The sequence below is a fragment of the Heteronotia binoei genome, chromosome 21, assembly GCF_032191835.1.
Source record: "Heteronotia binoei isolate CCM8104 ecotype False Entrance Well chromosome 21, APGP_CSIRO_Hbin_v1, whole genome shotgun sequence".
Classification (NCBI taxonomy): domain Eukaryota; kingdom Metazoa; phylum Chordata; class Lepidosauria; order Squamata; family Gekkonidae; genus Heteronotia; species Heteronotia binoei.
In genome coordinates, this window is record NC_083243.1 from 7,377,000 (window position 1) to 7,498,895 (window position 121,896).

The 121,896-nt window shown below is 48.1% G+C and overlaps 1 protein-coding gene across 1 annotated transcript; it reads left to right on the top strand.

Annotated features, from left to right (window-relative positions):
* Positions 1-21,435: 21,435 nt before the first annotated feature.
* On the top strand, positions 21,436-99,523 carry DDHD1 (DDHD domain containing 1). The gene is made up of 13 exons (XM_060261280.1): positions 21,436-22,327; positions 40,949-41,122; positions 54,681-54,782; positions 60,102-60,230; positions 64,274-64,421; positions 67,952-68,058; positions 71,878-71,984; positions 73,663-73,925; positions 77,957-78,032; positions 80,532-80,681; positions 82,636-82,888; positions 97,598-97,792; positions 98,481-99,523. The coding sequence occupies exons 1-13, from the start codon at positions 21,436-21,438 to the stop codon at positions 98,666-98,668; spliced, it is 2,784 nt and encodes a 927-aa protein (XP_060117263.1). The 3' UTR covers positions 98,669-99,523.
* The last annotated feature ends 22,373 nt before the right edge of the window (positions 99,524-121,896 follow it).

Genomic DNA, 121,896 nt, shown 5'->3' on the forward strand with positions numbered 1-121,896 from the left:
CTACATCTCTTCTTCTGGTGTGAGTGGGGGGGGGGCTCTTACCAGTTCATCTCCTTTTAGTAGTCACTTGGCTCAGAGGTAGGACGGAGAACTGCTTCTTGCCTCCTGAAAGTTCATGCACACTGCGCTGTTTCTGATAAACAGTGAAACAATAGACAACCCAAAATGGCAGTGGGAAGTCTTGGAGACTATTGTGGTAGGCTTTATACTTGACTACTAGGTGTTGACAAATAGTCTTTTCCCAGAATGGGGTGTAAACTCCTATCACTGGAACTGTCTAGTACAATTCTATGATGTACGTTAGTTTTCACATTTCATGGGGAAATGGTCTTCATTCTCCGATTATGTAGCAGCTCATGATCTTCAACCACACAATTCAGAATATCTCAGCTTACTCTATCTCTAATTCTTCCCCCCTTTGAAATATCTTCTTTCCTCTTCTGTTTGTGCTAGTCGAGGTCTACATCTTGCACAAGGCGCATGCCACTTTTGCAAAAGGTACACTTTATAATACTTTACTCTTTACACTGCTATTCTTTAAATTATATAACTGATTGATTATGGCATCTTATATAACTTGATGTTAATCTACTGTCAAGCGTGCAAGTTAATTTTAATATAAAGCTGTATTAGTTAGACTGTTACTTTACTGCTGATGCATATCAAAGCTATGTAACTCCTTCCTTAGTTCTCACCTTCTGTAACAAATGCAGGAATGCCTGCTTTGAAGATAGTGCCTCCCGAGACAGCTTCCAAGCTCAAGCCTGGGACTCAGGATGTTTCTAACCGCAAAAGATAGTCAAATGCATAGTTGTAGCAATTCACACGCCCATGATAGAATTCCAAGTTATCTCTACTATTCCCTTTGATGTATCCCTTAAAGCCAGATGCTATACACTGAAATGTATCACTTTCAATTTGTTCCATCCATGAGTACAATGGATTATCAATAAACTAAGACTTTGTTTCCAAATCGTCGCTTGGTTCTTTTGAAACTTCCATGCTTGACATCTACTTGCTATGTTTCCTGTCTTTTACTTTCTTTTTTCTACATAATGCAGCTGTTATGTTCTTGTCCAATACGGTTTACACATACTTGTTTACACATACTTCTTACTTAGCTACAGTCAAGGACAGTTTGATGGAAGGTTTCTTTTTGTCCTCTTTAGCCCTCCGAATTCTTCATGCCCGGTTGGATACTGGGGTCTCTCTCTACATGAACCTACCTGGACCTACCTATCTGCGGGACCACCTTGCCCCTCATGTTTCCAGACAGCACTTCAATCAAAATCTTTTGGCTGTCCCTGGGCTAAAAGAGGCTAGGCTTAATTCCACCAGAGCAAGAGCCTTCACGGTGGTGGCCCCAATACTCTGGAACACCCTCCCAGAAGCCATCAGGGCCCTGCAGAACTTATTGCAGTTCTGCAGGGCCTGAACTGTTTCGGATGGCATATGACATCTAACGGGAGAGCGCTGCCACCACATTTGGATCTATCGCACTTTAGTACTAACTGCCTAGGATCTGTAGGATCTTTGAGAAAAGAAAATATTATATGATCCGCCTGAAGTAGCACCATGGCAATTTATTGCATTGTTTTAATATTGCTTATTGTTTAATGTGTATTTTATGTTGTTAGCCGCCTTGAGTCTGCATAGGATGGGCAGGATACAAATATAACGTAAAGAGATAAATAAGATGAATGGGTGCTAAGTCTGTGTAGATATCTGCCCGCTATTTACCTGTACATCAGAGAGTTCTGAACGTTCTATCTGCCTCGTGTTGGGGGAAGGGTTCCTTCTCTGCATTTTGGGTTCCGTGTGTTGTGGGGTTGTTGTCAGGAGGGTCTGTCGGAGCGGGAGTAGCAGAGTGAGGGAGATGACTTGCCCGACACAGGGCTTCAGGAAAGAAAATCAGGCCGACACGTGCAACTAGTGCCAAAAGGTGTATTAACATATATACACGACAAGTGCTCTCTTGTGCAGTCTATACAATATCACCTCCACGGACAAAGTGCTTCGCCTAACCACCATCTCACAGGGAGAGACCTGTGTGATGCACACACAGATCATATATAGTCCAAGCAGCCAATCCTGGCCACGCTGACTCAGCAGATTGCATCACTTGGCTTCTGCCGGCTCAAGCCGGTCTGCTGATCAGGTCACTGTGACCTAGCCTGGCAGCTAGATCACCAGCTGTCATACTGTAGCTGTCAGACTGGGTTTATGTAGATTCTTGCTCCAACACACCTCCTAATCTATTTAAACCCAGTGCACCAAAACACTTTACACAGTTTACATACATGTCCACCAGCAACATTACAGTTCATATTTACGTAGCTCGGAACCCTTTCCGGAATTCGTTCAGGAACTCATCATGATTGTAAAACACATCATCGTGTTCCTGTTCAGCCAGCTCTTTCAGACGCTTGGCTTCAGCCTCCTTCTCCCTTGCCTCGCACTCTGCCACCCAGGCTTTCCATTTCTTAGCCTTTTCTTTTAACATTTCCTCTAATCCGGGTGGGTCTGGATTGACAGTCAGAGTGACATAGGGACACTTGTACCTAGCGGGACGTTGGCCTTTGGTGGACCTGGCAGACACCCGTGGCCCTGTGCTTGGACCAGCTTTGTCTTCTTCGGGTTGCTCTGTTCCCACCTCCTGGGCTGGTTGCTCTGCCCCTGTATTTGGGTGTTGAACCTCCTGACTCTCACACTTTACCTCCAGTTCCTGCATTTGAGGCTCTGCCTCCTGACTCTGCTCGTCAGGCTCTGTGCCAGCATTCGGCTCACCTTCTCCAGCCCCACTGGGTGCCACCTCCTGGGCTGGAGTTCTGGGCTGCGCTCCAACATCGTTATCGCTACTTGGCAGCAGGACAAATTGTTTCTGCAAGGAGTGCAACCTTGGCCAGCTGCTTTCTTCATTGAACTGGGCACTCTTACTAAGTGTTATCTGGCTTTTGCTATTGCAGAAACGATAACACCTGGCCCTTGGCTTGTAGCCCAGAAAAATTAGGCTCTCTGCCCGGACATCCCCCTCCCCGCTACTCGTGGAGTGGATGCCAACCCGAGCCCGGGACCCAAAGACTTTTAAAGAACTCAAATCTGGGGTCTTGTTCAACAGTAACCTGTAAGGCACATTTTTCACAGTATTACACCAAACCCTATTTTGCAAAAAAACAGCTGCATGTATGGTTTCTGCCCAATAGGTCATTGGCAGTTGTGCATCCTCTAACATGCAATACATCACATTCTGCAATACAGCCCCATGCCCATTTTCTCGGGGCGTTGCCGGGTTCGTCAGACGGTGGGCGATGCCCTTGTTCTCCAGCCAACGTTTCGTCTGGTTAGATAAGAATTCCCCCCCTCTGTCGGTTTGTACAGCCAGGAGATTAACCCCTAATTGTCTCTCCACTGCTTTGACCCACTTGGTGAATGTCTTATACACCTCAGACTTATGCACCATGGTGAAAACCCACGCGTACCTCGTGTGGTCGTCGGTGGCCACCAAGCAGTATCTCCTCCCCGACAGACTCTTTGGCAATGGGCCAATAACGTCTAAATGGACTAGTTCCAGGGCTCGTGTGCTTTCCCTTGAGCTTTCTTTAGCAACAGCACACGCCTTGCTTTTGGTCTTCTTGCAGACCTGGCAATCCAAGTAACATTTGCAAGGATTTACTTTCAAACTAGGCACAAGCTCCAGGGTTTTCTTTAACGCCCTAAATCCGCAGTGCCCAAGTCTCCTATGGAGCAAATGTATACAATTATTGTGCACAGGCTCATTCGACACCTGAGCCACCTGGGCACAATCACTCTGGACCACATACAGTTTACCTTCCCTCTTTCCTGTCACAAGCAACTTTCCCCCACCTCCCAGGATTTTGCAGCAGGTTTTCTCAAATCTCACCTGGTATCCCTGGTCAAACAGTGTGCTAACGCTCAACAGGTTAGACTGCAGTGAGGGTACATACAACACATTTTGCAACATACATTTCAGTGCAGGAAATTCCACATTGCCTGAGCAAACAGAATTGGCAGTGGTCCCATCAGCCAATCTCACATACTTATGCTCAGGACTGTCAATGTTTTTCAACAACTCCTTCTCGCAGCAGAGATGGCTCGTTGCCCCGGAGTCTAAAATCCAAGCAGACCCTGTGCTCTCTACTGCAGACGTGACCAGCCGGGTTGCTTCCTCACACGGGCTGGCGGTCCTCCGCTCTCGCCGCACACGCCCCCGCCTCTTCTCCCTCTCAGGGCAAGCTCGGAGCAGGTGCTGCGACGACCCGCATCCATAGCAGCGACGGACTGCAAACGCAGTCGGCTCCACTTCCTCCACCTTCGGACGCCTGCCAGCAGCAAAAGCTGGCTCATTCTTGGCTGTCTTCCCGGACACACCGATAACAGCACGCTGCCCGGCCGACACCCCCGGACAGCTCACGGCCGCAATTCTCTCTTGGAAGTCAAGCAGGTGGGCACAGACGTATTCCATGGTCAGGGTCGCTACGTCCACCGTCTCCAGAGAAGTTATCAGGGGAGTGTACTCAGGTGGCAACGACGACAGCAAAATGTACACTCTGTCGTCTGGAGCTACAGTCTTGCCTCTTGCCTCCAGCTCAACGAAACAGTCCGTTAGCCGTTTGATGTGAGCTTTCACACACCCTCCAGCCGGCATAACGGTGCGGAACATCCTCCTTGTCAAGGCCATGAGGGAACCAGCAGTGGTGCTAACATGCACCGCACTCAACGCGTCCCAGGCAGCCTTGGGAGTGTCCTTCCCTCGCACATAAACCAGCTGGTCATCCCCTATAGATAGCACTATGTTGGCCAGTGCCTTATCCGATAACACAGTCTCGGCAGGAGATAAGTCAGCAGGGGGGTTACTCACGAACAGCCATTGCCCCTCACGCTTGAGGTAGTGTTGCATTCTCAGGCTCCACACCGCGTAGTTGGCTGAGGTGAGCTTCTCAACGGCTACTCCAAGCTGTTGCTGAGCCATCGTGCCGACTCCTCCTCACAGCCGGCTGCCGACGTCCCTCTGGCTCTCAAACAGAGAACGGTGGTGCTTCTGTGTCCTTCGCCGGCGTTCCTCGCCTCCGGCTCTTTCCAAACTCACGGTCAGCTCAACTCTCAACTCTCTCCTCCGCGCAGCGGAACCGCCCTGGGCCCATAACCCTGTCGGAGCGGGAGTAGCAGAGTGAGGGAGATGACTTGCCCGACACAGGGCTTCAGGAAAGAAAATCAGGCCGACACGTGCAACTAGTGCCAAAAGGTGTATTAACATATATACACGACAAGTGCTCTCTTGTGCAGTCTATACAATATCACCTCCACGGACAAAGTGCTTCGCCTAACCACCATCTCACAGGGAGAGACCTGTGTGATGCACACACAGATCATATATAGTCCAAGCAGCCAATCCTGGCCACGCTGACTCAGCAGATTGCATCACTTGGCTTCTGCCGGCTCAAGCCGGTCTGCTGATCAGGTCACTGTGACCTAGCCTGGCAGCTAGATCACCAGCTGTCATACTGTAGCTGTCAGACTGGGTTTATGTAGATTCTTGCTCCAACAGGGTCTGCTGCAGAGGTTTGAAGAACATGTGACCAAGCACCCCATGCCCAGTTACCTGTAGGGTAGGTATAGCCAGTTGCTACAGTTCTGTGCTATGGGAACCCTGCCCCACCCCACCCCGTTCTCCTTATGGGTAACATTGTGAGACATGCTAAGGGGGAATGAATCGCCTACGAATGTGATGCATTGGTTATGAGCAGTGGACTCTGATCTGGAGAGCTGGGTTCGACTCCCCACTCCTCCTCCACATGAAGCCAGCTGGGTGGCCTTGGATCAGTCCCAGTTCTCTCAGAGCTCTCTCATCACCGCCTGCCTCTCATGGTGCCTGTTGAGGGGAGAGGAAGGGAAGGAGACTGGAAACTGCTTTGAGGGAAAAGGAAAGGAAAGGTCCTCTGTGCAAGCACCAGTCGTTTCTGACTCTGGGGTGACATTGCTTTCACAACGTTTTCACGGCAGACTTTTTACAGGGTGGTTTGCCATTGCCTTCCCCAGTCCTCTACGCTTTCCCCCAAGTAAGCTGGGGACTCATTTGACTCACCTCAGAAGGATGGAAGGCTGAGTCAACCTCGAGCCAGCTATCTGAAAACCCAGCTTCCGCCGGGGATTGGTCATGAGCAGAGTTTAAGACTGCATTACTGCAGCTTTAACACTCTGTGCCGACTTCCGAGATTTGTCATCTTGGCTTCAGAGGGGCTTGCAGATCGTCTCTCTGCAGCAACTCTGAGACTGGCTGTTGGAGGGGTATCACAGAAGTGATGCCCCCATAGAAAAAGCCCAGAGAGGCTTTTTCTTCGGCATGGGACTTTTACGGGGGGGGAGGGGTCCAGCAGCAGCTGCCCCTGTTTCCTGTATGTCCTGAAGCTCCGCGGCCATGAAAGCTGGCATACCAGCAGAAAAAGAAGAACGCCCGACCGCTTTCTTGCTTTCATTTTCTCCAGTATGCCTTTGAAGCAGCATTTTTATACTCCTAAAGCAATGACTCTACTTAACAAGTAGGTTTTTTCTAATTCTACTCCCTAATTCTACTTCTACTTCTACTCCCTTTTCTAATTCTACTCCCAACTCACTCTGCATAACAATGAAAGACTAGCTCAAATCATTTAGAAGAGGCCTCGGAATGTCACGAGCAGTTTTAACTATTTAAATTGGATTGAATATAATTACTAAAATTGACCCAGACTATAATTAGATATATATCAAAGAGATTACTAAGAAGTTGCAATACGATCTGAACACAAAGGAGATATACAGTACAGTGTCTCTATCGCCTGACTGTATTTGAAAGAATGGTTTCTAAAACTTTAGCTGGAGCTGTTGTGGGACGGGGATTAACAGGAGCTTGAAGCGAATTTAAAATCTGATCTAAGAGACTGAGTTTTGATATCAGAAATGGCACTGCTTAAGGAAATGTCACATGGAAAAGATATCTGTTCAAATCTCATTTCTCTGAAAAAAGATCTTATCTCATTTATGCAGCTCCTTAAAGACCAAATGAATTGTTTTATGCTGACAGCTAATGAAACTGTATACCTACAGGGGCAAGTGCTCAAGAGAGTGTACGGACGGCTGTGAAATTGGAAGGGGGAAGTGATACTTTTCGAAATAAACAAAAGAAAATTAAGATGGTCTCCTGTGTCGCAGTTTCAAAACCAGACCGGAAATTAAGATGCAGTGAAATTAGACTAAGGGGGAAAAGGCGATGAATTCTTCCCCCTGTGGTTGAGGGGGCAGGCCATGTTGAGCAGAGAAAAGCTGCACTCCAATCAACAAATCAAGATGTGGAAAGCCTTTCAGAAAAAGGACTTTGAATTTTTTTTCCTCTACTTTGGTGAATGGCTGGACAAGGAACTCTGACTAAGAAGTGAAATGTGATATCAAAAGGCAAACTGTTATTAAATGGGCTGCCTCAGATGCAAAATGGGTGCAGAAATCAAAGGAAGTAAAAAGGTTTTAATATCTGGGAAGAAGGAATCTGGAATCTGGGTTCTTATTTTTTCCTTGTGAGTAAATAAACATGTAACCATTAATAATGAACAGATGTTAGATTTTGAAAGAATAAGGGAGATTTTGAAGAAGCAATGTTAATGAGTGCAGAGAACAGATTTCTTTATATAGTAGATGTATTTACAGTATGCCTATTTAGTGAGATTGTCTATAATGATGCCGCTGTGGCCGGACCTGCCTGTCCCACATTGGTCTTGTCAGCCACCAGCGAGCCTGCAGCAAACGTGGGCTATTGCACCCTTCTTAAATCTTCGTTCGCGAAGCCAAGCCGAGAGAGAGAGAGAGAGACTATAATGATGTAAGAGTAGGATTAAAGATTGAAAAGGTAGGTAGCATAATTGCTGTGTAATTTGATAATTTGGTAGATTTGTTTTTAATATGTTATTAGGAGAAATGGTTTCGACTGAGATAGACAAATTATTTAGTTGTATTTTATGTAATTTGCTACGGATAAAGAAATGATTTTTGTGCTTGTTTTAATAAGGATTTTGCTAAACCGACATTCAAATTTGTGCTTATAATAGGCTCAAGTCAAATGAGATAAAATTGGCGTTGAGACAGTTTTGAAAGAAATTTTTTTTCTTAACTGGTTATACTTATTTGTGTTTAAGAAGAAGTGTTTAGATCTACATTGCTTTACCAGTTGATTAAAATAATTATTTTTTTATTCTGGTAAAGGAAGAAAGGAAGGTAATATTTAAGGAGATTTTTATACTTGTAGGTAGAATGATTTGAGCATTTTATTGGGAAGTGGAATTATAATTGACACATTTGTAGAAGAAGAAGAAGATATTGGATTAATATCCCGCCCTTCACTCCAAAGACTCTCAGAGTGGCTCTTTCCCTTCCTTCCACACAACAGACACCCTGTGAGGTGGGTGGGGCTGGAGAGGGCTCTCCCAGCAGCTGCCTTTTCAAGGACAGAGTCTCAGAGCGGCCTACAATCTCCTTTCACTTCCTCCCCCACAACAGATACCCTGTGAGGTGGGTGGGGCTGGAGAGGGCTCTCTCAGCAGCTGCACTTTCAAGGACAGAGTCTCAGAGCGGCCTACAATCTCCTTTACCTTCCTCCACCACAACAGGCACCCTGTGAGGTGGGTGGGGCTGAGAGGGCTCCCACAGCAGCTGCCCTTTCAAGGACAGTCTCAGAGTGGCCCACAATCTCCTTTCCCTTCCTCCCCCACAACAGACACCCTGTGAGGTGGGTGGGGCTGGAGAGGGCTCTCACAGCAGCTGCCCTTTCAAGGACAGAGTCTCAGAGCGGCCCACAATCTCCTTTCCCTTCTTCCCCCACAACAGACACCCTGTGAGGTGGGTGGGGCTGGAGAGGGCTCTCCCAGCAGCTGCCCTTTCAAGGACAGAGTCTCAGAGCGGCCCACAATCTCCTTTCCCTTCCTCCCCCACAACAGACACCCTGTGAGGTGGGTGGGGCTGAGAGGACTCTTACAGCAGCTGCCCTTTCAAGGACAGAGTCTCAGAGCGGCCTACAATCGCCTTTCCCTTCCTGCCCCACAACAGACACCCTGTGAGGTGGGTGGGGCTGAGAGGACTCTTACAGCAGCTGCCCTTTCAAGGACAAAGTCTCAGAACGGCTCACAATCTCCTTTCCCTTCCTCCCCCACAACAGACACCCTGTGAGGTGGGTGGGGCTGAGAGGGCTCTCACAGCAGCTGCCCTTTCAAGGACAACCTCTGCCAGAGCTATGGCTGACCCAAGGCCACTCCAGCAGGTGCAAGTGGAGGAGTGGGGAATCAAACCCGGTTCTCCCAGAGAAGAGAGCTATGGCTGACCTAAGGCCATTCCAGCAGGTGCAAGTGGAGGAGTGGGGAATCAAACCCGGTTCTCCCAGATAAGAGTCCCCACACTTAACCACTACACCAAACTGGCTCTCAGGGAAACAGGGAAAGGCAACCAAGGCGCCGCCTTGTGGCCATTTCCCTTTATATGCATTTTAAGAGGAAGAGTACTGGAACCAGAGTGCCATCTTGTGGCTGTTTGTTGTAAGTTCATGTCATCTGCTTTTTAAGGGAAAGAAGCTGAGAGCAAACAAGCTTTGGTTTTCATGCCTATGGAAGGGACGCTGCTGTACAGATGGAGAATGGGAACTTTTAAGATGGTTTTCCCTTGGAGATTTTATTTTCCTTACACATTCTTGGAATTGCTGTTCTTCAAAAATCTTTTCATAAGCTGCTGTTTATAATTTCCCTTCCTTGCCTTTGGTATCTTCAATGTTGCCCCTTAATAACTCTGTTCTGCTACTGAGCCAGTGTTTTCATGTTGGTTACGTGGGTTGATAAAGGACTCAGTTTCACCAGTGGAAATGAATATTTGGTTTTTATACCCGGCTTCCCTCAAAGCAGCTTACAACCTCCTTCCCTTCCTCTCCCCACCACAGGCTCCTTGGGAGGCAGGTGGGGCTGAGAGAGCTCTGAGAGAACTGCGACTGACCCAAAGCCACCCAGCTGGCTTAATGTGGAGGAGGAGCAGGGAACTGAACCCAGATTAGAGTCCACTGCTCCTAACCAATACACCACGTTGAAGCCGCAGAACAAAAGGGGGAGGCGTGAATCTGGACAGAAGGGCTGAAGAATCTGTCCCCAGAAACATCATTTTAGAAAACTGACTCTGGGAGCCCTTCTGTTATGTGTTCATTTGAATGGGGCAAGCATAGGCTTTTCATCACTGGCCTGGCCAAAGCAGCCCCTGTGGAGCTCCGCCGTTCGTCCAAGATAATGTCTACTCCTCCACTTGCACCTGCTAGCATGGCCTTGGGTCCGCCACAGCTCTGACAGAGGTTGTCCTTGAAAGGGCAGCTACTGGGAGAGCCCTCTCAGCCCCACCCACCTCACAGGGTGTCTTGTGCGGGAGGAAGGGAAAGGAGATTGCAAGCCGCTCTGAGACTCTGTCCTTGAAAGGGCAGCTGCTGTGAGAGCTCTCTCAGCCCCACCCACCTCACAGGGTGTCTGTTGTGGGGGAGGAAGGGAAAGGAGATTGAAGGCCGCTCTGAGACTCTTGAGTGAAGGGCGGGATATAAATCCAATATCTTCATCTACCTCACAGGGTGTCTGTTGTGGGGGAGGAAGGGAAAGGAGATTGTGAGCCGCTCTGAGACTCTTCGGAGTGGAGGGCGGGATATAAATCCAATATCCTCTTCTTCATCTTCTTCTTCTTCAAGATGCGTCCACGTGGCTGGTTCCTGGGGCCATTCCAGCTTCCCAACCTGCCCCTGAATAAAGAGCTTCCACACATCTGCCTCCCTGTTCCTCTTGATTCAGATCAGGGGCCAAACTGGCACCCTCTTTGTAAGGGAAAGAGCTGGACAAAAGCACCACGCAGGGGAGGCTAATAGCAATTTGTTCAGCAGATTTGTAGGCGATTCCTTTGTAGGCCCTCCCCCTGCTTCAGGGTCATCAGAAAGCGGGGGGAGGGGAGGGAAATGTCTGCTGGGAAATCTGTTATTCCCTATGGAGATTTAGTCCCATAGAAAACCATGGAGAATTTTTCTACGGGTATCTGGTGCTCTGGGGGTGCTATTTTGGGGGGCACAGGCACCTAGTGCCTCTCCCCAAAATACCCCCCAAGTTTCAAAAAGATTGGACCAGGGGGTCCAATTCTATGAGCCCCAAAAGAAGGTGCCCCTATCCTTCATTATTTCCTATGGAAGGAAGGCATTGAAAAGGTGTGCCGTCCCTTTAAACGTGATGGCCGGAACTCCCTTCCGAGTTCAATGATGCTTGTCACAGCCTTGATCTTGGCTCCACCCCTAATGTCTCCTGGCTGCACCCCCAAAGTCTCCTGGCTCCACCCCCAAAGTCCCCAGATATTTCTTGAATTGGACTTGGAACCCTAGATTTGTGCCCATTTATCCTTTGGCGGAGGGTTTGTCCTTGTGATACTTTACCTTTTTAGAGGGCAAACCCTCTGCCAAAAACCCAGCAGGGAGAGAGGTCAAGGATTCGGCCAAGGGGCACAGGAACCCCGAGCCCCGGGCCTGACTGCGAGACAAGCTAAAGGGGAATGAATCGCCTACAGATCTCCTCAACAAATTGCTCTGTTAGGCTCCCCTGCGTGGTGCTTTTGTCCGACCCTTTCCCTTACAAAGAGGGTGCCAGTATTGTCAGTGAAGGTTCATTGAAGTTTCCAAATGAGCAGACTTGTTATTTGAAACAAAGTTGCATTTATTGTATACTCCAAAGTTACTCCAGCATGATAGGCATTGGAACTGATGGCAAGCAGTTCAAATCATTTGTATTTAACATCTTACATCAAAGCAATAGCATCTACACCAAAACTCCCAAAACAAAGGCTGCTTTTGCATGTGAGAGTTTCACACGGCTCCCCCTTATCTTTTTCAGTTGGTGATTACAATTCCCGGCGGCAATGTCCTTGCTGCCGCCAGGGAGGAGGTGAGAATTTGGCAGCTACTCTTTACTTCAAAGCAGGCCCAACAACCTTTGATATTCCTGGGAAGCTATTTTCTACTTCGCTCCCCCCCCTACTGTGCTACGGCTATTTGTTAGTGAGCATATATCAATATGGTTAGTAATCAGCAATTAACAATAACACCAATATCAATGAACAGAGCCTGACAACTATGGCCGCTGATCTGAATCAAGAGGAGCGGGGAGGCAGATGTGTGGAAGCTCTTTATTCAGGGGCAGGTTGGGAAGCTGGAATGGCCCCAGGAACCAGCCATGTGGATGCATCTTGAAGAAGAAGAAGATGATATTGGATTTATATCCCGCCCTCCACTCCGAAGAGTCTCAGAGCGGTTCACAATCTCCTTTCCCTTCCTCCCCCACAACGGACACGGGTGTGATCAACTTTCCCTGGATCTTGCTAAGTTCCTATATGTTTCCGACCTTGACAGGAAGAAATTTAACACTGCTTGTATTTGAAAGAAAGTTGCCCTTAGTTAAGTATTGCCTATATCAGATAATTTTATTACTACTTTGATGGTTGTACATAGTTATTGTTATGTGATATTTTAGCTTGGTGTTGTGTTGTTGTTGTATTGTTATCGATGTGTTGTGTTGTTGTTGTTGATTGGCCTAGAGCTGTATTAAACTGACTGACTGACTGACTGACTGACTGAGAGTTATTAAGGGGCAACATTGAAGATACCAAAGCCAAGGAAGGGAAATTATAAACAGCAGCTTATGAAAAGATTTTTGAAGAACAGCAATTCCAAGAATGTGTAAGGAAAATAAAATCTCCAAGGAAAAACCATCTTAAAAGTTGCCATTCTCCATCTGTACAGCAGCGTCCCTTTCATAGGCATGAAAACAAAGTCTTGTTTGCTCTCAGCTTCTTTCCCTTAAAACGCAGATGACATGAACTTACAACAAAGAGCCACAAGATGGCACTCTGGTTCCAGTACTCTTCCTCTTAAAATGCATATAAAGGGAAATGGCCACAAGGCGGCGCCTTGGTTGCCTTTCCCTGTTTCCCTGAGAGCCAGTTTGGTGTAGTGGTTAAGTGCGGGGACTCTTATCTGGGAGAACTGGGTTTGATTCCCCACTCCTCCACTTGCAGCTGCTGGAATGGCCTTGGGTCAGCCATAGCTCTGGCAGAGGTTGTCCTTGAAAGGGCAGCTGCTGTGAGAGCCCTCTCCAGCCCCACCCACCTCACAGGGTGGCTGTTGTGGGGGAGGAAGGGAAAGGAGATTGTGAGCCGCTCTGAGCCTCTGTCCTTGGAAGGGCAGCTGCTGTGAGAGCCCTCTCCAGCCCCACCCACCTCACAGGGTATCTGTTGTGGGGGAAGATGGGAAAGGGGATTGTGAGCCGCTCTGAGACTCTGTCCTTGAAAGGGCAGCTGCTGTGAGAGCCCTCTCAGCCCCACCCACCTCACAGGGTGTCTGTTGTGGGGGAGGAAGGGAAAGGAGATTGTGAGCCGCTCTGAGCTTCTGTCCTTGGAAGGGCAGCTGCTGTGAGAGCCCTCTCAGCCCCACCCACCTCACAGGGTATCTGTTGTGGGGGAGGAAGGGAAAGGAGATTGTGAGCCGCTCTGAGCCTCTGTCCTTGGAAGGGCAGCTGCTGTGAGAGCCCTCTCCAGCCCCACCCACCTCACAGGGTATCTGTTGGGGAAGATGGGAAAGGAGATTGTGAGCCGCTCTGAGACTCTGTCCTTGAAAGGGCAGCTGCTGTGAGAGCCCTCTCAGCCCCACCCACCTCACAGGGTGTCTGTTGTGGGGGAGGAAGGGAAAGGAGATTGTGAGCCGCTCTGAGACTCTTCGGAGTGGAGGGCGGGATATAAATCCAATATCTTCTTCTCTTTAAAGGGGGAAATTGGAGCAAATCCCGATATGGCGGCATTACAAAAAGCAGCCACCAGGTGGCACCCCGGTTCTAGGTCTCTATTTCGCTCTAAAAGGAAATGAAGACAAACGGCCACAAGGTGGCAGCAGAACTCGCCCCTCCCGCCTTGTGGCGAAGAGAACCATCGGGAGGGACCAGCCGGACCCGCCAGGAGGAGGTGAAGTCATTGGGTGGGTGATTGGGTGGGGAGGCCCATGAAGGTTGCAAGCCCAGCGACCGGGGGGGGGGGGGGGATCTGTGGGTGTGAGCCGGCTCCCCGAAGTCCGGGGCTCCACGACCCCTTCCAGGACCCTCCGTCCCGGCGCCGGAGACCAGCATCAGGATAGCGGGGGCGACTGAACCGGCAAGACCGAGCTCGGTCCTGTAGCTTCCCCCGGAGGGCTTCATTCACGCCCGGGGAGAAGCCGCAGCCGCGTCTCCGACTCAGCTCGCCCGGTTGAATCGCTGCCTTCCCTCCTCCCAGGCGCCGCAGCCGTCGGGGGGGGGGAGCTTTTGCAGCCCTGCAGCCGCCGCCCCCCCCCCGCCTGGCCCTGCCAGCCTCCCTCCCCCCCCCCCCGCTTATGTTAAGATGTTTCCAGGATTCCCCTCGGTCAGCAGGGCGTTTAAAATACCATTGTGCCGTGTGCCCTCTACGCTGAGTTAGCGTGCGCTAGCTGACGGATCTTTAGCTTCCAGCTGGCACATTTTTGTCTTCGCTCCGGAAGGATGACCCCAGAGCACAATGATTTCATGCAGGAGCTCGCAACTTTTCAGGCCAGCAGCTCGCAAAGTAGAATTTTTGCTCACAAGACTCTGCAGCTTAGAGGGAACATTGCCGGTGTGTATGCCAAAGCAGCCAGACAGCCCTAGCAGTTGAACACAGTCTTAGCTGTTTGGTGTAATGGTTTGGTGTAGTGCAGGGGTGGCCAACGGTAACTCTCCAGATGTTTTTTGCCTACAACTCCCATCAGCCCTAGCCATTGGCCATGCTTGCTGGGGCTGATGGGAGTTGTAAGCAAAAAACATCTGGAAAGCTACTGTTGGCCACTCCTGGTGTAGTGGTGAAGTGTGTGGACCCTTATCTGGGAGAACTGGGTTTGATTCCCCACTCCTCCACTTGCAGCTGCTGGAATGGCCTTGGGTCAGCCATAGCTCTCGCAAGAGTTCTCCTTGAAAGGGCAGCTGCTGGGAGAGCTCTCTCAGCCCCACCTACCTCACAGGGTGTCTGTTGAGGGAGAAGAAGATAAAGGCGATTGTAAGCCACTCTGAGACTCTGATTCAGAATATAGGGCCGGATATAAATCTGCGGTCTTCTTCTTCTTCTGTTGAACACACGACGTTAAAACAATGAACTGAGAGCATTTAAATTCAGCTTGGAAGTCACTTAAGGTCCGAATGCTGGAAGAATGACATTTCAGTGGTAGAACAGAGAAGCATGTCATGATCATCAACATATCTAATTCTGATTGTGGCCCCATCTGTGTGGATACTTAAATCTGGAGGCTGGAGCCATGAACAGAGAAGACAGACCATTCTACAAACCTGACGCGAGCCTCAGGTTTGCGGAAAGATCTGAAACCTTTAAAACATTGGGCCTTAGAACATAAGAACATAAGAGAAGCCATGTTGGATCAGGCCAACGGCCCATCAAGTCCAACACTCTGTGTCACACAGTGGCAAAAAATTTTATATACACACATACACTGTGGCTAATAGCCACTGTTGGACCTGTGCTCCATATTTTTATCTAAACCCTTCTTGAAGGTGGCTATACTTGTGGCCGCCACCATCTCCTGTGGCAGTGAATTCCACATGTTAATCACTCTTTGGGTGAAGAAGTACTTCCTTCTATCCGTTTTAACCTGTCTGCTCAGCAATTTCATCGAATGCCCACGAGTTCTTGTATTGTGAGAAAGGGAGAAAAGTACTTCTTTCTCTACTTTCTCCATCCCATGCATTATCTTGTAAACCTCTTATCATGTCACCCCGCAGTCGACGTTTCTCCAAGCTAAAGAGTCCCAAGCATTTCAACCTTTCTTCATAGGGAAAGTGCTCCAGCCCTTTAATCATTCTAGTTGCCCTTCTCTGGACTTTCTCCAATGCTATAATATCCTTTTTGAGGTGCGGCGACCAGAACTGCACACAGTACTCCAAATGAGACCGCACCATCGATTTATACAGGGGCATTATGATACTGGCTGATTTGTTTTCAATTCCCTTCCTAATAATTCCCAGCATGGCGTTGGCCTTTTTTATTGCAAACGCACACTGTCTTGACATTTTCAGTGAGTTATCTACCACGACCCCAAGATCTCTCTCTTGGTCAGTCTCTGCCAGTTCACGCCCCATCAACTTGTATTTGTAGCTGGGATTCTTGGCCCCTATGTGCATTACTTTGCACTTGGACACATTGAACTGCATCTGCCACGTTGACGCCCACTCACCCAGCCTCAACAGGTCCCTTTGGAGTTCTTCACAATCCTCTCTGGTTCTCACCACCCTGAACAATTTAGTGTCATCCGCAAACTTGGCCACTTCACTGCTCACTCCCAACTCTAAATCATTTATGAACAAGTTAAAGAGCACCCCACCAAAATAATAATAGGGCCCCACCCCACCAAAATAATAGAATTAGCCCCTGTAGCTTTAATAAATGAGTATCTTCAATGACTGTTGCTAGGCAGCCACACAGTACTGCCAGCCTTTCAGCCTTGGTTTCTGTCACTAAAAGATAAGCAGGCCCCTTTCCAGGACTAACTGGCAGCAGCTATCATGTCACCTTAGCCCGAGAGGAGGACTTGCTGAGATCAGGCCCAGCAGCACCCGCACGACACTCACTACAAATACCACTTGGCCCATCCCAGTGGCCACTGCACAACTAGGCCGGATCCATCACCACCACTGGCCATGTTGGGCCCAGCCCAGTAACACTGCTGGCCACTTGGTCTGACTGTTTCCAGGGGGGGGGGGAAGGAGGGAAGCTGAAGAGAGGGGAGCAGCTGGTGGGCGGGGAGAGGAGAAGGGAGCGGGAAAAGGGGTAAGGCTATGGGAGTTGACAGGGAAGGGAAAGAGGGAAAAGACAGGGGAAGGGGATACAGAGAAAAATGAGGTGCCCCCTGCAAGCCTTTGCGGGTTCCCTGCTTTTCACAGTTAAGGGTAGTCTTGGTCTCCATAAAGTATCTAAACTCCCTGTTAAATTAATTTTGAAACTGGAACAGTCTCCCATATGAGAGGGTGGATCCTTCATCACAGGAGTGTTTAAATCAGGGGTGTCAAACATGTGGCCCATGGGCCGAATCAGGCCCCAGGAGGGCTCCTATCAGGCCCGTGAGCAACTCACTGTTGTCTGCTTCCTTCTCCCTCTCTCTTGCTTCCTTCTGCATCTCAGCTTGCTTTGCCAGGCTTGCTCAATCGCACAAGAACAACAGAGCAAAACTCCTCTCCCTTGGGGAGGAAGTGGGGGAAGGAATGTTAGCTTTGCCAGACTCTCTTAATAGCACAACAGAGCTACTGAGCCAAGCCTCTCTTCCTTCTGCTGGCTGAGGCTCAGCAAGCCAGTGAGGTGGATTAGGCTGAGTGTGTGTGTTTGTCTGTGTCCTTTTATAAAATTTATCTATGGCTCCGAATCGTGGGTTTTATACCGTCATCACCTGCGACTCCTTGAGCGCTTTCATCAGCGCTGCCTTCGCACCATCCTCAACATCCACTGGAGTGACTTTGTGACCAACACTGAAGTCCTCAAGCGGGCAGAGGTTACCAGCATCGAGGCACTGCTGTTGAAGACGCAGCTGCGCTGGGCAGGGCATATTTCTAGGATGGAAAACCACCGCCTTCCCAAGATTGCCCTGTATGGCGAACTCTCCACCGGCCATCGAAATAGAGGGGCACCAAAGAAGAGGTACAAGGACTCCTTGAAGAAATCCCTTAGCACCTGTCACATCAACCATCACCAGTGGTCTGACCTAGCCTCAGATCGCAAAGCATGGAGGCACACCATCCACCAGGCTGTCTCTTCCTTTGAGAACGCACGCATAGCTGGTCTTGAGGACAAAAGGAGATTGAGGAAGAATCGCACTGCTACAGCACCAACCCTAAATCAGACTTTTCCCTGCAGCCGCTGTGGCCGGACCTGCCTGTCCCACATTGGTCTTGTCAGCCACCAGCGAGCCTGCAGCAAACGTGGACTATTGCACCCTTCTTAAATCTTCGTTCGCGAAGCCAAGCCGAGAGAGAGAGAGATATCTCCCTGACCTGGCATTACATTTTATGACACATGGCCCAGCTCGACAAGGTCAAGATCCGGCCTTCACAGCAAATGAGTTCGACACTCCTAGTTTAAACATTGATTAAATACCTACTTGTCAGGGAACTTGTAGCTGTAATTCCTGTCCTGGCGGGGGGGGGGGTGGACTAGATAACTGTGGTTGTCCCTTCCAACTCTGAGATGAAATGAATAAATAATGTACATGCAGCCTCACCAGATCTGCTCCAGGCTGCTTATGAGGCACAAAACAATACAATATGACCTTAAAAAAGCACGAATTAACATATCAGTCTTAAAACATTAATTCACGGGGTCACCACGATATATTTATTTTCTTCTATTTATATCCCACAGAATAATAATAATAAGATGAAGATATTGGATTTATATCCCGCCCTCCATTCCGAAGAGTCTCAGAGCGGCTCACAATCTCCTTTCCCTTCCTCCCCCACCACAGACACCCTGTGAGGTGGGTGGGGCTGGAGAGGGCTCTCACAGCAGCTGCCCTTTCAAGGACAACCTCTGCCAGAGCTCTGGCTGACCCAAGGCCATTCCAGCAGGTGCATGTGGAGGAGTGGGGAATCAAACCCGGTTCTCCCAGATAAGAGAGCTCTGGCTGACCCAAGACCATTCCAGCAGCTGCAAGTGGAGGAGTGGGGAATCAAACCCGGTTCTCCCAGATAAGAGTCGGCACACTTAACCACTACACCAAACTGGCTCTCCATAAAATGATGTCGGTCTTAAAGGTGCCACTGGACTCAAACATTTGTTCTGCAGTTTCAGAACGAGGCATAAAAATCCACCCATAAAAATAACGGCCTAGAGTCCAACTTCCAAAGGAGCCATTTTCCTCAGGGGAACTGAGCTAACCAGCCTGGAGACAGCTAGTAAATCTGGGGAGACTGGTGGTGACCTTATTCTTGTGTGAAGGACAAATAAATAACTGTACAAATAAGTGGATTCTAGGGTTGCCAAGTCCAATTCAAGAAATATCTGGGGACTTTGGGGGTGGAGCCAGGAGACATTAGGGGTGGAGCCAAAATCAAGGCTGTGACAAGCATAATTGAACTCCAAAGGGAGTTCTGGCCATCACATTTAAAGGGACGGCACACCTTTTCAATGTCTTCCTTCCATAGGAAATAATGAAGGATGGGGGCACCTTCTTTTGGGGCTCATAGAATTGGACCCCCTGGTCCAATCTTTCTGAAACTTGGGGGGGGGGTATTTTGGGGAATGGCACTAGATGCTATACTGAAAATTTGGTGTCTCTACCCAAAAAAACAGCCCCCCCAGAGCCCAAGATACCCGCGGATCAATTCTCCATGATTTTCTATGGGAATAAATATCCATAGGGAATAAAAGAGTTCCCAGCAGACATTTCCCTCCCCTCCCCCCGCTTTCTGATGACCCTGAAGTGGGGGGAGGGCCTCCAAACCGGGGGATCCCCTGCCCCCACCTGGGGATTGGCAACCCTAGTGGATTCAGGCAGGTGGCCATGTTGGTCTGAAGCAACAGAACAAATTTGGAGTCCAGTGATACCTTTAAGACCCACAGAGTTTCATTCTCCGTATAAGCTTTTTTGTGCGCGCACACTTCTTCAGGTACATATCAGATACAAATGTTCTTCTAGTCCAAAAAGGGATGCCAGGCGGGACCTGGAGATCCCCTGGGATTGCAGCTCATCTCCAGACTGCAGAGATCACTTCCCTTGGAGAAAGTGGATGCTTTAGAGCAGGGGTGTCAAACTCATGAGAACATAAGAGAAGCCATGTTGGATCAGGCCAATGGCCCATCCAGTCCAACACTCTGTGTCACAGAAGAACATAAGAGAAGCCCTGTTGGATCAGGCCAATGGCCCTTCCAGTCCAACACTCTGTGTCACATAAGAACATAAGAGAAGCCCTGTTGGATCAGGCCAATGGCCCCTCCAGTCCAACACTCTGTGTCACATAAGAACATAAGAGAAGCCCTGTTGGATCAGGCCAATGGCCCATCCAGTCCAACACTCTGTGTCACAGAAGAACATAAGTGAAGCCCTGTTGGATCAGGCCAATGGCCCCTCCAGTCCAACACTCTGTGTCACAGAAGAACATAAGAGAAGCCCTGTTGGGTCAGGCCAATGGCCCCTCCAGTCCAACACTCTGTGTCACATAAGAGAAGCCCTGTCGGATCAGGCCAATGGCCCATCCGGTCCAACACTCTGTGTCACATAAGAGAAGCCATGTTGGATCAGGCCAATGGCTCATCCAGTCCAACACTCTGTGTCACACAGTGGCCAAAAAAATTATTTATATATATATATATATATATATATATATATATATATATATATATATATATATATATATATATATATATATATACACACACACGTATATATACACACTGTGGCTAATAACCACTGATGGACCTCTGCTCCATATTTTTATCTAACCCACTCTTGAAGCTGGTTATGCTTGTGGCCGCCACCACCTCCTGTGGCAGTGAATTCCACATGTTAATCACCCTTTGGGTGAAGAAGTACTTCCTTTTATCCGTTTTAACCTGTCTGCTCAGCAATTTCATCGAATGCCCACGAGTTCTTGTCTTGTGAGAAAGGGAGAAAAGTACTTCTTTCTCTACTTTCTCCATCCCATGCATTATCTTGTAAACCTCTATCATGTCACCCCGCAGTCGACGTTTCTCCAAGCTAAAGAGCCCTAAGCGTTTCAACCTTTCTTCATAGGGAAAGTGTTCCAGCCCTTTAATCATTCTAGTTGCCCTTCTCTGGACTTTCTCCAATGCTATAATATCCTTTTTGAGGTGCGGCGACCAGAACTGCACACAGTACTCCAAATGAGACCGCACCATCGATTTATACAGGGCATTATGATACTGGCTGATTTGTTTTCAATCCCCTTCTTAATAATCCCCAGCATGGCGTTGGCCTTTTTTTATTGCCATCGCACTGTCTTGACATTTTCAGTGAGCTGTCTACCACGACCCCAAGATCTCTCTCTCGGTCAGTCTCTGCCCTTTTTAAAATTTTCCAAACCCCCCTCTCCAAAAACATGCAGAATCAGTCCTGCCTCCCCCCCCCCCCCCAATCAGGTTCTATCCCCAAACGTCCAGGGATCCCCCCAACCCCACTCTGAAAGCGGCGCCTATTTCTCCACAGCAACCGCCGTTCCGGGAGGTTGGCAACGCCCCCCGCGCGTGACGGTTGGGCGGCGGTTGGCGCCTCCCCGAGGGGGCGGGGCCTAGCAGCGCGGAAGCCGGCGAGCGCCGCGCTGCGTGAGGGGAGCGAGAGACGGCGCCTCAGCCGCGATGGAGAGCCCCGAGGAGGAGGAGGCCGCCGCCGCCTCTTCCCGCCTCGCCGAGCCGCTGAGGAGGGCCTCCCGCTTCCACAAGCGCTCGGCGGCGCGCGGCGACGGCTCGGAGGCAGCGGCGGCGGCCGACTCGGAAGGGGCTGAGCTGGCGGGGCGGCGTCTGCGGCAGGAGGGCGCCCCCCCGCCGGCCGCCCTGTCGTCCTCCTCGTCGTCGCTGTCGGACGAGCCGCTCGGGCCTCCCCCTCCGCCGGGCCTGCTCCGCCACCGGCCGCACCGCGCCCACCACAAGGCCTCGCCGCCGCCGCCGCAGAGGCGCCCCCGCCGCCGCCGCGCCGCCCGCCTCCTCCTCCACGACCCCGCCCAGGACGCCCCGCCGCTCTACCCGCACGACGGCGACGAGGAAGAAGACGACGAGGACGACGACGACGGCGGCGGCCTGGAGGGGGACGAGGGCGGCGAGCTGTGCAGCGACGGCGGCGGCTTCTGCCTCCCTCCCGGCTCGGAGCCGCGCAGGCGGGCGCGGGCGGGCGGGCCTCCCGTGGCGCTGAGCGGCGCCTCCTCCTCCTCCGCCGCCGGCCCGTCGCCCTCGTCGCTCTCGGCAGCCCGCGGCGGCGAGGTGGTGCGCGAGCTGGGCCCCGAGGAGGTGCGCTGGTTCTACCGCGAGGACCGCAAGAGCTGGAAGCCCTTCATCGGCTACGACTCGCTCCGCATCGAGCTGGCCTACCGGGCCCTCCTGCTGCTCCTCCTGCAGCAGCCGCCGCGCACCCCCAGCCCGCCCGCCCCCGCCGCCAACAGCCCCGAGCGGCCCGGCCCCGAGCCCGTCTGCGTCCGAGGAGGCCTCTACGAGGTGGACGTCGCCAACGCCGAGTGCTACCCCGTCTACTGGAACCGTAAGTCCGGAAGGGCTTACGCGCGAGTAAGCCAGCCGAGAGGACCGCTGCCCGGGTTAAGGATGTCGGAGCCCGGAGACCTGCGTTCGGTTCAAGCCGCTGCCAGGGGCTGGGCGCCCTTGGGCCGCTCGCACGCTCTTGGCTTAGCCTACCTCACGGGGCGGTTGTGAGCCGCGTTCGCTCTAAGCAGGGGAGTCTCCTGAGAGCAGAAATTCTGCCTTGCCGGTTAATAGTGAGCCACTGCGTACATTATTGCGCAGTGGGGCCGTTTTCCCTGAGCTCAGGCAAAAATGTGTGAGCCGGAGACTAGGAAATTGTGAGCTATCTCGCTCTAACTCAGCTTAGAGGGAGCACTGGTTGTGAGGATAAAAAAATGAAGATATTGGGTTTGTATCCTGCCCTCCGCTCTGAGTCTCAGAGCAGTCACAATCTCCTTTCCCTTCCTCCCCCACAACAGGCACCCTGTGAGGTGGGTGGGGCTGTGAGGGCTCTTACAGCAGCTGCCCTTTCAAGGACAGAGTCTCAGAGCGGCCTACAATCTCCTTTCCCTTCCTCCCCCACAACAGGCACCCTGTGAGGTGGGTGGGACTGAGACGGCTCTCACAGCAGCTGCCCATTCAAGGACAGAGTCTCAGAGCGGCCTACAATCTCCTTTCCCTTCCTCCCCCACAACAGACACCCTGTGAGGTGGGTGGGGCTGAGAGGGCTCTTACAGCAGCTGCCCTTTCAAGGACAGAGTCTCAGAGTGGCCTACAATCTCCTTTCCTTCCTCCCCCACAACAGACACCCTGTGAGGTGGGTGGGGCTGAGAGGGCTCTTACAGCAGCTGCCCTTTCAAGGATAACCTCCGCCAGAGCTATGGCTGACCCAAGGCCATGCCAGCAGTTGCAAGTGGAGGAGTGGGGAATCAACCCTGGCCTTCCCAGATAACAGTCCACGCACTTAACCGCTACACCAAACTGGCTCTTCAGCATCCTTTCTAATTCCCCCCTGGTTTGGGTCTCTATTGTGGAGGAAGGCAGGGTGATAAATGAACGGTAATAATAGGGCGAATGGGATGAACGCAGCCAGCAGCCCGATCCTTTTGTGTATTTGTTTATAGTATTCAGTTATACTTCACCTTTCCTACCAAATGGAACCCAAAGCTATTCATGTCACTCTCCTCTTCTCTGTTGTATCCTCACGACAACACTGTGATGTCAGTTAGACTGAGAGTGCGTGACTGGCCCAAGATCACCCAGTAAACTGCCATGGCAGAAGTGAGGATTTGAACCCAGCTCTCCCAGATCGTAGGCTGATGCTTTAACCTCTACACACTGTCTCTTTTACTTGGAGGTGATTTCCTGTTGAGTTCTATGGAAATTTGTATGGGAGAGCAGTCTTGGGGCATTGTACAATGATGGGGGTGGGGGGGGGAGAGCTTGAAGGCCCTGGCTCTAGTTGTAGATTATGGGCACACAGATGGGGAGGGGGGCGGAATTAGAAAGGATGCTGAAGATTTGGTGCAAGCTTGAATAGCTCCTTTCTCTTCGTTTTGGTTTGCCAGGAAAAAGGAAAGGAAAGGTCCCCTGTGCAAGCACCAGTCATTTCCGACTCTGGGGTGACTCATTTCACCGACCTCAGAAGGATGGAAGGCTGAGTCAACCTTGAGCCGGCTACCTGAAAACCCAGCTTCCACCAGGGATCGACCTCAGGTCGTGAGCAGAGCTTAGGACTGCAGTACTGCAGCTTTAACACTCTGCGCCACAGGGCTCCCCAGATGCCTCCCTTTGCTACGTTCTTGCTTGACTCTTCCAACCACCCCACCCCCAACATCAGTGTGATGGGCTAGTGCCCAGTTCTAGTATAATCTCCTTGCTTCTCCATTTTTTTGTTTCATTCTTCCCCTATCACACAGTTCCACTTTCCTGTTCCCAATGCGGTAGTTTGCATACCCCATCTTTGCTAGTAATCCTGGCACATTCCATTCAGATTTTGCTTACGCATACACCTGAGTATCTGGCAAAAGTGATGAGCAGCTGCTCATTTCTATATGATGCTTTCCGGCTCCACATCCAATTACAGCAAAAATCTGCACTTGTCAGGTGGGTGTGGCTGAAACTGAGTACTTCTCCCTGTATCTCAGTCCTTCCCTTACCTGTCTGCACCTGGTTGTCTTTGAGTGCGGAATCAACATTACTTCCTCCCTTCTGGAAGAAAATTAAAACAGGCGCTTTCTTATGCCATGTATACGTGTTTTTACTTGGCTCTTTGTGACTGCTTTCCACTTAGCGGTCCTAAAAAGAAGTCTTGCAGTTCCATCAAGTAAACCAGAAAATCATCTGATTAGGAGGGTGCAGGTTTCCTTCTTCCTATGGTCTTCCCTGAATAAACACCATAAGAGTTCTGAGTTCTAAGGGTGCCCTCAAAGGCTGTGCTCAAGGCTTTGTGTACTGGGTGCTAAAATATTTCTGTGACAAGAAAAACTGAACTTGTGATCTGTTTGAAGTATTCATATTTGTGTTTCTCTTGTTTTGCTTACTTTTCCTGTATTTAAATTTTTTGTATAAATTCAGGTTCCCCTTGGTTACAAGATACAGTTAGGAGTTTTAAAAAACATTACTCTCCACCAACACCTGCTGAAATCTTTTTTTCCTACACCTTCTGAGACTTTGCTAGGCGTTATTCACAAACGTAAAGCCATAAACAACAGGATTTGTTAGAGAGAGAGAGAGCACACACTTTCTTTTAGACCTGCAAGTAGAAAGCCCATCAGCTACCTAGGGAGGTAGTGAACTCCTCACTGGCCATCTTGAAGCAGCAACTAGCCAAACACTTGTCAGGGATGCTCTAGGCTTATCTTGCATAGATAGAGCAAGCTGTTGGACTAGATGACCTGTCTGGCCCCTTCCAACACTTTAATCAGTTATGACAAGGCACGAGCCACCCAGGCACAAAGGGAACCTTCACATTCAGAGGCCATCAAGCTTTGAATCCCAGTGCCAGAAGGCAACATCAAAGGAAGGCCTCCATCTCTGTGCCCTGCTCTTGGACCTCCAGAGGAAGTGGTTGTCCACTGTGTGAGACACAGTCTGATCCAGCAGGGCTCTTCTAATGTAGGCAACTTCAGAAGAAGGCCAAAAACCGTGGCAATGCTTTCTTAGCCAGTCCAAACATGCAATTTGGGCAGAGTGAATGATTGCAAGAGGATCCTTTTTTCCCACTTCCCATTAAGTATCTTTCCATGCTTACTAGGTCTAGGTGCACATTGCATCACACTGTGCAGCCACAGTTCTGCTGTTTTAAACTGGGTCCACCTGTGCTAAGAATTTCGACAAGTACTCATTATCCCGTATGACATCAGTACCCACCCTACAGTAGAGGAAGATTTCCTCAGCCTCCTGCTTATCTGATGAGCTAGACCTGTTCCTAATCTTTAGTCTACTGCTGCTCATCAAATACGTATGCCGTGTATCACTGAATTCCCTCCCCCAAGCCAGAAGCAAAAAAATTAGGATCTAAAAATAGCATGCCAGACAAGGCAACACTATATAGGCAACTTTATAATGTACGCACACACCAGTCTCAGGCATACATTCAGTGAGATCCTGGTGGCCATCAGCCAACTCCTTAATGTTAGGCTTTATTCCAGTTCTTGCTGTGACACTTTTTATTTGGTTCATTCAAATATTTATGCCCCACCTTTCCCTTGTGGTTCAGTTGCAGTTCAAAATTTTAAAACACGTTAAGTACAGTAACCCGCCTTCCCAGTTCCTTCCCAGGAACTGCCTACAGCTCATGCGCATCAAAAGTCCTACTGAATGAAATGGCCTTGTGGTGCTTCCTAAAATTTACACTAAGGAGCTTGTTCCATAGGGGGGGAAGCACAGGCTCTGGCAGATGCCGGGGGAGGGGGGGCGGGGCTACTTTAAGCTGGGAAAGAATCAGTAGGTGGCAGCCAGAAGGCATAGATAGAGACTGATACCCGGCTCTAGGCTGTCATAATAACCAGCACCTTGGACTGGTCTCAGAAACGGACTGGTAGCCAAACTGATGTGTTCCAATCAACGATAACATTCAGGCTGCCTTATTCTGAACCATTTGTAGTTTCCAAAGGGAAGCTGAACCGTAGAAGGGTTTATTACAGTAACCCAGCCATAAAGGAACAAAAACATGGGTTAGCATGTTTGGGTTAGCTAAGGAAGAAGAAAGTTGGTGAACCAAATACACGTGAAGATTAGCATTCTTGGCCACCCCACCAAGCTTCATGTCAGACAGCAAGGATGGCTCTATTAGCACCTCCAGGCTCTTCACCTTTTCTGCAGCTACCCCACTCTGCTCAGCACACATGGATCCAGTCCCTCTAAAGCAGGGGTGTCTAACATGTGGCCTGGGGGCCAAATCTGCCCCCCAGAGGGCTCCTATTAGGCTCCCGAGCAACTCACTGTCATCTGCTTCCTTCTCCATCACAGCTTGCCTTGCCAGGTTTGCATAGCAACTACAGAGCAAAGCCTCTGTTTTCTCTATTGGCTGAGGTGTCTCCCTTGGGGAGGAAAGGGGTGGGGGGAGGCAGAGCTTGCTTTGCCAGGCTCTCTCAATTGCACAACTTTATTTTAAGGTGTTTTTTTTAAAAAATTGTGTTTTTCTGTGTCCTTTATAAAGTTTATATTTCTGCTACCTAATCTTAAATAGGCACATGATGAACTGGCCCAACATGGTCCGCCCCAACAAGATCTCATTAATGTCAGATCCAGCCCTCATAACAAATGAGTTTGACACCCCTGCTCTAAAGTATTACCCTGGGCAACAAGCATCACTTCTGACTTGTATGGATACAACTTCAGCTGGTCCAGGGGAGAAAGATCTGTCATTTTATGCCAGAAAGAGGGTAAAGATAAAAAGTGTACGGAGGCTGTAGGAAACCATTGCAAGTGAAAAGAAGAGACCACTTAACATCCTGTCTTACACCATCAGTTTCTTCCTGAGGGAACCAGTCCCTATTCAGAAATGATGCTGTAATGTTGTCTCAGATTCCCACAGAACCGAGAACTTGCCTATGTGCACCTGTGAGTCTGTCCCTCTTGTCTCTTTCCAAATGGTCTTCCAGCAGCAGATCGGGCACCTTTGCATGGCTGCTGTCTCCGCATTGCTTCGCTGCCAGCAGTGCCCCAGCTTCTGTTTCTGTAGACTAGTCGTCTTCTCAGTTTAGCAGTTGCTATGCATTTGCCACATGCCCTTTGCTAGGCAAGGTTATTTGTCTATCGCATTGTCTATTCTGTTCTCCTTCCTCCAAGAAGCGGACTGTATTTAGTACAGCCCTTTCCTCACAGTGTTGTGGGGAAGACGAGTTAGGCCGAGAGAGTGTGTGTTGCCCAAGATCACCCAGTGGGTTCGAACCCCATCTTTCTGCTCTAGTACTTCAATTCCACATACTTTTCTGGTTCTTTCCCTCTGTCCTTTCCCTACAGCAGAGATGTGTTTCACTTGGGAATAGTAGTTATGGGGTGGTTAGGAGCACATGTGAAACTTATTATCTAGTGCAGAACTCAGCTTGGGGAAAAGAATTTGGTTTCTAACCCTAAGGGTAGCCAAGAAGAGACTGAGAACATGTGGACAGTATCTAGTGGCAGTTCTGAAGCCAAATAAGGAGTGAGCGTGGCTTCTTTACCTGATCTGGTATTAGCAATTCCTCATTGCTTTACTAATTCAGGTGGGCAGCTGTGTTGGTCTGAAGCCAGCAGAACGAAGTTGGAGTCCAGCAGCACCTTTAAGACCAACGAAAGCTGACGCCCGGAATAAGACTTTGTTGGTCTCAAAGGTGCCACTGGGCTCAAATTTTGTCTGCTTTATTAATGTCACTAACTCCTCAGACCTCTCATGCCCAGTTTTCATAGCTTTTTCTCAGTGTTGTTTAACATACCCCTGTTAAAAACCTGGATGTGTTGGAGTCGGAATAGATGGAGCAGAAGTGAGCAGCTGGGTGGATGTATTTGCATACGCAGGCCACTGGATGCAGGTGTTCATGCTGTGCCATAAAATCATGCAAGAATGCACGTGCAGCCGGACTGCATAGCTGTCCTGGATAGCTCAGGCTAGGCCGATCTTGGAAGCTAAGCAGGCTGAGCCCTGGTTAGCATATGGATAGGAGACCACTCAGGAAGTTCCAGGTTGCTCTGCAGAGCCAGGCAATGCCAAACCACCTCTGAAGTCTCTTGCTTTGAAAACCCCTAAGGGGTTGCCATAAATTGACTGCAATTTGACTTCACTTTTAAACCACCATGCCTTCCTCCTCTGAAGCAGGTAGAGAAGGTGAGGTTTCATACAGGTGGGGTAGTTGGACATCTGGAACATTTAATAGCATTGGTTTGTGAGGCAGAAACCTTCTGAATGCAGAATGGGAGAAACTGCTTTAATTTTGGCCTGGCCAGTTGTGCAATCGGTAGGGAAGTCGGGAGACAGCAGTACCTACTTATCTGATGCAGCAACGATGTGGGTGGGGATGCAGAGATTAGGAGACAGTGAAATGTAAACAGAGCAGAGACTGCTGTGCTGTTTTTCCACTGCTAGCAATTCCATCTGATTAAATCCGACTGACAGATGTTTTAAATGGCAGCATATGCTGTTCACAGAGGGATTTCCGAGGTTTGGAGGGAGAAGTTCCGGGACACCAGCTTCAAAAGCAGCACTGTGGGGAGAGAGAGAGAGGATGTAAACGTGGCCTTGAGAAGATTAAGAGCAAGATGTCTTTCTGTTGACAGTAATATCATAGTAGCGGTGACCTGTTTACCTTGGGTAGCTGTATCACTTTACAGGGCTAAAATCACAGGTGATACGTGAGTTCTTTTTGCTTATTGCCTTCCCCTGGATTCTCTTTCCCGACAAGCCATTCCAGATTGCTTTAGTAGGCAGTGTTTCATTATTATGCATTTGTTGCTGGTTTTTCTGTCTAGTTTGTTGTTGTGCCACCTTTTGCAGGGTCATATCCCAGAAATTCTTTGGACAGATGCCATAGAAAGTTGCACAGCTTGCATGCCTTTGATTAAAGTTAAGAATATCAGAAGAGATCTGCTGGAATAGCCCATCTAGTCCAGCGTCTTGTCTCACACATGGGCCAGCCAGTTCTTCTGGAGGTCTAAAAACAGGGCGTAAAGGCTAAGGCCTTCCTCTAGTGTTGCTGCTTGGCACCCGGATTCAGATGCTGAATGCTGGTGCGGTCTCATTTGGAGTACTGTGTGCAGTTCTGGTCGCCGCACCTCAAAAAGGATATTATAGCATTGGAGAAAGTTCAGAAAAGGGCAACTAGAATGATTAAAGGGCTGGAACACCTTCCTTATGAAGAAAGGTTGAAACGCTTAGGGCTCTTTAGCTTGGAGAAACGTCGACTGAGGGGTGACATGATAGAGGTTTACAAGATAATGCATGGGATGGAGAAAGTAGAGAAAGAAGTACTTTTCTCCCTTTCCCACAATACGAGAACTCGTGGGCATTCGATGAAATTGCTGAGCAGACAGGTTAAAACCGATAAAAGGAAGTACTTCTTCACCCAAAGGGTGATTAACATGTGGAATTTACTGCCACAGGAGGGTGGTGGCGGCCACAAGCATGGCCACCTTCAAGAGGGGGTTAGATAAAAATATGGAGCAGAGGTCCATCAGTGGCTATTAGCCACAGTGTGTATGTGTGTGTATATATATATATATATATTTGGCCGCTGTGTGACACAGAATGTTGGACTGGATGGGCCATTGGCCTGATCTAACATGGCTTCTCTTATGTTCTTATGTTCTTATGCTTCTGAACGTGGAGGTTCACCTCCGTCACCATGGCTAGTAGCCTCTGATAGGCTTCTCAGCCATGAATCTGTCTAACCCTGTTTTAAAGCTGTCTGTTCCTGCAGCCATCACTACATCCTTTGGCAGTGAATTCCACATTTTAATCGCTTGCTGCGTAAAGGTGTATTTCCTTTTGTTGTCCTCTGCCCGTCAACTTCATTGGAGGCCCACGTGCTGGCTTTTCTGAGGATCGGCCTGAGGGATACCTCTCCTATAGACCCTACTGAAATGAAAAGCAGACGCATATCAGAGGCTCTCTGTGGAGTCAGCCCCACTAAGTATCAGGCTATATAATTGCCACCTGCTGGTTGCTGCCTGATTCTGGTTACTCTTTATTAAAGGTAAAGGTAGTCCCCTGTGAAAGCACCTATCGTTTCCAACTCTGGGGTGACATCACATCACGATGTTTTCACAGCAGACTTTTTTTTTTTTACATAGGGGTTTGCCATTGCCTTATCTACACTTTCCCCCTAGCAAGCTGGGTACTCATTTTACTGACCTTGGGAGGATGGAAGGCTGAGTCAAGCTGGAGCTGGCGACCTGAACCCAGCTTCCGCCAGGATTGAACGCAGGTCGTGAGCAAAGTAGTGCAGCTTTACCGCTCTGCGCCACGGGGCTCTTTCATGCTTTATTAGGTTAGCTCTTATTTGAAACAGCTGAATATGAATTTTCAGGATCAGGAATTGCAGCTGGGAGTGCTGGGGGCCCAAAACAGAAGCAGGGTGGATGGACTGCATTCTGCATAATTTAAGCCAGCTGGGAGTGATTATTATATTAAGCTTGTTGCATTTCTTTTTCAGTATTTGCTGTGCATGTACTTTGCTTCTTTTTGGAGTTGTCGGTTGAAGTAAAATTATTACTTCAGGAAAAAAAGTGCTAAATGCGTATGTGGACAGGTGCCCAGCTGTGTGATGTGTCTTTGTGGGATAGTAAAGCATGACCTGGAAAGCTCAAGCTAGACTGATCTTTTCAGAACTCGGGTCGGCCCTGGTTAGTACTTGGATGGGAGACCACCAAGGAAGTCCGAGGTTGTTACGCATAGGCAGGCAACGGCAAATGGCCTCTGAGTGCCTCTTGCCCTGAAAGCCCTAGGGGGTTGCCATAAGTCAGCTGTGACTTGACAGCAAGAAGAACAACAACAAAAAGCAGCTGGGGTCCTGCAAGGTTATGCAAACTCCCAGAGTGTAGCAGCAGCCTCTGAGAATTCTGCACAGGTGGATATGCTCACATTTGAAAATCCTTGTCTTTAGAGAGATTTTTTAAAAATTGCATGGAGGAGTAAAAGTGGGCAGCAGCTGAAATTTAGGAATTCAGAAATATTTGTCCAGCCCATTATGAAGGCATAGTGCAGGGGTGTCGAACTCAATAGTTATTGCCGGATCTGACACAAATGAGATCTTGTCAAGCTGCGTCAGGCCTGGCTGGGCTATGTCGGGCTGGGCCATGTGTGTACCTATTTAAGATTAAGTACCAGAGAAGAACTTTTTAAAGGACACACATAAACATGACTAAAGATTTTTTTTAACTTAAAATAAAACATGCTTAAAACATTAGCACTTGTTGGTTTTAAAGGTGCTTTCTTTGTATTTCTCCCATGGGAGCAGGGAAACTGGGCAAAGGAAGTTCTGGGTCTTTCCCTCCCCAGGGGACCAGGATGGGGAGGAACCTCAGCCAATGGAGAAAATCAGTGTTTTGCTCTGTAGCTCCTGTGCAATTGAGCAAGCTCTGCAAAGTAAGTTGAGATGCAGAAGGAAGCAAGAGAGAGGGAGAAGGAAGCAGACAAGAGCCAATTGTTTGGAGGCCTGATAGGAGCCCTGGGGGGGGGGTCTGTTTTCGCCCCCGGGCCGCATGTTTGACACCCCTGCCATAGTGTTTACATCTTCCATTAACTTTTGCATGAAGCGGTTAGGAAGCCACTCTGAGCCCGTCAGGGGAGGGCGGGATATAAATCTGATTAAGTAAATAAATAGGAAGTGGTATGTTAAGTTGGGGGCAGTGAGTGACAGGACATAGGTTCATTTCCACAGTCAAGTTTTTCTTTGGATGGATGAAGAGCCTATTCAAAATAGCACAAACTTCAGTATAAGTAGTCAGTACTACTTTGGTTAAAATGTGTGACCTAACATTGGCCATAGGCAATAAAACAAACCAGAATTTGGTCAAATTGTCCGCATCTTTCCTAGTATGAGCCTGAGCCCCAGCTTTTTAGGGTTTTTTTTATTATGGCTATGTTCACAGCTCCTTTCTATGGAGAAAGAGAGGAGTCCAAATGTCTTTAATAATCTATCAGGACAGTTTTACTGCTATTGATAACAGCAAATATCAAAACTAGTTTGGGAAGATACATTATATAGTATGTATAAAATCCTTAATGAATAGCAGTCAGCTTTCTGGAGTAACCAGTGGAGAAAGTTTGGAGAAAGCATTTGTGAGGATCTCAGGTGAAAAGCCCATTAATTCAGAGATGATACTTATGCTTAACTAGGCGTGCAGGATTATAGCTTGCATATTGAAAGGTTCAGAGCTGAGAAATCTGGAAGGGGGGTGGTGGTGCTGTGGTGTGTATTTGCATCTTTCAAACTAGAGAAGCCCATGAATATCTTCTGTGATGATGAAGTGCTTGGCAGGGGTGAGCATAGTGTGTAGCATTGCCAGGTATTAAAATCCACCTGGGTGTTCTCCCTTGTCCCAGACCAGTTTATCCTGACAGGTTCTGTGAGCTGGTTTATGTTCTGTGAATGGAAAGCTAAAAATATCTCCGAATAGGGAAGGCAATTCTCTTGAATGTCGCACCTCATTTTTAAAATTGTGACCATGGATGAAGTCCAAAAGTTTGCCCCGGAGAGCCGGTTTGGTGTAGTGGTTAGGTGTGCGGACTCTTATCTGGGAGAACCGGGTTTGATTCCCCACTCCTCCACTTGCACCTGCTAGCATGGCCTTGGGTCAGCCATAGCTCTGGCAGAGGTTGTCCCTGAAAGGGCAGCTGCTGGGAGAGCCCTCTCAGCCCCACCCACCTCACAGGGTGTCTGTTGTGGGGGAGGAAGGTAAAGGAGATTGTGAGCCGCTCTGAGACTCTTCGGAGTGGAGGGCGGGATATAAATCCAATATCTTCTTCTTCTTCTTCTAAAATAGCAATTTATTGCATTCCGTGCAAGCTGTAAACAGAAAGGCATTTGTTCCTGTTGAAGTGTCTGCTTTATATGGGTTTCCAAACAAAGAGGTTTCTTTAATTTGGAGGCCTGAGGCATATGACATAGACATCCTCTTCTTTGTTTGGTTGTTCTGACCAATTTGTCCTGTTTTTTGAAGAAAAAACTGTTGACTGTTTTTTGAAGAAAAGTTTGCTTCCTTTTAATTTCTTTGTGCTTCTGTCTGCATTATCACATTTTATCTCATTGGAGGGAGACAAAGACAAATGTGTGTTCTTTTCTAGGCTTGATATAAATTATCCCTGCCGACACTGTAGATCCTTGTAAGTGGAGGCTTCCTCCAGGGCAGGGAGCAAAAGAGCCTACAAATGAGCTGGATTGATTTTGCGGTTGGTTTCGGTGCTTTTGCAGAAGTGTGGCAAGGCTTTCTGTTAATTTGTCTAATGGTTTTAGGCCTAGGGAGAATGTGAGCAAAGGTTTCTGCTGTCTAATAAGTTTCTGTTGCAGAACTTGCTGACTAGAAATGTAAGGGTGGCGGAGAGCAGAGATTAGAAATCAGCATTGTCTTATACATTTAGTCTGCATTTTTGTTTCCCATTTCTAGCCTGTCTTTCTTGTTGAGACTCAAGGAGGATTACAAAATTAGAGAACAATATGATAAAAACAGCACAATATGTTCAGCGATGCAGTAAAAATAGTTTACAAAAGTTAAAAACAAATGCACTAAGAACTGGAAAGTGCATACAATAGGCAGTGCACACAAAACTACCTACAAATTTCCCAGACAACCCTATTCCCTTTATTTTAAAAGCTTCTCCTGTACCGTTTAATTTTACAGAATCTGCGGAATGGTAAGAGTGAGGGTGTCTGCCTGACCTCAAACAACCTGTTCCTCCACCTGAGTACAGTAAGAGAGAAAACTCAGGTATGGGCAGCTGTTGCTCTTACCCCAACCTTTTTGAACCTGCAAGCGCATTTCGAATTCTGACCCAGCATGCTAGACACCATAAAATGGCTCCCGCAGGAGATGGAACCAGCACAAAACGATTGCCACAGCTGAACTTCAGTAACACAGCGTAAATCCTTGTGCTGCAGTGGCAGCTGCTGCAGGAGCAAAATGTTAAAAAACCTGCGCAGCCAATTGGAAGCCAAAGCCCTTCATGCCCCACTCGCATCCTAAAAAAAACCCTTGGTGGGTGCTAGAAAAGGTGGCAGTGGGTGTCATGGTGCCCACAAGCACCATGTTAGGGTACCCTGATCTTACCTGTTTGTAGAGTGTCACTTTGAGAAGAAGGAGTCAAGTTGCACCTTTAAGACCAACCAAGTTTTATTCGGAACGTACGCTTTCGTGTGCTCTCTAAGCACACTTCATCAGACAAGGGGATCAGGTATTGTGGGCTGGAATACATGCAGTTTGTTGATTAAGTATGCAGATTGATCACATGATAAACCAGTGTGGCTTGGCCATTTGGTCTGGATAGCCATAAAAGGTAATAAAGTCCTCTGCCAATTGGTGTTTCTGTAAATCGAGGTGAATCACAAAAGGACGTGTATTTCCTAGTTGTAGTCCACTTAATCTACTAGGAAATACAACTAGGAAATACATGTCCTTTTGTGATTCACCTAGATTTATATACAGGCGTATACTCTGTATTGAGATGAAACGTTCACATTAGCTTGTAGGTTTCATTAAAGTAATGGGTGCTACTTTAGACATAGTGAGAGTTAGATACTGTTTCAGCTAGCTGACCATGCAGTGGTCACTGCACAGCTATGTAAGTAAGTACACAACCGCGTTAATCCTTCCACAGTACAACACAACATCTCTGGATATCAAATGGCCTATAAAGAGGGCAGCCAAGAAGAAAGGAAGCACAAGGTTAAAACCTCCAGCAAGCAGTATAGAAATAGACAGATATACAGATAATCATGTAATTATGTCTAACCTAAGAGAATACTTGTGCCACACACACACACACACGCATATATGTGTGGACAGAATGGAGAGGATGTAGAAGACAGCAATTAAGATAATCAGGGGCATGGAGACCAAGCCCTATGAGGAAAGGCCTGAGGGATTTTGGGAAGAGAAGAGGAGATTGAGGGGGGACAGGATTGCTCTCTCGAAGTATTTGAAAGGCAGAAGAGGGTAGGGAGCTGTTCCTGTTGGCAGCAGAGGAGAGAACTTGCAGTCATAGGTTTAAATTAAGGGCAGAAAGATATTGGCTGGATATTGGGGGTGGGGGATTTATAGTAAGAGTAGTTGAGCAGTGGAATCAGCTGCGGGGAAGCAATGAGCTGCCCCTCTCACTGGCAGTCTTTAAGAAGTGGCTGGACAAACACTTGTCAGGGATGCTGTAGGCTGATCCTGCAGGGAACAGGGGGTTGGACTAGAAGGCCTACATGGCTCTTTCCAGCCGTATTATTTTATACTTTAGTACAAAACCCCATGATTGCCATTGCATTTCAAAAGGTAAAATGTGCGCGACTTGACAGTTTTTCATCATCTGTCCTAAAACACGTTGTAGAGTTGCTACGAATGAGTCTTTCGGTTGAGGTCGTTTTCTGTTTGTGTGGGCTTGCATGCTCTTCAGCTCACACCCACTCGGGTGGAGAAAACCACGACGTACAAGATGGTAAAGTAACGTATTTACAGACTGTAAGAGAAAAGAGAGATTTATTTTAAGTGTTTTTCAGTTCAGTATTATATTTGCCAATAACACTTTTTAGTAGACATACATTAAATCTGAACCGCTATCAAGACATTACTATCAGCATTCCTGTTCAAATGAAAGACTCTGTCCTCGAACTTCTTCGTCTCCGTGTCTTTTGTGCAGGCACACGTGGGACTGCTTCGGAGCCGGTCTGCCACGAAGGAGTTTTCTACAAGCCTCTAGACTCTACTGCTGAGTGCTCTCCCTCCTCTTTGGCAAAGGGATCATTCCCTCCGTCTTTTTTCTGCTGCTGTGGAGAGAGGGCATATTACAGCTTCACAAAGATTTCTTTGACCAACTTGTATGTTTTCCCTACCAACTTCTAATTCTAACAATCTAGATGGCACTTTATAACAAATACCACGACTGCTGCATGAAAACGGCACAAGACAATGAACACGATCAGTGCCTCATGCTTGGGCCAAGGGCATAATATGTCTTCTTGTTAGGCATGTAGCCTCATTACCTTGAAGGCATGTACAAAAAGGACTCTTTGCCTCAAAGCCGCTTTACTTGGGGCTCCCAAAACTGTGGGTTCCTCTCAAAAAAGGGCCAGGACAAGACAAGAAGTTAGCAGATCACCTAAGTCCACTTTCAGCAACATGAGTGGTCCAGAAACATGAAATATTTGCTCCCAGCAGGGCTTTTTTTGTAGCAGGCACTCCTTTGCCTACTAGGCCACACACCCCTGATGTCGCCAATCCTCCAAGAGCTTACAGGGCTCTTAGTACAGGGCCTACTGTAAGTTCCAGGAGGACTGGCTACATCAGGAGTGTGTGGCCTAATATGCAAAGGAGTTATTGCTATAAAAATAAGCCCTGGCTCCCAATCTTCAAATCATGGGGTCACCCTCAGGTAGACCTGTTTGTCTTGGCAAACACAAAATGCCAGGCTTTCTGCTTGACAGCAGCCATGGACAGCCTATCACTGGGACAGGTTTACATATGCAACGGTCCCCATGGCGCAGAGTGTTAAAGCTGCAGTACTGCAGTCCTAAGCTCTGCTCATGACCTGAGTTTGATCCCTGGCGGAAGCTGGGTTTTCAGGTAGCCGGCTCGAGGCTGACTCAGCCTTCCATCCTTCCAAGGTCGGTAAAATGAGTCCCCAGCTTGCTGGGAGAAAAGTGTAGACGATTGGGGAAGGCAATGGCAAACCACCCCGTAAAAAGGCTGCTGTGAAAACGTTGTGAAAGCAACGTCACCCCAGAGTCAGAAACGACAGGTGCTTGCACAGGGAACCTTTCCTTTTCCACACTCTTTATTATGCTTTCCCACCCTTCCTGCTCTCCCACTGAAACCAGACAACACTGCATGCATGTTAATAACTCTCCTATGACCCAGGAGGACATGGTTCCCAACTTTGTGGAGCCTGGCCAATGACAGAAGAATAACTCTACCTGCAACAGAGGACCTTCTCTCAGTTGGACTGGTCCATTGCCAGAACACAGAGATGTTACATCTCAACATCTGGTTAGTTTTACTGTAGACCAGCAGTCAGACAGGGTTGTGGAAGTTTTAGTGTCCGCATGCAAACTAGCTACCTGGAAATCCTATAAAGCTAAGTGGTGACATTTTACTACGTGGGTGGATTAGAGAAAGTCCTGCTCCTTATCAGAGAATTTTTAGTACCTCCTTTCCTTGATAGATTCAGGTCTAGCCACCTCCTCCATTTAGGCACACTTAGCAGCCACAGCAGCCTTTCAAATCAGGGTGGATTCTAAACATGTGTTTTCAAATGCACTAAGAGATTCCTTATTGGTTTAATTAACTTGTACCCACTGGTTAAACCCCCAGTACCTCAGTGGAGTTTGTATCTTGTATTGTCTCAGTTAACATATGAACCTTTTGAATCCATGGTTTCATGTAATCTTCTATATTATCTTATAATACAGTATTCTTAGTTGCAATAACATCAGCACACAGGATGGGTGGGGGAAATTAGTGTGCTCAGGTTCAACCCCCCATCTACTAGATTCCACAAGGATAAAGCAGTTTTGAGACCCAGTCTCAACTTTGCTCCCAAAGTAGTTTCCCAGTTTCACCTGTCTCAAGATATAATCCTATCAGTATTCTTCCCTGAGCCTCATTCCCTAGCAGAACAAGCAATGCATGCATTAGATGTGAGGAGAGCATTTGTTGTTTTATTTAGGTCATACCTCAGCATTCAGGAAAGGTAGCAACCTGTTCGATTGCTTTAAGGACCCAAACAAAGGGAAAGCAATATTGTCACAAACCCTGTCTAGATGGATGGTGACTGCAGTTAATACACTAGAGCAGGTTTGGAATGCACATATCCCTTAAAAGTGCATTCAACAAGGGCTTAAGCTTCTTCAGCACCTTTCGATGCAACCTTGACATCAGAGAAATCTGTAGACCCTCTCCATCGATGTTCATCAAACATTGCTCCCATCAGTGTAGATTCCAGGAGAGAAGCAGCTATTGGAAAAGCAGTGTTACAATCTCTGTTTCAGGTCCAAATAGACAGCCGTGTTGGTCTGAAGTAGTAGAACAAAATAGTCGATTGCACCTTTAAGACCAACTTAGTTTTATTCAGAACATAAGCTTTTGTGTGCATGCACACTTCTTCAGACGAGGAATGAGATACAGTAAGCAGAGCTACATATAGCTGGTGGGTTGGAATGCCAAGTGGTACAAAGTTAAAAACCAATAGCAGAATAGAAACCTGGGTCAAAAAGAAGGCATTTCTTTCCCAGAAGTTTCCCCAAACTTCTGGGAAAGAAATGCCTTCTTTTTGACCCAGGTTTATTAGCAATAGAATAATTAACAGGTATTCTCACATTCTGACATGTTACTGTTTTATGGTTTCCCACGCTAAGGCAACCCAGATCAAAGGTTTTCTGAATTTGTTAATTTTACTATTCTGCTATTGGTTTTTAACTTTGTACCACTTGGCATTCCAAACCCCACCAGCTATATGTAGCTCTGCTTACTGTACCTCATTCCTCATCTGAAGTAGTGTGCATGCACACGAAAGCTTATGTTCTGAATAAAACTAAGTTGGTCTTAAAGGTGCAATCAAAAGGTGCTCCTATTTTGTTCAATCTCTGTTTCATTAACTGGTCCACACCCACCTCCATGGTAAGTGAATTTGCTAATCTCCCACGTGAGACTGCACAGAAGGCACAAAGATGAAAACATGGTTGCACTTACCTGTAAAAGACGTTCATTGAGTGTCTTCTGCGCAGGCACACATCCCTGACTCCTGCGCCGCTGTGAGCCATACGCCTCCTCATTCTCCACTGTGACAGAGGACTGAGGGAAGAGTGTTTCATCTGCCCCTCATAATGTGCTCATTTGAGAGGGAAGGAATCTGCATTGTGCCAAGGGGGAGGGGGAGTACACAGCTGTGGATTCTGGAAGCTTGTAGAAAACTGCTACATGGCAGGCCTGCTCTGAAGAAGTTCCATGTGTGCCTGCACAGAAGACGTTCGATGAACATCACTTACAGGCAAGTGCAACCGCGTTTTCCAGTGCATTATGACTAGCTCCCATTTCTCAATTAGTTTATTATTGCCAGAACTCAGTGGTGAGTGATTGCAGCGTGTTAATGAAGACATTAATGTGAAATCCTGTATTTGCTTATACCATTCAGTTTGTGAAGGTGCATATATATCCAGTCATATCTATTATTGCATCAAGAATTTCTTTCCAGAACTGTTTGATAACTAAGCACTGCCAAAAATATGCGATAACACTTAATGCCTGGCACTGCCAGCAAATGTCTAACACTGTATTGCAGATGTGTCCCAATTTATATGGTGTCAGATGCCTTTGGTACTGGATTTTGTGGAGATATTCTCTCTTATCTTGATAAAATATTAGGCTTTTAGACCATGCTAGTTTATATTATCTAGTTCCTGCTTCTTTATCCTACAGGGGAGAATCAGTGACTGAGATGAATTGAATACTTGCTAAATTGGATGTACCATACCTGCTTTTTTTTTGTTACATACAGAAGCAGATCAAAGTACCAAGTGGTATCCCTGACAGTAATAGAACGTAGTCTACTTACAATGATGTCATACAGACAATAACGGTTCTTCCACAATCAGAAACTTGCCTTTTAGCCTTAGATAAAATTATCAGTGGGAAACATCTGGGTGAAACATGCTTGATGCTTAATTGAAATACTTTTGCTTGTGGTCTTAGGATTTTCAAGGCATGCAGAAAAGCTCAAGTTAATTGGAATTCTTCAGTAGTCACTGCCCCTTGGAATAAAGTGTAGATTTGCATGACTTGTTAAATTTTAGATCCATGAAGAGGGGAAAACACTACCTAACTTACTGTTTTGCAGTGTACTGATTTCCTCAAATATCAGAACTAATAATATCATTAACTTACTTCAAGTTCAGCAGATGCCTTGGAACTGCCCCATTAGTGGCTGGGAAATCTAAGGAAGAAGCAAGGAAACATTGGGAGAAGCTATATGTATGGTTAGACACTTAAGATATACTGGTGTGAACTTTTACTCATCTCTTAAGAGGTATACTAAAATGCAGAAAGGTAATCCAGTATAGATAGACAGATAGTTTAAATGACGACTTACAATCTGTGTAATATTTTACATAGATTATGAAGATACGGTGTAAAATGAACAATAATATCTCAACAACATTCTATTTGAAAGATTTATTATCGTGCAGACTGGATTACAATTGTATTGCTAATTGTATTTTCAACTTTCTATTTCCAACTGCCCTTTCCTCTTTTCTTTGGAAAATCAATAAAAACTTTAAATACAAAAAGGAACTGCCCCATTAGCAATCACTGTAGAAGCAGTTCAGTCCCGGCTCGAAGGCAAGATCTACTGCAGTCAAACTATAACAGTCAAAATGAGCTTTGCCCCGACAGTGTAATTTCTTATTGTGATATTTTGCTAGTCTGCAATCCTAAAATGATTGTGTTCCTTGCCTTTTTTTTAATATAGCGACAGAAAAGATTCCTGTGATGCGTGGGCAGTGGTTTATTGATGGCACGTGGCAGCCCTTAGAAGAAGAAGAAAGTAACCTGATAGAACAGGAGCATCTCAGCTGTTTCAAGGGGCAGCAGATGCAGGAGAACTTTGATATGGAAATATCGAAAACCCTGGATGGAAAAGAGGGTAAGAGAACTTTAACGAAGATCCTGTACTGTTTCTTTTTATAGCCTTTTATGTGCAAACATGGAGTATTAGGTATGATTAACCATCACCTTGCTTTAGTCTAATCAAGGGCTGTCATATAGAGGATGGTGTGGAATTGTTTTCTGTGGCCCCGGAAGGTACGACCAGAACCAGTGGGTTGAAATTAAATCAAACGAGTTTACAGCTCAACATCAGGAGGAACTTCCTGACCATTAGAGCGGTTCCTCAGTAGAACAGGCTTCCTCAGGAGGTGGTGGGGTCTCCTTCCTTGGAGGTTTCGAAACAGAGGCTAGATGGCCATCTGACAGTAATGAAGATCCTGTGAATTTAGGGGGAGGTGTTTGTGAGTTTCCTGCATTGTGCAGGGGGTTGGACTAGATGACCCTTCCAGTTCTATGCTTCTATCTGACAATTTGGCTCAGCACATTTGCAGTGTCTATAATCCTGTGTAGCAGTAAAAAAAATTACACAAATCTATTTGTTTTTCAAACCAGTTTTTCTTATATGAAGGTGTATGTTGTTGTCCTTGGTATTCTTTGTTGAATCATTGATTTTGTCCCCTGGGAAATGTTGTGACTCACTTTTTATAAAATCCTGTCAGGTCTTCAACGGTACCCCAGTTGGACCCCCATTCTTGTATCTTTTAATCCCAGATTTTTCGGTGGAATCACTGGATGTTTTAGTTGCTTCATTGTAGAACAAAGTGCTGTTTTTACATGGTTAGGCCATGAGTCTTGGGTTTTGAGAGTAATAACCAGTCCCCTTTTAGCATGTGTGTGTGTGTGTGTAAACCCCAGGCATTGTCTGTAATTGAGCCATTTATCTTGTACCATAAAATCAATTGTTATGAGTAAGCTTTTCGGCAGAGCTGGCCCGAAGCTTGAAGGTGGTGGGGCAGGGATGTGGCTTTGTCTGCTGCTCACGCGGCTTCCCTTCTGCCTGCTGCTCCTTTCATTGATCTGCTGCCACCAGCTTTCTTCTCTGTCTCCCTGCTGATGCCTGAATCATTTGCTTTGCCAGGCTGGGACTTTCCTGATAGGTGACTATCAGAGGGGAGCATCTGGTGACTTGGCCTTTCCTTCCAGTCTTGGCACTATTCATGGCTAGTAATGATTTTTAAAAATTCATTCATTTCCTGCTTTTCTCCCAAATACATCATTCTCCTCTTCTCTCCCTGTGAGGTGTAGGGTTAGGCTGAGAATGTGTGACTGGCCCAGGGTCACTGTGAGCTTCTGTGGCAGAGTGAGGATTCGAACCTGGGTCTCCCAGATCCTAGTCTAGCTACTAGTAACACCACGCTGACTCTCATTAATGAACCTGTCCTCTATGAATTTGCCTAACCGTCTTTTACAACCAGCTTGTTAAACCCTGTCCGACAATTCCAGAAAATGGACAAAAGAGGAGTTCCCATTTCAGAACCCTTGTTGATACTTCCTCCGTAGAGATTAATAATTCTCTCTTTAATAATAGTTTCATCGATCGTTGTTTGACTCATACTGATTCCCCACTAGCCTTGCCCCAATCTCGCACTGCTCTTCTCCGCGACGTGTCCAATTTCACACAAGCTGCTGCGGGATTGAAACTTGCCCCGCCTCTTTTCTGCAGCAAGCAGAAACCGGTTTTCAGAGGATCTTGCTTGCCTTGGGAAAGAGGTGGGGCAAGTCGCAGCCCCGCGGCAGCTTCCACAAAATCAGACAGAAGCGCCGCGGAGAAGAGGAGCGTGAGACCGGGTCTAGTGGGGAACTGGCTTCAGTTCTTCCAAGACCTTTTTTTTTTTTTTAAAGTTCTCTTTCTCACAATGAAAACTGACACAAACCATTCCGTTTCTCTGCAGTCTTCCTGTCTCTCTTTAGCACTCCCTTCATTGCTTTTCCATGCACCTGCCTCTCTGGCTGGTGCCTTGCTTCTGATGCATTTAAAGGAATTCTTATCGGCTTGTTTTCAGCAAGATACTTCTCATTCTCTTCTTGCTTGCTTCATCATCGATTTGCATTTGTTTCGCAAGCAGCACCATGCCGTCTCATTTGCCTCGTTTGGGTAAAGTTGCTGCAATTGAAATAAAGTCTTTCCTTTACAGCTTCTTTGACTTTGATCATTTATTACCCTGACAGCTTCTTAGAACTAGTGATATCCTTCCTTATCTACTGGATACATTCTAACTGAGCTTTCATTGTTGTGAATTGAAATAATTGCCAAGCACCCTGAAGGGATCCGTCCTTTCTAAACTTTCCCTCTGAATTTCCTTTTTGACAAATTCCCTCAGTTTTTAGAAGTTTGCTCTTCTGAAGTCAAATATAGTCATGTGTTGGACTTCTTGGGTAGCCTCCCATTCTCAAATGTTGAATTGCATGGCACTGCAGTCACTGTTCCCAATCAGTGCAATAACACAGCCCGTCCCACACCTGGTCCCAAGCAGTGTTCCCACTAAGCTGAGTTAGTGTGAGCTAGCTCACAATTTTTTAGCCTCTAGCTCACACATTTTTTGTCTCAGCTCAGCAAAAATGGCCCTAGAGCAAGCTAATTTATGCAGTCGCTCACAACTTAACATAAGAACATAAGAGAAGCCATGTTGGATCAGGCCAATGGCCCATCCAGTCCAACACTCTGTGTCACACAGTGGCAAAAAATTTTATGCATACACACACACTGTGGCTAATAGCCACTGATGGACCTCTGCTCCATATTTTTATCGAAACCCCTCTTGAAGCTGGCTATGCTTGTGGCTGCCGCCACCTCCTGTGGCAGTGAATTCCACATGTTAATTACCCTTTGGGTGAAGAAGTACTTCCTTTTATCCGTTTTAACCTTTCTGCTCAGCAATTTCATGGAATGCCCACGAGTTCTTGTATTGTGAGAAAGGGAGAAAAGTATTTCTTTCTCTGCTTTCTCCATCCCATGCATTATCTTGTAAACCTCTATCATGTCACTCCGCAGTCGACGTTTCTCCAAGCTAAAGAGTCCCAAGCGTTTCAACCTTTTAATGCCAGGAGCTCACAAAGTAGAATTTTTGCTCACAAGCCTCCACAGCTTAGAGGGATCATCGGTCCCTAGTATAACCAAGGACCAGATTCAGTATCACCTCCCTTTTACTTAAGCACCATAGACCAGCGGTTCCAGAGCAAAATTATTTACCGTGTCTAGAGATTTGTCTATTTCTCATGACCTGAACAGCCATTAGTCCAGCTAAAAGTGGGTAGTTGAAATTACCTGTTGTTACACCATTTTCTCCTTTCTTTATTTCAAGACCACCCTATATTTTCAGTTGTGTAACCATGTTGGTCTGAAGAAGTGTGCGGACACATGAAAGCTAATACCCAGAATTAAACTTCGTTGGTCTTAAAGGTGCCACTGGGCTCAAATTTGACCCTAAATTTTGGTCAGGCAAGCAATCCTATGCCATTGATAGTAAGTTTTGTGCTTGGTATTTCCTCCCATAGCTGTTTTGTGGACAATCTGTTCTTCTAGTTTGTTGAAATTAGTGTGGCATTAAAGAGACACTTCACATCTTTTGGGGGGCAAGGGGAGGGTAAACCAATTGTGCCAAAAAAGTCTAAAAAAACTGTTGAAGTGTTTACACAAGGCAGCCTTTAGAAAGCAGAGAGCTGTACTGTTTACATGGAGAAAAGCTATTCATTTTAGCCGTGGGGGTGGGGAATGGCTCTCGAACAAGCTCATATACTTTGCCACAGTTGTGAGTCCCGCTTCAAAATTCTGTGTAGAGGCAGGGAATCATTTGTGCTTCTTTTGTGTGTGTCTGTGTGTGGTGTAATGTTGTTAACACTTGAGGCTAAGAAGGTGGCGGTCAAGTACCACAAAATGTTCCCATGAGCTGAGTAGGCCCTTATGCAAGTGATGGGCTTGCATCATAGCACCAGTTCCTAGCAGGGTCAAGGGCCCACCTGTCAGCCTAGGACAAAACCCACAGGCAAGATCTAGATAGGCTGGTAGGGCAGTGCCAACTAGGGGGAGCTGCTGCGATGACACACATCAGAACAAAGAGAATTGGACAGTGTATGAAACAAACTGCACCGAGTAGTGTACCTGTGCGTTCCTGGAGGGAAAATGTAGGTTGTTAGGTAGGAAGTAAAAGTCTGGGACCTCCAAGGTAGCATTTTCACAGGTGCTGCCTCTTCCATGTGTAGAGCTAGTGTAGTGTAGTGGTTAAGAGTGGTGGGTGGATGCTGATCTGGAAAATTGAGTTTAATTCCCCATTCCTCCAACTGAACCAATGCTGGTTGACCTTGGGCCAGTCACCGTTCTATCAGAACTCTCTCAGCCCCACCTGCTTCACAGAGTGCCTGTTGTGGGGAGAAGAAGCTGCTTTGAGACGCCTTAGGAGAGAGAAAAGCGGAGTATAAAAACCATCTCTTTTTCTAGAGCCCCCTAGTAAGGCAGCGATTAGGGATTTCAGTGTGTATGAGACTGTGGTGGTGGGAGGGCGTAGATGTTGGGCACTGGGGAACATTTGGGAAGAAGCCAACCCTGTACTTAATGAAACAGGCTCTACTTGAACTGATTTGGAATCAAGTGGCTTGTGCTTAATGTCAAAGATTGCACAGTAGTTTGAAACCGGCTGCTGCAGGGAAGATGCCAAGAGCCGGAGAAGATTCCATTCCGGACAATGAGTCCTTGAGAGAATGATGATAGGCTAACTGATCTGGTTGATACAGAAGGGGTAGAATTTGTCAGTGAGAGTGTTTCAGTAGCAGCAGCAGGGTCCAGGGACTTCACTGAGCAGGATTCCATTGAAAAGCTAGTTTGATGCTATAGTTCTTTGTTTAAAAAACTTGTCTCTTTAGTGGAAAGCCAGTTTGGTGTGGGGGATAGGTATGCGGACTCTGATCTGAAGAAGATGAAGATGGATTTATATCCCGCCCTCCACTCCGAAGAGTCTCAAAGCGGCTCACAATCTCCTTTACCTTCCTCCCCCACAACAGACACCCTGTAAGGTGGGTGGGGCTGGAGAGGGCTCTCACAGCAGCTGCCCTTTCAAGCAGCTGCCCTTTCAAGGACAACCTCTGCCAGAGCTATGGCTGACCCAAGGCCATGCTAGCAGGTGCAAGTGGAGGAGTGGGGAATCAAACCCGGTTCTCCCAGATAAGAGTCCACACACTTAACCACTACACCAAACCGGCTCTGGGAGAACCGGGTTTGATTCCCTGCTCCTCCACTTGTAGCTGCTGGGATGGCCTTGGGTCAGCCATAGCTCTTGCAGAGCTGTCCTTGAAAGGGCAGCTTCTGGAAGAGCTCTCTCAGCCCCACCCATCTCATGGGGTGTCCGTTGTGAGGGAGGAAGGTAAAGGAGATTGTAAGCGGCTCTGAGATTCAGAGTGAAGGCAGGGTATAAATCCAATATCATCTTCTTTCTCTTCTTCTGTATAGCTTTCTCAGTCTATATAGGGTGGATAGTGCCGTCTTTGTCCTAGCACCTGTTCTGTGATGAACTGCATAGAAGAGGTGACATTTTATAAGACTTGGATAGGTGTGTTGGAGATGTAAGCAGCTAAGAGCAAATTCAACACATGCCTTAAGGTTATGTCTGATTATCATGCCATTTGGTTTAGAAATTCATAGAAATTGATTTTATTGTACAAAGTTCACTGGATTCACTTACTGCGGTATTAAGAGACATTCCTTTTTCCTGGAGCTTCTTAAAAGGAGGAAGGCTCTGGGTCTTTACGAACCTTGGCGATAGCTAAACGAACAGTTCCACAAAAATGGAGCGCAATAGTTACAGCAGCCACTGAACAATGAACGGAAGCAATGTCAAACCTTGCAGCCAAAAAAGTTGCCTTTAATAGCCTTAGAGAGATCTCTTTTTCTATCTTCAGACTAACCATGCAGATTACTTGGAAAGGAATAAAGTCTTTTTAAAAAGAACCCCCCCCCCCACACACACACACACGGTGGGAGATTCAGGGGGCTGTTTTATCGGGCTTCTTTGAAGATGACTTTCAAGCGAGCTTTTTAAAACATTACCTAAGAGCTGGGACCTGAATTTGCTTCCTTTCTTCTTCCCTTTCCCTTCTATGCTACCTGTATAAAGCTGCCTCATCGTTAGGAAGTTGCTTCAGATGAACAGAAATTGTTTCCAGGTGACCGGGCAGAACCCCACTGCCCTTGGACATGTGGGCTCGTTCTCACCCTTCCTCCTCGATGCAGAAAGCACGGGTCAAGCAGTATGCCTCTGTCAGCTGCTGGGGGAGGGGGGGGGCAATAACCGATACATTTTGCACTCAGAGATCCAATCTCACATGAACACACATGAAGCCGCCTTACACCACCAAGGGTCAGTATTGTCCACTCACACGACAGCAGTTCACCAGAGCCTCAAACAGAGGTCCTTCACATCACCTGCTATCTGGTCTTCTCAGCTGGAGATGCCGGGGAATAACCTGGGACCTTCTGCAGGCCAAGCAGGTGTTTTACCACTGAGCCACAGTCGCTTTCCCATATGTTGAGATTCTGTGCAATGAAAGTCTCTCTGTGTGGGTACAACTTAACTTTGGCATCCCTTGAGCCATTGCTGTGCTTGACCCTTGAAACAGCAAACTGGGATACCTGTCCATAAGTAAAAGTTGCTTAAATGTTTAAAATCTTCCTATCCTAAGTTTGGGTTTTCAGAATAACTAAAACGCAGAGAAGGACTAAAGCATCACCCTGGACTAAAATGTTGTTTTTGTTGCATGCCTGAGTATGTGGAGAGTATTGCAAGCCAGAATGGCTACCCAGCTGCCATTTGATATCTCAGGGTCCCATGTCTTCAATTGTGAATTGAAGACAGTAGAAGCAAAAGCTAAAGGAAAGGCCCAGACAACAGTAAGCTCCTTGAACTAAAGCCATTGCTTCATTCATGGCTAAGCTGATCCCTTAGGAATCACAGACAGGAGTTTGGGGAAAGGATTAGTTGTGGGCTCCAGAGGTCATTAGCACCTGCTAAAGAGGGAAGCCCTACCCAGGATCTGTACCTTGTACAGATACCTCAGTGTCAAATACATGTTGCTTGGATGTAAGAACATAAGAGAAGCCATGTTAGATCAGGCCAATGGCCCATCCAGTCCAACACTCTGTGTCACACAATGGCAAAAATTTTTTATATATACACACACACTGTGGCTAATAGCCACTGACGGACCTCTGCTCCATATTTTTATCTAAACCCCTCTTGAAGCTGGCTATACTTGTGGCCGCCACTACCTCCTGTGGCAGTGAATTCCACATATTAATCACCCTTTGGGTGAAGAAGGACTTCCTTTTATCTGTTTTAACCTGTCTGCTCAGCAATTTCATTGAATGCCCACGAGTTCTTGTATTGAGAAAGGGAGAAAAGTACTTCTTTCTCTACTTTCTCCATCCCATGCATTATCTTGTAAACCTCTATCATGTCACCCCGCAGTCGACGTTTCTCCAAGCTAAAGAGTCCCAAGCGTTTCAACCTTTCTTCATAGGGAAAGTGTTCCAGACCTTTACTCATTCTAGTTGCCCTTTTCTGGACTTTCTCCAATGCTATAATATCCTTTTTGAGGTGCGGCGACCAGAACTGCACACAGTACTCCAAAAGAGACCGCACCATCGATTTATACAGGGGCATTATGATACTGGCTGATGTCTTACCTTATTTCTGCTCACCAGATCTTTCTGTGCACCCAGCTGCCTGATCTGTAGCATGAGAGCGCAATTTGTTTTCTGGGAGAAAATGTTAATCTGCATGCACTGTTTGTACTGCTGGAGAATCTGTTAGCTGGTCTCTTTTCAAAGGTCTTGAAAATTACTGGAATCTGGTGGCTTGTGGAAAGTGTGTGTGTTTAAAATGGAAAAATTCACTGTTGGGTCTGATTGCAGTCCTGTGCAAAGTACTGTGCACTGTGTCCTAGATGCTGATGTGCTATTTTTTAAAAAACAAAACAAAAACACCCTTACCTCTCTGCCCTCCCTCCATTGTACTTGGCTTCATTTTTCTAAATGCATAAGCTTCCCACAGGCTGACTTGGCATGAGGCAGCTTCATGTATTCATTTCTAACTTTCCCCACTTGTTCCTGCTCCTTTGTGCTTCTGGTGAGGAAGCACATGTACCTGCAGCCACCTTATGTTGAATCAGACCTTTGGGTCCAGCAAGGTCAGTCTTGTATACACTCCTGGTTCTCCAGTACAGGTCTTTCACATCACCCACCCCCTGATCCTTTCAGCTGGAAATGCCAGGGGCAGAACGTGGGACCTTCTGCAGGCCATATATTCTGCCACTGAGGCACAGCTCCTTCCCCTCTTCAACACACATGAAACTGTTTTATACTGAATAGGGCTTTTAGTCCATCAAGGTCAGTGTGTATATATATACACACACACACACATATTGGCCACTGTGTGACACAGAGTGTTGGACTGGATGGGCCATTGGCCTGATCCAACCTGGCTTCTCTTATGTTCTTATGTGACACAGAGTGTTGGACTGTATGGGCCATTGGCCTGATCCAACATGGCTTCTCTTATGTTCTTATGTCTTGTCTACTCGGACTGGCAGAGGCACTCCAGGGTCTCAGGCTGAGGTGTTTCACAGCACCTGTCTCTATGTTCATTTTAATTGGAGATGCTGGGGACTGAACCTGAGACCTTCTGCATGCCAGGCGGATGCTCTGCCACTGAGGCACAGCCTCTCCCCAGGCTCATTCTTTCTGCCAAAGTCATACCATCCATTCTCCAAATGGGAGGAATGACCTAATACAATATGCTCCCTAGGCAAAAATTTTATTTTAAAAAATAAATCCAAGGCAAAAGTGTTATTTTTTTAAAAGAAAAACAGTAACAGCAAAATTCTTTCCCAGCCAGCCGTTCCTCCTGCCTTCAGATTGACAGAACCCCCTTCTTCCAAGTTTGTGCTCCCTTCTACTTTTTACTCGGAGGCATAGAATTTATTTATTTATTTACTTCAGTCGATTTGTAGTCCGCCCTTTCCCATGGTGGGCTCAGGGTGGATTCCAACATGGTAAAACCATTGAACTAACAATAGGCAATCTAACAGATAAATAGTAAAACAATCAAACAGTTAAAACAGATTAAAAGTTAAGACACAACTCGGAATTAGCTTTAAGGTAGCATGGATGGCGATTCAGTCATGGAAGGTGTGGACACATCAATTAAGGTATACTTATCCCAGCCTAGGTGTCCAAAAATGTTAACTGTATTGGCCCGATTTTGAGCAATCTGTGCAGAGAGGCCAATTTAGACAGAATAATAGGACAAGGACGTCCGCCTGCCTCAGTCATAGGCCTGGCGGAACAGCTCCATCTTACAGGCCCTCCAGAATAGCAACAAATCCGGTAGGGCCCGAACTTCCACAGGGAGCTGATTCCACCAGGTCGGGGCCAGGGCCGGAAAAGCCCCTGCCCTGGTCGAGGCAAGCCGGACGTCCCTTGGGCCAGGGATGGTCAGGAGATGTTGACTGGTCAATCGTAATGACCTCCGGGGCTCATATGGGGATAGATGGTCCCACAGGTATGCCGAAAATCATTGATGTAGAGCATCTCTCCGAATTCCATAGGGACGTAGTTTCACCTATTCGCTTTGGTTCTGGTCAGCAGTAGTAGAAAGTGTTGTCAAGTCACTGCTGGCTTATGGCAGTCTCCTCGGGTTTTGAGGACGAGAGATGTTCAGAGGTGGTTTGCCACCGCTTGCCTCCGTGTCATGACCCTGGTATTCCTTGTAGGTGCCCCATCCATTTACTAGCCAGCTTAGCTTCTGCGCTGAAGGTAGCCTAGGCTATCCAGGTGAGCGCTTGGTTCAGGTGAGTAGAGGTTTAATTCCTGGTTCAGTTCACCTATACGCACCAGTATACTTCTAGCACATGTGAGACGTTTAAAAATAGGATATGTATTACAAGTCTGATTTCTGTGCTTGAGAAAGTGATGATATTGTCGTTGTGCTTCTGCAACATGGCCTTCATTCTTAGAATATTAGATTTTTAGTAGAAAGGTGGGCTTATTAATATAAACTTTCTGTTTAAGTACAGGTTCCTTACAAGGCACATTTAACAACAGACCCAAAACATGGACATATATATTTTTAAAAATACTTTGTACAGAAAAATCCTGTTACACATCCAGGATCTTGGCTGGGAATGGAAATACTGTGGTGCAAGAATAATAATATGTTGATCTTGGATTGTATCTAATCGAAAGCGAGAACTTAGTTTAAGTGTAAGCCATGCCTTCTCTTGCAGCCTGGGCCCTTTGGTATCCAGACCCTCTCTGCCATCTCTTGGAGATCCAGCCTCCTACGTTTGGGCAGCAGAAGAGTGCTGCTGCCTGGGACTCCACAGGCTTAACTTTCACACATACAGTTTTTGAAACAGACTGCTGTGTATCTGCAGCCCCTCAAGTCAAAAACCAGAAAGAAAAGGCATCAACGGCAGTGCTGCTTATAATCCTGATAATAAGGCCAAACTAGGGCTGATTCCACACCAACCTTGCTCCGTGCCAGGCTTCCGTTTCTCTCTGGAGCATGCTAGCAATTTTGCACCAGCTGCTCCGCGCTGCCATTTTGCACCAGGGCAACCCATGATTTGCGACGCTGCAGCGTAAACCTGTTTTTTCAGGCTTACACTGCAGCAAGGCAAATCGTGGGTTGCCTCGGTGCAAAATGGCAGCATGGGGCAGCTGGTGCAAAATCGCTAGCTTGCTCCAGAGAGAAACAGAAGCCTGGCACGGAGCAAGGTTAGTGCAGAATCAGCCATAATGCTATGGGATTCTTCACCTGTGCCTGTCGACTCTTCCTTGCCTTCAAGAGCCAGTTTGGTGTAGTGGTTAAGTGTGCGGACTCTTATCTGGGAGAACCAGGTTTGATTCCCCACTCCTCCACTTGCACCTGCTGGCATGGCCTTGGGTCAGCCATAGCTCTGGCAGAGGTTGTCCTTGAAAGGGCAGCTGCTGTGAGAGCCCTCTCCAGCCCCACCCACCTCACAGGATGTCTGTTGTGGGGGGGGGGAGGGAAAGGAGATTGTAGGCCGCTCTGAGCCTCTGTCCTTGAAAGGGCAGCTGCTGGGAGAGCCCTCTCAGCCCCACCCACCTCACAGGGTGTCTGTTGTGACTGAGAGGAGAAGATATAGGAGACTGTAAGCCGCTCTCAGTCTCTGATTCAGAGAGAAGGGCGGGATATAAATCCGCAATTCTTCTTCTTCTTCTTCTTCATTTCCTTCCCAGCAGTCTTATTTTCTCCTTCTTCTTTCCTCACCCCATGGGCCTGGAAACCAAAAGTGTACCTGGGAAATGGTGGGTGGGGGTACAGTTAGGTGTTTCAGTCTGGTTTCCCTTAGCTTGTTGGTCTTTGCGAGTGCACCCACCCACCATTTCCCACAATCTCAACACATGCCATGTTGGAATCGGCATAATAGCATCCTTTTCTGAATAAAAATGTATGCATGGTCCATCCCTGCTCATAAGGCTTTCTTTTAGGATTGAGATGAATAAAAGGATTTCCTCCCATGTGGGATGAGTCAGTAATCTGGCATATGTCCTGCTTGGAAACGGGCCAAGATAAAACTATGACTCATGCAGAGAAACATCGGCAAACTTCTGCTGTGATAGAACAAGTAACGTATTGCTTGCGGCACTCTGGCAGGGCTCTCCGGCACAGATGGTTGGGATTGCTGAGCGAGGGGGGTTGGTTGAGCACTAGCAGCCATGGGGGAATCGTTCTGCTGCGGACACATCTGGGGTCCTTTTGTGCTTCCTCCAGTAAGCTTTTTAAAAGTTACACAGCCATATTCATGCAAGATCAGAAATTTGTGTAATATTTCTTTATTAGGACCACTTGACAATTTGGTTTGTCCTAATAAAAGGCATTACATAGATACCATTCTTGGTTTTGGGTTATCTTCTGCAGCGGTTAATTTTCCATCAGCTTCTGCCCTGCCTGCAGTTTCTTTGAAGACAGAAGACTTAGATGCAAACAGGTTTTTTTGTAGGATTCCTCCCAAATCTTAGTTATATGCACTCTGATTTGTTCTGGGGCCAGTGACGGAACGTGAGACGGTATTTTATTTTGGGCTTGGCTTCTAAAAACACACACTTTCTCTGAACTGGTAACTGACTTTTTATAGTTTCTGTCCTGTCTGGAGGTCCAAAGGAAGCACTGGCTCCGATTCCGTTCCAGTTCAAGAAAAAGTGTTCCGAGTTTTGGCCTGTCTTTTGACTCGGGTTCGCCTGGGCTCCCTGCTTGAATCCCAACTGACCATGGCGGTGCTTGTTGTTCTCCTGTTTCTTAGGTGGGGCACCGCAGCTTCCTCCCGATCCCTCACTTCCCTCTGGTGAGATGCCACAGCATTCATTCACCTTGTGATGTCTCTTCCCACACTGAACAGCACTGGCATCTTCCCGTGAGGGTGAGGTAAGTCCGTCAAAGCACAGCACGGTAGTTCCCAGGGGCGGTGCCTTTCCAGCCTTCTCACTGGGTGGCCAGGAGGCAACAAAGTGGGAGCGCTGAAAATGGTCACGGTGGACCTGCATTACCCCCACAGGGAAGGAAGCTCCAGTGCTGTTCAGGAATGGGAAAATTACATAGACAGTGCATGCGGGAATGCCCCTTTTCTCTTCCATAAGGGCGACTTCTACACGCCCCGCCGTCGCCGACCTCTTTCTGCCCTCGCTACGTTTTAGAGGAGGCATTTAGTGGTTTTTTCCATAGGCTAGCTAACATTTACAGGCCATACGTTAGATGCATCGTAGCAGTCACACCCACAAACGTAGCGTGCTTACACGTCCACGAAGGGCCAAGCTTGCACGATATATTTGGCCACAAGTCAGACTGTGGTTTACCCTGACCAGTGTTCCCTCTAAGCTGAGTTAGCGTGAGCAAGCTCGCAGATTTTTATCCTCCAGCTCACACATTTTTTGTCTCAGCTCAGGAAGGATGACCTCAGAGCCACCCTAATTTATGCAGGAGCTCATAACTTTAATTGCCAGTAGCTCAACTTTAATAGCAATAGCTCACAAAGTAGAATTTTTCCTCACAAGACTTTGCGGCTTACTTCCCCAAGCACCTCAGGACCCAATTTGAATTGGGAATCTGGCACTGGAGGGGGAGGAGACCCAGCCTTCCCCCCCCCCCACACACACACACACACACCGTGTTCCCAAGCTGAGCTCCTCCTTGCCAGGCGTCTCAGTCCCAAACCCAGTTGGGTCTAGCACATCTTGGGGAAGTCAGTTGCCACGAGTGACACAGAGAAAACAAATTTGGGTCACAGAAAAGTCAGCAAAGCCTGATCCAACTCGAGGCCAAGCATTTTGTATAGCTTGACCCTCCCTCAAAGATGCTAGGCGATTCTGTTTCTCTTGCTCTTGCCTGCGTCTTCTGAATTGTCTGCATTTGCAATAGCGAGCACTTCATGAACAGTACAAAAGAGAACTATAAGTCCGATTTCCCTCAAAGGCGGTGCTCCTTTGTGTCGTTAAAAGTTTGCACAGTGTGTTCTGTATTTTCTGCCCAAGTGGACGATGCCGCTTCTCCAACTTTCAGTTTGAAGCTTGGTGTTTTTGCTTTTAGTTACCTACCACCTCCCTCCCTTCTCCCTCCATTCTCTGTTCAAATGGAGAGGATATAAAGAGAATGCAGAGGCTTCAGGGCTTAAACGCAAGCGGTCTGAAGGTATGGCAATTGTGGATTTGTTTTGTTGTCTTCTCCTTGCGTAGGAGGTTTTCTGTCGTAGCTAGCGTCTCTCAGTTTAGCATGTTTAGTTAAACTTGTGCTTCCATGTCTGCATGGTGTCGATTATCTTCTTCTGAAGCAGAGCAGAAAGAAGAAAACATTGTGGATCTTAAGTGAGAAGATCCATGCTTTTTGGAATACAGTGGCTGTCAGTGTCCTAACAGTGTGTACTAACAATTCATCAGGAGCCTAAAATGTTTGCTGTATTTTCAGCACCGTGTGATCTGCATTTCCTTTCTTCCTATAAAAGATTTTCCCTGCTGTAAATGGCGCACGACTACTTTCAAAAGGTTGTCAAAAGTCTCCACGAACTCTGTCCAGAGATGTGCGATGGGTGGGTGGGGCCTGGGGGTGGGTCTCCAGCTCTCTTTCCCTCTGCTCTGTTGTGAAGCTAATTGGAATGATCTTGGTCGAGTCACTGTGTCACAGTTTAACTTAATTTAAAGGACGGTTGTGAGTATTAATGAAAGAATAATCCACCACGTTTGTGATATACGGAAATGCAAATAGGATAGAATAGCTTGGAATCCCCCCCCTCCCCAAGCTCTCCCACTTTAAACTTAACAAAAAAAAATACCCTTCCAAGTAGCCTTATGACTTCTCTCTCTCGCTCTCTTTCTCTCTCTCGTTACCTATTACAGATCCAGTCAAATAACTCTAGGAATTGTCATTACTGATTGGGTTGTTTTTTAAGAATGTGCTGTCTCTCATATTTGTTATACTTTGTTTGGCATGTCAGTTATTCTCATTTGCTTAGATTTTACCCACAAAAAAGAATCACAGCACTGCTAGTTGACCGGGGGTGGGAGGATGGGATTGGTCTTACTGCCAGCAGCATAAATTAGGAGCTGTTTCCACATGGCGATTATTCTCTGTGTAGCTTTCATTCATAGTGGTAAGGGAGCAATCTAAATAGTATTTCTCTTTGGTAGTACATGGCTGCCAGACACATCTACCAGCAGCACCAAAAAGTTTTTTTTTGTTTTTTTTTAAATGTGATTGACATATCACTGTAACAAGCTAATAATCTATTTACCAGCTCCCTTTAATCCCTAGGGTTTTTTTGGTTCTTGTTAAAAATAATATTTGATTCCTTTTTGTTGCAGAGATATAAGGGTAAAAGCATATCTCTGCAATAAAAAAACCTAGAGGCTTTATTTTTAAAATGAAAGCTGGAAATTCAAAGGAGCTTGTTGCGGGAGCGGATTGTTATAATGCAAAAGTGATGTCAGTTGCTGGGTTCTTTTACTATCCTTCGATGGGTGGGGGGGAAATGATGACTATGGGAAGGGGGGTGCTTGGAGACAAGCTGATGTTGATGAGGGCAGGACTTCTGCAAAAAAAACCCATGCTTTGACTGTGATCACACTGTACCAAAGGCACATGAAGCTGCCTTCTTCTGAATCAGACCCTTGGTCCTTCAGAAGTGGTATTGTCTATTCAGACTGGCAGCAGCTCTCCAGGGTCTCAGGCTGAGGTCTTTCACATCACCTCCTGCCTGGTCCTTTTGAAGTGGATGGGGAAATAACAGCCAGTGGGAGAATCCACTGAAGTGAATAATCACAGACGGTGTCGTGATGTTTTCCACGTGGGGCATGTTCTGTAGTTTCCATGTTGCTGTGGCAGCTGCCAATGCAACACAGCGGCAACCAGGCTTACGAGTAGCAGCTTTCCTCATAGTCTTTCTGCCCCGTTCCCTTGGCAGCCCCCCCCACATACCACCAGGACTTATTCTTTTTTAAAATTGACAGTTTAATATATTTAGTATTGTTATAATGATGTAGCAATCTGTGCATCGTGTTCTCTGAATTCCCAGCATTCATTTTAAGAAGTTTCTAGCCCCTTTCATTACAGAACATAAGAGAAGCCATGTTGGATCAGGCCAGGGGCCCATCCAGTCCAACACTCTGTGTCACACAGTGGCCAAAAAAGCCCCCCAAGTGCCATCAGGAGGTTCACAAGTGGGGCTAGAAGCCCTTCCATTTGCCCCCCCTGCACCAAGAATACAGAGCATCACTTGCCCCAGACATAGAGTTCCAACAATAATCTGTGGCTAATAGCCACTGATGGACCTCTGCTCCATATTCTTATCCATTCCCCTCTTGAAGCTGTCTATGCTTGTAGCGCCACCACCTCCTGTGGCAGTGAATTCCACATGTTAATCACCCTTTGGGTGAAGAAGTTCTTTCTTTTATCCGCTCTAACCCTACCGCTCAGCAATTTCATTGAATGCCCACGAGTTCTTGTACTGTGAGAAAGGGAGAAAAGTACTTCTTTCTCTACTGTCTCCATCCCAAGCATGCAGAGACATGCCTTTCCCCTTATATCTCCACAGTGAAAGGGGCTTCAGACATAGTAACGAAAGCTGAGAATGCAGGGAGGAGACCTGATATGCAGATCATTATAGCAATATTCAATTGCTGATATAAAAATTAAAAAGCTCCCCTGTGGCAGCAGAAGGACATGGCCACTGAGCATGAGAAAGGGACAAGTGCTGCCCAAGGGCTGGGGATTTTCCCACCCACACATCAGCCATGCAGATTCAATCTTTCCCAAAACTTCACAGCCATTTGGAAAGAAAAGCTAGAGAAACCCCAGGAGGTGCACAAAAGCACCAAGACGCTTTAAGTAAAGGGGGGGGGGTGTGTGCACGCACTTGCTTCATCAAGCCCAACTTAAAAATAATCCATGTGGAAACAGCCACCTAGAATAATTATTTTTTTAGCCCTTGGAAGAGACTGATTTTGTCCTGAAGGAGTCCTATAAACTAGTCTTTGGAAATCTCATAAGGGTCTACTCAGTAGTAAACCCGATTTTAGTAACTGGATCTTGCTCCTGGGAAATGGTTTTTTTTGGATTGCAACTTCATAGAGTTTCCAGTGCTGCGACTTCAAACTGTAAAGGGGAGAAGTTTTCGTGTATGAAGCAAACCTGTTCGGGGCCCCGTGGGTAGGAAAGCAGACGGGAGGCAGGAGGACGGAAGAAAAGCTGTGGTCGGGAAGAGGACTGAGCGCAGACTTGCTTCTTCCACCTCTCCATATCTTGGCCAACCAAAGACAAAACTGCTGAAAAGAGAAGAGCTGGCTTGCATTTGGTACATTGGTGTGTACTTTTAATTAGGTTCCCTTACAAGTTATGTCTTAATGTCTACTGTTAATCACCTGAGACTCTCTCAGATGATTTACCTCTTAAAAAAAACATCTCTTGCTTTTGCTCCAAAGCAGTTTCACAAGAGTCGTTTGTACCCGTGTGAGTGATCTTATTTCTTTCAGTTCCACCTAGGAAGTGTTGCACTAGGCCATAGTTGTTGCACAATGCTGGATACCCAGCACCAAATTTTGAGGATTTCTGCTCCATCTTAGGCTTCCTTACTGCACTGCTGTTTTTAGAAGCATCTCCAAGACAACATCTTTGGTTCATCCTGCTTCCGTGTTTCCCGTTGTTTTGCTGCAGTTTTCTCCAAACCTGGTTTGGTGCCATCTCAGTGAAAAGTGCTTCTAGATACCCATCCACATCAATGACATTTTTCTTACCTTAGATCCCACAGCATTCCCCTAGTTATCTTCTAAATAGAAGATGATGATATTGGATTTATATCCCGCCCTATACTCTGAATTTCGGAGTCTCAGAGCGGTCACCTTCCCCCCACCCACAGCGGACATCCTTTGAGGTAGGTGGGGCTGAGAGAGCTTTTACAGCAGCTGCCCTTTCAAGGACAACTTCTGCAAAAGCTATGGCTGACCCAAGGCCATTCCAGCAGCTGCAAGTGGAGAAGTGGGGAATCAAACCTGGTTCTCCCAGATAAGAGTCTGAGCACTTAACCACTACACCAAATTGGTAGTAGCTATAGCATTAAACGTGATAGTGATCTATTGCAAGAGTGTACTAGCTCTTTTTGTTGCAGTTATAAGGAAGAAAGGTACCAGCTGCATGTTTCTCCTTAAAACACTGTAACAAAAAGGGCTGGATACTTTTAAAAATGAAAACTGGGGATTAGTAAAATGTTGCAGTATATTGGTATAATGCTGTAGCAATTAGCTGTTATTGAGAGAGACACAGAGAATTATCTCCATGTAAAAGCAGTCCAGATAGTTATAAGTTTGTGATTTCTCCATTCCTACATTAGGAAGACTCCAAATTTTACAGCGGATGGCGAGGGGTGGATTGAGAAAACACAGACACTTAGTGGATTCAAGCAAGCAAGTACTAAAGAGCCTCTCCAAAATACAGAATCCAGTCCTTAGTTAGACCCATGCTGTGGATATTCTGTGCAAGCCCCCACCCCCAACTGCATTTAAAGTTACACCCTAAGAAAGTACTGCACATGTAGCTGAAACACATTCAATATCTGTGTTCATTTAAGTTTGCATAATGTATCTAATCACACTTAGGAGGTTTACAGATGTTACCACAAACTGTCAAACCCTCCTTGTGATATCTGAATACAAGGCAGGTTTTGCTGGTTAGTACTGACCTGGGATTTCAAGCCTAGGGGCTTGTAGGTGGTTTGTTAACTGTAGGTCATACTAATGGTGGTTTGTTGTCACATCTGAATTTGCAAAGCTCCCCTTTTGACCACTCAGCCACAGCAACTGTTGTGTAAGGACTCCCTTTTGGGAAGAGAAGTAAACAGGTGACAAACTGGAGTTTACACACCAGACTTTGCCAGTTATTGCTGGCAGGCTGCAATCACACACACTGAATAATGCATTTTCAGTCCACTTTCCAACCGGATTTTGCCAGTTCACACAGTAAAATCCAGTTGGAAAGTGCAAGTGGTTTGGAAGTGCATTATTTAGTGGGTGTGATCATAGCCACAGGTTAACCAAAATGTGTTGCATCAACTGCAGTTTAAGCCAAACCATGGCTTGTTGGGACATCAGAATGCACACAGTCTTGGGTTCTTCTAGAATTTCAGAGATTTGGACATTGAAGGCAGAAGGCAGACTGAGAAGATGAGCAGGGCAGAATTAGAATCTGTGATTCTTTGACGTTCTGGTCCCTGCTTTCTGAGCTTTTCAGCAAGCGTGGCTCAATATTATCTGACTGCCGTGATACTTTATTAGCTAATGGTGCTGGGGGACAACAAAAATGAAGTTCCTGTGATCCCAAATACTGTTCTTAGCTAGCATGCAAGTGCATGAAAATACAGTGGTGTGCTTACTTATGTTGATATCACTCCTTTGCTCTGCCTGCCTTTTGAAAGAAGTCCTGCTGTATATATTCCTTGAGCTGAAGGTGGTCCTTTTTTCGCTACAGCTATCCACAGTCTGAAGCTGAGCCGCACCCACGTGGACTGGCACAGTGTGGATGAAGTCTATCTTTACAGCGATGCAACAACGTCAAAAATTGCAAGAACGGTGACTCAGAAGCTGGGGTTCTCCAAAGGTTAGCCTGTTTGAGTTGCATATCTTTACATTCTTGATAGTCTGCCTTTTTCATAATGCCCCTGTCTAAATCGATGGTGCAGCCTCATTTGGAATACTGTGTACAATTCTGGTCACTGCACCTCAAAAAGGATATTATAGCATTGGAAAAAGTCCAGAAAAGGGCAACTAGAATGATTAAAAGGTTGGAACACTTTCCCTATGAAGAAAGGTTAAAACACTTGGGGCTCTTTAGCTTGGAGAAACGTTGACTGCGGGGTGACGTGATAGAGGTTTACAAGATTATGCATGAGATAGAGAAGGTAGAGAAAGAAGTCCTTTTCTCCCTTTCTCACAATACAAGAACTCATTGGGCATTCAACGAAATTGCTGAGTAGTCGGGTTAGAATGGATAAAAGGAAGTACTTCTTCACCCAAAGGGTGATTAACATGTGGAATTCACTGCCACAGGAGATGGTGGCGGCTACAAGCATAGCCAGCTTCAAGAGGGGATTGGATAAAAATATGGAGCAGAGGTTGATCAGTGGCTATTAGCCACAGCATATTGTTGGAACTGTCTGGGGCAGTGATGCTCTGTATTCTTGGTGCTTGTGGGAGGGGGACGGGTTCTAGCCCCACGTGAACCTCCTGATGGCACTTGGGGGGGTTTTGGCCACTGTGTGACACAGACTGGATGGGCCATTGGCCTGATCCAATATGGCTTCTCTTATGTTCTTAATCAGTACAATTTACAAAATGTGATATTCAGTAATCAATGCATTAGGCTTTTAGAAGTCCAGAATTACCAGAAAGAACTGAAGCAGAGCATAAGTATTCACCTTAAGCCATTCAGAAACTGCATGTAGAGGATCCTACTTATAATAAGTGAAAAACAGCAATATAGACCGCACTCCCTAATCATTTATCCAAGCAAGTTTGTAAAACAATTTTGTACAGTGCAACCTTATCACCTGCAGAGAAAAGCCAGCTTGAATAGTTCGGTTTTGCATACTTTGTGGAAAGCCAGGAGAGCAGGAGCTTTTAATTGATGCTGGCACTCATCTTTCAATTCAAGCCAACTTTATTCTTCTGCACAGAAAAACTCATGTTAACATAGAGCTTGAAGACTGAAATAGCTGTCCGTTATATGTTCTTACGAAGAGCCCCGTGGCACAGAGTGGTAAAGCTGCAGTACTGCAGTCGGAGCCCTCTGCTCACGACCTGAGTTCGATCCCAGCAAAAGCTGGTTCAGGTAGCCGGCTTGAGGTTGACTCAGCCTTCCATCCTTCCGAGGTCGGTCAAATGAGTCCCCAGCTTGCTGAGGGGAAAGCGTAGAGGACTGGGGAAGGCAATGGCAAACCACCCCGTAAAAAGTCTGCCGTGAAAACGTTGTGGAAGCAACGTCACCCCAGAGTCAAAAACGACTGGTGCTTGCACAGGGGACTTACCTTTAGCTTTATATGTTCTTTTGTAAGAATGACTGAAAGTTAAGCAGGGTCAACCCCGGTTAGAACTTGGATGGGAGACCACCAAGGAAGTCCAGGTTTGCTTTGCAGAGGCAGGCAATGGCAAACTGCCTCCGAATGTCTCTTGCCTTGAAAATCCAGTGTGGGGTTTGTTATAATTTGGCTGAGACTTGACAGAACTTTCCACCAGCGCCAAGGATGACTATTATATTGGTTCTTCACTCTAAAGTGGGCGGTAGTCTCTCTCAACAAATCACAGTGGTTTAAAGGATTTGTATGTCTTCACACCAGGGGTCTGTTCTCCAAGTCGAGAAAAACAAGCAAGCTTGCCTAATGTAGAGCAAACAGCCAGAGAGCTTCGTTTGCTGTCTTCAGTCTTTGTCTTGTGTCAAGGAATAGGGAGGGCAACAATTCACAGACCGCAGCAATTTTTAAAGGACAAAGAGCTTTGGAAGAAGAAGGGCTGTTGAATTCCTGGAATTAAGTTAACATACAGAGGCGTAAAGATTCCCGATGAGCTCAGAACCTTCTAGTGGGAGGGCACGCAAAACTCAAGCTTCTCATACCAGCTCTTCATGCCTCCGTTGGGAGACCATAAATGCAGAAAAAAACACAGCGTATGTTAGGGTTTGTAGAATCTTTCAGGATCAAGTGCCGTGTTCTACTGGAGAAAGTTTTCCTTCCAGACGTTTCGTTCTCAGCTGCGGAGAACATCCTCGGTGGCGTTGCAGCGCCTGCTCCGGCTGCAACGCCACTGAGGATGTTCTCCGCAGCTGAGAACGAAACGTCTGGAAGGAAAACTTTCTCCAGTAGAACACGGCACTTGATCCCGAAAGATTCTACAAACCCTAATGATGTTACCAGCTGTGAAAACCTGAAATCTTTGATAACAGTGTATGTTCATGCCAATAAACAGAAATTATATAAAACTTTAAATTGGCTTAGATTGTTTGATTACATCAAATTTCTTATATCTAATCACACAGCACTATTATATAGTTGAACAATGTTACCCACACATATATATAGCAAATTTTTATCATACCAGAGAATCATTCAACTTTCATGTATACTCAAAAATGTGGAAAACATGGTTGCTAGCAAAAACATAGAAAGAGCAAAACCATTTTAAATGGATACACATGAACCAGACAAACAGTATTCAGATGTGATCAAAACATCATACGTAATAGTTTGAGAAATATTGACCTAAATATCCAAAATGTCTATTTCTAATTGTCTGGAATCCAATACAAACACCACTTGTGGAACAGACATTTGTAAATTTCTCAGTGGGATCAATCAGTCTTCCGACTTTGAACCGTTGCCAAATATTGGAGGGCATCTTCCAAGCTTATGACTTTTGAAGACAACAGGAAATGGGCTTAACCAGATGCTCCTCAGTTGATATATTAAGAGCACTGTGATTAGATAGAAGAAATTTGATGTAATCAGACAATGGATTCCAGTACAAAGTTTTATATAATTTCTGTTTGTTGTGTGAATATACGCTGTGGGGGTTTTATTTATTTATTTATTTATATTTAGACTTATATCCCACCCTTCCCACCGAAGTGGCTCAGGGCGGCTTACAACATAATAAACTTACATAAATTTAGCATAAAAAACATTTACATAAGAAGATTAAAACAATAAATTAATAAGACATAAAAACATAAAAACCAGCGGTCTATTAAATGCATTTTAGTTCCATCTAGAAATTTCTCAGTGTCAGTTAGTTGTTGTAGGCCTGCCGGAAGAGGGCTGTCTTACAGGCCCTGCGGAACTGCCCTAGGTCCCGCAGGGCCCTCACCTCTTCCGGCAGCTGGTTCCACCAGTAAGGCGCCGTTACCGAGAAGGCCCGATCCCTGGTGGTTTCAGACGGGCCTCCTTTGGCCCGGGGATCACTAACAGGTTTTGTGAACCCGATCGTAGTACTCTCTGGGGAACGTGTGGGGAGAGACGGTCCCTAAGGTAGGCAGGTCCTAGGCCATATAGGGCTTTAAAGGTAATGACCAACACCTTGTACCGGACTCGGAATGTTATTGGCAGCCAGTGCAGATCCCAAAACCCCGACCGAATGTGCTCCCATCTTGGGAGCCCTAATAGCAGCCGGGCAGCAGCATTCTGCACTAACTGCAGTTTCCGGGTCCGGCACAAGGGTAGCCCCATGTAGAGGGCATTACAGTAGTCCAACCTCGAGGTGACCGTGGCCACTGCCAAGTCCGCATTCTTTCATCTTAGGCGGGCGAGGCAATTGGCCCCTTTCCTGGAACTACTAATAAACGGCTACTCTCCAAGTAAGAGTAAAGAGTCCAAATTGTAGAATTCAACTCACACACCTGCAAGGAAGTCCACAAAGTTTACTAGGCCCCAGAAGTCTCCAGGCCCCTTTCCCATTTGTCTGCTTGTCATTGGTTTGCCGTTGATGTCCTAAGAGAATGGAGCTGCCGAGAAGGAGGAGAGCACTGGTGTGCACTCTCTCCATTTATAGAAGCTTCTCTGCCTCCTGACTTGGTGGAGATTTCTTCACTGCAGCAGGCCAGGTGAGGGGTGGTTTGCTTGCCCAAATTAAATGGCTGGGGTTTCTCTTCTGCAGCTTCGAGCAGCGGGACAAGACTTCACCGAGGCTACGTGGAAGAAGCTACGTTGGAAGACAAGCCTTCGCCCACCACTCACATTGTGTTTGTCGTGCACGGCATTGGGCAGAAAATGGACCAAGGAAGAATTATAAAAAATACTGCCATGTGAGTTCCCATTCTGTGCTGCTTATTATTATTATTTTCATTTATCGTTTGCTTTTCTCTCTGGGACGCAGAGGAGATTGCTAATACGGTGACAAATTTCAATAAGCGGGTTACAGCTGGGGTGGACTATATTACCCAGCTGCTTATCGTTAAGCCGAGAGCGTCAGTTTGGTTAAGTGTGCAGGCTCTTAGCTGGGAGAACCGAGTTTGATTCCCCACTCCTCCACTTGCAGCTGCTAGCATGGCCTTGGGTCAGCCATAGCTCTTGTAGGAGTTGTCCTTGAAAGGGCAGCTTCTGGGAGAGCTCTCTCAGCCCCACTCACCTCACAGGGTGTCTGTTGTGGGGAAGGAAGATAAAGGAGATTGTGAAGAAGAAGATATTGGATTTATATATTTATATTTATATCCCGCCCTCCACTCCGAAGAGTCTCAGAGCGGCTCACAATCTCCTTTCCCTTCCTCCCCCACAACAGACACCCTGTGAGGTAGATGAAGATATTGGATTTATATCCCGCCCTCCACTCCGAAGAGTCTCAGAGCGGCCTACAATCTCCTTTACTTTCCTCCCCCACAACAGACACCCTGTGAGGTGGGTGGGGCTGGAGAGGGCTCTCCCAGCAGCTGCCCTTTCAAGGACAACCTCTGCCAGAGCTATGGCTGACCCAAGGCCATGCCAGCAGGTGCAAGTGGAGGAGTGGGGAATCAAACCCGGTTCTCCCAGATAAGAGTCCGCACACTTAACCACTACACCAAACTGGCTCTCTTGTGAGCTGCTCTGAGACTCAGATTCAGAGTATAGGACGGGATATAAATCCAATATCATCATCATCTTCTTCTTCTTCTTTATAAAGTTCCAGAGGACTGCCATGGTCTGCAGTGGAACAGCTGGATTGGAGTCTAGGAACACCTTAGAGAATGAGAACACCTTTCTTGGAATGAGCTTTCAAGAATCAGATACCAGTGGTTTCCGCTGCATGCAGCTGAATGTGATGCCTTCCATGAAGATAGTTTCAGAGGGCTGCTATGTCAGCTTGCAGCAGAACATCTAGATTCGAGTCCATTAGCATCTTAAGAGACCAACAAGATTTTGGGGATTTGACAGCCAGTTTGGTGTAGTGATTAAGTGTGCAGACTCTTATCTGGGAAAACCAGGTTTGATTCCCCCCTCCTCCACTTGCAGCTGCTGGAATGGCCGTGGGTCAGCCATAGCTCTGGCAGGAGTTGTCCTTGAAAGGGCAGCTTCAGAGAGAACTCTCTCAGCCCACCAACCTCACAGGGTGTCTGTTGTGGAGGGTGGGGAGAGGTAAAGGAGATTGTGACTGCTCTGAGACTCTGAGATTCAGAGTATAGGGTGGGATATAAATCCAATATTATATAATTATTCTTCCTCTTTTTCTTCCTCCTCCTCCTCCTCCAAGAGCTCATACCCCAGAAAACCCTATTGTGTCTCTAACATGCTATTGGACTCAAATCTAGCTTTTCTGTCTTTATAAAGCAGGTTGTGTTTAACTGTTCATGATCCAGTCCTGCTACCCAAAACCTGAAGCTGACACATGCAGGCATTCCCACAATTCACACCCCTCATGTGTGCATCACTCTAATAATAGTATCTCTGAAAATATTTCAGGCAGAAGCTCTGCTTATTAACAAGATGCCTTTTAAAAGATTTTCTTGCATCCACACAGCCTACCTTCAGTCACACAGTGAAGATCCTTGGGTTGCAGAGGCAGCTGCTGCCGGAGCAGCGTCTTGAAAATCTGCACAGCCAGTCAGAAGCTCCGTTGGGCAAAAGCCCTAGCTGGCCCCACCCACCTTGTAAAAAGAATTGGTGGGGTGCCAGGAAAGGTATCAGTGAGAGTGTCTTGGTGCCCATGGGTACCGCACTGGGGATGCCTGCTCTAGGTGATGGTAGGGGTGCAGGGGTGCATCCTTTCCTTTTCCCTTCGTACATAATACAGAAGGGATTTAAATTTGCTATCAAACATATTGGATCCAGTGGAAATCCTTCCGCCTGCAGAATGCGGCTGTTTCTCCACCTGTCACAGCCCAGAATGCCTAGAAAACTAGAATGAATAAAGGTTTGGTACACTTTCCCTATGAAAAAGGTTAAAGCGCTTGGGGCTCTTTAGCTTGGAGAAAAGTCGACTGAGGGGTGACATGATAAGTTTATAAGATTATGCACGGGATGGAGAAGGTAGAGAAAGAAGTCCTATTCTCCCTTTCTCACAATACAATCTCACAATGTTCTCATGGACATCCAATGAAATTGCTGAGCAGTCGGGTTAGAACGGATAAAAGGACTTCTTCACCCAAAGGGTGATTAACACGTGGAATTCACTGCCACAGGAGGTGGCGGCGGCTGCAAGCATAGTCGGCTTCAAGAGGGGATTGGATAAGCGTATGGAGCAGAGGTCCATCAGTGGCTATTAGCCACAGCATATTGATGGAACTCTCTGTCTGGGGCAGTGATGCTCTGTATTCTTGGTGCTTGGGGGGAGCACAGTGGGAGGGCTTCCAGTGTCCTGGCCCCACTGATGGACCTCCTGATGGACCCTGGGTTTTTTTGCCACTGTGTGACACAGAGTGTTGGACTGGATGGGCTGTTGGCCTGATTCAACATGGCTTCTCTTATGTTCTTACATGGAGCAGGGGTCCATCAGTGGCTATTAGCCACAAGGTATTGATGGAATTCTCTGTGTGGGGCAGTGATGCTCTGTATTCTTGGTGCTGGATGGGGGTGGGGGGGCAACAGTGGAAGGGCTTCTGGAGTTCTGGCCCCACTGGTGGTCTTCTTGATGGCCCCTGAGCTTTGGCCACTGTGTGACCCAGAGTGTTGGACTGGAGGGGCCATTGGCCTGATCCAACTTGGCTTCTCTTATGTTTTCTGAATTGCATCTTCTGGGGGCAGGAACAGCATTTGGGGCTGCAGCAGGAGGAGGGAATCAAGAAAGGCAGAAAGTCGTTCTGCACATGGAAAGATTTGGCTGGATCGAAGTCCTGGTGCACATTAAGAGGTGCGTGGAGAGTTCCGAGGGTAGGAATTCAGGAACCCCTCAGGGACAGCACCTATGACTCCTCTAGGGAGTTTCATCTCAGCCAGTGATTTCTACATCTGTTTGGTCGGGTGCCTGAAGAAGGAAATCTGAATAGCGTAGTTGTATATGTAGAATTGTTCCTTTTTACTGTCACCAGAAACCTGTCCCCTGAGGTTGGCTGCTTTGCCTTGCCTGATGATGGGGGCTGGCCTCCCCCAAACCGAGTGTGCTCGAGGTGTAAAACCAGTGCAGAAAATCTTAGGGACTGCAATGAAATTTCCGTGTGCCGTGGTCACTTGCCGCTTAGCATTTGTGAGCCCTGACCAGTGCCTTGAACTGAGCCCTGAAGCAAATCAGAAGCCCCTGCTGTTGTGCAATATGCTCAAATCTGTTTCTTCCGCAGAGCAAAGTAGCGGCTGCGTTCTATATTGGCTGAAACGTCAACGCAGTCTTTGTATATGCTTGCAGTTAATACGTAACTTCACCTTTTTCTAGGATGCGAGATACTGCAAGGAAAATAGAAGACAAGTATTTTAGCAACCATGCCACACATGTTGAGTTCCTGCCTGTTGAATGGCGATCGAAGCTTACCCTTGATGGAGGTAATTCTGCTTGCTGTTGTGATGGAGGTTTTCAGGGGCGCTTGAGGTAGCACTGCTCAGCCTTTGTGCTTGCGGGACGCTGCTTCCTTTTCAGCTTATCCTCCGAGAAATCTCTGCCTGTCTCTCACAGAACACCTGCATCTTGCAAAGGATTTTGGCATTCGTACTGGATGGGGGACACACTTCTGGGTAGTAGTAGTAGTGTGTGTGTGTGTGTGAATAAGATCTTGGGGTATGGATGAACATATGAAGCTGCCTTATACTGAATCAGAACTTTGGTCCATCGAAGTCAGTCTTGTCTTCTCAGACTGGCAGCGGCTCTCCAGGGTCTCAAGCTGAGGTTTTTTCACACCTATTTGCCTGGACCCTTTTTAGTTGGAGATGCCGGGGATTGATCCTGGGACCTTCTGTTTACCAAGCAGATGCTCTACCACTGAGCCACTGTCCCTCCCCAACAGATATGAACATTTATTTATCTAAGATTTATCTAAGGTTTATTTATTTATTTATCTAAGATTTATATCCCGCCCTTCCCACTAGGTGGCTCAGGGCGGCTTACAACATATAAAACTAACATAAAATCTAAGATTAAGCATTAAAATTAACATTTCATAATTTACAGTTAAAAATATAAACATTTGTTATATACATACACTTTAAAATCAAACGGCGGTCCTACAGCTACACTCATCGGTTACAAGTTCAGTACATATGAAGCTGCCTTCTACTGAATTAGAGCCTCGGTCCATCAAAGTCAGTCTTGTCTTCTCAGACTGGCAGCGGCTTTCCAGGGTCTCAAGCTGAGGTTTTTCACACCTATTTGCCTGGACCCTTTTTTGGAGATGCCAGGGATTGAACCTGGGACCTTCTGCTTCCCAAGCAGATGCTCTACCACTGAGCCACTGTCCCTCCCCTGCTCTCCAGGGTCTCAAGCTGAGGTTTTTCACACCTCTTTGCCTGGACCCTTTTTTGGAGATGCCTGGGATTGAACCTGGGACCTTCTGTTTCCCAAGCAGATGCTCTGCCACTGAGCCACAGCCCCATTCATGGCTCTCCAGGGTCTCAAGCTGAGGTTTTTCATGCCTACTTGCCTGGACCCTTTTTAGTTGGAGATGCCGGGGATTGAACCTGGGACCTTCTGCTTCCCAAGCAGATGCTCTGCCACTGAGCCACAGCCCCATTCATGGCTCTCCAGGGTCTCAAGCGGAGGTTTTTTCACACCTCTTTGCCTGGACCCTTTTTGGAGATGCCGGGGATTGAACCTGGGACCTCCTGCTTCCCAAGCAGATGCTCCGCCACTGAGCCACCGTCCCTCCCCGATGGATGGATTGTAAGCTAAATAATAATAATAATTATTATTATTATTATTATTATTATTATTATTTATTATTATATTTGATGAATGGCCCTATCCTGGCCAGGACCAGGTTCAGGGCAATGCACAACAGTAAAATCTGTTACATTAAAAATATATATTTATTATTTTTAATTGATTTCTACCCCGCCCTCCCCGCCGAAGCAGGCTCAGGGGAGGCTCACAGCATAAAATCTCAGAAACAATAAAATTAATAAGCATTAAAAATACATATTCGGTAATAAATAACAATGTTTAAAATAGTTAAAACAATTAAAACAGACTTGGATTGGTGCTATTCTGATGGCGACAGCCTTCTTCCACAGCTCTTAAATACCGGTGCCGGCCAATTGTATGCCAGCCGGAAGAGGACAGTCTTGAAGGCCTTGCGGAACTGCACCAGGTTCCGCAAGGCCCTCACTTCATCTGGCAGTTGGTTCCACCAGCAGGGGGGCTATGATTGAGAAGACTCTGTCTCTAGTTGATTTCAATCGGGCCTCCTTCATATATATATAAAATAAATTACATTGAAATTACATTGAAAATTACGCCTGGTCGCGTCTTTAAAGTGCTCTTATTCAGTTATTAGATCACATCGAGGGTGGGGGATCCCACCCAAGAGGGGGTGGGGAGAAGAAGGTGCCAGGACGGCAGCCGTCGCTGTCCTCATGCAAAGGCTTGGCAGAACATCTCTGCCTTACAGGCCCTGCAAAACTGTAAAAGGTCCCGCAGGGCCTGATGTCTTCTGGCAGAGCGTTCCACCATGTTAGGGCCAGGACTGAAGAAGCTCTGGCCCTTGTTGAGGACAGCCAGGCCTCTTTCGGGCCAGGGATCACCAGCAGATTTAAGCTACTGGAGCGCAGTGCCCTTGCAGGAACATAGTGGGGGTGCAACATAATTTCACCCCCACGAATATGAGCAGTTCGTGCAATGCAGTGGCAAAAAAGGCTAATGCGATCTTCTAGTGTTATCAACAGAAGCATAAAAACCAAACCGCAAGATTCCACAGTCAAACTGTGCACTCCATCGGTCAGGCTGCACCTGGAGTACTGTGCACGGTTCTGGAGGCCGCACTTCAAAAGCAGTGTAGAAGAGCGACAAGGATGATTAGAGTCCTGGGGACTGAGCCCTACAAGGAAAAGCTGAGGGATTTGGGAAGGTTCAGTTTAGAGAAGAGGCGGTTGAGTGGGGGGGGGGGGGGGGACAGGATTGTTCTCTTGAAGTATGTGAAGGGCTGTCCCTTAGAGGAGGGCAGGGAGCTGTTGGCAGCAGAGGAGAGGACTCACAATAATAGGTTTATATTACTGACAAAAAGGTACCAGCTGGATATTAGGAGCTCTTTTTTTAAGAGTCAGAAAGAGTAGTTCAGCAGTTGAATGACAAACTAGACAGCCTTTATTGGCATATATAAGAATATAAAATAGAGGTTACATATTGAAAGGATACATAATCCATACAGAATAAAATAAGGATTACAAGATAAAAACAAAGTAGCAACATAGTAAAACCTGATACATAGTACTAGTAATCAGGATGAGTAACCATAGCTCTATAAATAAAACTTTGCTACTAATTCAGTTCTTTCCAAATCAGAATTATCAAGCAAAAAAGCACCTTAAAATCATCAGAGGACTCTAAAATTTGGGCCAGTATGGGGTATAAAGATCCAGGTGGGACACCAAACAGAGAGGACATTGGAGAAGAACATGGGCAACGGTCTCAACGCAATCCATCTTACAGGGACAGCACCTACTTGAATAGGGAGTCCCTTGGAATCTGCCAAATAAAATGGCTGACAGAAGGGCGTTGAATCTGGCCAAGGGAAATGCTCTGTGCAGATTTGGAGCTAGAAGTTGGTAGAGGTACACAGCTGGAATATTTGCATTTGGAACAATCCCTAAATTTAGGGGAGAACACTTGTTCTCAGCAGTAAAATGGGCTATGAAGGGAGGTGATGAATTCCTCTCACTAGCAGTTCAAGCAGCAGCTGGACAAACACGTTGTTTGGGGTGCTCCAGGCCAATCTGCATTGAGCAGGGGGTTGGACTAGATGGCATCTGTGGTCCCTTCCAACTCTGGGATTCATGTCAGGTACTGGAAAGGCCTCTTAGCCCGACTCATTCATCCCACATCCCAACAGCCATTCACTTATGGGAAAAGTGGTGGTCAAGTACTCTTTTCTGGGAAGGTTGCCCCTCGTTGGCAACCCCCTGAAATTTTTCTTTCTTCCAGGGAACACCTGGTCTTACTTTGAAAGCAGTTATACTGTGGGATGACCCAGTACTGACCTTAAATTTCCTTTTTTTAAAAAAAACTCAACACTTCCGGGAAGAACGCTTCACTCATAGATTGAATGATCCTTTTCCACTTACGTACCCATATATTCCTGAATTGTTCAATCTTAAACCACCTGCAAACTTTCCCATGCTCAGCTTATCACACTCGGGTCTCTTTTCTTTCCTCAGATACTGTGGACTCCATTACTCCAGATAAAGTCCGTGGCTTAAGGGATATGCTGAACAGCAGTGCGATGGACATAATGTACTACACAAGTCCCCTCTACAGAGATGAAGTAAGTGTGTGTCTTCAGCGTCCTCATTGTCAGAGCACGCCCAGATAAATGGGTGCAGCGAAACGGCATTCTCAGATTCGAACACACCAGCTTCTCCATTTGCAAGAGAGGAACCTTATGGGTATCCCTTGCCTGGGAACTCTTTCTTTGGCACTTTAAGATCAGAAATCAGAGCATGTAATCTGTATCCCACCACTTTGCATTCTGTTTTAAGGGGGAACAGCCAAAAGGTAGCAAAGTAATCACCAGTGAGAGAGTTTTCCCAGATTCCCACTTTCTTTAATTTTAAGGACAAAAATTATTTACTTGTTTTATATATATATATAGCGCGCCTGCTTTTTGGACGGACCTCTACTAAAACAGCTTACACCAGTAAAGAGACGGTGAAGAATTAGTTTTGGCAAAATTAAGTCTACTTAGCAGCTGCTGTTACAGTTCTACGGTGATGAGCATGTAGAAGATTTGGGGATGGGATACTGGCATATTTTTCTAGCTCATGCTTATTTTATTTTGATGTATTTTCATTATTGTTCAGTGCCTTGAGCGTGTTTTCAAAAGGCTGGGATGCAAGTGATTTAAACAACGCTTCGCTTTTCAAGAACGGTCGTTGCTGTATTGCAACATGCTCAGCTGTAATTGGTTTGGGTCGGTGGGGTCTTTCAGTGGCACAGAGAGGCTGGGCAACTGCTTCCGCCAGCCCTCCCACGTGATTTGGAATGCTATCGGGCATCTCTTAAGCCGCAGCAGAGGCCGCTGCAGGGACGGAAGGTGTGGCAGGCATAGATTGTTTTAGTGAGAGGAGGCCTTTAAAAAACCCACCTTAAAACAACCCTAGCTATGGCCCTACTTCATCCCCAGAATCTCCCAACCTGAAGTCAGGAGCCCTGGTGTCCGCAGGTAACACGTACTGTCAGGAATTTGATGCATTATGTGGTTTGTTAACATGACCACGTAATCAGTTTGCTGATTCCGGGGCTTTTTGGTAGAAAAAGCCCAGCAGGAACTCATTTGCATCTTAGGCCACACCCCATGATGTCACCTCTGTTTCACATAGGGCTTTTTGGTAGAAAAAAGCCCAGCAGGAACTCATTTGCATCTTAGGCCCCACCCCATGATGTCACCTCTGTTTCACATAGGGCTTTTTGGTAGAAAAAAGCCCAGCAGGAACTCATTTGCATCTTAGGCCACACCCCAAGATGTCACCTGTTTCACATAGGGCTTTTTGGTAGAAAAAAGCCCAGCAGGAACTCATTTGCATCTTAGGCCCCACCCCATGATGTCACCTCTGTTTCACATAGGGCTTTTTGGTAGAAAAAAAGCCCAGCAGGAACTCATTTGCATCTTAGGCCACACCCCATGATGTCACCTGTTTCACATAGGGCTTTTTGGTAGAAAAAGCCCAGCAGGAACTCATTTGCATCTTAGGCCGCACCACCTGATGCCTAGCCAGCTGGGGCTGCGTTCCTGCTAAAAAAAAAAGCCTGGCTGGTTCCTCTTCCCCTCGCCTGAATGACAAAACCTGACCGTGGGTTGTCTCTCGTTCAAGGTTGGTTCTTAAGTGAGCCACCATCATGTTCCCATTCATACAGTAGTTCCTTACAGAAACTGAAATGAAGGGTAAGTAGGACATTGAACATGCAGAAAGTAAGCAGCGTGTGTGTGTGCTTTTCTCCCCCAGTTAGTGAAAGGCCTTCAGCAGGAGTTGAACCGCTTGTACACGCTTTTCTGTTCGCGGAATCCAGACTTCAGAGCCAAGGGCGGGAAAGTGTCAATTGTGTCGCACTCCTTGGGATGCGTGATCACCTATGACATCATGACCGGGTGGAATCCGGTCAGACTGTATGAGCAGTTGCTTGAGAAGGAGTACGAAGACCTCGAAGAGACCTGGATGAGCTATGAGGAGCAGCATTTGCTAGAAGAGTTTTACATAACCAAGCAGCGGTAAAAGGGATTTCTCTTCCCGTTATTGGAGAAAATGCGATGTGTTGTGGACTGAGCAGCTCCAGGCTGGGTGGAATTGCTGGTGAAGCAGTTATTTGCTTGTATCTTCCAGAGTTCTGGATGCTACAATCTCGATCTCGTCTGATCCAAGCAGCTAAGCAGGATCGGCCCTGTTAGCGCTTGGATGGGAGACCACCAAAGAAAGTCCGGGGTTGCTACACAGTTGCAGACAAAGGCAAAACACCTCTGAACATACAGAGCAGTGATGCTCTGTATTCTTGGTGCTTGGCGGGGGGCACAGTGGGAGGGCTTCTAACCCCACTGGTGGACCTCCTGATGGCACTTGGGGTTTTTGGCCACTGTGTGTCACAGAGTGTTGGACTGGAGGGGCCATTGGCCTGATCCAACATGGCTTCTCTTATGTCTGGGGCAGTGATGCTCTGTATTCTTGGTGCTTGGAGGGGCATAGTGGGAGGGCTTCTAGTGTCCTGGCCCCACTGGTGGACCTCCTGATGGCACCTGGGTTTTTTGGCCATTGTGTGACACAGAGTGTGGGACTGGAGGGGCCATTGGCCTGATCCAACATGGCTTCTCTGATGTTCTTATGTGACACAGAGTGTTGGACTGGAGGGGCCATTGGCCTGATCCAACAGGGCTTCTCTTATGTTCTTATGTGACACAGAGTGTTGGACTGGAGGGACCATTGGCCTGATCCAACATGGCTTCTCTGATGTTCTTATGTGACACAGAGTGTTGGACTGGAGGGGCCATTGGCCTGATCCAACATGGCTTCTCTTATGTTCTTATGTGACACAGAGTGTTGGACTGGAGGGGCCATTGGCCTGATCCAACATGGCTTTTCTGATGTTCTTATGTTAACATCTGACCTGATATTGGGTGGCGCAGGCTAGCCCAATCTCATCCGATCTCAGAAAATAAGCAGGACCAGCTCTGATTAGTACTTGGACAGGAGATCACCAGGGAAACCCAGAATTGCTACACAGTGGCAGGCCTACGCAAGCCACCTCTGGACATCTCTTGCCTTGATAACCTCCTGGGGTCGCCATGAGTTTGCTGTGACTTGACAGCACTTTCCACCCCCGGCATCAATGGAAAGTTGCCCAGGGAGGGTGTCCTAGTGGGTTTTTTTTAGTCTTGGACTTTCCCTACATAGAAAGAGGCGCTGTATCCCACTAGCACAGCGTACAGTACTTCGGTATGGTTTAGTCCACTCTGGGATTTTAGAAAAATCCATTTCAAACACGTTTTTAATCATAATTCTCTACATGTCCTGCAAATGATAAACCCTTTAATGAAGTCAGTAAATGCTGATGTGTAGTATTGTCATGGATTTACCCAAATGCAAACGACAACTAAAAGGCAGCGGCAGCAGGCAACCCAGGCCATAAGCAAGTAGAGATGGCGAAGGAAAAAAGTATTAAATTATAAAAAGCACATATAAATTAATATCCACTTAATTAAAAGTGGATATTAATTAATAGCCACTTCATTCCAATCCTGGGCTCCGAAAAGCCAAAGTGTAGGCACTGGTGTTCAGGTGCGTAGAGGATGCTCTGTAGAACTCCTGTCTCAGGTGGCCACCAGCTGGCATCAGAAGTCGGGTTTCTCTGAGCAGAGCCTCTGTCAGAGTTTCTGGCCGCGGGAGGCTCCATTGGAAGCAGGGAAGTGTGGGCTGGACACTCCCCTTGTTCCATCTCTGATGGCATTTCAGCTTGGGCTTGACACCCCCCCCCTCCCCCGGTGACAGTTTGCCCTGGCACCTAGTATTTTGGGCATTGCTTTTGTTGTGGCGTCTTTCAGTAACCCTCAGCAGTCCAAAGCTCATTTATCATCATGCATAATATATGCATGTACTTCTTATCATTATGAATTAATTCCCAGTGGATTAATTTCTTAATCAGTTGCCTTCTCTGCTGGCTCCCAACATGCAATTAAATGGTGCCTTCTAAGGACTATTATTAAAGTAAGGTGTTTTAAAATAATGTTTGATTCTAACTTCTGCTTAAGGCAATAGCCGTATAAGAGGGAGGGAGGGAGGGAGGGAGATAGATAGATAGATAGATAGATAGATAGATAGATAGATAGATAGATAGATAGATAGATAGATAGATAGATAGATAGATAGATATTATTAAATTATGAACAATCTGAGAGAATAAATTAATTTAAATTTAGAGGCTAGCTTTTGTTGTGGGGATAACAGCTAGGAGCTCCTCTGTCTTTATAGACCACAGTGCCTTTGTCACAGCATTAATAAAGCATTGAGGAAAAAAAGCTACGATTCTGTATTGCAGCAACAATTAGAAAAACGTTATAATTTAAAGTAGGAAACCCTGAAAGCAGAAACATGGATCCGGCTCTCAAATTTGAGGTGTTTGCTCCTAAACTCACAGAGAAGTAAGTCCTGGTTTAGGCACCAAATCAAATCTGTATTCCTCAGCTAGATTTCCTGGCTGGCGCTTCTCTGCTTTTAAGTTGCTTTCAGTTTTGTTCAACTGCTTCCTCTTGCAGATTTTTTTTTTCTCCTGAGGTTAATCTTGGGATTTTTCTGATGTGCATTAACTGATTTTAATGGCTGGGAATTCTCATTAAATTTTAGCCACCTTGTGGAGTGTTCTAGTTATAAGTGGGGAAGAAGTAACTGTCTTAATAAATTCAAAATGTGAGTAAGGTAGAAGGAGAGAGAAGACAGGCTGTCAATTGGAGTATCAGTGCTACACACCTTGCTCCAACTTGCAAGCCACAATAGAATAATGAAAGCATTCCGCACAAGCTGTAGAGAAAGAAGCATACTTCCGTTAGACAATTCATCTCCACTACACTGGTTTAAGTAAACTTCACAAATGTATAATATTCTATACAGCACAGCTCAGAGGGCTGAGCTTAGAAGTTCCATTGCTTTCACCGCTTTTCTCCTCACCTGGCTGCAGTGCTGAGCTAGCCGGGGAAGAAAACGCTTAGAGCAGCAAAGGCCAACAGCATGCTGGGAATTATTGCTTTCTTGAAGGAAGGGAATTGAAAACAAATCAGCCTGATGCCCCTGTATAAATCGATGGTGCAGTCTCATTTGGAGTACTGTGTACAATTCTGGTCACTGCACCTCAAAGAAGATATTATAGCATTGGAAAAAGTGCAGAAAAGGGCAACTAGAATGATTCAAGGGCTGGAACACTTCCCCTATGAAAAAAGGTTAAAACGCTTGGGGCTCTTTAACTTAGAGAAACGTTGACTGTGGGGTGACATGATAGAGGTTGACAAGATTATGCATGGGATGGAGAAAGTAGAGAAAGAAGTACTTTTCTCCCTTTCTCACAGTACAAGAACTCATGGGCACTCAATGAAATTGCTGAGCAGTTGGGTTAGAACGGGTAAAAGGAAGCCCTTCTTCACCCAAAGGGTGATTAACACATGGAATTCACTGCCACAGGAGGTGGTAGAGGCTACAAGCATAGACAGCTTCAAGAAGGGAATGGATAAGCATATGGAGCAGAGGTCCATCGGTGGCTATTAGCCACAGCTTATTGTTGGATCTCTCTGTCTGGGGCAGTGATGGTCTGTATTCTTGGTGCTTGGGTGGGGGGGTGCACAGTGGGAGGGCTTCTAGTGTCCTGGACCCACTGATGGGTCTCCTGATGGCACTTGGGTTTTTTGGCCACTGTGTGACACAGAGTGCTGGATTGGATGGGCCATTGGCCTGATCCAACATGGCTTCTCTTGTGTTCTTATGTTCTTAAAGCACTCAGATGTGAAACCAGGGGTGGGTTTGACTCCTCACATCTGAATGCCCCTTTCGTGCATTGAAAAAAAAATTAGGCCAACTTGACATCCAAACAAATACATGCAGCTGCTCCCACCCCATTTCTTTTTTATTTATTAAAATTTTCATATCCCACCAGTCCCGTCATGTGGGCTCATTCCTCTGGTCTGGCCCTTCAAGAAAGCATCTAGTTTGGCCCTTTGATGAACTTTTCCCAACCAAGAGTTCATGCCACTGGTTTTTCCTTCCCTAGATTGAAAGAAATAGAAGAGAGGTTGCATGGGCTGAGGACATCCACCATATCCAAACCACCTGCCTTAAAATTCAAGGTAGGATTGACTACAGAAAGGGGCTTTCACACAAGTGGTGCCCTTCCAGAGGTTGCAGCGGTTTTCCAGCTTCCACTGTTGTTCCCCACCCCCACCCCCAACGTTAGGGAAACACCCAAGAGAGTGAATAGAGGGGAACACACAGTTGGGAAGGGTCGCCTGGTCTTGAACCAAGCAAGGTAGCCAACGGGCGCTGCTTGCATGTCCTCAGCATTGCTGCTGGCTGCACTGAGGCTGCATGCACGTGAGGAGGGTGTTCTCTGCGCACGTTGCCACTGCAAGTGCAGAGCCATTCGTATTGGCAACAGAGCTTCCACACGAGAGTTTTCTGCACACTTCTGCTTCATCAGCCTTCATTTTATCTCCATTTCTTCCCATCACGCAGCTGGGAGGGGCGTTTTGAAGACTTCCTAAAAACTGGCGATGGCTGTAACGCTCTGTAGCATCGGCGGCTGTTGTAATGCTGCAGCGATAATAATTTTAAGTGCCCCTCCCCCCCAGTGGTACGTTGGGGGAAATGGTGGCCCCCGTGGGGCTAGCGGGAAGGGAAATGGTGTCAGTCGCACCTTGGAAAACGCACAGTGCCACATCCACACAGTGCGATAAGCTTGTCTGGTCTTCCGAAAATGATTGGAGGCAAGCAGGTTTGGAAGGGACAGGGAAGGGGGGATTAGAGCATGATGTCATCTGGGTGTCCCGCCCCCCAACACATCACTTTGATCTGGAAGCGAAAGGGTAGAAAACATCTCTGTGGAAGCCGTCTCTGTCTGTGCCCCTTGAAGTGCCAGAGAGAACGGGGTTGTTGGCGATAAAGCACACGCATAAGGTCTGAGACTCAGGCCCTGGAACCTCCGGGGAAAGGCGAGCAGACAGAAGGACTTGGGGGGGGGGGGGCGGCCTGTCTGCTTGAGACCTTGGAGAGCCGCTGCCAGGTGGAGTAGGCAGTGCAGGGCTGGATAGACAAGTGCCGGGGTCACCAAAGTGGTGCCCGTGGGCACATGGCAGCCCCTGAGACCTTATCCGGCGCCCGACTAATGTTTTTAGACTGTGGGCGGGGCAAAGTGGGGCCCTTTTTCCAGCAAGGCTTCTAAATGGCTGGGTGAATTTATTGGCAGCGCCTGCCCCTGCAGCACAAAGATTTTGGCTGCATGATTGAAGGGAAGCTGTGGCTGCCATGTTGTGGCTGACTCCTCTTCCTGTGGTGGCCACCGTGTGGCAGCAACCCCCCCCCCCTCCAAGCTTTGTCAGAACTCCAGAGGCGCCCACAGGCTCAAAAAGGTTCAGGGGCTGTGGGCTTGCGGTTGGATTCTTTGCAAACCAGCTTCTTCTGCTACTATATTCATTCACTGCTGTTTTTATACAACTTGCTTTTCTGCTTCCTTGACAGTTTATGTCAAACCGGGGTGGGGGGGGGGGGGGCAACAAGCAGTGAAGCACTTTCTTTAATTAAGCAACAGTCACAAGCTTCTTAACTTCCCGTGCGCTCACGGCTGAGCAGAAACCCTGCAGAGTCACACAGCTAGATTGGAGTCCCCTCGCACCTTAGAGAGCAACAACATTGGGTGGGGGTGGGGAGCAGGGCCGGATTAACCATTAGGCCAAGTAGGCACTGACCTATGGGCCCGCATGTCTTTAGGGGCCCCGGCCGGCTTTCCCCCCCAGGTTCCCCCCTGCTTGCAGCCCTCCCAGCCTGCACACGCAGCCATCGACTGAGCAGCTCTTTACCCGACTTGCCTGGTGCCTCTCCCTGCCTCTCCCCTGGAGCTTTGTCAAAGGGGCTTTCGAGAAGGTGCCACAGGCAGCAGGGCAGCCTCTCCGACTCTGAGATTTGTGAGGGGGCCCCTGAGATTTTGTCTGTCGAGGGCAGGGGTGGCCAACGATAGCCCTCCAGATGTTTTTTTGCCTACAACTCCCATCAGCCCCAGCCATCAGCCATGCTGGCTGGGGCTGATGGGAATTGTAGGCAAAAAAAAAAGCATCTGGAGAGCTACCGTTGGTCACCCCTGGCCTAGGGGGCCTCCACAGGGTTTAATCTGGCCGCGGTGGGGGAATGAGCTTTCAAGAGCCAACGCTCTGACAAAAGGGGGCTTTGACTCTTGGAAACCCAAGCCCTGAAAATCTGGTTGGTGCCTAAGATGTGCCACTGGACTCCGGTCTCCGTCTTCTGCTGGAGACAAACCCGGCCACCCTCCCGAGTCCCCTTTCCCTCCCAGCCTCTCACGGAGTCGCCTCTTCAGGGTGCGCTTCTCGGGGCATCCTTAGCAATCTTACCATCCATGCCGGGGGCTCGTTTCCGTATGCCACTTGCCGTCAAAAGGGAGAAAGGTGACTCCTTATTGCCCCGTGGTTTTCCTCCATTTGAAATGTCTGACTCAAGGTCGTGAGATCGCAGCCAAAAGAGGGCCGGGGGGGGGGGGAGGTTGAGGGGGAAGCAACCAGCATGTGCTGGCAAGCCGCCGTCTTCTCCGCCTGTTAATGCCGACTGAAATGTCTCCGTAGGTTGAGAATTTCTTCTGTATGGGATCTCCATTAGCAGTGTTTTTGGCCTTGCGCGGCATCCGTCCAGGAAACGGTGGAAGTCAAGATCACATTCTGCCCCGAACTCTTTGTAACCGGTTGCTAAACATTTTTCATCCAACAGATCCAGTGGTGAGTGTTAGTGCAGTCACAAGCTTTCACTTCGAGAGCCGAGGCGGCCCTACCCCGAGGCAAGGTGAGGCGGCGCCCTCATTGCGGTAGGGCTTGGGGGTACCCTTAAGGGTGGCAGCAGAGCGGAAGGTGGATTGGACCCGTGAGGCACAAACCACGGGCAGCCACATCTAAACGAAGGGGAGGACTTCCAAAGAGCCGTCCCCTTTCGTCGAGGTGGGGCTCGGCCGGGGGGGGGTGTCCTCGTGGCTTGTATCCCATGCTGGCAGCGGGAGGGACGAAAGCCCCCATGGGATTTTCCGCCTCGGGTCTTGCTTGAGAGTTGTTTCTGAAATCAGCTGATTGGACAATAAATGCAGTGATCGTCAGAGGTTCCCGCACGGATGAGGTGTGTGCGTACACGTAGCAGCACAGCCTGACAAAGCGCTGTCTTTTTAAAGCCCACAATTGACGCCACATAAAAGGAAAGGGATGGATGTAAAGGGACAGGTCAGAATGCAGGCCTCAGCTGCGAGGGGAGCCCCACGGTAACACCCAAAATGACATGTTATTCTGGAGGGCCTTCTTCCAGGCATGGTCACTGGGATTGTGGGGGGAGGGAGGCATTTGTAAATTTCCCACCTTGAAAAGGGGGTTGGACTAGATGAACCTGGAGGTCCCTTCCAACTTTCAGAGCCAGTTTGGTGCAGTGGTTAAGCACGCGGACTTTTATCTGGGAGAACTAGGTTTGATTCCCGACTCCTGCACTTGCAGCTGCTCGGCCAGCCATAGCTCTCACAGAGGTTGTCCTTGAAAGGGCATCTTCTGTCAGAGCTCTCTCAGCCCCACCCACCTCACAGGGTGTCTGTTGTGGGGGGAGAAGGCAAAGTAGATTGTGATCACTCTGAGATGCAGAATGAAGGGCAGGGGATAAATCCAATATCATTATCATCTCATGATTCTACGGCAGGCACAAACAGTGTTGCTGCAGTAGAGACAGCTGATTATTTACAAAATTTGTATCCTCCATTTTTTGCCCTGACAGGTGAACGTACATTAATTTGTTCAGTCACTTTGTTAATTGACCCCCTCCCCACAACCTTTTAGAAGAATCCAAAAGTGCTCTAAAGTTTGGGGGTGGAGTTTGCTTGGTAGTTTCGGGCACTCAGCAATCAGTGCTGTGTGGAGGCTTCCAGCTTGCAGAACCGCGCTTCCTAAGTGGATTTGCAGTTCCAGAGTGGCCCAGCTGCGTCTTGGTCTTCTTCCAGGGTCTGTCTCTTTCTAATTGTGCATTAGATCAGATGGACAATGCTGCATCAAGCATTTCATCACGTTTTCTTTAGGAATTATTTGTACCTGGTGAAATACGCTTTCTTCAATACACTCCAGAGACATAAAACAGCATGAAGCCACGCCTGATGCCATTTAAATACTGAGTCACAAGGGGACTTCAGACCTGTGCATCCCTCTAGCGTAGGGGAACTGAAATGTGCCCCAAAGCTTCTATTTGGTCAGGTTCCAGAACCTCAATGCTCCATTGACTACGAAGCATCCTGGAAGCGCCTGCTTTCTAATAGTTCTCAGCGTTTTGCAGCCTTGGGCAAATGTGGTGAATTCTCGCATGTTTCTGGTTTCCAAACCACTCTATGGCTAGAGCAGTTTTATAAATCTTATTGTTCAAAGAAAACAAATACTTCAGCGTTTCTCCCTTCAGGCATTCTTTGTTTCCGGTACATTTAATTGTTTCTTTATGTCGCAGTATAAAATCGGTTTCGTGGTCTAACTTTTTCTAAGCACGCAGCTCCCCCGAAGCATTTCAGACAGTCATTTTATTTCAGCAGTCAAAGTTTTGCAGGAGTGAATGGTTTGAATCTGAAGAGAGAGGTGCTCACTCGTCTAGACAGAGAATGGCTGGCCAAAGAGAAGCTGGGGGGCTGCGTCTCACCCAAGGCTTCCTGCTCTTTCCTTCTTGCAGGCCTACAGACTAGAACCGTTGATCCTGAAGCACTATAGCAACATCTCCCCTGTCCAGATCCACTGGTACAACACCACCAACCCTCTCCCTTACGAGCACATGAAGCCAAGTTTCCTCAACCCAACGAAAGAACCTACCTCAGTTTCCGAGAGCGAGTCTGTCCCGACGATACCCAGCCCGACGACATCGCCTGTCATGGCGCGGCGGCACTATGGAGAGTCCATAACGAATATAGGCAAAGCAAGTATATTAGGTAACTATTCCAGATTTCTAAGAGATGAAATTCCCCCCTTTTGACCATGACGTTCACAAGGGACCACCACAGCCCAGTTCACCTCCAGTATTTACCTTAAGGGGGTAGAATGGGCAGACGTGGGCAGGGGGAAATACGCATCAGAACATAAGAGAAGCCATGTTGAATCAGGCCAAAGGCCCATCTAGTCCAACACTCTGTATCACACAGTGGCCAAAAATCCCAGGTGCCATTAGGAGGTCCATCAGTGGGGCCAGGACACTAATAGCCCTCCCACTGTTGCCCCCCAAGCACCAAGAATACAGAGCATCACTGCCCCAGACATAAGAACACAAGAGAAGCCATGTTGGATCAGGCCAATGCCTTGTCCTGGCTAGGATCAGGCCAATCCAATCCAGTCCAACACTCTATGTCACATAAGAACATAAGAGAAGCCATGTTGGATCAGGCCAGTGACCCATCCAGTCCAACACTCTGTGCCACATAAGAACATAAGAGAAGCCATGTTGGATCAGGCCAGTGACCCATCCAGTCCAACACTCTGTGCCACATAAGAACATAAGAGAAGCCCTGTTGGATCAGGCCAGTGGCCCATCCAGTCCAACACTCTGTGTCACATAAGAACATAAGAGAAGCCCTGTTGGATCAGGCCGGTGGCCCATCTAGTCCAACACTGTCACACAGTGGCCAAAATAACCAGGTGCCGTCAGGAGGTCCATCAGTGGGGCCAGGACACTAGAAGCCTTCCCACTGCTGCCCCCCACCCAGCACCAAGAATCAAGCATCACTGCCCCAGACAGAGAGTTCCAACAATGCGCTGTGACTAATAGCCACTGATGGACCTCTGCTCCATGTTAGAACATAAGAGAAGCCATGTTGGATCAGGTCAAAGGCCCATCCAGTCCAACACTCTGTGCCACATAAGAACATAAGAGAAGTCCTGTTGGATCAGGCCAGTGACCCATCCAGTCCAACACTCTGTGCCACATAAGAACATAAGAGAAGCCATGTTGGATCAGGCCAGTGACCCATCCAGTCCAACACTCTGTGCCACATAAGAACATAAGAGAAGCCCTGTTGGATCAGGCCAATGGTCCCTCCAGTCCAACACTCTGTGTCACATAAGAACATAAGAGAAGCCCTGTTGGATCAGGCCAATGGCCCCTCCAGTCCAACACTCTGTGTCACATAAGAACATCAGAGAAGCCATGTTGGATCAGGCCAGTGACCCATCCAGTCCAACACTCTGTGTCACAAAAGAACATAAGAGAAGCCATGTTGGATCAGGCCAGTGACCCATCCAGTCCAACACTCTGTGCCACATAAGAACATAAGAGAAGCCCTGTTGGATCAGGCCAGTGGCCCATCTAGTCCAACACTCAGTGCCACACAGTGGCCAAAAAAACCAGGTGCCATTAGGAGGTCCACCAGTGGGGCCAGGACACCAGAAGCCCTCCCACTGTGCCCCCCCCCCAAACACCCAGAATACAGAGCATCACTGCCCAAGACATAAGAACACAAGAGAAGCCATGTTGGATCAGGCCAACGACCCATCCAGTCCAACACTCTGTGTCACACAGTGGCCAAAAAACCAAGTGCTATTAGGTCCACCAATGGGGCCAGGACACTAGAATCCCTCCCACTGTGCCCCCCCCCAAACACAAAGAATACAGAGCATCACTGCCCCAGACAGAGAGTTCCAACAATGCGCTGTGGCTAATAGCCACTGATGGACCTCTGCTCCATGTAAGAACATAAGAGAAGCCATGTTGGATCAGGTCAAAGGCCCTTCCAGTCCAACGCTCTGTGCCACACAGTGGCAAAAAAACCTAGGTGCCATTAGGAGGTCCACCAGTGAGGCCAGGACACCAGAAGCCCTCCCACTGTGCCCCCCCCAAACACCCAGAATACACAGCATCACTTCCCCAGACATAAGAGAAGCCATGTTGGATCAGGCCAATGACCCATCCAGTCCAACACTCTGTGTCACACAGTGGCCAAAAAAACAGATGCTATTAGGAGGTCCACCAGTGGGGCCAGGACACTGTGGGGCCTCCCACTGTGCACCCCTCCCCAGCACCAAGAATACAGAGCATCACTGCCCAAGACAGAGAGTTCCAGCTATACCCTGTGGCTAATAGCCATTGATAGACTCTGCTCCATATGTTTATCCAATCCCCTCTTGAAGCTGTCTGTGCTTGCAGCCGCCGCCACCTTCTGTGGCAGTGAATTCCATGTGTAAAAGACGATTGAATTCCATGTAAAAGACAACTGAATAGATGCTATTCTAAGGGCAGAATAAAAAGTATGTCCTGTTTGCGGCCTTTGAAATATCGGCTGTCGGGATGCAAGGTTTGAAGAAATTTTGTAAGTTCTCCTACGGTACCAGACTCTGTGCATACTTGTGGTTGCAATAGATAACACACTAAACGGAGGTAGAAGCTAGTACTTTTTCAGGATTGGATCTCACCATCTGTCAGCACCGTTTTACAAATAACATTTTAGGCTGCTGAACATTTCGTGCTGTTTTTGAGCCCAAGAATTATGTTTTTAATTGCTTCTTTTGTATGGTTCTCTTGTTTTTCTAATGTTGTTTTTAATTGGCGAGCATGTCTTGAGTAGGCAGAATAAAAATTCTCTAATAGTGTTGTAACCACAAGGTGGCAGCAGAGTTAGAGGAAAAGATGGTGTAGCTTTGAAATACGATTTTTTTTCAGTCAGCCTGTTTATTTTCCATATGATGAAAAGACTCTCAAATTAAAACAGCATCTTCAGGAGCAGAGCCCTGGGGTACCTGAGTCAGATTGAGGTGACGAGAGAGGAGGTCCTACAATTGATTGACGAATGAAAAACTAATAAGTCACCAGGTCCGGATGGCGTACATCCAAGAGTTCTGAAAGAACTCAAAGTTGAACTTGTGGATCTCCTGACAAAAATATGTAATCTTTCATTGAAATCTGCCTCCATTCCTGAGGACTGGAAGGTAGCAAATGTCATCCCCATTTTTGAAAAGGGTTCCAGAGGAGATCAGGAAATTACAGGCCAGTCAGTCTGACTTCCAATACCGGGAAAGTTGGTAGAAACCATTATCAAGGACAGAATGAGTAGGCACATTGATGAACACAGGTTATTGAGGAAGACTCAGCATGGGTTCTGCAAGGGAAGATCTTGCCTCACTAACCTGTTACATTTCTTTGAGGAGGTGAACAAACATTTGGACAAATGGGACCCAATAGATGTTGTTTACCTGGACTTCCAGAAAGCTTTTGATAAAGTTCCTCATCAAAGGCTCCTTAGTAAGCTAAAGAGTCATGGAGTTAAAGGACAGGTCCTCTTGTGGATCAAATACTGGCTAATTAATAGGAAGCAGAGAGTGAATATAAATGGGCAGTCTTCGCAGTGGAGGACAGTAAGCAGTGGGGTGCCGCAGGGCTCAGTACTGGGTCCCATGCTCTTTAACTTGTTCATAAATGATTTGGAGTTGGGAGTAAGCAGTGAAATGGCCAAGTTTGCAGATGACACTAAATTGTTCAGGGTGGTGAGAACCAGAGAGGATTGTGAGGCATTCCAAAGGGATCTGTTGAGGCGGGGTATGTGGGCGTCAACGTGGCAGATGAGGTTCAGTGTGGCCAAGTGCAAAGTAATGCACATTGGGGCCAAGAATTTCAGCTACAAATACAAGTTGATGGGGTGTGAACTGGCAGAGACTGACCAAGAGAGAGATATTGGAGTCGTGATAGATAACTCACTGAATATGTCAAGACAGTGTGCAATTGCAATAAAAAAGGCCAACGCCATGCTGGGAATTATTAGGAAGGGAATTGAAAACAAATCAGCCAGTATCATAATGCCCCTGTATAAATCAATGGTGCGGTCTCATTTGGAATACTGTGTACAATTCTGGTCACCGCACCTCAAAAAGGATATTATAGCATTGGGAAAAGTCCAGAAAAGGGCAACTGAAATGATTAAAGGTTTGGAACACTTTCCCTATGAAGAAAGGTTGAAACGCTTGGGACTCTTTAGCTTGGAGAAACGTCGACTGCGGGGTGACATGATAGAGGTTTACAAGATAATGCATGGGATGGAGAAAGTAGAGAAAGAAGTACTTTTCTCCCTTTCTCACAATACAAGAACTCGTGGGCATTCAGTGAAATTGCTGAGCAGTCAGGTTAGAACGGATAAAAGGAAGTACTTCTTCACCCAAAGGGGGATCAACATGTGGAATTCACTGCCACAGGAGGTGGTGGCAGCTACAAGCATAGCCAGCTTCAAAAAGGGATTGAATAAAAATATGGAGCAGAGGTCCATCAGTGGCTATTAGCCACAGAGTCTGTGTGTGTATCTATATCTATATATATCTATATCTATCTATCTATCTATCTATGTTCTTATGTGACACAGAGTGTTGGACTGGAGGGGCCATTGGCCTGATCCAACAGGGCTTCTCTTATGTTCTTATGTGACACAGAGTGTTGGACTGGAGGGGCCACTGGCCTGATCCAACATGGCTTCTCTTATGTTCTTATGTGACACAGAGTGTTGGACTGGAGGGGCCACTGGCCTGATCCAACAGGGCTTCTCTTATGTTCTTATGTGACACAGAGTGTTGGACTGGAGGGGCCACTGGCCTGATCCAACAGGGCTTCTCTTATGTTCTTATGTGACACAGAGTGTTGGACTGGAGGGGCCATTGGCCTGATCCAACATGGCTTCTCTTATGTTCTTATGTGACACAGAGTGTTGGACTGGAGGGGCCATTGGCCTGATCCAACAGGGCTTCTCTTATGTTCTTATGTGACACAGAGTGTTGGACTGGAGGGGCCATTGGCCTGATCCAAGAGGGCTTCACTGATGTTCTTATGTGACTCAGAGTGTTGGACTGGAGGGGCCATTGGCCTGATCCAACATGGCTTCTCTTATGTTCTTATGTGACTCAGAGTGTTGGACTGGAGGGGCCATTGGCCTGATCCAACATGGCTTCTCTTAGGTTCTTATGTGACACGGAGTGTTGGACTGGAGGGGCCACTGGCCTGATCCAACATGGCTTCTCTTATGTTCTTATGTGACACAGAGTGTTGGACTGGAGGGGCCACTGGCCTGATCCAACATGGCTTCTCTTATGTTCTTATGTGACACAGAGTGTTGGACTGGAGGGGCCATTGGCCTGATCCAACATGGTTTCTCTTGTGTTCTTACCTGACTCCGCAGACTTAGGAGATGGCAGGCAGTCCAATTCATACTGTATAGCTGGATGCATCAAGAGCTCAGGTCGAAAGCTGTGCGGCAGACTATAGGAGGAAGGGGTGGGTGGGGAGGATTTAGTGGGGGCTGGTTCAATGGGCTGTGCCACCAAAAGAGAAAATCATGTTTTAGGAGTCTCCGGCCACAAATGAGATGGTTTCATTCAGATTTGTTGAAGCTGCACTTACCTGCTGTTAACTGTTGCTCACTGAGTATCTTCTCTGCAGGCACGTATACCCTCTCTCCGGCCCCCTGCATTGTCTGGTTTCAGTGGCACTAGAGCAGGCCTGGCGCTAGGATTTTCAACGCCGCAGGACAAAACCTGCTCCTCCACCCCCCAGTGTATTTGCGCACGCTTTGTGCACATGTCACATTCCCCCCCTCCCCCGAACTTTGCCAAGGTCTCCCAAGCCTAGGAAGGCCTCGATGAAGTTCTGAAGGCAGCTCAGAGCCCAGCTCTGAGCGAGCGCACTGCCGCACACCCCAAACTTTGCCGAGGTCTTCTGAGCCTCGGAAGGCCTCGGCAAAGTTCACAAGGCAGCAGGCATAGGAGAGGGGGCGCCTCATGGCCTCCCTAAGCCAGGCTGCCACCTACGTGGCCGCCTCCCACACGCCGGCCCTGCGCTAGAGGTACCGAGGGCTAGGGGGTCACAGCTGCACAGGAGCACGTGGGAACAAGCTTTTGACTCTGGCGTGCAGCACCCCCTGCAGGCTCTTAGATGTAAAAACCTATCCAGTGGCAGGCCTGCTCATGCACAGTCCCCCACGTGTGCCTGCAGAGAAGATAGTCAGGGAACAATAGTTACAGTAGCCGGTCCTGAGTGCAAAGATGAAGGTTGTAACGAACAGGTGGCTGCTTCCAAAGTGGCGGCCGTGTGTCTAGTCTCCTTCCTCTGCCCACGGTGACATCTGCACATCGTGGGGTATTCTGTAAGCATTTTTCAGAGGGTCACCAGGTTGGTCTGCGGTAGAACAAGGGTGGCCAAACTGTGGCTCGGGAGCTATGTGTGGCTCTTTCACACACATTGTGTGGTTTTTGAAGCCCCTGTCATCCGCTGGGCTGGCTTGGAGAAGGCATTTCTCCCTTTAAGTCACTTCTCCAAGCCAACCAGCAGCTTGGAGAATACATTTAAAGTTAAAGTTGCTTTCCCTCCCTCCCTTCCCTCCTTCCTTCCCTCCTTCCTTTCTTCCCTCCTTCCTTCCCTCTTTCCCTCCTTCCTTCCCTCTTTCCCTCCTTCCTTCCTTCCTTCCTTCCTTCCTTCCTTCCTTCCTTCCTTCCTTCCTTCCTTCCTTCCTTCCTTCCTTCCTTCCTTCCTTCCTTCCTTCCTTCCTTCCTTCCTTCCTTCCTTCCTTCCTCTGACATTCATGTTTTGCAGCTCTCAAACATCTCACATTTATTCTGTGTGGCTCTTACGTTAAGTCCGTTTGGCCACGTCTGAGCTAGCTTGAGCCCCTTTTTCTGCCTCAGGGAGCTCTTGAAAGCTTATACCCAAAGAATCTTGTTGGTCTCTAAGGCACTCCTGGACTCAGTCTTGCTGTTCTAGCATTGAATACTGCAAGCAGCAGTGCTGAGCTCACGATTTCTGCCCCCACGCACACCCAAGACATGTTCTGGTTCCAGCACAGATATAGTTGAATAATTTGAACAAGCCACAGTTCTGAGAGATTGATAGGGAAAGCATCCTCCAGCATATCTGCGATTCCACCCCAACCCCCTTTTTAGACATTTTTCACAACAATGCCGAAGCAAGTGTGTCGCTTGTGCCTCCTTCAGTGGATCATGGCCAATTTTCCCAGCATGAAGAAGCAAGACTTACATCTTGTGTTTTTCAACAGTGAACAAAAGATGCGTCAACTGAATGAAAGATGTGATACAGGCATTGCCTCGTGGTTTTGGGTTTTTTTAACCATCTTCTGAGCATGGGCTGGAGTCACGGGGGGGGGGTAGTTGTGAATTTTCTGCATTGTGCAGCGGGTTGGACTAGATGGCCCTGGAGGTCCCTTCCAGCTCTGTGATTCTGTGATGAGACGTGCTGTTGGATAAGTGCTATCAGTTTAAGTATATGGACTCTCCAGCTGTCTGACTTTTGGGTTTTACTCACTGACTTGTAGGCTGAGATAAGATACTATGATAAATGCTTAGCCAGCACCAGTCTCTGTGTGCCAGATTCCCTCCTCCTCTGATTTCTATCTTAACCTATCCATGTTCTGATCTAGGATGCTTTCACACACGCTAAGTAACACACCCCGTCGACTGCGGGGTAACATGATAGAGGTTTACAAGATTATGCATGGGAAAGAGAAGGTAGAGAAGGAAGGCCTTTTCTCTCTTTCTCACAATACAAGAATGCGTGGCCATTCAATAAGATTGCTGAGTAGTCGGGTGAGAACTGATAAAAGGACGTCCTTCTTCACTCAAAGGGTGATTAGCATGTGGATCAGCAGCCCCACAGGAGTTGGTGGCGGCTACAAGCATAGACAGCTTCAAGAGGGGAATGGATAAGCATATGGAGCAGAGCTCCAACAGGTTATTGTTGGAACTCTCTGTCTGGAGCAGTGATGCTCTGTATCCTTGTGCTTGGGGTGGGGCAGTGGAAGGGCTTCTAGCCCCACTGATGGACCTCTTGATGGCGGGTTTTTTGGCCACTGTGTGACACAGAGTGTTGGACTGGAGGGGCCATTGGTGAGAGTGTTGGACTGGAGGGGCCAAAGAGAGCCACTTTGGTGTAGTGGTTAAGTGCGCGGACTCTTACCTGGGAGAACCAGGTTTGATCTTCTTCGTGGTCTCTGTGCAGTCCCACACATGGGTTTTCCTATCAGGACGAACCCTACCTCGGAGATTTTAAAAAGCTAGCCTAGGCGTTATTTTTGGCGCGCACTCCCTCTCGCTCTGGGGAGCAGGCATCCACTGCGCATGCCTGTAGCGCGAGGGAGGCGCCCAACCCACTCAGTTTCTTTCCAACCGCCGCCCGGGATAGTCCTACCTCGTTGCGCTCCTCACTTACCTCAGATATCTAGCCTCCGTTTCTTCAAGTTTCCTCTTATTTCATCCTTCGCTATTTCTTCATATTCTTATCTTCAAAAAAAAAAAAAAAAAAAAAAATTTAGATAAATATCTTCCCCGCTTTTCCTCAGACCTCCCTTCCCCCACCCCCACCCCCCCCCCCCCGGGCGTATGGAAGGAAGGGACAGTAAAATAACCTTCAAAAGGTGCTCGCGCTGTAGGGCGAAAATCCCTACATCGGACGGGCATTCGCTTTGCTTGTTCTGTTTGGGAGAATCCCATAAAGTGGACGCCTGTGCGCATTGCCTTCAATTCTGCAAACAGGCGCGCAAAAACAGAGCCGCTAGACTCAGAAGCCACTTAATGGAGTCTGTGCTCCAGCCTGATATGTCGCAATCTTCGTCAGCAAGTAAGTCGCCCCCCCTACTGACTCCCCAAGGGGACGGCGCAAGGTCGGCAGCTTCAGTGGCCATTGTTCCCAGCAAGCATAAGTCCGGCGATGCCGCGAAAGCCGGCGACGGCGCGAGAACGTCAGAACAAACGGCCGCGGCGACTAAACCAAAGGGCGGGAAGCACACTAAGAAACATAAGCATTCCGACCCGAAGGGCCAGAAGGATTCGAGAAAACCGTCCGATCCGAAGGCTCCGCGGAAACCGACAGACCCGAAGGACCCGAAGATTCCGAGGGACTCGAGGAAATCTTCCGAACAACAGAACGAGCCCGAATCGCAATGCGAGCCCTCCACTCCCGGATCCGACACCCAGGAAGTGACCACCCCGGCTACGGAGTCGCCGCACCAGCAGACGGAAGAAGTTATTCCTATTCCGTCCCGATCCCCTTCCCCGCAAGGATCCATGCTAGACCCTGCTCTGGAGCCGATTCGAGACCCGCAACAGTGGACTCGACACCACATCAATCCTAGATCGTTCCGCGATATGTCGAATCCCATCCAGTACAAACATGACGCTTACAGGTACTTCGATACGCATCGGTTCCCAGCCAGGTCCCCCAGCATAGAGAGATATCGGTACCATCATACGCGTTTCCCGGAGAGATCCCCTAGTAGAGGGAGGGACCGCCATCGCTACAACCCGAGATCTCGGTCCCCATCCGTGTCCCCGAGGCGACGCCATTATGCTTCAAGGTCTCCTTCCATCGAATCCCATGCATGTTGCGGATACCACCATTCTCGGTACCGAACCGATTATCACAGGAACCCATCCAAGGAAGCGACTCCTGTCCAACGGAGCAAGCAACTACCGAAACAGCCGTCTCCGACTCCTTCCACTTCGACTTCTAAACCTAGAGGTGCGATTCCAGTGGAACCCAAAAGCACGACTCCAACCAGACCGGACCCACCTGAACCCGAACCTGACTCTGATGCTGAATCCGACGCTCAATCATCGGACTCGATACAGTCCATGTCCCCTGGGTCCCCCGCCTCGGATATCGCCAAGCCCGCGGATTTGTCACCTTCCGAAGGGGCAAAGACATACCTGGACTTGATTGCCAATATGGCCTCTGCACTTAACGTAACTCTTACTTCGGATGCACCCAAGGTGACAGACGTGGTACACGACTTGGTGCACTCAGATTTACCTGCTGGTTCCTTTCTGCCGATGCTGCCGGTACACCTAGAAGCCATCAAAGAAGCTTGGGACAACCCAGCCTCCATTCCCCCAACTTCAAAACGAATTGAATCCCTTTATAGGATCCAAGCACCGGATTCGAAATTTTTATTTAGCCATCCAGCACCGAATTCTCTGATAGTGCATTCATCTTCTAAAACTAAACAGACCCGCCACCCGGTACCCCCTGAGAAGGAAGGCAGGAAGTTAGATACTCTTGGAAGGAAAATGTATTCAATCTCGACGGCAACTGCCAAAATCAACAATTACCTAGCATACTTCGCCGCGTATTCCCACAATATCTCCTCCCAACTGAATACGCTCGTCTCTGCCCTGCCTGAGCCCTCCCAGAAACAAGCCTGCAAGCTGCTTCAGGAGCTCAACAGGATTTCAAAGCAACAGATAAACACCATCCGTCACTCTGTGGGGTGCACTTCCAAGGCGATGGCCGCCTCAATTGCCCTAAGACGACACGCTTGGCTTCGATCCTCTTCGTTGCAGCCCGATCTAAAATTCAAAATAGAAGACCTTCCCTTCGATGGACAAGGTCTCTTTAATGCCACAACGGACGATATACTGTCCACCGTGGACGACAGCCGCAAACGAGCGAAAAGATTGGGGGTAGCCCAACAGCAACAACAACAACAGAGCTATAAGCCCAGATCATGGAAACCAACGCCCTTCAAACGTTCCAGATCCCCTCGACAATCTGAATACTGGAAACGTAAGGCTCCTCCTCCAAAGCAATCCTTTAACCAGAGACAGCAGAGACCACAACCACCTAAAAAGGCTGCATCTTCATCAAAGCAGTCTCTTTGACTTTCTACCTCTACCAATTCAGCACGTCTCCAGACTTCTTCCATTTCTCGACAATTGGCAACAAATAACCACGGACAAATGGGTTCTGAACATTATTTTGAGGGGCTACTCCATAGAGTTTCAAGCACCACCAAAAAGACATCATTTTGTTTCCACTCCCCCATCACCTTCCCTTCAGGAAGAAATAGACACCTTAACAGCCAAAGCGGCTATAGAGCCTGTCCCAGTCCAGTATCATCGGACAGGTTTTTATTCCAGGTACTTTCTAGTCCCGAAAAGGGATGGGGGACAGCGCCCGATTCTGGATCTAAGAGCCCTAAACAAATTCATCCGCCACAGAAAATTCAGAATGATCACCTTACAATCGATTCTGCCCTTAATCCCCAGAAACTCCTGGATGGCACTGGTAGATTTACAGGACGCATACTTCCACCTGACAATACACCAATGCCACAGAAAGTTTCTGCGCTTCGCCGTTGGCAACAACCACTACCAGTTCCGAGCTCTGCCCTTCGGACTTTCCACGGCACCACGGACATTCACGAAATGTATGGCGGTTATTGCAGCATACCTCAGACAACGCGGCGTTGCAACCTACCCATACATAGACGATTGGCTCCTTGTGGGAGCCTCAAGGACGCAGTTGATGAAGGACATTTCCATCACACTTGCGCTCCTAGCAAACCTGGGCCTCCAGGTCAATCATCAAAAGTCACACCTTACCCCAACTCAAGACATTCAGTTTATTGGGGCTCGTTTGTGCACCACGGACCACAAGGCGTATCTTCCTGTGGACAGGATATCCTCCATTCAGACGCTGGCCACACAAATAATGCAACAACCCAAACAAGCGGCCTTCAACATTCAGCGCATGTTAGGACTTATGGCAGCCACGACGGCAGTTCTGACACACGCAAGACTACGCATGCGAACCCTACAAATCTGGTTCGTCCGCGCGTTTCGACCCCAACACCAATCTCAAGGAACGATCCTCACTGTTCCAAACCACATCCTCCCTTCGCTCGAATGGTGGACAGTTCGAGCTCACCTGCTTGCGGGAATGCCCTTTTTACGGCCAAGCCCATCAGCAGTGGTTACAACAGACGCCTCGAGATGGGGCTGGGGAGCTCATCTCGACGTACTCACGGTCCAGGGGCAATGGACACCGTACGAACAGTCGCTCCACATCAATTGCTTAGAGCTTCTAGCTGTTCACAGAGCGTTAAAATCGTTTCTTCCATCTCTTCAAGGCCTACACGTACAAATCGCCTCAGACAATGTGGCGACGGTTTTTTATATAAACAGGCAAGGAGGGACAGCATCCACCCGCCTTTGCAAAAGAGCAATGCACCTGTGGCATTGGAGTATTGCCCATCAGATCCACCTCACTGCGGTACATCTTCCTGGCGTACAGAATATTCAAGCGGACAGACTGAGCAGATATTCCATCAACGACCACGAGTGGTCACTCCACCGGTCATACCTCCTGCCAGTATTCCGGAAATTCGGAACTCCGTCAATAGATGCGTTTGCTGCACCAGACAATGCACAGTGTGCGATCTTTTTTATGAGAGGTCCGCCCTCACAACAGTCTGCAGGGGATGCCTTCATACAAACGTGGACCGGTCCACTACACTTCCTCTTCCCTCCCTTTCCGCTAATAACACGGTGCATACAGAAAATTCAACTGGACAACACAGATTGCATTCTAGTGACGCCATGGTGGCCACGCCAGCCATGGTTCACAACCCTTCTCCTCCTGTCAGAAAACACTTACCATCACTTCCCTCTGGCACACAACCTCCTGTCCCAGCAGAACGGCAGGGTTCTGCACCACGACCCGAACAGGCTTCGCCTAACGGCCTGGAGGATATGTTCTCAGACTTTCCTGAAGGAGTAAGACACGTTCTCCTTAATGCAAGGAAACCGTCAACAAGGAAGTCATATTCCATGAAATGGAAAAGGTTTTCCATCTACGCTACCAAGCATAATTTCAGCCCCTCCTCGGCTTCCATGCCTCAAATCTTAGCGTATACACTGCATTTGTCAGAAAAGGGCCTTACGTACTCCTCTCTGAAGGTGCACCTGGCAGCAATCTCAGCTTTTCACCCGCATGTACAGGGTCGAACTGTTTTCTCACACCCTGCTGCGAAATCCTTCTTAAAGGGAATCTTACATTTGCACCCACCACTGCGGCAAATGTATCCTAGCTGGAGTTTGTCACTAGTGCTTAGCCAACTAGTAAAACCGCCTTTCGAACCTATGGCTACGATACCACTTCACCTCCTCTCATGGAAAACGGCACTTTTAGTTGCACTCACCTCTGCTAAAAGAGCAAGTGATCTCTGCGCGTTCAGAGCGGACTCGCCTTACACCATGTTTCACCATGATAAGGTGGTGTTACGGCCAGATCCCGCTTTCTTACCGAAGGTGGTCTCCGCATTCCATCTGCATAGAACCACTACCTTACCTGCTTTTTTCCAACGGCCTACGGATAAGGGCCAAGAAGCTCTACACTGTCTAGACGTGAGAAGAGCACTCGCCTTTTATATAGATAGAACTGCATCGTTCCGCACAGACTCCAGACTTTTTGTGGCCTACGGCCGCCGTCATAAGGGAAAAAAGATATCTACACAGAGACTATCAAAATGGTTGGTTGCTGCTATAGAGCTGTGCTACAAACTCGCGAAGCAACCAGTCCCATCTGCCATAAGAGCTCATTCTACAAGAGCTTTGTCAACGTCATCTGCCCTTGCCAGGGGTGTATCCATGGAGGACATTTGCGCTGCTGCCGCTTGGTCTTCCTCCTCGACCTTCGCCATGCACTACGCTTTGGACGTTCGTGCTAGGCGGGATGCATCCTTCGGACAGGCAGTTCTTCGCTCCATCTTTGACTAAGAAGCTGGTCCGGGCTTGGTGAGTAGTTACTTACCTTATAGCCTATAATGTGCTGACTATGTTGCACTAACCTTTGCACTATTTCTTCCTCCAACTCTAGTGCCAGCACCCACCGCCTTGCAGGTCAGCTTATCAGTCACCCATGTGTGGGACTGCACAGAGACCACGAAGAAGATAAACAGGTTACTCACCTGTAATTGATGATCTTCGAGTGGTCATCTGTGCAGTCACACACGCCCGCCCAGCCGTCCCCGCTGCTGGCTACTTGTCTTATATATCCGCGCTCCTATTATGTCAGCGGCGGGGAAAGAAACTGAGTGGGTTGGGCGCCTCCCTCGCGCTACAGGCATGCGCAGTGGATGCCTGCTCCCCAGAGCGAGAGGGAGTGCGCGCCAAAAATAACGCCTAGGCTAGCTTTTTAAAATCTCCGAGGTAGGGTTCGTCCTGATAGGAAAACCCATGTGTGTGACTGCACAGATGACCACTCGAAGATCATCAATTACAGGTGAGTAACCTGTTTATTCCCCACTCCTCCACTTGCACCTGCTGGAATGGCCTTGGGTCAGCCATAGCTCTGGCAGAGGTTGTCCTTGAAAGGGCAGCTGCTGTCAGAGCCCTCTCAGCCCCACCCACCTCACAGGGTGTCTGTTGTGGGGGCAGAAGATAATGGAGATTGTAAGCTGCTCTGAGTCTCTGATTCAGAGAGAAGGACGGGGTATAAATCTGCAATTCTTCTTCTCTTACGTTCTTAATGGCATCTCAACCCACTTCACTGACCGTTTGCAAGTAGATTTTGCCATTTCTTACAGTAAAATCCAGTTGCAAAGTGCATTGGTAGTAGATTGAATTTGTGTTATTTAGCGTGTGTGAAAGCACCCCTAGTGATGGTTCTATGCATTTAATCCGTCCCTGCTGCCACCAGGAATGGACACAGAAGGTAACGACATCAAGACGCTGGCAAGTCACGTTCGATGCTAGCGGGGTGAGACTGCAGAAGCCGAGCATCTGGCTTTTGGTTTCAGCAGCCGCTGCTTCTCAATGGCGTCGTCCCGTTTGGCTCTGAGCACGTTTGTCATCGCAAAACCTAAGCGCTCTTGTGTTGTGCCTAATTGCAGGAGCCGCCAGCATCGGGAAAGGCCTCGGTGGGATGCTCTTCTCCAGATTCGGCCGTTCCAGTGCCCCCGCCTCCCAGGCTCTGGAGCCAGGAAAAGAAGGGGCAGAAGCAGAGGAGAAGAAGCCGGCCTCTAGTCAATCCACCATTGGAACTCTGACCTTCCCCCACAGCACCTCTGGCTTCCTGGACCCAACATGTGAGTGGGCTGCTCTGGCCCCAGAGGGCACTACTTGGTCCCTTTTGCACAGAGTGATTAAAATGTGGAATTGGCCGTCAGAGGGTGTCTTGATGGCCACAGGAGTCAACAGCTTTAAAGGGGATTAGAGAGATTCACGGAGGATCAGTGGCTCTGAGCCCTGGTGACTCAGGGGGGACTCCACAACCAGAGGGGACTGGAAGCTGGGGAAGGGCTTAGAGCAGCCCAGTTGCCCTCTGGGGCAGAGCTCCAGAAAACTGCAGTTATCTCAGCAGCTGTTCATTTAGCCATTGTTGCTGCTCTTGAGGCTACAGGTAACCAGGTATCTCATCTCATTTACTCTTTTAACGCCCCTGATGTGAATTCTACCATGGCTTCTGCTCCCAGTGTGGAATGGCAGCTCAGTCTAAGGGCCTTGGCCTCCCAGCACCATCTTTGCCCAGCCCCACTGAGCCCCCTGTCCTGCGGTGCATGTCCTGCGGTGCCCCCACCCCTGGTCTAGTCCCGCTCCTGGGGATCCGTATTGGAGCAGCAGCACCCCACCGTGTTGTGTGGTGAGACCCCATTTCTCTGTTCCCCAAAGGGTGGTGGTGAGAAAAGCCCTGAGGGCGTCCCAAGTGTGGCAGACGTGGCTGTGGCTTTCTTCTTGGGTCCTTCCTGACAGTGCTGCTTTGTGTTTCCTGCCTAGTGGAGCTGGAGCACAGGATCGACTTCGAGCTCAGGGAAGGCCTAGTGGAGAGCAGATACTGGTCGGCCGTCACGTCGCACACGGCTTACTGGTCGTCTATGGACATTGCCCTCTTTCTTCTCACCTTCATGTACAAGCAGGACCACGGAGAAGAGGACAGCATCCAGCCACAGCCAGACCCTGTTTGATTTTTGCTCCGGGCGGGGAGGGGGGAGGGAGGGAGGGAAGGGGGGATAAAACTCATTGAACGTCATAGACCAATCTTAAGTGAAAGTAAGGCGCACGGATGTTTCAGGTTTGAATGCATGCCTGGGTTTCTCCCTTTCAAGATTATTTGTCCTTCCGCTTCTCGAACCATCCGCTGTTCTCCTGAAGGTCCTCTTGAAAGGCCAGCTGTTTTCATCTGGACAGCCAGTGCAGCAGTAGCATTTTAGCAGCATCTCTGCTAAGGGGTGTGGGGGGGGAGAGACTTCTTGGCAGATTTAACATAATCATTCTTCCACCAAGCTCTTTTTCCCCCTTCCCCCCCCACCCCCCCCTTTTAAGTACAAACGTTTAGTCTGCTAAACTTAAATCCATTTTCACTCACAAAAATGCCTGCAAACCTAAAACAGCCATGTTCTGTGTCCTGGGAAGTATAATGCAACAGTATCAATGTTTAGATCTGAAGTCTGTCGCTCGTAGTTCCACTGAAATTCCTTTGGGGCGGCAAGACTCGAAAGATGTGCTAACGCAACTCATTCACAAACTAAAATGCTGGCATAAGGCAAATAGACGGTAACCATAATTTATTATTGCCTCCAACTAACGGTTTTCTTTTACTCCAGTGTGTAAAAAGCATTACTTTTCTACAGATTTTTTTTCTTTATCTTTTTTTTTTTTTTTGAGGGGGGCATAACTTAAAGAACCACGTTTCTTTTCTACAGTGTTACAACTCTTCCTCAGACGACATAACTTTGTATTATTCCAATGGAGCTATGAACACTGTGGCACAATTTTCAGTATTTTTTCATTAAAACAAAATAAATCTTTGTGGTATCGCATTGAGCGGCGTTTGTGAAAGTTCTTCGAGGCAAGCAAAAGGATTGGCGGGGGAGGGGGAGGGAAAAACTGACACGGGAATAGAAACGTCAATTGCAAGAAAGCTAAATAGTATTCCCAAAACTTTAATCAAATTATAAATATTTAAAACTTTGCATGATACATCAGTTTTTGGTTACATATCGTATGTATTTTCCCCTAGTGTAAAGAATGTTTATGGTAAAATTGCCCCTATACACATGGGGTGGGACGCCGCACTCAGTAACCAGAAAGGTTGAAATTTTTCTTGTTTTCTCAATTTTTCAAGGTAAGCCATGTCTCCTGTTGAGAACTGGGGACCTGCTCTGGTTCTCTAAGGCCATCTGTTTGAGAGCACAAAGAATACAAATACCCATATTGAAGTTACTGCAGATAGAGAACATGAAGCTGCCTTCTACTGAATCAGACCCTCGAAGGTCCATCAAAGTCACTATTGTCTGCTCAGGCAGTGGCTCTTCAGGGTCTCAAGCAGAGAATGATCTTTCACATCACCTAGTGCCAGATCTTTCAGCTGGCGAGGCCGAGGATTGAACCTGGGACCTTCTGCATGCCAAGCCATGGCCCCTCCCAGAACAAAAAGGAGAAAGCAGATTGGCATTTCCTCGGTAATCACAGTTCGTAGTGTACACGTGCGTGTCTAATGTTGGGCAATTTAATTTTTGAGATGCTTTAATACAATGCTAACCAGGATCCAAAGAAGAGGCATCCATGTGCTCTCACCTCTTTGCGCTGCCGCAGAGAGAGCCTGTTTGTTTGTTTTTTTAAATGGGTGAGCAGTTTATTTAAATGGCTGAGCAGCTTGTATCTTTTTTGCTTGAAACTCCAGTCTCAGAAATAAACCTCTGCCTAGACTCACGGGTCTTTTTCACAGAATCCGTAAAGTTAATGTAATAGAGTACTGCAGGAGTGGCCAACGGTAGCTCTCCAGATGTTTTTTGCCTACAACTCCCATCAGCCCCAGCCATTGGCCATGCTGGCTGGGGCTGATGGGAGTTCTAGGCAAAAAACATCTGGAGAGCTACCGTTGGCCACCCCTGGAGTACTGTATAGGTGAGCTTGAGTCACCTTTCCTCTGTGTGGATTCAAGCAACTTACATCATGAATAAAAATCCAAGTAAAGCCAGCAATGAAAGAGATTAAAACTCAAAATAGGGAGGAAGAACCTGTATGCTGCTCTGTGTGGATTCCTGGAAAACCACAAAAACACCTAGGCATAAACCAGAAGCAGTGAAATAACTTAAAATCACTCCTTACTGAATATTTGAAGTGAATCAAACCATCAGTCCCATTAAGTTCAGGATTGTTTGCCCAGGGGGGTCCCGAACCTGCTTGAGCCTGTGGGTACGGTGGCTCCGCGGTAGAGCATCTGCTTGATAAGCAGAAGGTCCCAGGTTCAATCCCCGGCATCTCCAATTAAAAAAGGTCCAGGCGAGTGGGCGTGAAAAACCTCAGCTTGAGACCCTGGAGAGCCGCTGCCAGTCGGAGTAGACAAGACTGACTTTGATGGACACATTACTTACCACCTGGCCTTTAACTGGAGATGCGGGGAATTGAACCTGGGACCTTCTGCTTGCCAAGCAGATACTCAGCCACTCTTAAACCAAAGGCTGGCCTTCCTAAACATGCTTCCCTGGGTGCAGAGGTCCATCAGTGGCTATTAGCCACAGTGTGTGTTGGCCACTGTGTGACACAGAGAGTTGGACTGGATGGGCCATTGGCCTGATCCGACATGGCTTCCCTTATGTTCCCTGATAGCCTTCCCTGCCTGTGTGGCAAAGTTGTGCTTTGTCCAGATGTCGCAAATGTGATTCTGTGTGGGTCAATACAGACAGCAGGCGGTGAGTTCTCCCGAAGCCTGCCATTAGCCCTGAGTCTTCAGGAACGAAAGGGATTAGAATTGCCGTCCCGTAAATGTGCATCCGCAGAGCTAATTCTTCACAGGCTGGAATGGAAAATGCCGTTTTCATTTTTCCCGTGGCTTTGGAATGCAGGCAGACCTCTCGCTCTCCGTCTTTCAGGCATGGAATAGGTTTAGAAAAACTGCACGGGCCAACATTCTGAAATCCTTTCAAGATGTCCGTTTTATCTCAGATTTTGACATAAAGCTTTTCCTTCGCAAGAGCACGCTGGAATGGTTTCTGTGGAGGAACGGAGAAGGGGAAACATCCAGACGGAATGAAAAAAAAAATCACAAAAATGAATGCTGGAAAATGTCTCTGAGCAGAGCACCGCCTGGGGTTGGCCCCCAGAACAGGAGTGTTTGTTGACTGCTGACGGGGGCTAAATATCCCCTTGAATGTGCCCCAGAATCATTGGGCAATGGCAGGCATCCACACAGGCAGCGAAGTACAAGGAAAGGGCACCCGAGCAAGTGCAGAATGAATGCTGCTTGCCGCAGACTCGAGGGAGAGAAGATCCTCTTGATCTGCTGGGATATTTGACCCCTTTGGATGGTCACTTGGCTAGATTGGGCCTGCTCTTGACTAAATAATGAGAAGCACCATAGGAAGACTTTTGCCTGAGGGAGGGGCTGCTCAAAACAGCTGGCCTCTAAAGACATTTCTGGATCCCTTGACTTAAGTTTCATGCTTCTTGCTAGGTGACTTTGTGCGTGGTCAAAGGCATTTTTTGGGATTTGCGTTTGTATTTATATGGACAGGGAAAACCTCGTGTTTTATAACAGGACACGGGTGAGTCACGGGTTCTTGCAACTGTGCTGCCTTTGGCCGAAGGGGCACCTTCGACACATTGTCTATGGTTTTCTGGTTTCTGCATTAACCCAAAGGGCGTGACATTCTCTTCCCGCCTCCTGCTTCTCCTTTCTAACCAATTCACCCACCCCCAAATAGGTTTTCCAGCCAGAATGCCTTCCTGGACATTTCCTCTGCGTTTTTCCCCCTACAAGTTCTATAGTTAGCTTTGAACTTTTCCCTTGAAAATTTTTAGCCTCTGAAATGTGAATCTTCTGGGAATCATTTCCTTGGTGAGCCAGAGACCAGGTACAACTTGACCTTCTGCCTGATATTGGGAGCGGGGCTGCTTCACAACCTCTCTGCTGATCGTGAGCCAGCCCTGGAATCTGGAGAAGAGTCGGAAAGTAACCGCAGGATGTCACGGGCTGGGGCCGGGTCAGGCGAAGTCCAGGGGCAGTCCAAGGTCTGTAGCTGGTGAGCAAAGAGGGTCCAAGGCGCCAAAACCGAATCACAGTCCGGGTATCGCAGGTCAGAGCTTCAGAAGCCGAAGTCGGGGGGGTCCAGAAGTCAAAGCCGAAGTCGGGTCCAGAAGCCAAAGTCAGAAGCCGAAGTGGATGCTAGAACGTCAGGTAAGTGACTAGTTGCTTCCACAAAGCCTCCTCCCAAAGCCCACAGCTATATAGCCCTCTGCTGTCTGTTGCCCATTTGGGCTAATTGCTGGCTCAGAGAGGCAGCCAGGATCCTGCTGAGACTCAAGCACCCTCACTCCTAGAAGGGCCAGAATCCTTTCAAAACTCAGGGCTCAGGGAGCGTCTTGCTCGTGAGCGTGCCGCCCTCCTCCGATCCCTGAGGTCCTGACGGAGGCGGTCACGCACACGAGCCCCCCGAGAGGCAGTTCTCCATCCAGCACTTCTTGCCCTTAGAACTAAGCACTGCCCTTCCCATCAACTTCCACCCACCCACCCACATGCCATTGTAATAACATCTCTGCATGTCTGTTCAGAGGTGCTTCATTTCATCTCCAGCGCGTGTCTGAAGAGCACAGGGGCAGTGGATGACCACTGGAGGAGGAGAAAAAGAAATTGGATTTATATCCCGCCTTATACTCTGAATCTCAGAGCGGTCACAATCTCCTTTACCTTCTTCCCCTCCCCCCCCCCAACAACAAACACCCTGTGAGGCGGGAGGGGCTGAGACAGCTCTTGCAGCAACTGCCTTTTCAAGGACAACTCTTGCGAGAGCCATTCCAGCAGCTGCGAGTGGGGGAGTGGGGAATCGAACCCGGTATCTCCCAGATAAGAGAGCTGTGGCTGACCCAAGGCCATTCCAGTGAGTGCAAGTGGAGGAGCGGGGAATCAAACCCGGTTCTCCCAGATAAGAGAGCTCTGGCTGACCCAAGGCTATTCCAGTGAGTGCAAGTGGAGGAGTGGGGAATCAAACCCGTTCTCCCAGATAAGAGAGCTCTGGCTGACCCAAGGCCATTCCAGTGAGTGCAAGTGGAGGAGCAGGGAATCAAACCCGTTCTCCCAGATAAGAGAGCTATGGCTGACCCAAGGCCATTCCAGCAGGTGCAAGTGGAGGAGTGGGAAATCAAACCCGCTTCTCCCAGATAAGAGCTCTGGCTGACCCAAGGCCATTCCAGCAGCTGCAAGTGGAGGAGGGGGGAATCAAACCCGGTTCTCCCAGATAAGAGAGCTCTGGCTGACCCAAGGCCATTCCAGCAGGTGCAAGTGGAGGAGCGGGGAATCAAACCCGGTTCTCCCAGATAAGAGAGCTCTGGCTGACCCAAGGCCATTCCAGCAGGTGCAAGTGGAGGAGCGGGGAATCAAACCCGGTTCTCCCAGATAAGAGAGCTCTGGCTGACCCAAGGCCATTCCAGCAGGTGCAAGTGGAGGAGTGGGAAATCAAACCCGCTTCTCCCAGATAAGAGCTCTGGCTGACCCAAGGCCATTCCAGCAGCTGCAAGTGGAGGAGGGGGGAATCAAACCTGGTTCTCCCTGATAAGAGTTCGTGCACTTCACTGCTACACTAAGTTGAAATTGGCTCTCAAAGTATCAGACGATGTGATCTTTCCAGTCAAATCCTGCCAGGTTGCTCATGATAGGAGCACGTTGCTCTTCTGGGCAGGGTCGGTATGATGCATTCGAAGGGGGGCAGCTCAGTCACAGTTTCTCTCCAGCCTGGAGCCAACATAGTGTAGTCGTGGTTAAGAGCAGCAAGCTCTAATCTGGAGAGAGCCAGGTTTGATTCCCTGCTCCTTCTCCATGTGAAGCCAGCTGGGTGATCTTGGGGCAGGCGCTGTTCCCTCCGAACTCCCCCAGCCCCACCTGCCTCACAAGGTTGTGGGGGAGAAGACGGGAAGGCAATCGTAAACTGCTTTGAGACTCTTTAAGGTAGACAAAAGTCAAGGGAGTCCCTTGTGCAAGCACCAGTCGTTTCCGACTCTGGCGTGACGTCGCTTTCACGGCAGACTTTTTACGGGGTGGTTTGCCCTTGCCTTCCCCAGTCCTCTACGCTTTCCCCCCAGCAAGCTGGGGACTCCTTTGACCGACCTCGGAAGGATGGAAAGCCGAGTCTACCCTGAGTCGGCTACCTGAACCCAGCTTCCGCCGGGATCGAACTCAGGTCGTGAGCAGAGAGCTTGGACTGCAGTACTGTAGCTTTACCACTCTGTGCCACTGGGCTGCTTAAGGTAGATAAAAGGGGGATGTCAAAACCAGCTATGAGGATAGAGATTCACATAGACAGTGGTGTCGGTCTGAAGCAATAGAGCAAACTTGCATCCAATGCGTTGTTGGTCTTAAAGGTGCCATTGGACTCAAAACCAGCTGTTCTTCTGATTGGGAGAACCGGGTTCGATTCCCCACTCCTGCTCCACATGAAGCCTGCTGGATGACTTTGGGCCTCTCAAGGTGCCTGTTGTGGGGAGTGGAAGGGAAGGAGATTGTAAGCCACTTTGAGACTCCTAACAGCGGAGAAAAGCGGGTATAAGAATGGATTCTCCTTCCTTGGGTAGTCCTCTTGCTTCAGCCTGCATAATGGGCTCGTTTTGAGGATGAAAAAGGGCGTAGCAGCTTCTTTCTATAACCTTCAAGACAGATCAGCTAAGAGCACTAGTGGAATCGATGGCATTATGCCGCACAGACAAACGGCATAATTGTGCCTCTTTAAAATCACGCCCCTCTCCAAAATCCACCCCCAAAATCTCCAGGAATTTCAGGGACACAAAATCTATTGTCCATCCCCAGACCAAAGGAAGCCAGGCTATGCTCCACACCGGCCAGGGCTTTTTCGGTGGTGGCACCAGCAATGCGGAGTGCCCTCCTGGAAGCCATAAGGGCCCTGCGGGATCTTTCACAATTCCGCAGGGCCTTTAAAACTGAACTGTTTCGACAGGCCTTCGACACCTGAATCCAGGAGAGAACCACCACCCCTCACCGCTGAGGAGCTACGAATATCATGAGATCGTTAACAGAGAAAATAAAGATCCTGCCACATCAAAATGTATAGCACCACAAAATGTTTTAAATCTGTTATATTGGTTTAAAATTGTTTTATATAACTGATCGTTAGCCGCCCTGAGTCCACTTGCGGAGAGGGTGGGATATAAATTTAAAGTAATTAAATAAATAAAATAAGCAAGCAGTTAGCAATTCCTGAACAGAACCAGTCTACTGTGGACTCTGCCATCCCACCAGTTCCACAGTGCCCTCTTTGAGAGCCAGTTTGGTGTAGTGGTAAAGTGTGTGGACTCTTATCTGGGAGAACCAGGTTTGATTCCCCACTCCTCCACTTGCACGTGCTGGAATGGCCCTGGGTCAGCCATAGCTCTGGAAGAAGTTGTCCTTGAAAGGGCAGCTGCTGTGAGAGCCCTCTCCAGCCCCACCCACCTCACAGGGTGTCTGTTGTGGGGGGAGAAGATAAAGGGGATTGTAAGCCCCTCTGAGTCTCCGATTCAGAGAGAAGGGCAGGGTATAAATCTGCAGTCTTCTTCCTGCTAATATTCTGTGCTAGATCTGGTGCTGTGTTCATTGCTACATTTCACGAAGTAGCAAATCAACCGTGTCAGAATATGAAGGAACTACAAAGAATTCAGAGAGTTACCGTGGATGTTCAGAATGAAGACTCTTTAAAGGGCGGTGCAAAAAGCAATGGGATTAAATCCATTAAGGACAGCTGCAAAGTATTAGTAAAGAAAAGCAGTATGTAGAATCTGAGAGGGGTGTGAGCGGGTGGATAGCCCAGGTGAGTGTCATGGGTGCTGGGGACCCTGCAGAAGAAGCCGAGCCTGCAGAAGAAACTGTGCCCCTGCCACCTGCACCAGTGCCCCTGCCTCCTGCTGGAGAAGATCCAAGCCCCCCTGCCTCGCCCTCTCGGGTGGCTCGTGTGCGTGACCGCCTTCGTCAGGACCTCAGGGATCGGAGGAGGGCGGCACGCTCACGAGCAAGACGCTCCCTGAGCCCTGAGTTTTGAAAGGATTCTGGCCCTTCTAGGAGTGAGGGGGCTTGAGTCTCAGCAGGATCCTGGCTGCCCTCTGAGTCACAATTAGCCCAAATGGGCAACAGACAGCAGAGGGCTATATAGCTGTGGGCTTTGAGGGAAGGCTTTGTGGAAGCAACTAGTCACTTACCTGACGTTCTAGCATCCACTTCGGCTTCTGGACCCCCTGACTTCGGCTTCTGCACCTCTGACCTACGATACCTGGACTGTGATTCGGTTTTGGCGCTTTGGACCCTCCTTGCTACTCAGCTACAGACCTTGGACCGCCCCCGGACTTCACCTGGCCTGGCCCCAGCCCGTGACAGTGAGCCCATTCTCATCAGAAGATAAGCAGAGCGTCCCCTGGTTGGTATTCAGATGGGAGACCATTGAAGGAGTCCAGGGTTGCTATGCAGAAGCAGGTAATCGCGAACCACCTTTTTCATCTCTTGCCCTGACTTGAGCTGGCTAGTCTGATCCCCTCAGACTGCAGAAACTAAGCAGGGTCAGCTCCGGTTAGTATTTGCATGGGAAACCAACACAGAAGTCCAGGGCTGCTACGCAGAGGCTGACAATAGCAAACCACCTCCATTCGTCAACACCATGGCAGGGTAACCAAACTTGCTTAACGTAAGAGCCACATCAAATAAATGTCAGATGTTTGAGAGCCGGAGGGAAGGAGGGAGAGGTGTAAAGAAAACAACTTTACATTTTTGTTGTTCAGTCGCACAGTTGAGTCCCACTCTGCGACTCCATGAACCAAGTCACGCCAGGCCCTCCTGTCTTCCATCATCCTCCGAAGTCTGCTCAAATCTTTTAAAAACCCCTGGGCCAAGAGAGGCTAGACTGAAGACAACCAGGGAGCAAGCCTTTTCAGCAATGGCCCCTCGATGGTGGAACCAACTTCCAGAGATGGTGCGAGCCCTGCGGGACCTGAATCAATTCCGCAGGGCTTGCAAAACCATTCTCCTTCAGCTTGCTTTTAAGTTAGAACCTGGCTAAACCGACCTGTAACCATCTAGTCATCTTATGCATGATTGTGATCTATAGCACCTTATAGTACCTGTTTTATCTATTTTAATTAACTTATGTAGTTGAATTGTATTTTTAAAACTCCTGTTTACATTGTATTTTATCCAAATCATGGTATTCCATGTCTGTGAGCCGCCCTGAGCCCGCCTTTGGCGGGGGAGGGCGGGATAGAAAAATAAATTTACTTTACTCTACTTTACTTTACTTTACTTACTCACTTACTTTACTTTACTTACTTACAAATTCATGTTAGTTACATTAGTAACGCTGTCCAGCCATCTCATCTTTTGCCATCCCCTTCTTCTTTGGCCTTCTGTCTTTCCCAGCATCAGGATCTTCTCCAGGGATTGCTCCCTTCGCATTGGGTGGCCAAAGTATTTGAGTTTCAGCTTCAGCATCTGACCCTCCAAGGAACAGTCAGAGTTGATTTTCCTTAGTACTGACTGGATCTTCTTGCAGTCCAAGGGACTCTCAAGAGTCTTCTCCAGCACCTTCTTCTTAAGTGGGCAATTAATGTAAATAAAGAAATACAGATGGAAACTTGGGAATATCTTTGGAAGAATTCTATAAAGCTTTCAACATGTCATAGTATTGATAACTGTTTTAAAATGAAGTATAGATGGTATATAACTCCTAAAAAGTTGGCAAAGATGAACAATAAGATGCCAGATAGATGTTGGAAGTGTAAGAAACATGAAGGTTCTTTTTACCATATGTGAAAGAGCAAAAAAGTATTGGCAGATGATTCAACAAGAAATATCTAGGATCTTGGGATATGAAATCAAGAAAGTCGCGGAGACTTTTCTGTTGGGATTATATGTGGAAAAATTTCCAAAAGATAGAACTATAATTTGGTACTTGCTCTCAGCTGCTAGGACATTGTATGTACAGTTGTGGAAGCAAGAAAGAATACCAGAGAAATGGGATTGGATTATAAAAGTTATAACATGGAGTGAAATGGACAAATTGACCAGAATTTTAAGAGACTATGATCTAGAAACTTTTAAGTTCGAGTGGAAGAAGTTTAGAAGTTATATAGAAAAAGAGTGGAAAATAAAAGGACATTGGACAATTTTTGATAATGATAAAGTCTTAAAAGAAAGAAAAATAGAAATTTTTGTTTTATTAGTTAAGGGTACCTTTAAATATTAGGATTTTAAGTATACAACACCGGCAGGGGTCAAGTAACAGGGGGAGGAGGGGTTAGAAAAGTAATATATGGGATAGATAAAAAGAAGTAATTAATAATGCAAGAATTGATTGTTACCATATGTTACTGGAATAAAATTGTTTTAAACACACACAAAAAAGAGTCTTCTCCAGCACCACATCTCAAAAGCATCTATCCTTCTGCGCTCGGCCTTCCTTATGGTCCAGCTCTCACAGCCATCACACTTTAACTTTAAATGTATTTAAATGATCTAAAGAGACAAATACCTTCTCCCAGCCAGCCAACAGGGCAGTGGGGGCTTCAAGAGCCACACAATATGTGCGAAAGAGCCACAGTTTGGCCACCCTTGCCCTATGGGGTCACCTTAAGTCAGATGCGACTTGACAGCAAAAAAAAAAAAGAAGACGTTGCGAGTAGTTAAAGGTAGATGCATTTGCTAAAAAGCTACCCGAGAAAACAGTCGGTATGCTTTAACTGGGTGATGTTCGGGTGGCAGATCCAACAGTTGGCGTTTGAGCCACCTCTTCTGAAGCGGGGTTTAGTCGCATCCCAAACTTCCCAATAATAGATGTTTAACCTCCTTCCCTAAGGAAAAGCACTGGACCAAAGGAACTGGAAGACAGCAACTACTGGATTAAACCGAAATTATTTGTACATTCCTTGGCGCAGTAACAATCCCAGTGTTGCTGCTGTCGAAGGGTCGTTTTCCATCTGTGTGCTGCCAGAAAGCAAAGTGCATCTCTCTTCCAAGAAGTAGTCTTACTGTCAAATGACATGAGACAGGCATTTCCACGATTCTTCCTCCCCGTTTGTCTAAACAGCTTTAGGATAATGAAACGGGGACTGCTGGATCTTTCTCGTCGCTTGCCATCTGTTTACCCTCAATTGTCCCCAAAGCTGTTTTTTCCTGTTGGGGGGGGGGCTGGCTTATTGGTATCCCCACCCTGCAACAGACAATGCACATTGATGGGGAGCTGATTCTGAGTGGATAAAAGGCACAAAGGGAAGGTCCCTGCTGCGTTTCTACTCACAAATTGCCACCCGGGAACCAGCTGCTACAGTATACCTGCAAATCCCCATGGAGAACTTGTATGGTTTGTAGCATCTGGGTACACTCTGATGGTGGGTGGGTGAAACAGGTCTTCCATGTTCTAATCTAGGACAACCCCCTAACCACTGCTATGCTCTGCCTCATTGACCTTTGTTGTGCAAATCTAAATGTCCTTGACTAATAAAAGACAGACAGCTGAGGTCCAGGTGAAGGAGGAAAAAATAAAAGCAGGGCCTTTTTTTGGTAGAAAAAAGCCCAGCAGGAACTTATTTGCATATTAGGCCACACACCCCTGGAGCCAAGCCAGATGGAACTGCGTTCTTGTGCATTCCTGCTCCAAAAAAGCGGGCCCAGAGGAGGGCGACAAAGATAATAATAATAATAATAATAATAATAATAATAATAATAATAATAATAATAATAATAATAATAATAATAATAATAATAATATTTAATTTGTATCCCGCCCTCCCCGCCGAAGCAGGCTCAGGGTGGCTCACATAACATAACCTAAAATACAAGGATTACAACAATAAAAACAACTATTACACAACATTTTACAATTCACTTATATATACTATTACATTAAAACCATCTAATTAAAACCATCAAATTCAATTCCAGCATTCTTGGTGCTACATTCTTGGTGTTTCTCATCTTACAGAGTTTTTCGTGACGACGGTACAATAGAATCCACATTAGGAAAAGGCCAACTGATAGAGGGTAGTCTTGCAGGCCCTGCGGAATTGGGCAAGACTCCCCGGGGCCCGCACCTCCTCTGGTAATTGGTTCCACCAGTGGGGAGCTGTGATCGAAAAGGCCCTTTCTCTTGTAGCTTTCAGTTTGGCCTCTTTCAGCCCAGGGATTGTCAACAGATTTTGCGAACCAGATCTCAGTACCCTCTGGAGCACATATGGGGAGAGATGGTCCCTAAGGTAGGCAGGTCCTCGGCCATATAGGGCTTTAAAGGTAATAACCAGCACCTTGTAACGAATCCGGTACACAATTGGCAGCCAGTGCAGTTCCTGCAGCCTCAGCTGTATGTACTCCCACTTAGGGAGCCCCGATAGCAGCCTGGCTGCCGCATTCTGCATTAGCTGCAGTTTCCAGGTTCGGCACAAGGGCAGCCCCATGTAGAGGGCATTACAGTAGTCCAACCTCGAGGTGACCGTTGCATGGATCACTGTTGCCAGGTCGTCGTGCTCCAGGAAGGGGGCCAACTGCCTCGCCCACCTAAGATGAAAAAAAGGCAGATTTAGCAGTGGCTGCTATCTGGGCCTCCATTGACAGGGAAGGCTCCAGTAGCACCCCCAAGCTCTTGACCTTGTGCGCCGTTTCCAATGGCGCACCATCAAAAGCTGGTAGGGGGATTTCCCCTCCTAGACCGCCACAGCTCAGGCAAAGGACCTCTGTCTTCGCTGGATTCAACTTCAACCTACTCAGCCTGAGTCATCCTGCCACAGCTTGCAACGCCAGGTCCAGATTTTTTGGGACGCAGCCAGGCCGGCCGTCCATCAGTAGATAGAGCTGGGTGTCATCAGCATATTGGTGACAACCCAGCCCATACCTCCGAGCAATCTGGGCAAGAGGACGCATGTAGAAGAAGAAGAAGATATTGGATTTATATCCCACCCTCCACTCCGAAGAGTCTCAGAGCGGCTCACAATCTCCTTTACCTGCCTCCCCCACAACAGACACCCTGTGAGGTGGGTGGGGCTGAAGAGGGCTCTCACAGCAGCTGCCCTTTTAAGGACAACCTCTGCCAGGGCTATGGCTTACCCAAGGCCATGCTAGCAGGTGCAAGTGGAGGAGTGGGGAATCAAACCCGGTTCTCCCAGATAAGAGTCCGCACACTTAATCACTACACCAAACTGGCTGTAGATGTTAAACAACTTCGGGAAGAGCACTGCCCCCTGTGGCATCCCACAATTAAGAGGATGCCTCTGGGACAGTTCTCCCCCAATTGCCACCCTTTGTCCCCAACCATCAAGGAAAGAGGAAAGCATTGTAAGGCCAACCCCTGAATCCCCACGTTGGCGAGGCAGCGGGTCAGTAACTGATGGTCGACCGTATCAAACGCAGCCGATAGGTCTAACAACATCAGCACTGCCGAGCCGCCTCGATTCAAATGCCACTGGAGGTCATCCACCAGGGCGACGAGCACTGTCTCCGTCCCTTGACCCGGACGAAAGCCAGACTGGTGAGGATCTAGGATGGAAGCGTCACCCAGAAAACTCTGCAACGCTACTGCCCTCTCAATAATTTTGCCCAAAAAGGGCAAATTTGACACTGGTCGGTAATGAGCCAATTCGGCCGGATCTGATGTAGCCTTTTTCAGGAGAGAGCGGACCACAGCCTCTTTAAGAGGCGTTGGAAAACGCTCCTCCGAGAGGGATCTATTTATGATGTCCCATATAGGACACCTAAGCTTCCTCTGACAAGCTTTAATTAGCCAGGAGGGGCACGGGTCCAGATCACAAGTTGTTGGGCTTACAGTAGAGAGGATTCTGTCAACTGCCTCCAAGCTGAGTGTGTCGAAGCATTCCAAAACTGAACCAGAAGACAGGCACGGGGCCTCGAGTTCACGTACTGTATCCAATGTGGCGGGGAGGTCGTGGCGGAGCGACGAGATCTTATCTGAAAAAAATTTCACAAAAGCCTCACAGCCTATCTTCAATTGCCTAGAATTTAGCCTGCCTTCCAGCAGTGTTGTAAGATTCCAAATTGTCCTAAACAATTGCGCTGGGCGCGAATTTGCAGATGCAATCTTGGCCACAAAGTAAGTCGTCTTTGTGACTTTGACTGCCATCTCATAGGACCTCTTAAACTCTCTATAAGATGTTCTAGTCGCTTTGTCTCGAGTATGCCGCCATTGCCTCTCTAACCGTCTGAGCACTCGTTTCAGCTGTCGCAGCTCCGGGGTATACCACAGGGCTAGCTTAATACAAGGGTGCAGAGGGCGTTGAGGTGCGAACTCATCGATTACTCTGGAAAGCCGGCCATGCCAGGACTCAGCCAGATCATCAAAAGAATCGCCAGGGGGCCAGGGATCCCGTAGAGCCATTTGGAACCGCTCAGGGTCCATCAGACTCCGTGGGCAAGCCAAAATAAGCTCGCCGCCCAAATGGGCTTGGGGTGGAACATCCACATGAACCTTGAGGGCAAAGTGGTCCGAGCCTGGCACCGCCTCTGCAGTAATATCGTCCACCAAAACCCCAGCCCCAAAGACCAAATCTAACATGTGCCCCGCCCGGTGAGTGGGCGATGTAACAAATTGGGAGAGTCCTAGTGTCGCCATTAATGACACTAGGTCTATCGCCTGACTGGAGGCCGCGTCGTCAGCATGGACACTGAAGTCACCCAGGATCACAAGCCTTGGGTACTCCAATGCCCAGCCTGCTACGGCCTCGATCAGGAATGGTAAGGCGCTGGCTGATGTGTTAGGCGGACGGTACACCAGCCACATTGCCAACCCCTCCCCAACGTCCCACGCCAGACCAGCACATTCAATACCATTGATCTCCAGGGCCGGGAGAGCCCTAAAGGAGTAAGCCTCTCGTATGACTAGAGCCACCCGTCTCCCCCGCCTGCTAGTCCATGACTGGTGAAAGACTGAGTAGCCAGGGGGAGCCGTTTGAGAGAGGGCCACAATGTCTCCCTCTCGCACCCAGGTCTCAGTCACGCAAGCCAGGTCGACGTCCTGCTCAAGCAGAAACTCTCGGAGGACCGAGGTCTTATTATTTATGGACCTGGCATTGCATAACACCAATGACGGAGGCGAGTAATTCAACCTGGCCCCACTACCTGTCACCGTCGGGGTGGGGCACAGACTGGAAGGTGGCCAAGCACCACCTTGTCTCGGCCTCCTTCCCTTATATTGATGTCTGTTCCTACCGTCAGACCTTCTCCTCCCCTGGAGTACTGGAATCCCCAGGCCGGTCATCTCCCCCTGGTCTCTACTTCAGCCTCAACCAATATAGAAAGCACAACTCACACCCTGCAATTTATTAACTCCCCAACCCGCTCCGTCCTTGCTAATCCAATTCCCCTTAATTTACCAGCCTGCCAATTCTAAAAGTTAACCAACCAATTAAGCCCCAGCCCACAATCTCCCTTTTAAATGAATTAGCTAAAATATTTAAAATAATTCTAATGGCATTACTAATTATAAAAACCCTCCCCAACAATAGAACACCCTTAGTTAATTTGACAAAAATATCCTATTCTCTCTGAAAGCCAATCAGTTCAAGATGGTGAGGGGTGTGGAGACCAAGTCCTATGAGGAAAGGTTGAAGGAGCTGGGGATGTTTAGCCTGGAGAGGAGGCGGCTGAGAGGTGATAGGATCACCATCTTCAAGCACTTGAAGGGCTGTCCTATAGAGGATGGGGTGGAATTGTTTTCTGTGGCCCCAGAAGGTAGGACCAGAACCAGTGGGTTGAAATTAAATCAGAAGAGTTTCTGGCTCAACATTAGGAAGAACTTTCTGACCGTTAGAGCGGTTCCTCAGTGGAATAGGCTTCCTCGGGAGGTGGTGGGCTCTCCTTCCTTGGAGGTTTTTAAACAGAGGCTAGATGGCCACCTGACAGCAATGAAGATCCTGTGAATTTAGGGGGAGGTGTTTGTGAGTTTAGAGCAGTTCCTCAGTGGAACAGGCTTCCTCGGGAGGTGGTGGGCTCTCCTTCCTTGGAGGTTTTTAAACAGAGGCTAGATTGCCACCTGACAGCAATGAAGATCCTGTGAATTTAGTGGGAGGTATTTGTGAGTTTCCTGCATTATGCAGGGGTTTGGACTAAATGACCCTAGAGGTCCCTTCCAACTCTGTGATTCTGATCATCCTTCAGGAGGTGGTGTGCTCTCCTTCCTTGGACGTTTTTAAGCAGAGGCTAGATGGCCATCTGACAGCAATGAAGATCCTGTGAATTGAGGGGGAGGTGTTTGTGAGATTCCTGCATTGTGCAGAGGTTGGACTAGATGACCCTGGAGGTCCCTTCCAACTCCATGATTCTATGAGGATGCTGCACTGGATGGACCAGTGGTCTGATCCAGCAGGACTCTTTGTACGATCTTATCAGGGGAAGGCCTTGGCCTCTGTGCCCTGTTGCTGGCCCTCTAGAGCAGCAGTCCCCAACCTTTTTGACACCGGGGACCAGTTTTTGGAAGACAATTTTTCCCTGGACTGGGGGGGAGGGGCGGCAATGGTTTTAGGATGATACAATTGTGCACTTTATGTTGGTGTTGGTTAAGTGTGCAGACTCTTTTCTGGGAGAACTGGATTTGATTCCTCACTCCTCCACTTGCAGCTGCTGGAATGGCCTTGGGTCAGCCATAGCTCTCGCAGAGTTGTCCTTGAAAGGGTATCTGCTATGAGAGCTCTCTCAGCCCCACTCACCTCACAGGGTATCTGTTGTTGGGGAGGAGGATAAAGGAGATTGTGAGCCATGAATCCAGTTTCGTATTATTATTATTATTAATATTCCATTGTAATATATAATGAAACAATTATACAACTCACAGACTGGTTGCTAACAGGCCATGGACTGGACCGGTCCATGGACTGGGGGTTGGGGACCCCTGCTCTAGAGGAACTGGTCAGCCACTGCATGAGACTGGATACTGGACCAGATGGACCACCAGTCTGATCCAGCAGGGCTCTCCTGATGTTCTTATGAAAGTCTCTCTGCCCTGTTGTTGGCCCTCCAGAGGAACTGGTTGGCCCCTGTGTGAGACAGGATGCTGAACTTGATGGGCCTTCACTGGTCTGATCCAGCAGGCCTCTTCTGATGTTCCTATGAAGGCCTCGGCCTCTCTGCCCTGTTGTTGGCCCTCCAGAGGAACTGGTTGGCCACTGTGTGAGACAGGATGTTGGACTAGATGGACCCTCCCTGGTCTGATCCAGCAGGGCTCTCCTGATGTTCTTATGAAAGTCTCTCTGCCCTGTTGTTGGCCCTCCAGAGGAACTGGTTGGCCCCTGTGTGAGACAGGATGTTGGACTAGATGGACCCTCCCTGGTCTGATCCAGCAGGGCTCTCCTGATGCTCTTATGAAAGTCTCTCTGCCCTGTTGTTGGCCCTCCAGAGGAACTGGTTGGCCCCTGTGTGAGACAGGATGCTGAACTTGATGGACCTTCACTGGTCTGATCCAGCAGGCCTCTTCTGATGTTCCTATGAAGGCCTCGGCCTCTCTGCCCTGTTGTTGGCCCTCCAGAGGAACTGGTTGGCCACTGTGTGAGACAGGATGTTGGACTAGATGGACCCTCCCTGGTCTGATCCAGCAGGGCTCTCCTGATGTTCTTATGAAAGTCTCTCTGCCCTGTTGTTGGCCCTCCAGAGGAACTGGTTGGCCCCTGTGTGAGACAGGATGCTGAACTTGATGGACCTTCACTGGTCTGATCCAGCAGGCCTCTTCTGATGTTCCTATGAAGGCCTCGGCCTCTGTGCCCTGTTGTTGGCCCTCCAGAGGAACTGGTTGGCCACTGTGTGAGACAGGATGTTGGACTAGATGGACCCTCCCTGGTCTGATCCAGCAGGGCTCTCCTGATGTTCTTCTCAGGAGAAGACCTCGGCCTCTCTGCCCTGTTGTTGGCCCTCCAGAGGAACTGGTTGGCCCCTGTGTGAGACAGGATGTTGGACTAGATGGACCCTCCCTGGTCTGATCCAGCAGGGCTCTCCTGATGTTCTTCTCAGGAGAAGGCCTCGGCCTCTCTGCCCTGTTGTTGGCCCTCCAGAGGAACTGGTTGGGGGCCACTGGGTGAGACAGGAGGCTGGACTAGATGGACCCTCACTGGTCTGACCCAGGAGGGCTCTTCTGATGTTCTTATGAAGGCCTCAGCCTCTATGCCCTGTTGTGGGCCCTCCAGAGGAACTGGTTGGCCACTGTGTGAGACAGGATGCTGGATTAGATGGACCCTCACTGGTCTGATCCAGCAGGGCTCTTCTAATGTTCTGGCTAATCTGGAATCATTTCGTCAGGGCCTTTTTTGTAGAAAATCCCCAGCCGGAACTCATTTTCATAATAGGCCACACCCCCTGATATCACCATTGTTTAGCAAAAAAAGCCCATCAGAAGCTCATTTGCATCTTAGGCCACACACCCTGATGCCCAGTCAGCCTGAACTGCGTTCCTGTGCGTTCCTGCTCCCCCACCACCACCAAAAAGAAAAAGAAAAAAGAGCCCTGCATCTTGTTATCATTACACTCCATATCTCCACCCAAAAGATCTGGCAGCAGGTAATGTGAGAGCCCTCTGCCCTGGGGAGCCACTGGCGGTCTGAGCACTGAACCTGATGGACCAAAAGACAGATTCACGAGGTTCCATGCAAGTTTTACTCTGCAGGAAAAGTGAAGAATTGCCTCTCTTGAACAAAAATGCAAAGTAACAACCTGTTGCTTGTGTCCCTGGTCTATTTCCCAGGCTTTGGTGTTCATCATTCAGACATCACTGTGTTACAGGGTTTTGAGTCCAGCAGCACCTTCAGGACCAACCAAGTTTAATTCTGGATGTGTCTGAAGAAGATGATGATATTGGATTTATATCCCGCCCGATACTCTGAATCTCAGAGTGGTCACGATCCCCTTCAGCTTCCCCTCCCCCACGACAGAGACCCTGTGAGGTGGGTGGGGCTGAGAGAGCTCTTACGGCAGCTGCCCTTTCAAGGACAACCTCTGCCAGAGCTATGGCTGACCCAAGGCCATTCCAGCAGGTGCAAGTGGAGGAGTGGGGAATCAAACCCGGTTCTCCCAGATAAGAGTCCACACACTTAACCACTATGGCTGACCCGAGGCCATTCCGGCAGCTGCAAGTGGAGGAGTGGGGAATCAAACCCAGTTCTTCCAGATAAGAGTCCTCACACTTAACCACTATGGCTGACCCGAGGCCATTCCGGCAGCTGCAAGTGTAGGAGTGGGGAATCAAACCCGGTCCTCCCAGATAAAAGAGCTATGGCTGACCCAAGGCCATTCCAGCAGCTGCAAGTGGAGGAGTGGGGAATCAAACCCGGTTCTTCCAGATAAGAGTCTGTGCACTTAACCACTATGGCTGACAAGAGGCCATTCCGGCAGCTGCAAGAGGAGGAGTGGGGAATCAAACCTGGTTCTCCCAGATAAGAGTCTGTACACTTAACCACTATGGCTGACAAGAGGCCATTCCAGCAGCTGCAAGTGGAGGAGTGGGGAATCAAACCCAGTTCTCCCAGATAAGAGAGCTCTGGCTGACCCAAGGCCATTACAGCAGCTGCAAGTAGAGGAGTGGGGAATCAAACCTGGTTCTCCCAGATAAGAGTCTGTGCACTTAACCACTATGGCTGACCCAAGGCCATTCCAGCAGCTGCAGGTGGAGGAGTGGGGAATCAAACCCGGTTCTCCCAGATAAGAGCCCGTGCACTTAACCACCCAAGGCCATTACAGCAGCTGCAAGTAGAGGAGTGGGGAATCAAACCCGGTTCTCCCAAATAAGAGTCCACGCACTTAACCAGTATGGCTGACCTAAGGCCATTCCAGCAGCTGCAAGTGGAGGAGTGGGGAATCACACTTGATTCTCCCAGATAAGAGTCCATGCACTTAACCACTACACCATACTGTCTTGCACAGAAGTGTGCCTGCGCACAAATGCCCATATCCAGAATAAAACTGTGTTGGTCTTAAAGAGTCTACTGAACTCCGACTTTGTTCTGCTGCTTCAGACCAACACGGCTATCCACCAGAACGTGACTGTGCCGGCTGTGATGATGTGAAGATCCTGTGAATTTAGGGGGAGGTGTTTGTGAGTTTCCTGCATTGTGCAGGGGGTTGGACTAGATGACCCTGGAGGTCCCTTCCAACTCTAGGATTCTAGGATTCTTCAGGAGGTGGTGGGCTCTCCTTCCTTGGAGGTTTTTAAGCAGAGGCTGGATGACCATCTGACAGCAATGAGGATTCTGTGAATTTAGTGGGAGGTGTTTGTGAGTTTCCTGCATTGTGCAGGGGGTTGGACTAGATGACCCCGCAGGTCCCTTCCAACTCTTGGATTCTATGTCTTTTTTTGTTTTATTACAAAATGGAAATAAATTAAATGTCTTTTCACCCTAGGCCTGTCAAGGCTGACAAACACGCCTTTGCTTTTATGCTCCTACCTCCACATTGTGAATGGTCCTCCCCCCAGCGGGCTGGCGTTGCTCCACACTCTGCTGAAATCTGTGGCAAGGAGAGGTACTGAAAGATGAAGCCGCATTTCCTGTCTTCTATGCCTGTGGTTTAACCACAAGGCTCGTGTTCCCTTCTAAGCCCGGCGGTGCTGTCCCGTGAACAAACCATTGTTTGTGTTGCTACCACATCAATGCCCCGTCGCGCATGCTGTGCCAAGGATGCAAAGGGACTTTGAGTTCCAAGGTAACGTGCGGCTGTTTAGCGAACCCCAAGCATTAGAACAGCAAATCTCGATACCCCCAGGGACAGATTTCAGTGGGAGAGAGTGCAAAAGCAGCCAGCTTTCTGGAGCACTAGCATGGTCTTCCTGTGAAACAAGCATTCAAAGCAATGTTCCTTTGTCCCTGTGTTTTTAAATTATTTTATCATTAGCGGCGGTATACAGTTATCCAGGTGAAATAAAGGCGGGGGAGGGGGACGTACCCTGTTTGATTCCATGCATTTTACAGCATGTGCCACATTATACTAGACAAATCTTCATTCTTTGGCAGAGCCGATAATTTCACAAAAAGCTTTAGAATCATCAAGTTGGAAGGGACCTAAAGGGTCATCTAGTCCAATCCCCTGCACAATGCAGGAAACACAGAAATACCTCCCCCTAAATTCACAGGATCTGCATTGCTGTCAGATGGCCATCCAGCCTCTGTTGAAAAACCTCCAAGGAAGCAGAGCCCACCACCGAATAGGCAAACTACCGACCGGTGTCCAATTTAACATTTTTAGGTAAAATTATCGAGAGGGCAGTGGCGATGCAGCTACAGAGATTTCTAGATGACGCTTCCGTCCTGGACCCGTGCCAGTCTGGCTTCCGGCCGGGTCACGGGACGGAGACGGTCCTTGTCGCCTTGGTGGATGACCTCCAGCGGCAACTGGATCGAGGCGGTGTGGCAGTGCTGATGTTATTAGATTTGTCGGCTGCATTTGATACAGTCGACCATCAGTTGCTGATCCGCCACCTCACCAACATAGGGGTAGAGGGGCTGGCCTTACAATGGCTTTCCTCCTTCCTCATGGGTCGGGGACAGAGGGTGGCGATTGGGGGTGAGTGATCCCAGAGGCGCACACTAGACTGTGGGGTGCCCCAGGGAGCAGTTCTCTCCCTGATGTTATTCATCATCTATATGCGCCCCCTCGCCCAGATTGCCCGGAGATTTGGGCTGGGTTGCCATCAATATGCAGATGACACCCAGCTCTATTTACTAATGGACGGCCGGCCCGCCTCCGACCCGGGGAACCTGGACCGGGCTTTGCAGGCTGTTGCAACGTGGCTTAGACTGAGCGGGTTGAAGTTGAACCCAGCAAAGATAGAGGTTCTCCATGTGGGTCGTGGCACTCTGGGGAAGGAAATATCTCTCCCGGCCTTTGACGGGGCGCCTCTGAAGACGGCGCAACGGGTAAAGAGCCTGGGTGTTTTACTGGAGCCTTCATTATCAATGGAGGCCCAGATAACGGCCACTGCCAAGTCAGCATTTTTTCATCTGAGGCGGGCGAGGCAGTTGGCCCCTTTCCTAGAGCGGCAGGACCTAGCAATGGTGATCCATGCGACGGTCACCTCAAGACTGGACTACTGTAACGCTCTCTACATGGGGCTGCCTCTGTACCGAACCCGGGAACTGCAGCTAGTGCAGAACGTGGCGGCCAGGCTGCTACTTGGTCTCCCAAGACGGGAGCATATACGGCCGGGACTACGCAGACTGCACTGGCTGCCGATTGTATACCGGATCCAGTACAAAGTGCTGGTCATAACCTTTAAAGCCCTATATGGCCAAGGACCGACCTACCTGAGGGACCGTCTCTCCCCGTATGAGCCCCAGAGAGCACTGAGGTCAGTAGGCAAAAACAGACTGAATATCCCTGGGCCAAAAGAAGTTAAACTTCAAAGCACCCGCACTCGGGCCTTTTCAGTCGCGGCCCCACAACTCTGGAACCAGCTCCCAGAGGAGGTGCGGGCCCTGCGGAGCTTAGACCAGTTCTGCAGGGCCTGCAAGACCGCCCTCTTCAAACAGGCGTTCACCAATGACTGAGCTAATGTTTACTGCTAAATTAATAATGTTTACCGCCAATGTTAGTTTTAGGAATGTTTTGATTACTGATTGATTGGTTTTAATGTGAACTTAATGTTTTATTATTGTACTGTTTCACTTTTAAATGTTGTTAGCCGCCCTGAGCCTGCTCCGGCGGGGGAGGGCGGGATATAAATAAAATTTTACATTACATTTTACATTACATTACACCTCCTGAAGAATCCTAGAATCCTAGAGTTGGAAGGGACCTCCATGGTCAAATAGTCCAAACCCCTGCACAATGCAGGAAACCCACAAACACCTCCCCCTAAATTCACAGGATCCTCATTGCTGTCAGATGGCCATCTAGCTTCTGTTTAACTTATTCAACAGTCTCCAGATCTTCTTCAAGAATCTTGGGGTGGTTCCGGGAGAGGGTGGGACTTGGGGAGAGGTGGGGTCCCAGCATGGTACAGTGCCATAGGACAGGGGTGGCCAACGGCAGCTCTCCAGATGTTTTTTGCCTACAACTCCCATCAGCCCCAGCCCCCAGCCATCAGCCATGCTGGCTGGGGCTGATGGGAGTTGTAGGCAAAAAAACATCTGGACAGCTACCGTTGGCCACCTCTGCCATAGAGTCCCATCTTCAAGGCATCTTCAAGGCAATCAAGGGAGCTGAACTCTGTCAGCTGGAGATTGGTTATAAAAGTGGGAGATCTCCATGCCC

Bases quoted from the DNA above. Each gene is read 5' to 3' on its own strand.
- DDHD1 (XM_060261280.1), top strand. From the start codon at position 21,436: ATGGAGAGCCCCGAGGAGGAGGAGGCCGCCGCCGCCTCTTCCCGCCTC. The intron at 68,059-71,877 runs GTAATTCTGCTT...TTCTTTCCTCAG, and splicing joins GAAGCTTACCCTTGATGGAG to ATACTGTGGACTCCATTACT. The intron at 82,889-97,597 runs GTAACTATTCCA...GCCTAATTGCAG, and splicing joins AGGCAAAGCAAGTATATTAG to GAGCCGCCAGCATCGGGAAA.